Source organism: Rhinoraja longicauda, chromosome 22 (assembly GCF_053455715.1).
Source record: "Rhinoraja longicauda isolate Sanriku21f chromosome 22, sRhiLon1.1, whole genome shotgun sequence".
In the NCBI taxonomy this organism is placed as follows: Eukaryota; Metazoa; Chordata; class Chondrichthyes; order Rajiformes; family Arhynchobatidae; genus Rhinoraja; species Rhinoraja longicauda.
The window spans coordinates 26,441,374-26,585,552 of NC_135974.1; the positions used below are offsets into that span (position 1 = coordinate 26,441,374).

The window sequence follows — 144,179 nt, forward strand, 5'->3', positions numbered from 1 at the left end:
GAAGGCCCTGAAGGCGTGGCAGACGGTCGGACCCGCCCAGAGCTCGATCGGCTCCGTCGGAAGGCTCGGAACGGAGGAGGCTGCAACAGAACGGAGGCGACCAAACACACATAGGAGGCAAGGGCCCGCGTTGAACGGAGTCGGAGGTTGCGCCACCGGGAACAAAAGAGTACCCGTTGAGGGGGACCACCGTGGGGGGGGATAACAAAGGATCTGGAGCGAGGGGGAACTGGTGTTGGGGGGGGGGGGGAAGAACAAAGGAGGTTTTGACATGGGATACTTTGTAACTTTGTCACGGGATACTTTGTTACGCGGTGACTATTTGCATACATTGATTATGCAAGCAAAGAATTTCACTGTGACTTAAAGTACAGTGACAATAAAGTATTCAATTCAATCAATTCAATTCAATTCAATACACAAGCATGTACTGTCATGTTCTGCTTATCCAGTGTCACTTAATACGATCATTTAGTAATGTTTTGAAATGATGTATAGATATTTTTTATGTTTTATAACATAATATAATATTATTAATCACGTGGTTTTGAACATTACTTGAACAGCTATTTTTGCTTCCATTTTTCTAATATAATATCATTTTATCTTGTTAAGTGCTAAAAGTGCCATTTAGGAGCATCAGTACATTGTAACCTGCCTCTAATTCCATTAATGGCATGAATAATGAGATCAAGCGAGACCAAGCGTGACCAACCTCAGGATTGGCGATTGTTTCCCTGAATACCTCCGCTCAGTCCGCCTAAACCTACCTGATCTCCCGGTTGCTAAACACTTTAACTACCCCGCCCATTCCCACACTGACCTTTCTGTCCTGGGCCTTCTCCATTGTCAAAGTGAGGCCCAGTGCAAATTGGAGAAACAACACCTCATATTTCGCTTGGGCAGCTTAGTATTGACAACTCTAACTTCAAGTAACCTTTGCCTTCCCTCTCTCTCCATGCCACCCCACTCCCCCCAGTTCTCCGACCAGTCTGACTGTCCTCGTTTACATTTTATCTCTGTTTGCTTTGTTGTTACCTTCTCCGATCTAACAATTATCTATTCTACATTTTCCTTGATCTGCTTTGTCATGATTTCACTTCCTTATCTCTGTATCTCCCTCCACCCTGACTCAGTCTGAAGCAGGATCTCGACCCGAAACATCACCCATTCCTTTTATCCGGAGATGCTGCCTGTCCTGCTGAGTTACTCCCGCATTTTGTACCTATCTTCGTATGAATATTAGAGGAATGGAATGATGGAGCATTGATACTATATAATGATCTCATCACGACAAAACAGGCACAAGTGCCGAGACACGCAGGTTTTAACTTTATGGTTGATGTGAGAGAGTAAACTGACAGTGCATACTATTTTTCTCTGAATTTCCATTGATACAGAGGATTAATAGCTCATTTTAATTCCTTCTCTGTACTATTGTTACAGGCAATTCAATGAATGTGATTTTAATTGCTATATAGATGTTGTAACTTAATTTCTAAAACAGCTGAATATTTAGAAATTTGCTGTGGTATCTTCCAAAATTCAATCTGTTGAATTAAGCATGTCCACAGTGCAAGTGTGGAAAATACATTTTGAGTCAGTCTCTGTGCTTTTTTCATGCGGTATCTTCGTAAAAATATTCTGTTCTGTTGTTGGTTGATTCTCGGTGGGAAAAACCCAATGAATCACACTCCCTCACGAACATTAGTTCGTAAAATGTTACCTTCACTTACTTTAGTCACATATAGAGCAAGAAGAGATCGATCACTTTATAACATAATAATCACGAACGCTCAGTGCAGTTAGTTCCTCTTGTTGATTTTATAACGTTTTTTCCATGAAAGCTAATAGCCAAAACATACAGTGAAAAGAGGATTTCTGAGTTCAACTGTTTCCTGAACTGGGTTTAACTAAATTAACAAATGCACCCATTAACCTTCAGTAGCGTAAGATTGCATCTAGCATATTAGAGATATTTATCTCAAAGTAAATAGGATGACTTTGCAGTTATTTGCTTGCTGTTTGTGAACTCATCAGTTAAGTACCTTGGAAAACATCTAGTTAAAGTATTTCACCTCTTGAATTGGCTTGGAGTATTAGATGTGGTTGATTATTGTCCTGAATTATCAGTAGAAGAGAGCTCGGGGGCTATACATCTAACCAAATGTTTGGCTGAAGCAAGGTTAACTCGTTTACCTTCTGCGCTTGGCTGCTGTGTAAACTGTTATCTTGATGACATGGATGCACACAAACCCCTGAGGACGTGGGGCTGGGACAGGGTAGAATGGGACAAACAACAAACTGATTTATAAACAAGGACAGGGGAAACACAAAAAAGGGGTAATGTGGTAGGCAGAATGTGAGTGCAATGGCAGATCTGCATGCGAGAGGGTGGTTATGTTGGGGAGCAGTTTTGCAGTCATTGAAAAAAGAATGAAAGGCTTTCCCATGGACCTTGGTGGTAAATCACACCAAAGGGCAGCACGGTGGCGCAGCAGTGGAGTTGTTGCCTTAAAATGCTTACAGCGCCAGAGAACCTGGTTTGATTTACCACCTTTACCACCTCAGACAATTAAGGAAATTCAGAGTCTCTCTGAGGATCCTTCAGTGCTTCTACTCTGGGGCTGTAGAAAGCATCTTGTCCAGAAACATCACAATCTGGTTTGGGAACAGCTCTGCCCAGGACAGGAAAGCTCTGCGGAGAGTAGTGCTTTCGGCTGAAAGCACTATGGGAACTACACTCGCCCTCCTGCAGGACCTATACATCAGGAGGTGCAGATCCAGAGCCAGCAACATTATGGGGGACCCCTACCACCCCAGCAACGAGCTGCTATAGTCAGGCAAACGCCTCCGCTGTCACGCTGTGAAAACAGAGGGGATGAGACGGAGTTTCTTCCCACAGGCCATCAGGACTGTTAACTCTCATAACACCAGGGACTAATTTAATTTACTGTATAAATTTTTTTTTTGTGTTCAAAAAAAGTTCTATTCTGTTTTGTAGTTTTTGCACAATCCGCAGGCATTGCCACTTTCATTTCACTGCACATCTTGTATATGTATGTGACAAATAAAGTTGACGACTTGACTTGATCCCGACTACGGGTGCTATCTGTATGGAGTTTGTAAGTTCTCCCCGTGACCTACGCAGGTTTTCTTCGATATCTTCAATTTCCTCCCACAATCCAAAGACATACAGCTTTGCAGGTGGATTGGCTTGGTATAAATGCAACTTGTCCCAAGTGTGTTAGAATAGTGTTAATTTGCGAGGATCGCTGGTCGGCACGGACTTGGTGAGCTGAAGGGCCTGTATCTCAAAACTAGAACTAAAACGAAATGAAAAAAAATGTCCATCGGAGAATGCTGCCGTCTGGCCCGCTCCAGACTGCAGGGGTACTGGCTGAGGGATGCACCGAAGCTTGGTGCGACCAATGCCAAGGCTCTGTGGGGCGGGACCACAGTTTAGGATCCTTACGCTGCTGGACATTGGGGGGCAGGGGTGACGGAAAAGTCCCTCAAACGATGAAACGGATAACACCCCAGGGGGCTAGAGGAGTGACAAGGGTGCCGGGTATAATGATATTTCTGTGAATACTACCAAATACAATGCTAATTAATCTATGTACAGTCGATGAGAATGCTGGAAGAATTTTTGCACAGTTCTTGTTTTGTATATATTTTTTATTCTGAACAAAGTGTACTTTGATATTAAAAAAATTACACCATCAACTTAAAATGTGAGACTCATTGAACCACATCGGTTAGCACATTAGTAGCGAATTGCTTGCTAGCATACATCACATCACTTGAAACTCCTTCTCATCCAGACCGTACTTAAACTTTTCTTTGCCAGGATTTGTCCCACTCCTATCTCTTTTCCAGCTTTCTCCCCCTTACTCAACTCAGACTGAAGAAGGGTTCCACTCTAAACGTCACCTATCCATTCCCTCCACAGATGCTGCCTGACTGCTGAGTTCCTCCTGTACTTTTGCATTTTGCACAGGATTCCAGCATCTGCTGTTTCTTGTGTCTCCATTTCCCTTTCTCTTTATTCTGGCTTGCTTGACGATATTTGTGATTAAAGCTGATTAAAATCACCTTGCCATTGTCAAACTGTAAAGTGTCACCCTTCATTGTCAATAATAAGCGCAAGACACTTTCAACATAGCTAAATATCCTAAAGTGCTTCTTAGGAGTAATTGCCAGCCAACATTTGAGTTGCAAGGAGGCATTATTTCTGATAACTAAAATCTTGATTTAAGATACAAGTTTCAAGATACATTTTAAAGGGAGAATAAGAGGTAAAGGCGCAAATCGGGTCAGAGTATGGAGGCACTGTTTTGGACTGGCAACTGAAACATAGTCATCAATGGTGGAGCTGGAAAAGTAAGCATTGTCATCAATGGTGGAGCCAAATGACTACAATTGTAGGAATGCAGAGATAGCACAGGGCTGTGGGGCGAGAGGAGATTATTGAGATCGGTCGTGGTGAGGCTGTGTGTGATCTGAACACCATTTTGCCTTTACTCATGAATGTTAAACGGGTGCAAAGACATTGACTGTTATTTGTGCAGAAAGGAACTGCAGATGCTGGTTTATGCCAAAGATAGACACAAAGTGCTGGAGTAACTCAGTCAGTCAGGCAGCTTCTCTGGAGAAAAGGGATGGGTGATATTTCAGGCTGACACCCTTCTTCAGACTGTTATATGGGTTCTACACATAGACTTCAGTAGAACTGAATATTTGAGGTGAGTGTATGAAGCCCTCACCTGCATCTCATGCTCAACGCTAAAAAATGATTTCCTGCTCCCTCAGTTTTATAAGTTAGTCATCATTAGACTGGAACCCATTTTGAATGAGCAAGCACAGGGGTGAGACGTAAATGGGCTGGTGCAAATTATTATACAGGAAACAGAATGTTAAATGAGTTTGTGCTTATGAAGGGTGGTGAATCTGTGGGATTCATTACCACAGTTGGCTGTGGAGGCCAAGTCATTGGGTATTTTTAAAGCAGAAATTGATAGATTCTTGATTAGTGAGGATGTCAAAGGTTACAGGGACAAGTCAGGATAATGGGGTTGAGAGGGATTAAATAGATCAGGAATGATTATGGAGTAGACTCATGAACCGAATGCCCTAATTCCGCTCCTGTGCCTTTTGGTCTTATGATAGAAGATAGAAAACAGGTTTACAGACCTTTTAAGAAAACAAATCTATTGGGAAAAATAGAGGCAGAGAGGTATTTCAGCAACTGTTGATGTGAGCCATGAGCAGACATGGGCCACTACTTAACTGAAAATCTGGGAAGAAAATGCAATCTGAAAGATGGAAAAGGAACATTCCAAATACAATTCCTTTAACCAGTTATCTCATCACCACCCGCCATCAACCCTTTTCCTAACTGGTCCCTTGGATCATACAGTACCACAATGACCATCCCCCATCAGCCCCCATGGATTTGTTCCCAGTCGACACTGTTCTCTTGGAAGTAATGGAAGCTTGTGACACTGACTCTACAAGCAAAATAATCGCTGGCAAGCTGCCACTACAACTAGGTAGTCCAATCTTAGAAACATAGAAAATAGGTGCAGGAGTGGGCCATTCGGCCCTTCGAGCCAGCACCACCATTCAATATGATCATGGCTGATCATCCAGAATCAGTACCCTCTTCCTGCTTTCTCCCCATATCCCTTGATTCCATTAGCCCTAAGAGCTTAAACTAACTCTCTCTTGAATACATCCAGTGAATTGGCCTCCACTGCCTTCTGTGGCAGAGAATTCCACAGATTCACAACTCACTGGCTGAAAACATTTTTCCTCATCTCAGTCCTAAATGTTCTACCCCTTATTCTTAAACTGTGACCCCTGGTTCTGGACTCCCCCAACATCGGGAACATTTTTCCTGCATCTAGCCTGTCCATTCGCTTAAGAATTTTATATGTTTCGATAAGATCCCCTCACATCCCTCTAAATCCCAGTGAATACAAGCCCAGTCGTTCCAATCTTAACAGTGTACTTGAGTTTCCAGGCTTACAACTTTATATTGAAAGGACTTTACAGTCGGAAGTACCTTGCAAAACATACTCCTGTTCTGGTCTGAAGCCAAGCATTGAGAATTTCTGAATAGAAGAACCAATTTAACTGAGAGAAAAAAGAAATGACTCTTGCGTATAATTGACGTTGGTCCCATCTGAAATCTCCATAAACAGCTACCAGAGCAGAAAGTTAACAGACATTTGCATGAAGTGCAAATGCTGAAGTGTGAAAAGGGAATAAATGGGACTGAAGGAAAGAACGTTTGCTTGTCTCGCATGTCAACAAACTGCCTTGCCCAATCTTGTTAATGAACTCACTGACACAGTCAAGACTGAGAACTCATCAGCTCGGGAGCCTGAAGGTGAAAACATTAAAATTGGACATTTGAGTGAATTGTTGCCAAGTACAAAATGAGGAGATCTCTTACTGGGCTCAATGCCAACTCTTTAGCTAAAATTACGAGCAAGAATTCCAAACAGCGCTGGGCCTTCCAGTTTGTCTTGAGTTTGCTTTATTGTTTTCATTTTGAATCTTTGAAAAACGAGTGACCTTTAAACCACTAACTTTTGAAGTATGTGCCCATAGGCTCAACCTCTTCAGAGTTATTCGGAATCGAGGAAGAAATTCCTAGAATTTAACATGTATCATTGCCCTGACATTAAACAAACAAATGAATAGAATGGTGCAGATTAGATGGTTTACATAAGAAGGTCCTATTCAATAATTCAGTATTCTGTATGTAAAGACTTTTTGCACTAATTGGTTAGGTTTTTCCAGGAATATTGTAGCCCTTTTGTGGCTTGCCTTTACGATTTCCTAGTGCACACAAATGTTTGTTGCTTCTAAAAGCTGCATTTTATTTAAAGGTCAGACAATATTGTATTGAATCTAACAACACTCTAACAAGACTGAGATTTGTAATCCTGATATTATCCTTTGATGTGAGCTTAACATTTGTATTTTTTGGAAGTCTTGCCATTTATATTAAAGATAGACTGTTATATTGATTTTTGTAGATTCAGGCCATTTGGCCCAACTAGTCCATGCTTCACCGAGACTTCCTCTCTGTACTCTCAGCTCAATCAGTGTAAACTCTTTTCCGTTTTCCCCATTTGCTTGTCCAGCCTCCCTTTAAATGCATGCATAGTATACAGTATGTTTCAATCAAGACCCGTGGGAGGGAATTCCCCATGGTCACAACTCTTTGGTAAACAGGTTTCTTCAGAGATTTTCTGTTGGATTTCTTGGTAAGTTGTGAGCGAAATATGTATCATTGCTTCATAGCAAGTCAACATAGAAAGCAACAGTTCTGATCAGACTTTAGGGTCTACAAATTAATTGTACATGCTTATGGGTGGCACCCTGGCATAACGATGGAGCTACTGTCTTATGGCACCAGTTTCCATCCTGACTACGTGTGCTTGACTGTGCGGAGTTTGTATGTTCTCCCCGTGACCTGCGTGGATTTTCTCCGAGACCTTCGGTTTCCTCCCACACTCCAAAGACGTACAAGTTTGCAGGTTAATTGGCTTGACATAAATTTAAATTGTCCCTAGTGTGTGTGAGATCGTGCTGGTGTGCGGGGATTGCTGGTAGGTGCGGACTCAGTGGGCCGAAGAGCTTGTTTCCGCGCTCTATCTCTAAACTAAACAAAACTAAATTAAACTAAACTATATCAAACTAAACTAAACATGTCTGAAGAGGGAAGTTAAGGCAGCACAGCTAGGGATCCTTTGCTAGTTTTGTGCAAGGACCCAAGCAACGATATTCAAAAGTGCAGATATTGTGAACAACAGCAGAGGCTTCGCTGATCTTGTACACACTATCATCTTTTTCCTGCTCGGAAGAATGGAGGCAATAGATAGATGACTGAAGGAATTGAGACAAGATTTGTGGGGTGGATGGGGTCGTAGTGGTGTCAGAGGGGTATTAGTTGTATGTGGGGTTATTTAGATAGGGGATCAAACCAGGATTGGAGACACAAGTATCAGGGAATTGGAAATTAGGATCACATGTACAAAATACTCGGGACAGGGTCACGTGGACTTGGGAGTTGGGGATTTGGTGTCAGATTATGCTGGGGGCTCTGGGAATATTAATTTTTGATGGTTTCAAATTCAGAATAAAATCCTGAATGGACAGATGCCTTGGACTGCCTGGCAGCAGACCAGAATTTTGATGTGCAGTTGTGAGTCTATCGGGATTATGGTGAGGGGCTGAGAATGCAGCCACATGGGGCATCTTGGACAATGTGTTGCCGCCTGTGCTTACTGTTTGCATATCTCTGAAGATCTGCCCCAGACACAGCACATTGATGCAACCATACAGTAAGCCCATCAACACCTCTACTTCCTTACAAGATTGAGGAGATTCAGTATGCTGTCAAGCATTTTCTTGAATTCTACATGTGTGCAGTGGAGAGTATATCGACTGGTTGCAAAGCAGCCTGGTTCGGCAACTCAAAAAGTGGTGAACACAGCCCAGTCTATCATGGGTACTGACCACCCCACCATCAAAGGGACCTACCGGAGTCACTGCCTCAAAATAGCAGCCAACATCATCACGGACCCACACCACCCTGGCCACGCTCTCATTTCACTCCTGCCATCGGGAAGAAGGTATAGGAGCCTGAAAACTATAATGTCCAGGTTCAGGAGGAGTTTCTTCCCAACATCCATCAAGCTATTAAACACTACAAACTGCAAGCAACTAAACCCCAAAATGCATAGACTTGAGGGGGCCATTGTTTTTATTGTTTTAATCTATGGACTATTATTGATTGTTTTTTACATACTAAACTTTTTTTATTGTAAGAAAATAACTGCAGATGCTGGTACAAATCGAAGGTATTTATTCACAAAATGCTGGAGTAACTCAGCAGGTCAGGCAGCATCTCGGGTGAGAAGGAATGGGTGACGTTTCGCGTCAAGACCCTTCTTCAAACTTTTTTTATTGTTTATTGTGATGTTTACAGTTTACTATGTTTATCTGTTGTACTGCTGCAAGTAAGAATTTCATTGTTCCATTTTGGGTATGTGACAATAGAACACTATATACAACATACAATACAATACAATACAATACAATACAATACAATACAATACAATATATCTTTATTGTCATTGTACCCAGGGGTACAACGAGATTGGGAACGCGCCTCCCATACGATGCAATAATTTAAGTAATTTAGACAACAGCAACCCAACGAAACAATTGTAACAGTTTTAGACAGGGTAAAGTGCAAGTTGATCTATGCGTTGTGACCATCCGGCTCAGCAGGACCGGTTCATAGCAGCTATGACCCTGGGGATGAAGCTGTTCCTGAGTCTGGAGGTGCGGGCGTAGAAGGCCTTGTATCGTCTGCCCGATGGAAGGAGTTCGAACAGACTGTTGCAGGGGTGTGAAGAGTCTTTGTGGATGCTGGTGGCTTTTCTGAGGCATCGTGTGTTGTAGATGCCCTCCAAGTCTGGTAGCTGTGTTCCGATGGCCCTCTGAGCTCTATGGACTACCCGCTGTAGAGCTTTCCTTTCTGCCTCCGTGCAGCTGAGGTACCACACAGGGATGCCATGCGTTAGGATGCTCTCTATGGTGCAGCGGTAGAAGGTCGTCAGCAGCTGTTGGGGTAGACCAGACTTTTTCAGTGTTCTTAGGTAGAACAGTCTTTGTTGTGCCTTCTTGACCAGCGCAGCAGTGTTATTGGACCATGTTAGGTCCTCCGAAATGTGAGTGCCCAGAAACTTGAAGCTGGACACTCTCTCCACACTGTCCCCGTTGATAGAGATCGGGGCATATTCCCCGTTATGTGAACTACGGAAGTTGATGATCAGCTCCTTGGTTTTGGTGGTATTTAGGGACAGGTTGTTATCCGAGCACCAGTCCGCCAGGTTCTGCACCTCCGCTCTATAGTTTGTTTCATCCCCGTTGGTGATAAGCCCGATCACCGTTGTGTCGTCTGCAAACTTGACAATGGTGTTGGTGTCGAATGCAGGAACACAGTCGTGTGTGAACATATTCATGAGAAGCCTTATCCACATTTTGCATTTCCACACACACTTTAACATTTTTGTCTCTCTCTGACCCAATTCTTAATTATCCATTGTCGATGTTAAATACTTTAAAAAACCCGGATTTTCTTTAATATTACTTGCCAATATTTTTTGCCCTCTTTTTAAGTCCTTTTTAATTCCACCCTTACACATCCTGCGCTCTGCCCGGCTTTCTGCAGTGATACTCTCTTGGATTTACTTTAGTTTAGTTTAGAGAGACAGCGCGGAAACAGGCCCTTCGGCCCACCGAGTCCACGCCGACCAGTGATCCACGTATACTAGTTCTATCCTACACACTAGGGACAATTTACAATTCGTACTGAAGCCAATTAATCTACAAACCTGTTTATTCACAAAATGCTGGAGTAACTCAGCAGGTCAGGCAGCATCTCGGGAGAGAAGGAATGGGTGACGTTTCGGGTCGAGACCCTTCCTGAAGAAGGGTCTCGACCGAAACGTCACCCATTCTTTCTCTCCCGAGATGCTGCCTGACCTGCTGAGTTACTCCAGCATTTTGTGAATAAATCGATTTGTACCAGCATCTGCAGTTATTTTCTTAATCTACAACCCTGTACGTGTTTGGAATGTGGGAGGAAACCGGAGCTCCCGGAGAAAAACCACGTGGTCACAGGGAGAATGTACAAACTCTGTGCAGGCAGCACTCATAGTCAGGATTGAACCCGGGTCCCAGGTGCTGTAAGGCAGCAACTCTACCACTGCACCACTGCGCCACCCCAAATGCATAAACGTTCCTGTTTTGCCTTCTTCTATCCTCCATGTACCTTGTCATACAGAGGACAGCAGATTTTGCAATCACACTTTTTTTCTTCGTGGAAATATTTACCCTGAACCCTTTCAATCTCTTTCTAAAATGCTGCCTTCACTAAAACTGAAACGGATTGACTTAATAAACAGCTGTTTCTAGTCTATTTTTCACAGAATCATTTCTGAAAATAGTAAAAATGGCCTTGTGTCAATTGATGACAATAAAAATTTTTACTTCTATTTTATGTTTGTCCTCTTCATAACAATATTAAATCTAACTGAATTATGATCACCCTATCACAAAAAAAGGATGTTACTCCTTTCCAACTGCCCAGCGCTCATTTCATTCCTGGTATTATATCCTCAATCCCCTCACTTACACATGCAAACACAAATGTCCATTGTACTTTAAATTCTACCTGCATGATTTGTTTCATAGAAACATAGAAAATAGCTGCAGGAGGAGGCCATTTGGCCCTTCGAGCCAGCACCGCCATTCATTGTGATCATGGCTGATCGTCCACAATCAGTAACACGTACCTGCCTTCTCCCCGTATCCCTTGATTCCGCTAGCCCCTAGAGCTCTATTTAACTCTCTTTTAAATTCAACCGGTGATTTGGCCTCCACTGCCTTCTGTGGCAGAGAATTCCACAAATTCACACCTAATTCCACAAATTCACGACTTTCCTTTCCTGGTCGGTTGATGTTGAGTATGATTCATCATGTTCCACGTAGACAATTCCATTTTCCCAGGGTTCGCTCCTACACCCAATTAATGTCCCCCATCCACTCTTGCTACCAATACTGTTGGGGATCCTGCTCACTGCTCAGCCAATCCATCTTTATTCCAAATTGCTTACATGACTAAATCCCAGACCTCATCACAATTAGGACACAAGGTGCGAGAGTATCACAAAGGGTCCGGCTGCATCTCTGGAAAGCATGGAAATGTGACGTTTCAGGTGGGACCCTTCTTCAGACTGAGGCGAAGCTCCAGCTCTCGGATACCTCCTCATACCTACCCCTTGTCCATGACCCCCCAGATGAACACCAGGCCATCATTTCCCAGAATCTGCTGCCCCTCAGCACAATTAAATATCCAAACGCCTAGATCTTCTTCAATCGATTGTGCATTGTGCCTCCGGTCCCTCTGTTCCTACCAACCCCTGAACTTCCTATTCCTTGCTCTAGTTGGGCAATGAAAGACCAGGATTTATAGTGAGCCTCTTAGTGTGAGACCAGCTTTATCGCACACAACAATGGGCTAGGTTATGAGGGGATTTCATGGTCATAGGGCTTCACAACAAATTCAAAGGGGATCCCCACGTAGCAGTGCTTTAGATGCCTTCCCTGATCTATAGGAACTTCTAGCCCATTGCATCAATATAAAAGCAAGAGTGTGTGATTCATATTGTTAAGTATGAAATACTGGTAGAGGTATCCATTTTACGTGATGCTATCAGCAAAGTCATTAATTTCAGAACAGGGATTATTTTGCATCTCCGATATTCTAGATGGAATCAACAAGTGTTTTTTGAGCAATTTCAGAAGAGTCTCAGAGCATACATGGTAGATAACTCTACCAGATGATAACATTGACGTTTCCTGAACTTTGGGACCTCTGAGGTTGAAGCATGAGGAAACCTTGCATTGAGGCCTTTTTTGTTTGGATATGTATTAACAGCTTCATTAGCAGGAAGGTCACAAGGTGTATATCTCCAGCTTGGAACGGTTAGCTGGTGTTAGAACAGTTCATTTTGTAACAAGATAACCTTTTTGCACTCTCTGACATGTGGAGTGATTTAGTAAATGAAAATGTAAACATGAGTTTATTGCTGCAAGATGAAGGTGGACACTAACACTGACATTGGTCAACTGCTTATAAAGGAACCTACACCGGACCACGTGTCCTTTGAGCTGTTTTTCTGCAGCTCTGATACTGGATGCTGCTCCGAAATATTGCTGATTTATCATTGTTTGATGTCCGAAGTGCTTTAATAAGTCATATTCTGTTAGATTTGACGAGAATTTTTCTTATTTTCAAAGCTTCTTATCCCTTCTGGTTTCCAATTCCTGCTTATATAGAATGCAAGAATTCGAGCAGTCAGACCCATTTCTTTAGTCAGAGGGTGGTGAATCTGTGGATTCTTTACCACAGAAGGTTGTGGAGGCCAATTCAATGGATATTTTTAAGGCAGATATAGATAGATTGTTGATCAGTACAGGTGTCACGGGTTATGGGGACAAGGCAGGAGAATGGGGGTAGGAGGAAGAGATGGACCAACCATGATTGAATGGCGGAGAAGACTTGATGGGCCGAATGTGCTAATTCTGCCCCTATCACTTATGACCTTATTACCTTATGAGTATGTATGTACAATACTACTTATCATTTCAAATTCCTGCTTCTGCCTTGAAGCTCTCCGTGCTAAAGTCTCGGCACGGAACAACCTCCTGCACGGAACAACCTCAGCGCCGCTGAGTAGGCCGCCCCAGCATGGTGCCGCAGCGCTCATACTAGCAAACTAGACGCCACCCTCAACGACACCATGTGGATCCTCACCGGCTGCCTATGCCCTACTCTGACGGATCTCCTGCTGGTGCTCGCAGGTATCGCACCCGCCAAGCTTTGCAGAGAGTTCTTCACTCATAGGTTGGTGTGCAAGGCCCCATCGGACGCCAAACATCCTTTGCACCACCTTGCCCAGGATTCACAGCAACTGGGACCTCAACGCCTGTCATCTCGTCGCCCTTTCTCCCGTCATGCAGCAACCCTCTGTGGCTCCGGTTTCAACATACTAGGAGCATGGAGAACCAACTGGGAACAGACATCGCGACCTCCTCAATTCACTGTCGCACCGAACACCACAGCCCCACCCGGCTCGGACATGCCCCGCAAAGAGTGGGTCGCCCTGAACCAGCCGGTTGGCCGGTTCAACGCCAACATGCATCGTTGGGGGTTGCGTCCATCAGCAGCCTGCGTGTGTGGAGCAGACCAGCAAACAGTGCAGCACGGCATTTTCGACTGCACTGTCCTCCGTCCCCCTGGTGGAGGGGTAGACCTCACGGCCCTCGACAACAGCACATTGCACTGGCTACAGCACCTGGAGGGCGTTACATAATTTCTGCTACCTCAAATGCAAGAAGATTTCAAATTCCCTCCAAACTCTCTGGTCTTGGGTCTTTGTTTCTATTGCTAAGCAGAATAGTGCCAGTTTGACCATGTTTGATATGTTTTCATTTGGCAGTGAGGATTATTGTCAAACAATTAACAAACCAATGATGCTAAAACAAAGATTAAGACTTCAATTCAATTATTTCATGGACAATTACTAATACTGGTCTTTTTCTTCCCCGTTTTACACATTTTAAATTCATCATCTACTCTAATGAGTTTACCTTTATGTCTCTTGATCATTAATTCAAACATCTGGATATTGGTTTAGTCCTTTGACTTTACCTCTATGCTGTCATGGCCATTTTACTTTGTTGTGTAGAATGGATGAAACCCTGTGGCTTGCTGGCTGCAGCAATTAAGATTCAAACAAATTGGTTTGGGACTGGATAAAGATTCCTCTCTACAACCATTTCAATTTTAACCATAATTTGACATTTCCAGGATTATGTTTATAATAATAATATTTTTATCTCCATATATTTTTTCCACGAGTGGTAGTTCTACTCAATAACCAAAGTCTGTACTTTCTTTTTTGCTCTGGTTTATTTTCACCCACATGTTTAGACCGTAATGTTGTATCCTTATTGTTTTGATGTGTTTATGCTTTATTCTTAATTGTTAAGTGTATGTTTGTGTTGTCATTTGTGAGCGGAGCACCAAGGCACATTTCATGTATATGCACATACTTGGCCAATAAACTTATTCATACATTCATTCATTCATATAATTTGGAATTGAATTCATGTTCTCCAATTAGCATGGAATATTTCAATTCACAATCTCTGTATTATAAATCCAAATTATTGAACAACTTTATTTTAATCTTGCACGATGAAATTGATGAAATGATTTTTGTTTTGGTTTCAATGCCTTTCAGGAGTCTTTAATGTAGTGAAATCTTGGTCCTTTGATATTTCAAAATAATTCTAAAATACGTAGTGAGCTCACCTGTGAGTGGAAGCTCTCTGTACACGTGTCTTCTGCAAAAGCTCAACAATAGTTTTGGAGCCCATGTAGATTTTCAAACTATTTTTGTGAACAGTTTCACTTGCTGGAATATTTGGACTTTGGCCTTTGGATATAACTTTGATCTGAATTGTAATTTAAGTAAAATGCTTTTTGTTGAGTAACTAATAAACTTTTTATTTCGGATCTGATACTGCAGCTTGCATTGCTCATTAATGTCACCACTGATGGGAATACAAACTGTGCAACTCATGCATCTCCCACAACTTTCTGCTTTATTTAATCTTCAGCTTTTAAATTTTTATTTTCTTCAGCCTTGGAGCACGTTGTAGTGAGATCACTTTGATCTTTCACTTCGGTTCTTCAATAACAATGTTCCTGGCTCTTTCACATTAATCCAATGGTATTAAATAAATGTTGCAATTACAACAGTGAGAGATAATTAAAAGGAAATAAGAACGTTGATTTTAAAGTTAACGTTTATAAGCATTTTCCCTCATGGAAACACATTCTCTACATGGCGATACAGAGTATCCAGAAACATACTGTTTAGGTGAGACGAGGGCATTAGGTTCATTGAGTTCATCTTGACATTTGGAAATGCATTTTTGCATCACCCATCATCTCTTGTAGTTCACCCCTCCCCAGAATAAACCCAACAGCCTCTGTCTCTAACTTGAACTTTAATGCTCTGCCTTTCCAGTGCTATCGTTCTCAGAACTCAGTCCCCACATTTCATAAAAACCTACTCAACAATGCATTCTGTTCTGTTTATCCACATTCGAAACTACTTTGCGACTATGCTTGCCAGCTGGAATTAACAGCCTTGAATAGAATTTCTGACATTTAGCCATTGAAATTTCTTTAAGTTTCCCAATGCCAAATGTGGATGTCAGGGACTGAGTGACTGTCAGATGATGCTACATCTGCCTCTACATTCTGTAACGAGACTTAGCGCGGAAACCAGTGGTGGAGCCGACTCTTGCTGTGATATCCCAGCACTAAGATAGGAAATCGCCTGATCCTATTCCAAGTGCAGCATGGTGGTGCAGCGGTAGAGTTGTTACCTTGTAGCGTTAGAGACACGGGTTCAATCCTGGCTCCAGGTGCTGTCTGTACGGAGTTTGTACGTTCTGGGTTTTCTCCGGAAGCTCCAATTTTCTCCAAAGACATACATGTTTGTAGGTTAATTGGCTTTGGTAAAGATTGTAAGTTTTTTCCCTAGTGTGTAGGATAGTGCTAGTGTACGGGGATCGCTGGTCGGCGCGGACTCAGTGAGCCGAAGGGCCTGTTTCCACGATGTATCTATAAACTAAATTAAAACTAAACTAAACTGAAATCAGATGGAGGATCAGGGACGCCATTTGATTTCAATGAATAATCCAGTTCTGTGGATGAGGTGGCAAGAGGAAAAGTGTTTTTTTTTTTAAAGAAGTACTCACACTGCTTTTAATTATTACTAAAAATATTTATGAGTGGTCAATTAGCTTTTCCTTTCTGCAGAGATGCTGTTTGTCCCACTGAGTTACGCCAGCTTTTTGTGTCTATCTTCGGTTTAAGCCAGCATCTGCAGTTCCTTCCTTCCCAGCTTTTCTAATTATTTGTTTCATTTAAACATGTCACTTTTTTTTCACAATTTGGACAGAAAACAAAACTCTTTGCCGTCTAGTCAAATGTTGTCCAGAATCAGGGCTCATGTGCCAAGTAAGCCGAGAAGTTGATGCTGTGTAGACTTTGGTGCCTGACCTGCATGTGGAGGGAGGGTGAGGTTGGCCTTCTGTATTTGGATTACCTGCGTATGGTCGCCAGCATTTTGTGTCTATCTTCGGTAGCCCTGACTCTCAATCTGAAGAAAGGTCTCAACCTATTCCTTTTCCTCAGAGATGCTGCCTGACCCGCTGAGTTACCCTACATTTTGTGTCTATCTTCTGCACAAGACTACCTGGCTTATTGCAGCCAGTTCACATCAACTCCAAGCAATGGCCAAATCCTGCAAGATACGAGTCAATATATGCAGCTCTGCAGAACTTTGGCTGGGCCACATTTGGAGTGTAGTTCTCTTTGCCCCATTACAGGGAGGATTTGGAGGCTTTGGAGAGGGTACAGAGGAGGTTTACCAGAATGCTGCCTGGATTAGAAGGGTTCAGCTACAGGGATAGACTTGGATTGGTTTCTATGGAATGTTGGAAGTGGAAAGGAGGTCTGACAGCAGTATATATAGTCTCATTCATAGGGTAGACAGTCAGACCTTTTACCCCCAGGTTCGAAATGCAACCCCACCATTCCTACCTCTTTCTCTGCAACTTAATTTTATTCTATCTCCACCATTTCCCATTATGATTGATGGCCATCAAAGTAGAACAAGAATTCAGTTTCATTTTCTTGAGTGTTGGGGGTTACTATAAATAACTCTGGATACTACATATGGGATTTCTCTCTCCAGCATCTTTTTGTTTATGTTTTATATTTCCATCATTTGGAATAAGTTGCCTTTGTATCACGAGTAAACATCAGTTTGCTTTATTCTGCAAATGTTTCTGAATAGGATCAGTGAATTAAGTTAAACTTATCCTTTTGATGAGGTCTGTATGAATATTGAAATAATACTGAAATATTACCTGTCATGTTATTTACTAAAACTTAATTTGTTTGTGATTAAGTTTAGAAGGGCAAAATTTAAAGATTTTTTAAAATTTTATTTGTTTAAAAATTTTAATAAATTTTACTTTTTGGGGCAATTTTTAAAAACATAGAGAGTGTGGTGTCAGGTTTAGTTTAGTTTAGATTTAGTTTAGAGATACAGCGTGGAAACAGGTCCTTCGGCCCACCGGGTCCACACCGACCAGCGAACCCCACACATTAACACTATCGTATACCCACTAGGGACAATTTTTACATTCACCAAGCCAATTAGCCTACAAACCTGTATATCTTTGGAGTGTGGGAGGAAACCGAAGATCTCGGAGAAAACCCAGGCAGGTCATCGGGAGGACGTACAAACTCCGTACAGACAGCATCCGTAGTCGGGATCGAACCCGGGTTTCGGCGCTGCATTCGCTGTAAGGCAGCAACACTACCGCTGCGCCACCGTGACTGTGTGGTGGTGGAGGCAGATAAAATAGTGGCATTTAAGAAGCTTTTAGACAGGCACATGGATGTGAAGGAATTGAGGGACACGGATCACATGCATGCAGAGGAGATTAGTTTAACCTGTCACCTTGTTCGGCACAGACATTGTGGGCCGAAGGGCCTGTTCCTCTGCTGTACTATTTTAACTTGAGATATATCTGAAGTTCAGTTCTATGGCTGCTGAACCATCTTTCCCTCTTCTCAACCACTGAAGCAACCGGTTAAAAATCGTAGCGATTATTGTTGGCTTTTAGAACATCACATTCCTGTCTATCCCCATTCTCTGCAAGTAGCACATGTAACAAAAATAAATTCAAAGATGCAGAAAAGAGTCAGAAACTCTCCTAACGTACTCTGGGATGGCTCCCTTGACCAACTGATCAATAATCTAATTTAAGTCTGATAGATAAAGGGCAATGGTGCAAGATTAACATTATCATCTCAATTGTCAATCAGTTGCTATGTCAATCCTCCTCTTGGCCCTGCACAATGCTGCAGAACACACCCTCGCACATACGCACCACTCAGGGTATCTACACTAGGAACCCTGGTGGCGTCCACTTCTCCAGGGATGCTTACCTTAAGAACGTTTAGGAGTTTGCATTCTCTTGATTGCACATATCGGGCATTGAGCCTGACATTTGCTGAATTGTTTGTATGACTCACTTTCATAATGATTATTATGTTGATCTTTTTTGCACATTATATCTATAATCACCCAGGCAACTGGAATAATTGTTTCAAAGGTTACCCGCTGTTTAAAGTCGAAAAGGCCATCACTTTCCTTCTAATTCAAATGCCACCGTAATTAATTCCTGTTATCCATACACTGGAATTTAGAAGGATGAGAGGGAATCTTATCGAAACATATAAGATTATTAAGGGATTGGACACGTTAGAGGCAGGAAACATGATCCCAATGTTGGGGGAGTCCAGAACCAGGGGCCACAGTTTAAGAATAAGCGGTAGGCCATTTAGAACGGAGATGAGGAAAACCCTTTTCAGTCAGAGAGTTGTAAATCTGTGGAATTCTCTGCCTCAGAAGGCAGTGGAGACCAATTCTCTGAATGCATTCAAGAGAGAGCTAGATAGAGTTCTTAAGGATAGCAGAGTCAGGGGGTATGGGGAGAAGGCAGGAACGGGGTACTGATTGAGAATGATCAGCCATGATCACATTGAATGGTGGTGCTGGCTCGAAGGGCTGAATTGGCTCCTCCTGCACCTATTGTCTATTGTCTATCCTTGAGTTTGAATAATACACGTGCTGATAATCCAGCTCTCCATCATTAACTTTCTTCATATCAATTGCGCTTGGTGCATATAATCCAGAGTTCAATGGCTGAATCAACGTATCTTAATTTTCTGGAGAAAAGGAATAGGTGACGTTTCGAGTCGAGATCCTTCCTTTATCGGAGGAAGTGTCTTGACTCGAATCAATGCCTATTCCTGTTCTCCAGAGATGCTGCCTGACCCGCTGAGTTACTCCAGCATTTTGAGTCTATCTTCGGTGCAAACCATTATCTGCAGTTCCTTCCTACGTAATCTTAATATTCTGTTGTCTTTCAGTTCAACGATACAAATTTGGCTTATTTCAATTCTCCTAACACAATGGGGGACTTTTCTGACTATTTGAAATGGACTGGAATACTTGATACTGGGAAATAAATTATATCCGTGTTGTTTTGTCAATCCTCCTCTTGGCCCTGCACAATGCTGCAGAACACACCCTCGCCCACACCCAAGACTAAGTTTAAATTGCAAAGTGCAAAGATAAAAAACACATAGGACACCATTTAGCATTTGAGATCGTATTGGGAGAGTGTACAGTCTCACAGCATGCATTGGTATAACCTGGTAGTTCAGCTGAAGGTGAATGACGCAACGTTTGATGCTGGGAATATTCTTTCACAAAACCAGCCTTGCCGACTTCCAGGTATACCACACCCATCATTAGTCAGACCCCCCATCGACATACTCTCTGCATTCTAGGCCTTTTGTACCTCAGGGCCAACCAGTCCAAATTAGGTTACGTTTGGCTGTTGGCTTTCCATCCCTGCCCACCAGGCAAATATGACGATACCCAGTCCCTAAAATGAGCAGTACCTCCTTTGGCATTCCAATAGCTCTGCTGCAAATAACCACACCAGTGGACAATCTACTCCTATTTGTTTGTCTCCTAAATTGAAACCAAAAGACTTTAGACTTTCAGCACCTGTTAATCTTCTTGATAGCTCTATCCTTTTCTTTTGCACCAAGTTCACCCATTGTTCCCTATCTTCCTTGATCCTCAATGGAATGTAAATATCCGCAACCAGTAAATGTACCTTCAAAATACTTGATTCTCTCTCTTGTGTACTAACTGCCCAGCCTATTTAAGACTTGAATGCAAGGATAGAGTTTTAGAACTCTTCTGCACCTTGACTATCCCTGGAATATTCCCTCCATTAAAATCAGTATATAAATGCAAGTTGTTATCTGATAAACCCTTTATCTTCAGCTCCTCTTGCTTCATTTCAAATTGCTGTAGTAATTTCCTACTGTATTATCATTTAACTGGGCTTTGAATGTAGGAGGGAGATGCAAATGCTGGTTTACACTGAAGAAAGACACAAATTGCTGGAGTAACTCAGTGGGACAGGCAGCATCTCCGGAGAAAAGGAATAGGTGACATTTCGGGTTGAGACCCTTCTTCAGACTCTTGTGTGTCTGGGTTAAAACGTGGTCATAAAGTCAAGGAGCAGGAGGAATTAAAGAATGGGTGCAATCTGGTCTTTGAGCTTGGATTCATTCACAACTTCTTGGATCCAAGTGCACCATCCTGTATGCTCTTATTCATTCCCACAGTTGCACTATGTACACAATCTCAGTGTGTGGTAGCATAGAGTTTCAATTACTGTACAAGCAGCCAGTGTTCAGGGCTACTGAATTAAAGAAATATGTTCAAATCCCACCCTGGCAACCGGGGAACTTAAATCCATCTGATTGAATGAAACTTGGTATTTCAAAAGGGTTGGCCTTTGTAATGATGGATTTACCAAAGTGTTATAAAATCATATGTTGTTCACTGATGTCTTTTGCAGAATGAAATGTGTCACCTTTACCAGGTCTGGTCTGTACGTGCCTCCAGACCCACCCATGTGGGTCCTCAGTTCAGGAATAATTAGGGATAAATAATAAATGTTTCTTTCATTCATTTCTTTCATTTCATTCGTACTGTTTCAGTCATCAAAACTCAATCTTCATTGCTCCTGCTATCTTTCTTGTTGTCTGTTATCTTTGTGTTTAAAAAAAAGCCAAGGTTGGTAATGGCCAGATCCCTAATGTCTGATTTGTGTTGTCTCCTCTTTCACAGTCGGCAACTTTGCTGCCCCCATACACTCTGAGCCTTGGCCCTTCACCTGCGTTTCTCAACAAAATACCTCATGAGTTATTTCATGTTCACTTAATTGCACTGCGGAGAATTAACATTAACGACATCAAATAAAACAAAAAACAAAAAGTGCAATTCTATAATGGACATCTCTTTAGATGTTTTTCCTTGTTACATTTTGTTGCTGATCATTTAAAAAAAAAAATATATATATATATATATATATATGTGAAAAACGTGCTCTGAAAGGAAGCTGCCCAGGTCATTGAGTTCATTTTGTCTGTTTGGAAATGCATTTTTGCATCACCCAGCATCTCTTTTACTTTGCTCCTCCCTAGAATAAACCCAACAGCCTCTGTCTTTATCCTACACATCAATGTTCTATCTTTTTGCAACTTTCATTATCTAGAACTTTTTAAGTTCTCCTTTGAAGGTCAGCTTAGAGAAAGCATTAACCAAACTGGATAACATTCTGCTCCACATTTTTTTTTTTTACCTTGAGTTCTTCTTTCATTTCAGTTCAACTCAAGGGTTTAACCTTTGTAAAGTATTTTTCCTTGCTTTTAGAGGTTAATATAAAAAACATGTTGAACAAATTGTGAACAATCTAGCAAAATCATTTTAATGCAGTGGCCTAAAAGTGACTCACATATTCCTCTTTGTTGTCTGTCGAGAGCAAAGTAATTGTATTAATGTAAACACAATTTATCTTAATAGAGTCACAGAGACATGCAGCATTGGAACAGACCTTTCAGCCCAACTTGCTCATGGTCGACAAATATACCCCATCTATGCTAGTCCCACCTGGCCACGTTTGGTCCATATCCCATCTAATGTTGAATTTTAATTGCTGATAGATATAATTAACTTCCTAATAGTGCTTTAGATTTTTCTCAAGAGATGCTAGCAAGGGTGGAAGGAATTGTTGACAATACTCCCATCACTGTCAGGTGAGCCACACACACCCACACATAGACGTCTAGAACTTCCACACAGCTAATTAGTAGGATTTCCCCATCTATATCTTGTTGTTGGACTCTTCACAGAGAGAGCACAAACTTCCTGTAGTTCCCCAACACTTATGCATGAGAATATGTACATTGAATCTGTGCCAGATTAGATCTGCTGGTGGTGCTATTGTAAAGAGATGAACAGGTGTGAGAAATCAGAATAAATGTTGAGTAAAATTACCTTTTATGATTAATTGAGCTTCTTTAAAAGTTTAGTTAATTGAGTTTAGTTAAATGTTTTAATTGAAAACCTAGTAGAAATAAAGAACTGGAGATGCTGGTTAATATGCAAAATGACACAAAGTGCTGGAGCAACTCAGCAAGTCAGGCAGCATCTCTGGTGAACATGGATAGAGGACGTTTCGGGTCGAGACCCTCCTTCAGATGGGTTGTAGAGGGGGAGATGAAAGTTGGAAAAGGGGAGAAGTGGGACAAAGTGTTGCAGGTCATAGGTCGACATAGGTGGGGGGGGGGGATTGTAAGGCAGATGGTTGGAACAAAGGCCAGAGATAGGAAAGGAAGGAGTGATACAGGTTTGAAAAGGTGCAGATTGTGAAGCCACAAGGATGAAACTAGTGGAGGTGTGGAGTGGGGGGAGTGGGGGGGGGGGGAGTGGGGGGTTGGAGAGGAGAAATAGGTGGGAGACCAGAAAGGGGAAAGAAGAGGGAAGGGAGGGAAGGGATGTAGAGGGGTTAGTTACAGGTTACTTAAAATTGGAAAAGTCAACATTCATACCATTTGGGTTGCAAGCCACCCAAGCAGAATATGAGGTGCTGTTCCTCCAGTTTGCACGTGGACTCACTCTGGGAATAGATGCAGGAAAATTTTTCCCAATGTTGGGGAGTCCAGAACCAGGGGCCACAGTCTAAGAATAAAGGGGAGGCTATTTAAAACTGAGGTAAGGAAAAACTTTTTCACGCAGAGAGTTGTGAATTTGTGGAATTCTCTGCCACAGAAGGCAGTGGAGGCCAATACACTGGATGAGTTTAAAAGAGAGTTAGATAGAGCTCTATGGGCTAGTGGAATCAAGGGATATGGGGAGAAGGCAGGCCAGGCACAGGTTACTGATTGTGGATGATCAGCCATGATCACAATGAATGGCGGTGCTGGCTTGAAGGGCCAAATAGAAACATAGAAACATAGGGCGGCACGGTAGCGCAGCGGTAGAGTTGCTGCTTTACAGCGAATGCAGCGCCGGAGACTCAGGTTCGATCCTGACTACGGGTGCTGCACTGTAAGGAGTTTGTACGTTCTCCCCGTGACCTGCGTGGGTTTTCTCCGAGATCTTCGGTTTCCTCCCACACTCCAAAGACGTACAGGTATGTAGGTTAATTGGCTGGGTAAATGTAAAAATTGTCCCTAGTGGGTGTAGGATAGTGTTAATGTACGGGGATCGCTGGGCGGCACGGACTTGGAGGGCCGAAAAGGCCTGTTTCCGGCTGTATATATATGATATGATATGATATGATAGAAACATAGAAACATAGAAACAAATGGCCTCCTCCTGCACCTATTTTCTCTGTTTCTAATAGAAGAGGCCCAGGACAGAATGATCAGTATGGGAATGGAAAGGGGATTTAAAATGGTTAGCAACCTAGAGATCCAGCAGGCCTTGGCGGACCGAGCCCAAGTGTTCAGCGAAACGGTCACCAAGTCTATGTTTGGTCTTGCCAAGCGCAAATTAATTTGTTTAATTTCAACCCAGGTGGTTTTGGTCTGGATGGAGTAAGAACCTTTTGTGAGAGAGTGGAGAACATTTTTTTTGTTGTAAATAACGTGCTTTGTCAATGGTAGAAAGAGTTTTGGGATTCAGGTGGTACATCACTTCTCATAGAGTCATAGCACCATACAGCATAGAAATAGGTCCTTTGGCCCATGCCGACCAAGATACCCCATCTACTCTAGTCCCACCTGCCCGCATTTGTCCCACATCCCTCTAAATCTTTCCTATCCATGTACCTGTCCAAATGTCTTTAAAATGTTGTTATGGTACATGCCTCAGCTACCTCCTCTGGCAACTTATTCCATATACCCACTAACCTCTGTGTGAAGTAGTTGTTCATCAGGTTCATATTAAATCTTTCCCATCTCACCTTAAACCTATGTCCTCTGGTTCTTGATTCACCTACTCTGTGTATAAGACTCTGTGCATCTACCTTATTCATTCACCTCATGACCTTTTTAGGATTAGCCCTCATCCTCCTGCGCTCCAATAAATGCGTTCCTGGCCTACTTAGCCTCTTCCTATAGCTTAGGCCCTCAAGTCCTGGCAACATCCTCATAAATCCTCTTTGAACCCTTTCCAACTTAACAATCTTTGCTACAGCAGTATGACCAAAACGGAACACAATATTCCAAATGTGACCCCACCAACATGTCAGGATTATGGTGGAATACAATCCAGCTGCTGTTCATAGCCAACAGTGTCTAGAGCTTTTAAAATGTTGAACAGCTAAATCCATTTTAAATCTTGAACGTGACAATGTCCACTGGCACAATGTGGTATTCCTCTAACCAACATCAGTGTAGATGGATGAAACTGTAAGAGGTAGATTGGTGAGGATGTGACCAGATTGTTTTAATCTTATATTGCTTCTCTTAACAATTGCTGCAAGTACAATCTGGCATCTCCACCTTTCAAAATTTAACTCATATGGTCAGTAGTGGTACAACAAGCCACTCTTGGTATCAGGCTTTGTAGTGCTTGTCCGGTTTAAATTCTGCCCATTTTCTGCCTTCAATGTTCCTTTTGGTTTATGTGTTACCTGAAGGAGCAATATATTACATCAGGTGAGGGGGAACATTAGTTGGTAGACAGTAGGAGGTTTCCTTGTCCCTGTTTCATCTAATTTCATCATCTCTGGGTACATAGTCAATGTTTTAGTCTCCCAGAACTACTTCCTCCCAACTCTATTTCATCATGTGACCACTCTGACTGGTCTATCCAGCTAGTGAGACAGGATGATGATGAACCTGAACAATAGTTGATCAGTTTCATTGATAATGGCAATGCCAGACTATACATGACTAGTCCACGCATTGAACGCATTAAATGTTACAAATCAATCTCTAATACAGTGAAGTTAAAAGTATTAATGCCTGAATTTCCTGCTCTTCCATGGAGTTCTTCAAGACGAGAGGAGTGTAAATTCCCACCAACAACATTGACAGTCTAAGTTCATAAAAGGACAAAGAAAAAGCTGTAAATGCTGTAAAAAATTAAAAATCTAATATTGTCTGAAGTTGCAGACAAAGTCTTTATTTTTTAAGAGAAATAATTATTTCCAGTGTTTTAAAAAAATTATTTTTCACTTAAAAAATGACAACTAGAGTTGTGCATATCCTGACACGAATAGATTTGTGAAAGAAATAAAAAAGTTATGATTCCACTCAAAGACCGGATACTTTAACCCTTATTTTATAATATATTTCCTTTCAATTTGTAAAAAAAAAATGCTTATAACTATAATAATCATTCTTCAACAGGAGGGCATTTTAAATATTTTAAACGACATTTGGATAGGTCTATAAATAGGAAAGGTTTAGAGGGAAATGGGTCAAATGCAGGCAGGCGTGACTAATGTAGACGGGGCATCTTGGACGGCAGACAAGTAGGGCCGAAGGGCCTTTTGACTCTATGACTCGATAAATGGATATTGATTACATTAACAGTGATCCTTTAATTAAATATGTTTCACTGTTCCAAATGATGAAGTATTTTAACAATGCTCTGAAATGATAATAGTTCTATGAACTTTAATCATTTTCAATCTTCATTTAGTTGAATATCACAACAGCAACATGTTACCTGTGCTGACCACATTAGTTGCCTTGCTGCTGCTCATGGGACGTTATTGAGTAGAAAAAAATGCTTATGGGACGTTATTGAGTAGAAAAAATATGGCAAAAGCTCAAGTGAAGAGGAGGAGTGACTGCAAATAACCAATTACCAGCTCACCTCGGAAATATGATAACCCGGTTGTTGACCAGCTTGTTTGAGAACATCATGAGTCTTTTGGTAGAGCTGTTTCTGCCCTTGAAATCTGTAAGCATTTCACCCAGCTCTCATCTGCCTGAATTCCTTACTTTCAGGAGATCTGAGACCATTGATTGCTTAAATTAAAAGATTGGTGTGGGTAAAAACAGCCAGGCTAATAATCCAGGCGGATTCTAGGCTTAACTTCTATTATTTTGTCGATTCACCAATAGATTATGGAAGTATTAGCTTTACCCAAGATTAGCTGAGATAAGATTAGATAAAATTAGTCTGAAGAAGGATCTCGACCCGAAATGTCACCCATTCCTTCTCTGCAGAGATGCTGCCTGTCCCACTGAGTTACTCCAGCTTTTTTTTGTGTCTATCTTTAGCTTTAGATGTTTTGAAAAGATCATCCTGTGGTTTAACTTGATAATGTTAGTACATTAGATATAAGATAGAAACAGAAAATGCTGGAAATATTCAACATGTGAGAATGCATCTGTGGAGAGATAAAACAGAGTTAACATTTCAGGTTGATGATCTTTTATCAATAGACAATAGACAATAGACAATAGGTGCAGGAGGAGGCCATTCGGCCCTTCGAGCCAGCACCGCCATTCAATGTGATCATGGCTGATCATTCTCAATCAGTACCCCGTTCCTGCCTTCTCCCCATACCCCCTGACTCCCCATACCCCCTGCTATCCTTAAGAGCTCTATCTAGCTCTCTCTTGAATGCATTCAGAGAATTGGTCTCCACTGCCTTCTGAGGCAGAGAATTCCACAGATTTACAACTCTCTGACTGAAAAGGGTTTTCCTCATCTCCGTTCTAAATGGCCTACCGCTTATTCTTAAACTGTGGCCCTTGGTTCTGGACTCCCCCAACATTGGGATCATGTTTCCTGCCTCGAACGTGTCCAACCCCTTAATAATCTTATATGTTTTGATAAGATTCCCTCTCATCCTTCTAAATTCCAGTGTATGGATAACAGGAATTAATTACGGTGGCATTTGAATTAGAAGGAAAGTGATGGCCTTTTCGACTTTAAACAGCGGGTAACCTTTGAAACAATTATTCCAGTTGCCTGGGTGATTATAGATATAATGTGCAAAAAAGATCAACATAATAATCATTATGAAAGTGAGACATACAAACAATTCAGCAAATGTCAGGCTCAATGCCCGATATGTGCAATCAGGAGAATGCAACACCTAAACGTTCTTAAGGTAAGCATCCCTGGAGAAGTGGATGCCACCAGGGTTCCTAGTGTAGATACCCTGAGTGGTGCGTATGTGCGAGGGTGTGTTCTGCAGCATTGTGCAGGGCCAAGACGAGGATTGACATAGCAACTGATTGACAATTGAGATGATAATGTTAATCTTGCACCATTGCCCTTTATCTATCAGACTTAAATTAGATTATTGATCAGTTGGTCAAGGGAGCCATCCCAGAGTACGTTAGGAGATGCAAAAAAAATAATATTGCAAAAAAATTGCAAAAGATGGTCTTTTGGCAATATATGACAATAGACAATAGACAATAGACAATAAGTGCAGGAGTAGGCCATTCGGCCCTTCGAGCCAGCACCGCCATTCAATGTGATCATGGCTAATCATTCTCAATCAGTACCCCGTTCCTGCTTTCTCCCCATACCCCCTGACTCCGCTATCCTTAAGAGCTCTATCTAGCTCTCTCTTGAATGTATTCAGAGAATTGGCCTCCACTGCCCTCTGAGGCAGAGAATTCCACAGATTCACAACTCTCTGACTAAAAAAGTTTTTCCATATCTCTGTTCTAAATGGCCTACCCCTTATTCTTAAACTGTGGCCCCTGGTTCTGGACTCCCCCAACATTGGGAACATGTTTCCTGCCTCTAACATGTCCAACCCCTTAATAATCTTATACGTTTCGATAAGATCCCCTCTCATCCTTCTAAATTCCAGTGTATACAAACCTAGTCGCTCCAGTCTTTCAACATAGGACAGTCCCGCCATTCCGGGAATTAACCTAGTAAACCTATGCTGCACGCCCTCAATAGCAAGAATATCCTTCCTCAAATTTGGAGACCAAAACTGCACACAGTACTCCAGGTGCGGTCTCACTAGGGCCCTGTACAACTGCAGAAGGACCTCTTTGCTCCTGCATATGGGCAGTCTTGTTTCATTCTCACAAATCAGTCAGTGACATATACAAACCTAATTTATTCCCTTCTTCAATGACCAGTGGAAACTTTCGGTATTGTTTGGTTTAGTTTGGTTTAGAGAAACAGGCCCTGAGGCCCACCGAGTCAGCACCGATCCAGCGATCCCCGTACACTAGCACTATCCAGCAAACCAGGGACAATTTATAATTCTTACCAAAGACAATCAACCTACAAACTTTCACGTCTTTGGAGTGTGGGATGAAACCAGAGCACCCAGAGAAAACCCATGTGGTCACGGGGAGAATGTACAAACTCCATACGGATAGCACCTGTAATCAGGATCAAACCCGGGTCTCTGACGCTGTAAGACAGCAACTCTGCCACTGCGCCACCATGCCACCCTCAGCTTTCGGTGTGGTGATTCACCCCTGACTCTGGGAGGTGGAAGTTGTGTACATGAGGACGTTCAATAAGAAGAAAATGCTGAACCTAGATTAAATAATCCGTGATCAATCAAGTGCAAATTGTGCATTATTAAAAAGAATGAGGATATCTGATTTTTGATTGCCTGCAAAATTCAGAAAGATTATTTCAGTTGGCTGAATTTGAAATGAAAATAATGCTAAATTAGAAGGAAAGAAAAATGAACTATCTGAAATGAATTTATTCCATTGAGCAACATGCAAAATAGAACTTCTTGCCACACTATAATCAAACACAATACATGGTGAAAATACAGAGGTGACAAATAATCCACTTTTAATTACCAGACGGTTTGGCCCAAGGCACACCTTGCAAGAGTAGCTACCGCCACTAATACAGCTTAAGCAACCCAGATTCAATTCTGACTTCAGACTATGTGGAGTTTGCAAGTGCTCCCTGCGACCGCATTGATTTTCTATGGGTGCTCTAGTTTCTGACTCTTTTCTGAATCTTTGAATTTATTTTTGTTACATGTGCTACTTGCAGAGAATGGGGATAGACAGGAATGTGATGTTCTAAAAGCCAACAATAATCGCTACGATTTTTAACCGGTTGCTTCAGTGGTTGAGAAGAGGGAAAGATGGTTCAGCAGCCATAGAACTGAACTTCAGATATATCTCAAGTTAAAATAGTACAGCAGAGGAACAGGCCCTTCGGCCCACAATGTCTGTGCCGAACAAGGTGACAGGTTAAACTAATCTCCTCTGCATGCATGTGATCCGTGTCCCTCAATTCCTTCACATCCATGTGCCTGTCTAAAAGCTTCTTAAATGCCACTATTTTATCTGCCTCCACCACCACACAGTCACGGTGGCGCAGCGGTAGCGTTGCTGCCTTACAGCGAATGCAGCGCCGAAACCCGGGTTCGATCCCGACTACGGATGCTGTCTGTACGGAGTTTGTACGTCCTCCCGGTGACCTGCCTGGGTTTTCTCCGAGATCTTCGGTTTCCTCCCACACTCCAAAGATATACAGGTTTGTAGGCTAATTGGCTTGGTGAATGTAAAAATTGTCCCTAGTGGGTATACGATAGTGTTAATGTGTGGGGTTCGCTGGTCGGTGTGGACCCGGTGGGCCGAAGGACAGAGAATTGGCCTCCACTGCCTTCGGAGGCAGAGAAAAGTTTTGATGGCCTTAGGCAACTTTCAGCAATGAAAATGCTACTTATTTCTTTGTTATTGTTGTTCATGTCTCATATTTTTCTTAATCCTATGATTTACACCGTTTACTTTAGACTTTAGACTTTAGAGATACAGCGTGGAAACAGGCCCTTTGGCACACCAAGTCCGCACCGACCAACAATTACCGAAGCCAAATAACCTACAAATCTGTATGTCTTTGCAATGTGGGAGGAAACCGGAGCACCCACAGAAAACCCACGTGGTCACAGGGAGAACGTACAAACTCTATGCAGACAGTACCCATAGTCAGGATTGAACCCAAGTCTCTGGAGCTCTAAGGCAAGGCAGCAACTCTACCATTGCACCATTTTGCCGACCCTTATTGTTGGGCCACTGTGACTTGGAGCTGGAGTCACCACATGTTGCAGGCTTGGGTTACACGGACAAGCAAAGGAATGGGAATTGTTATAGGCCGTCTCCCGGGCGTTCTTAACCGGGGGATGGCCTATAACAATATATAGCAGTTAAATGATAAAAAATTGCGACCCCTCAGCCTGCAACACTTTCCAACAAATGTAAAAGTTTGAAAGGTGTATAATTTTCCCCTTTATATACATTATGTCACATTGCCATAAGTCATGACGATTGACATTTCATACATAATAAGTGTCAATTGAGTTTAACAAAGTCACGTTCTCTTTTATGAATTCATAGCTGCGGCTAATTCTTTACTCTGCAACTTAGGTTTAAGGCGTGTCTGTGAAAGAAATCACTGATAATTTGCAAAGATAATTAGATCAGTTTATTTGTTTATTTGCCTGATTTTTCTAATAGGAATGATGAGCATGTCATGGAGTTTGAGCTCCTAGATAACCTAAACCCAATTCAATTTATCCTGTTTATTCTGTTATTTTTATGGTTCAACAAGGACAAGGTCACTGGAGGAACTTAAATGCCCATTGCTGTCTTATGTTTTCACCAGGGGAACATTGAACTTTTATCATTGTTTGAACCCCATGACATTTATTCGGGTTTCCCAACAACATTTTTTTGCAAAGATTGATGTTCGACTGTAGTAACATATATATTTTCTAGGAAAATATGTAGTAGAAATCGAACAAACATTAATTTGTAACGAGTGCAGAAATTTTACTGTGATACGTGTTTAAAGTATAATATTTTCATTACTCCTGTGTTGGTCTTCTTTCGATATGCATAATTTCTAATGTAATAAGAAGATTTTTAGAAGATTTTTCTGTAGAAAATCACTTTAATGTGATCTCTAAGTGATATAAACAGCTGGTTCACAGGGAATTTTGACATTGTAAGGAGTTAACGATTTGAGTACAGAGACAAAACCTAGTCATGCCGCCCCCAATGCCTATCTAACCATCAGAGCCTTGTATCTTTTGACACCGTTACATATAATATAATATAATATAATATCATATCATATCATATCATATCATATCATATCATATCATATCATATCATATCATATCATATCATATCATATCATATCATATCATATCATATCATATAATAGACAAAATCATGTCAATAGTGAGCAAGCGAGAGAATTCGCCAGAGAGAATTGTCAACTAGTGATATTGGTGTTTTAATTAATTCAGATAAGTTAAATATGTTTTAATGTTTTCAATGTTTTATATACCTCGAGTGTCAAGAGTATTTAATTGTCAAAAGCACCAGGACAGCACAATGAAATTCTTGCCTTGGGCAGCTTTACAGGCACATTAGAACAACAGCATAATAAATAAATATTTAATAAACAATAATGCAATAAATTATCAGTTGCACTCAGTAACCAGACCATAATAGTGCAAGATGAAGTAGGTATTGCAACCAACGCAATATCCATAGTACATAGGGAGGAACTGCAGATGCTGGTTTTCACCAAAGATAGACACAAAATGTGCAGGACGGGCAGTATCTCTGGAGAGAAGGAATGGGTGATGTCTTTGGGTCGAGACCCTTCTGAATTACTCCAGCATTTTGTGTCTATCTTCAAAGTCCATAACAGTGCAGAGGTAAGGTTGTGATTCAGGGAGTGCAGTGTGGTTCAAGAGCCTGACAGTTGATGGGAAGAAGCTGTTTTTGAACTTGGAGGTCATAGTTCTCAGGCTCCTGTACCTTCATCTCCATGGCAGTACCTGATGATGCTGTTGTTCTAATGGTGTGAGACTTTGATGATATTAAGGTTATAAGGTCATAAGTGGTAGGAGTAGAATTAGACCATTCGACCCATCAATTCTACTCCACCGTTCAATCATGGCTGGTCCATCTCTCCCTCCAAACCCCATTCTCCTGGATTCTCCCCACAACCTCTGACACTTGTGCTAATCAAAAATCTATCTATCTCTGCCTTAAAAATATCCTCTGACTTGGCCTCCACAGTCTTCTGTGGCAAGGAATTCCACAGATTCACCACCCTCTGACTAAAGAAATCTCTCTTCATCTCCTTCCTAAAAGAACTTTAATTCTGAGGCTAGGACGTATAGTCCTAGACTCTCCCACTAGTGGAAAATCCTCTCCAGATCCACTCCTTTCCAAGCCTTTCACTAATCTGTATGTTTCAATGAGGGCTCCTCCTCTTTTTTCTAAACTCCAGCGAGTACAGACCCAGTGCTGACAAACGCTCATCATAGGCTATCCATAGTATAAGAAAATAACTGCAGATGCTGGTACAAATCGAAGGTATTTATTCACAAAATGCTGGGGTAACTCAGCAGGTCAGGCAGCATCACAGGAGAGAAGGAATGGGCGACGTTTCGGGTCGAGACCCTTCTTCCTGCTCATTCCTGGGATCATTCTTGTAAACCTCCTCTGGACCCTCTCCAGAGCCAACACATCCTTCCTCAGATATGATGCCCAAAATTGCTCACAATATTCCAAATGCGGCCTTATTGAAGCAGCACTTCCTGCAGATCTCTTCGATGGTGGGGAGCTCGATACCCGTGATGGACCAGAGAATGTCCACCATTTTCCGCAGGATCTTTTGTTCTTGGCCATTCCAGTTACCGAACTAGGTCTTGGTGCAAACAACCAGCATGCGCTCTCCTGTGCATCTGTAGAGATTTAACAGAGTATTCGGCGACATGGCAGATTTAGGCCATTCGGCCTATTGAGTTTACTCTGCCATTCAATCATGTAAAATTCTTACGGGATTGGGCAGGTTAGATGCCGTAAAAATGTTCCCGATGTTGGGCAAATCCAGAACCAGGGGTCACAGTTTAAGAATAAGGGTAGGCCATTTAGGACTGAGATGAGGAAAAACGTTTTCACCCAGAGTTCTGAATCTGTGGAATTCTCTGCCACAGAGGGCAGTGGAGGCCAATTCACTGGATGTTTTCAAAGGAGAGTTAGATTAGCTCTTAGGGCTAACGGAATCAAGGGATATGGGGAAAAAGCAGGAAAGAGGTACTGATTTTGGATGATCAGCCATGATCATATTGAATGGCGGTGCTGGCTCGAAGGGCCAAATGGCCTACTCCTGTGCCTATTTTCTATGCTTCTATGCCTGATCGATATTTCTCTCTTAACACCATTCTCCTTCCCTCTACTCGTAACCTTTGGCACCTTGCAGGTTTTTTTGCCATGTATCATCATTCACTTGCAGGGAAAATTCCAAATTACTTTTAGACTTTGCGTGGAAGAAGTTTTTCCTGACTTTCCTCGTAAGTGGTGTTTTCTTGATTTCTGGAATGGAAGGCATAGTGGTGCAGCAAGTAGTGTTGCTACATCAATGTACCAGCAAACTGAGTTCAACCATGGCTGTAACTGCTGACCGTATGAACTTTACTCAGTCTTTGTGTGACTCCATGGGTTTCACCCTGAATGCTTCAGTTTCTTCCCACATCTCAGCGACCATTGGTAGAGTAATTGGCTGCTGTAAATTGGCACTGGTGTAGCTGGGTGGCAGGAGGATCAGGAAAAATTGAGGGGTATGTGGGAAAATGGATTGTGGAGAGAATGTAGGAGAATTGGACTGATTGTTGTTCTCTGATATGGCCTGTCATTTTGTGAGAAAATAAAGGACACGTGGAAGAAAAAAGTTGAATCCTTTTGGCATCTTAAACTGGAGTCATAGAGTCAGACAGCAAGGAAACAGCCCCTCTATCCAATAAGATAAAAACACCTCTAAACCTAGTTATATTTAGTATAGATAGACACAAAATGCTGGAGTAACTCAGCGGGACAGGCAGCATCTCTGGATGTCACGGGAAAGGGAAACAAGAGATATAGACGATGATTTTTCCCGTGACTTTCAGTCTGAAGAAGGGTCTCAACCTGAAACGTCATCCATTCCTTTTCTCCAGAGATGCTGCGTGTCCCGGTGAGTTACTCCAGCATTTTGTGTCTATCTTCAGTTTAAACCACCATTTGCAGTTCCTTCCTACACGTTATATTTAGTATTATATTTATTTACACATGATTGAAAGGCAGAGCAAACTCGACTGGATGAATGGCCTAATTCTGCTGCTGTGTCTAATGAACTTAAAACTGTGATAAAAATGTGCCTAATTCAGCCAGCACCTTTGAACTCTTATATTCCTGCAGTTAGACTAATCTTTCACTATCAGAAATCTTTACATTTCTCTGAAATATCAGTCTGAAGAAGGGTCTCGACCCAAAACATCACCCATTTGTTTTATCCAGAGATCCTGCCTGTCCTGCTGAGTTACCCCGGCATTTTGTGCCTTATATTTAGCCTCTTCTCATCATTTACTCATCCAAGATCATGGGCCATGGTAAGTCATCCAAGTACAATTGTCTAAGCAAAAAACAAATTGTGCCAGTTTGTTCACCCAATACTCACCATTTAGTAACAGCCACACCTGCACCAGTGGGCAAACCTGCCATGTGACACACATCACTTGCATTGCCATGTGGGCAGTGCCATGTGACACACCATCTTGTGTACAGATCACGTCCGTTTTAGAGCCACACCTACCCCTACCCCTACCCCTCCCAAAAGCCTGTTTTCCAACTTTCAACAGGTTAGACAATTTACTTCTGCCTCATTTTATAACCAGAATAACATCATAATTTAAGCTGCAATATCTGACAATTAAACTCTCTTGACAATTGTGGGGCTTGTAAATGGCGCTTGAGGTTCAACGTGGACCAGGGACTTCTGCTGTGATGTACGGCCTAATAACTATGAGTAATACCATGAATGATTTGGTAAAGGGAATTGAATTAATTATTAATCACTTGTTAAATTGTTCGTATTACCTTTTATTAGTATGTTGAAAACCTTTTTACAAGTCAGGTAGTAAAATTTTCTTCAGCTGTGCAGATTGACTAATATATTACAAAGTGCCTTTAATTTTTTAATTGAATTTAAGTAAAATCCATTTAAATGACCGTGGAGCTTTACATTTGACACAAACAGGCTAATTTTTCCGCAAATGTCAATTTATCAATCGCTTTCAAGATGTAAACATTATTATATACCTTGATTTGATGAATGGATATACAGTTAACTTACTTTCAATTATTTACATAATTATATGCAACAAGGAAAACAGAGTCGGGATTCATTTTACACAGGAGAGAAGAACAGGAGATTGCACATTGTACACCACCATTGTTTATTTACACAATTGCATATTGGATAAAAGTAAAAAGAATAAGCAGTCAATGTGATGCATTCAGTTTTCCACTATCTTCCAAGATTAATTTCTACACTAATTATATTTTACTGTGCAATTGTCCAGCTAGTATTGAAAAAAACAATACACTTGGAATCTCTCCTTCACCTTTCAGGTATGTGGATGCTTTTAGTGGGCAGATTTTCTACCCGCAGCAGGTCACAGTAACAGCACAAAACAACCCAGTTTCTGTGGACGAGCAGCTACCTGTAAAAGCTCCAGTTACAGTGCATTGACATCGTCAGGTTTTCGTGGAGTCTGAGTTTTTTACGGTTATTTGAAAAACCCATGATAAATGATTTTACATATAATGCATTTCAACCTTACAATATATTAAGCATCACAGAGTGTTGTTTTACTATTTACTCGTAAGGCTATTGCTCAGTGAATGGTTCTGTCAAAATAAGGTTGCATGACTTAATTTCTTATCAGGCCAAACGTAGACTGTAATCCTCTGTGGGTCAGCAAATGTGTTGTAATCCTTCCATTCTCACAACATTCTTTTGGCCTCGTGGTACCTTTTTGACTGATTATAAAATGCTGAGGTTAACAAGAGTGTAGGTTGGGCTATGCTCTCGAAGAATCGCAGTGCTCCTGAAAAGGAAAAAGTCTATTAGCTGATGCAATCTGTACCAATAATAGAGAGAAAAATGCACATAATATTTCCAATTTACAAATTGCATTATTTAAAGCCTTCTAATTGTGCTCATTTATTATATGAGGTAATTACATAGAAATCCTTTTCTGATCAATAATACAAAAAACAATACTAAAGTTGCATTGACATGTTGCCACTCAAAACAATCAGAGTTTGATCACTGTGTCTACTCGATGATGTGTTTAATCTCATTCACCAGAGATGAATTTTTAGAGAAATATTTCTTTTGCAGTGAATTATTTTAATCAAAGTAAACTCTCTTGAGTGTTTTCTCTCATCTCTTGTCATGTCAGCTACATACCAATCATCTGTGAAAAATCTCCCCATCAGTGCATCTGTTTGCAAATCTGGATAATAAGCAATTTATATATTCTTTGGAATTTAGGGTCGCAACAATTGTTTTAAATGATATTTTGCAGCTTTAATTGACAAGTGTAGGAGAGATGTGGGAAAGCAGCATCTTAAGTTACTGGATCAGAACACTGAAATATGTTCACTGTATTGAATTGGGGATAGACATAAATGCTGGAGTTGCTCAGCGGATCAGGCAGCATCTCTGGAGAAAAGGAATATGTAATGTTTCTGGTCGAGACGCTTCTTCAGAATCGTCTGAAGAAGGGTCTCAATCTGAAACATCACCTATTTCTTTTCTCCAGAGATGCTGCCTGACCCACTGAGTTACTCCAGCATTTTGTGTCTATCTTTGGTGTATGCCAACACCTGCAGTTCCTTCCTACACTTTGAATTGCAGATGTTGCTTTTCATCTACATTCCTCACCCACTGATCCATTAGCAGATCACTTGTCCTTTGCAAGGACAGAAACATGCAAACGGTCTTTTAAGCCTGTTCAACCATTTACTGAGATCATGACTACTGAGTGAAGATCTGACTCATATAATAACAGCAATCATTTTCATTCATGTGGTGGCTTTAAACCTAGTGAGATAAACATCATAATTTTTCTGAAAAATGTTTTTACAGGCACTCCCCGAGTTAAGTAAGGGTTTCATTCCATGAATCCTTAAACCGGTCAGAATTTATGCAAATCAGAATTACTGACTCTCACTGTTGAGGCACTTTCTGCACTATGTGGCCTTCTGGGTAAGCACTGCTGCCATTGCTGGCTTTTAGTTTAGAGATCCAGCGCGGAAACAGGCCCTTTCGGCCCACTGGGCCCGCGACGACCAGCGATTCCCACACATTAACACTATCCTATACCCACTAAGGACAATTTTTACATTTACCAAGCCAATTTACCTACAAACCTGTACGTTTTTGGAGGAAACCGAAGATCTCGGATAAAACCCACGCAGGTCACGGGGAGAATGTACAAACTCCGTACAGACAGCACCCGTAGTCGGGATCGAACCCGGGTCTCCGGCGCTGCATTCGCTGTAAGGCAGCAACTCTACCGCTGCGCTACCGTGCCTGGTGAGTTCTGTCTCGCCATTGGGGCACTTTCTATGGCACCCGGACTTCTGGCTTGTTAGCGATGCAAACCTGAGTGATTGTATACTGTTATGGAAATGAAAAACCGCCTAGATTGACCAAGGAACCGAGTACAGAATTGTTTACATAAGCGAGAGTTTATGTAAGTCGCCTATTGCTAAAGTCGGGTAGTATATGAAGATAATATTTGATGATATATCCCAAGATGTAATAGGGGATGACCAAATACTCAGCTACATTGCTAGGTTTTAAGGCAAAATGTACAGAAAGCTTGAGGGTGATTTGTCCATCATATTCACTTCAATATTAACAAAGAGAAAATATATTTCTAGTGTTTTTTTGATCCCATTGGGCAGAGTGAGCTGAAAAGGGAAATAAAATGTATCAGTTTTATGCTTCCTGGAGCAAATTTAGAACAACATCATGCATTGTTGCCCAACAAACACAAAGGTGTCCCAGGGATTGGTTCCGAAAATTTCGGACAGTAAAGGATTGGTTGTCTGTATATTGTGATCTAAATTGTTATACTCTGTGCAACAAATCAATTCACGACACAACTCTCCATGTGTTTTAATTGAATCCTTTACATTGTTCTGTGTATTGTGAGCCAAGTTATTCTATTCATTTCTGTTGTGTTGTGAGTCAGTTGGTTGACAATATACAGAAGGGATGTCATGCATTGCCGTGCAATGCACAGAGATATCATGAATTGGTTCACACTACAGAGAGAGCTGTGAGGGATTCAGTCATAACCCCCTTAGAGAGGTGTGTCAGGAATTGATTTATTGCAGAGAGGGAAGTGCAATGGCAGTTCACAACACACAGGAAAGCGAGGAAGGGAGAGATGGGTTAGGAATCAATTCACTACACAGGGAGGAGTATAAGAGCTTGAGTCACTGTGTATATATTGGTCTGGAAAAAAGTGATTTGCGATGCAGACAAAAAGGAGGGAAGGAACATAAGAGACTGCAGATGCTGGAATCTTGATAAACACAAAGTACTGGAGGAACTCAGCTAGTCAGGCAGCATCTGTGGAGAGGATGGACAGACGATGTTTAGGGTTGGGACCCTTCTTCAGATGGGATTGGAATGCAATATATATATTTCTCGGCAAGGGATTGCTTCACGATGCACAAAGAGTGTCAGGGATTGCTTCCCACATAAAGAATTTCATTGTTCCGTTCCCAGGGCATAGGATAACTAAACACGCTTGACCCGTGACAATCTACATGGAGGAGTGCAAGGATTTAGTTCACAATATACAGAAATGAGTCAATGGGCTTGTTTCACAGTGCACAAACAAGAGTGGCTGCGATCGTTTAGATTTTCAGAAAAAGTTGTAAGAGAAGCTTTAAAATACACGCAGAGAGGACTGAAGGGGATTGGTTCACAAGCCACAAAGAGAAAAGAGGGGGAACAAAAGAGGAGGAAAAAAGTCATTTGAGAGAGAGTGATACCGTATGAAAATAGGCCCTCCGGCCCACCAAGTCCACTATCGACCACCCGTTCACACTAGTTCTACATTATCCCACTTTCTTATCTACCTCCTACACATTAGGAGCAGGTTTACAGAAGCCAGTTAAACTACAAACCCGCATGTCATTGAGATGTGGGCGGATACCAGAGGAAACCCGCACGGTCACAGGGAGAATGTGTAAATCAGAGAGGTCGGGATCGAACCCTGACGTTGTGAGGCAGCAGCTCTACCAGCTGCACCACTGTGCCACCCATGCCCATGCCCGTTAAATTGAATACAATTGTGAACGTACGGTTAACGGTTGTGGAAGGCCACGGGGATGTTGCGGTTTGGCACCATTATCCCAAAGTTCAGCGATTCCACAAGGTCTTCATCGGTCGCCACTATTTTGTACTTTCGTACCAGCTGCAGTGAAAAACATTACAAATTAGAAAAGTCCAGGGCCAAGGTGAATTGTTGCATTGAAACAAAGGTTTGGGAGGGTGTCGACGTTCAGCACACACAACGTACCCAGCAGATGGCCAGCTGCAGCTGTAACTCAGCCAGTCGCCGGCCAATACACATCCTTTTCCCAACACCAAACGGCATGTGAGCAAAGGGATTGATCTTATCCTTATCCTGCAGCCAGCGCTCCGGTTTAAACTGCATTCCGTCATCAAAATTCTCTTCATTCCACCCTAATGCGTGGTAGCTTATCGTTAAAGTAGTCTGTAAGAACAAGAATGGGCACTTTTCTCTTATACTTGACATAAAATTATTGCATGACATAAACAGAACTCTGCCTGGAAGCTCATCCATCGTCTGGACTACTGCAACAGCCTCCTCTATGGCGCACCCTCAAAAATCATCAGTAAACTTCAATACATTCAAAACTCCGCTGCCCGTCTACTCACCCACTCCCCGATCCGTGACCATATCACCCCCGTCCTTTACAAACTCCACTGGCTCCCCATCCCCCAGAGAATCCAGTACAAAATCCTCCTCATGACCTACAAAGCCCTCCATAACCTGGCCTCATCCTACCTGACCGACCTCCTCCACAGGCACACTCCCACCTGCACCCTCCGCTCTGCTGCTGCCAATCTCCTATCCCCCCACATCCGGACCAAACTCAGATCCTGGGGGGACAGGGCTTTCTCCATCGCTGCTCCCACCCTATGGAACTCACTACCCCAAACCGTCAGAGACTCCTCCACACTCACCACATTCAAAACATCACTGAAGTCTCACCTGTTCAGTACTGCCTTCAACCACTGAAGGTCACCTCACCTTCTGTCTCCGTTCTCTGTTCGTTTACTTATTTATCTATTTATTCACTTCCCTATGTTCTCTAAATCCCTGTAAAGCGTCTTTGAGTATATGAAAAGCGCTATATAAATGTAATGCATTATTATTATTATTATTATCCACCATTAGTCGTACTAAAACATTATTATAAGTGCAGTTATGCTTTCCCTCCTTCTGAAATGTGGTTATATTGATCCAGAAAGGCTGCACACGATGGAAAATGTGCTGTCCATATGTCTAACTGGGCGCCCACAGTGTTTCCTTACGGGGTGGGGGAGGTCAGGAACAGGTTGGGGAGTGTACGGTGGCACAGTGGCACGGCTGGTACAGCTGGCCAAAGACCTGGGTTCGATCCTGACCTTGCTTGCTGTCTGTGTGGAGTTTGCACGTTCTTCCTGTGACTGCGTAGGTTTCCTCCGGGTGCTTTGGTTTCCTCCCACTTTCCAAAGACATGAAGTTTGTAGGTTAATTGGCCTCAGTAAAGTTTCCCCTAATATGTCAGGCGTAGATAAGAAACTGACATAGAACTAAGTGAAGGGGGTGATCGATGGTGAGCCAAAGGGCCTGTTTCCATGCTGTATTTCTAGAACTAGAACTAAAACAGCGAAACAGAGAAAGCTGGAGCACAGGTAGGCTCTTTGGACGTTTTAGCCTATACCATTCAATACGATCATGAGTGGTCATCTGTCTCAATACCATACTCCTGCTCTCTCCACATACGTTTTGTGACTAAAGATTTAAATATCTCCTTCTTAAATCTATTTGGTCACTTGGCCTCCATAGCTCTCTCTGTGGTATCAAATTCCCCAGGCCCACCACATTCTGTTGAATAAATTTCTCTCCCATTTCTCTTGCCCTGCAATGTAAAGCTGCGACACAGAATGCTGGAGTCCTTGTAAAATGTGTAAGCCACCCTCTGTAGTTCCTTATAACATTTATAAATCAGCATCTGCTGTTCCTTGTATCCTCATGTAAGACTGTAACCCCCTGATTATGAATACCACAGCCAGAGGATATTTGCAGTCTCTCTAGTTTTGTCAGAATTTTGTCCGTTTCAATTAGATTCTCCACAACCACCTTATTTTTCTAAGGTCCAGTAAATACAAACCTAGTCACTTTACCTCTCCTCATATGGCAGACTTGTCAACCCAAGATTCAGAACGTTAGCTGCATTTCTTTGATGGTAAGTTTCGTTTTTGAAAAGGAGACCAAAACTGAACACAATACTCCAAGCATGGTTTCAACAAGACCCTGTATAACCATGGTAAGTCATCCCTACCCATCTGTCACCTGTGCTGAAAGGAACGTACAAGCCTACTTTGGTCCAATCTGCCATCTTCATATACACTGCAACATTATAAACTAGACGTCATGGTCTTACTTGAGAATGAGTGGCAAACGACAAGGCCAAATGAAGCTATAATACATCCTGGATGTATAACTACAATTTTGCTGAATACTTACTCCCTTAGGCAGTAGATAATCACCAAGGAGTGTTTCTTCATCCAAGGTCCGACTTGTAAAGGGAATCGAAGGAGTAATCCTAAACAGATATTTGCCGTGAGTAATTCTCTTATTAAGGTGCTTAGTTATATCAGTATATGTACCAAGTCTGTTAAATTTTCAAAACTTAAAAACTATTATTACATTTTAATCTAAGTGATAAAATAATAGACAATAGACAATAGACAATAGACAATAGACAATAGGTGCAGGAGTAGGCCATTCGGCCCTTCGGCCCTTCGAGCCAGCACCACCATTCAATGTGATCATGGCTGATCATTCTCAATCAGTACCCCGTTCCTGCCTTCTCCCCATACCCACTGACTCTGCTATCCTTAAGAGTTCTATCGAGTTCTCTCTTGAATGCATTCAGAGACTTGGCCTCCACTGCCTTCTGAGGAAGTGAAGTGCAGATGGAGTACAGATTAAGGTGTCATCTTCAAAAATGCCCTGTGTCATGGCTACCCATGATGAAAATATTTAATTTCTTTAGTAGTTCTATTAAAAATTGAATGCAAATAATTATACCTGTATACAATATACTCAAAATTATTTCCTTTTTCTACTTACCTAAAACTGATTTTCAATTCAAATATACTTCCAAAATGTTGCATATTTTAAAACCTGAGGGTTTGCCAATTCTGTTATTCAATGGTCTAATTTATTATGGAAGCTCTACACATAGTTTATTGTGTAAACTATGCTGCAAAATTACTTCCATTCATAATTCTGTAAAGTTCCCAGTCTTAAACTAGATTAATAAAGGGGCTTATCGACTGTGAACTTGATTTAGGAAAGAGGTGTAATTGTGCTTGCAGTGGTTAACAGTATTAAGGACATTCTTGACTGGGATTTAATACTGACAAACAAAAGTGATTTGACTTTGAAAATTTCAATGGAAAGCTCAAACTTATTAAGTCAAACTAACCTCATGGACTCCTTCAGACAAGCCTTTAGGTAGGGCATTTTCCTAATATCTTCTGCAGTTGGGGCCTGATCTTCAGGTAGCACACGCAGCAGTTCCTCATAGAGTTTTTCTTGTGCTTTCGTATTGCGAGAGAGATTGAAGATAGCCCAGAGCAAACTGTTGGCCGTCTGTTATAAAACAGAAACCAGAGAGTGTTAATTCTCTTTGGCAGACTTCTCATTCATTTAATTAATTGTTGCCATTTACAAATATTTTAAGGGGAGATCTTCTAGTTTAAATATGACCCATTTTATGTAGAGGCATTAAATGTGTGAAAGCCACCTTCTAACTTCCTCTTAAAGTGTAATAATGGTGAGATGGATTAATAGAATATCTTGGATATGCTACATAGTTTTGAAATCTATAAGAGCTGTCTTTCAAATTAAACATCCCAAAATCATTAATAATTTTATTGTGAGTATAATATCTGGAAACTCTTTTGTGTTGATGCTTGCATAACCAAATTGCAGAGGTAGTTATCCTTTATTGAAAGCAGTAACACTTGATTAACTCCAGTATCTAGTCCAACAATGTATCAAAAGTCACATCATATAATGCATTCTGTTCTCACATTTCCCACCTGTGGTATAGTCAGATCCTATTTAAATTCATTTGAAAAATTCACTTTCCCGATATTACTGCAGGATTTATTATATTGATCCTTTATGGGCCAACACTGTCTAGCTCAGATAGCTTCAGTTGGTTCACTTTCAATTCATACGTTGACCTTGTGGGAATAGAATGATCGCTGGAACTAAAGCAGGGTTGCTCTAAAAACTGAAGCAAATTGCAGTTGACCTCAATTTAATTTCAAGATACAAGATGATGGATGGTGAACACATTCAAAATCCTGTTTAATATTTCAGATGTAGCAAACAAATTACTGATGCAAGGGATTGATTTGTAACATAAACTCTCCGCATTGTTGTTCATGCTGCAACAAAAGGTACCAATGCCATTTTGAGTACCCACACAAAAATATATTTAACAACCAAATAAAGGTTTCATCTGTAAGAAATATAGCTTTCCTACAATACACATACGTTAACAAGAGATGTCAGGTGGAGGCATATGTTGAAAGTTCAATCAATTAAGTCATGGTACATCATGAAATGTCCTGATTAGGTGTCATTGGTTAGATATATTATACTAATTGAGGCAGTGCAGCGTAGGTTCACGAGATTGATCCCTGGGATGGCGGGACTGTCATATGAGGGAAAAATTGAAAAGACTAGGCTTGTATTCACTGGGGTTTAGAAGGATGAGAGGGGATCTTATAGAGACATATAAAATTATGAAAGGACTGGACAAGCTCGATGCAGGAAAAATGTTCCCAATGTTGGGCGAGTCCAGAACCAGGGGCCACAGTCTTAGAATAAAGGGAAGGCCATTTAAAACTGAGGTGAGAAGGAACTTTTTCACCCAGAGAGTTGTGAATTTGTGGAATTCTCTGCCATAGAGGGCAGGGGAGGCCAAATCACTGGATGAATTTAAGAGAGAGTTAGATAGAGCTCTAAGGGCTAGTGGAATCAAGGGATATGAGGAGAAGTTGGGCACAGGTTATTGATTGTGGATGATCAGCCATGATTACAATGAATGGCGGTGCTGGCTCGAAGGGCCGAATGGCCTTCACCTCCACCTATTTTCTATGTTTCTATGTTTCTATGGATCGAGATGATATTTAGCAACTGTAACTAAAAGCTTTCTCCCATTTTAGCTCTGGGCTGAATCTTTCAGAATCATTTTCAGAATCAGCTATGGATTTTGATCAGCATCTTACCGTCTCCACTCCTCCAATCTGGAGCTCAGTGATGGTTGCATACAGCTCTTTTCTCGATAGTTCACTGCCGTTATAGATATCTGAGAGAAAATCATTGGCAGGGCAAGACGAGTTTCTGTTCAGCCTTTCATCAATGTGGCATTTTGCTGCAAAGTTATACACAGAGAAAGCATAAATTCAATCAAGTGTAAATCACTTTTGCCATCACTTTTGAGCCAGATTGAGGTGATCATGAAATTCACCAGGACACTTCCTGTCATGAGTCAGCCTTGCAATCTAACATAATTTCCACATTAAGCTCACACATGATGACCTCATTCAACATTGCAGGAAAATTGCATATCTGTGTGGCATTCCTCGGACAAGGTTTGTGAGACCAGTGGTGAAGAGCCAATCTTCCCATCCCACAGTGAACCACTCCCAAACACCTTTAAACTCTTGGCCATCCCTGATCTACGATCCCTGTTTTCTTTACTGCTAAGCATCTCCACCCCAAACATCTTCATGCCGGCCTCCTTGAGCCTACCCCATCTCCATATCTTCATGTCTGCCTTTTTGACCTATCCCCCCATCTTCATCCCAGCCTCTGCCATCCCTCCATGCAAAGAGTGAACATTTTTAAAGCGCAGATTCTGAAAATCTGAAATAAAAACAGAAATTGCTGGAAACACTCAGCAGTCAAGCAGCATCTATGAGTTCACACTTCCTATGAGAGATCCATTCCCAGTTCTAGCAAACGGCCTTCAACCTGAAGAAATATTGATGAAGCTTTATTTTAAGACAAACCCCTTTAAAAATATATATCTCTGGGATCAGATCCCTGGATGTTCTCATCAGGAAATCCAAGGCCATCAAAATTTTATTTTCCCCATCGGGGTTTTATGCTTCCTTCCACCAACATAGTGAAGAAAGGCTGCATATTTAAAGTGCGAAGGGGAAAGTTTAATAGACAATAGGTACAGGAGGAGGCCATTCGGCCCTTTGAGCCAGCACCGCCATTCAATGTGATCATGGCTGATCATTCTCAATCAATACCCCGTTCCTGCCTTCTCCCCATACCCCCTGACTCAGCTATCCTTAAGAGCTCTATCTAGCTCTCTCTTGAATGCATTCAGAGAATTGGCCTCCACTGCCTTCTGAGGATGTGTAGGGCAAGTTTTTTTACACAGTGGTTAGTGAGTGCCTGGAACATGCTGCCGGGGTGGTGGTTTAGGCAGATGGGACAGTGGCATTTAAGAGACTTCTGGATAGACAAAAGCCATGGATATGCAGTGAATGGAGGGATATGGATGATGGGCAGCGATATTATGGGCTGAAGGGCCTGTTCTTATAGACAATAGACAATAGACAATAGGTGCAGGAGTAGGCCATTCAGCCCTTCAAGCCAGCACTGCCATTCAATGCGATCATGGCTGATCACTCTCAATCAGTACCCCGTTCCTGCCTTCTCCCCATACCCCCTCACTCCGCTATCCTTGAGCTCTATCCAGCTCTCTCTTGAAAGCATCCAACGAACTGGCCTCCACTGCCTTCTGAGGCAGAGAATTCCACACCTTCACCACTCTCTGACTGAAAAAGTTCTTCCTCATCTCCGTTCTAAATGGCCTACCCCTTATTCTTAAACTGTGGCCCCTTGTTCTGGACTCCCCCAACATTGGGAACATGTTGTCCTGTACTTTTCTATGATCTATATGAAACATGGCTGCTATTAATTTCTATTCCTACAAGTCATAGGCTAACAAACAGATAATTTTGAACAGGAAGCTTTTTTTTGATATTTTGTTCATTTTCTACAGTCAGGTAAGTTTTTAGGTGTCACTAGTCTTGTTATATCATTATTGCACGACATATAAGCAAACAAGGAGTGAGACAGCAATGTGTTGTTTACTTGGGAAGCAAAACATATGGACTTGAGGGTTAATATCTACATCTCGTCATGTTGAAAATGTTTTATCTTCACTAATCTGCTTCAGCTGTTTTCACTACTGAAACAGGAAAGTAGGTGCGTCAGTCAATAGTGCCTCGAATGAATAAGCTATGTGCGTAACAAGAGCTGCATATCCATGTCAGTTCAATGACCCCAGCCAATACCTCCTGTTAACCTCAGACGATTATAAACACTTGGCTCCAGTGCCCTGTTCCAGTTCATGCAGTTTATTAGTGCAAATCTGGGCTGACCCCATGTGTGCCATTCCAGTGAAGAGGCTCCACGTTCAGTGGTCAAACACATGACACAGGTGACTCTAAATTTCTCTTTTGGAACTGAATAAAATGCATGATATCCTAAAAAATACAGACCTTAAATTCAACACTAACTAACACCTTGATGCTTTGATAGTAGGTGATATTTCATAGAACATTGTAGAGCATTGGAACAGGCCCTTCGGCCCACAATATCAGTGCCAAACATGATGCTAAGACCTACTCTTACCTTCCTGCACATAATCCAGATTCCTCCATTCCCTGCATATCCTTGTGCCTATTCAAAGGCCTCTTAAATACCACTATCGTATCTGCCTCCACCACCATCCCCAGTAGTATGTTCCAGGCACTCTCCAACCTCTGTGTAAAAAAACCTGTCCCGCGCATCTCCTTTACATTTGTCGCCTTTCACGTTAAAGCTATGCCCTCTAGCATTTGAAAAAAAATTCATTCTGGGAAAAAGGTTCTGACTGTCTACCCTATCTAGGCCTCTCATTGGAGACCCTCGGAGAATCTTTAATCGGACTTTACTGGACTTTATCTTGCACTAAACATTATTCCCTTTACCCTGTATCTGTAAACTGTGGGCGGCTTGATTGTAATCATGTATAGTCTTTCTGCTGACTGGATAACACGCAACAAAAAGCTTTTCGCTGTACCTTGGTATACGTAACAATAAACTAAACCAACTAACTTACTGGAAGAAATATAGTTTTCCTACGTACTCACACATACTTATAATGATAGATGTCAGGTAGAGGCATATATTGATAGTTCAATCCATTACGTTATGGAACATCATGAAATATCTGGATCAAGTGCAAATGGTCAGATACATTACATCTGGATGCCTGACCGACTGAGTGCTTCCAACATTTTCTGCTTTTATTTCTTATTTCCGCTGACTGGAAAGCACACAACAAACAAGCTTTTCACCAAAGACACTGGAGGAACAAGACGGACCACTCAGTTGAAATCGCCTATGCTGAAGTGTAGTACGCAAAGGAGCGTAACGGCCGCCATTTTAGTAGGCAAAACCAGCCGTTCGTTATGCCCCTCGCAGTGTAATCAGTGTTTTGGGGGAACAGTATGTGTGATGATACCATTAAAATGCAGAATATATCTCACCTATCAATTCACAGATCTTTGTTATTTTTCTTTTAAAATGTTTCTGCAAGTTTCTGCCTACTAAAATGGCGCCATGACATACTACGGTTTTTAGGGTCGAGTGGTCTATCTTGCTCCTCTAGTATCGTTGCTTTTCACTGTATCTTGGTCCATGTGACATTAAACTAAATTAACTATTACATCCAGAGCAAGCAATGCTGCTTACTGCACACCAACTTGACCTTGATCATGGCATTCAGGCCAAACTGATTTGGTGCCTAATTAAGGTGGAATTTCAATGAGCTTCATGAAAATAACAGGGTATGTAATTCACATATCCCCTAAGGGGATACATTACATGTAATAAGAAAAACATTGCAATATGCAGCAATTGCTGTCGGGTACCAGTTTGAGAATTTTAGCTCTTCAACAAATATTAAACTACCACATCGTTACTGAAAAAAAATCATAAGTAACAGGTTTATTAAATGAGAAACAGTAAGGAACTCAAGTCACAATTGCTGTCGGAAATGATTCCTAACAGCATATGAAAATTGTACTCCCATCCTTGATCAAGTTGCCAACAAGACATTAAGTTGCCTCGAACTTTAGACAATAGACAATAGGTGCAGGAGTAGGCCATTCAGCCCTTCGAGCCAGCACCACCATTCAATGTGATCATGGCCGATCATTCTCAATTAGTACCCCGTTCCTGCCTTCTCCCCATACCCCCTGACTCCGCTATCCTTAAGAGCTCTATCTAGCTCTCTCTTGAACTTTCTAACTTTCTCCACAGGATAAACTTATGGGAGAGCAGAGAGAACAAGATTCACCCGATCTACAATAAGATTTGAACTAAAATTAAACGTACTGTAATTCCTTCTATTTCAAATATTTCAAATTCACTGACTGTTGAGAGACAAAACCCCCAGAACAATGCTTTGAAATTGTGCTTTCAGATATTTGTAGCTGCATAAACATTTTTTAATTGAGGAATGAAATATGTTCCAGGTTCTGGGCTTTAGAGCAAGGGGTCAACAACCTATGACTGCCTGTTTCTCTACGGCCCGTGAGTTTAATAATGATTTTTGCAGTTTTAAAAGGTTGAAAAAAATCAAATCAAGAATAATTTAGAGTCTAAACTTTAGACTCACACCAAACTTTTTGTATACAGAGAGATGTGGGTGCCTGAAACCCGCTGTCATGGGTCGTGGTGCGGGCAAACAGGACAGCGGCATTTAGGAGGCTTTGAAGGAGACGCATGGATATGCAGGGCAGGGGATGGATCATATGCAGGCAGTTTAACTTGGCATTGTGTTTGGCACAGACACTATTCTAGTTCTCGTGACCGTCCGCCGTTCCCCCCTCCACACACTGGTCAAGATGTCGGGCTCACTCGGCATCATTGTGAGCCCGACATCATTCTTTGAGGATGTAACTAGGAAAATTGACAGGGGAGAGCCGGTGGATGTGGTGTACCTTGACTTTCAGAAAGCCTTTGACAAGGTTCCACATAGGAGATTAGTGGGCAAAATTAGAGCACATGGTATTGGAGGTAGGGTACTGACATGGATAGAAAATTTATTGACAGACAGAAAGCAAAGAGTGGGGATAAATGGGTCCCTTTCAGAATGGCAGGCAGTGACTAGTGGGGTACCGCAAGGCTCGGTGCTGGGACCACAGCTATTTACAATATACATTAATGACTTGGATGAAGGGATTAAAAGTACCATTAGCAAATTTGCAGATGATACAAAGCTGGGTGGTAGTGTGAACTGTGAGGAAGGTGCTATGAGGTTGCAGGGTGACTTGGACAGGTTGTGTGAGTGGGCGGATGCATGGCAGATGCAGTTTAATGTGGATCAGTGTGAGGTTATCCACTTTGGTGGTAAGAATAGGAAGGCAGAGTATTATCTGAATGGTGTCAAGTTAGGAAAAGGGGACGTACAACGAGATCTGGGTGTCCTAGTGCATCAGTCACTGAAAGGAAGCATGCAGGTACAGCAGGCAGTGAAGAAAGCCAATGGAATGATGGCCTTCATAACAAGAGGAGTTGAGTATAGGAGCAAAGAGGTCCTTCTGCAGTTGAACAGGGCCCTAGTGAGACCGCACCTGGAGTACTGTGTGCAGTTTTGGTCTCCAAATTTGAGGAAGGATATTCTTGCTATTGAGGGCGTGCAGCGTAGGTTTACTAGGTTAATTCCCAGAATGGCGGGATTGTCATATGTTGAATGACTGGGGCGACTAGGCTTGTATACACTGGAATTTAGAAGGATGAAAAGAGATCTTATCGAAACGTATAAGATTATTAAGGGGTTGGACACGTTAGAGGCAGGAAACATGTTCCCAATGTTGGGGGAGTCCAGAACAAGGGGCCACAGTTTAAGAATAAGGGGTAGGCCATTTAGAACAGAGATAAGGAAAAACCTTTTCAGTCAGAGAGTTGTGAATCTGTGGAATTCTCTGCCTCAGAAGTCAGTGGAGGCCAATTCTCTGAATGCATTCAAGAGAGAGCTAGATAGAGCTCTTAAGGATAGCGGAGTCAGGGGGTATGGGGAGAAGGCAGGAATGGGGTACTGATTGAGAATGATCAGCAATGATCACATTGAATGGCGGTGCTGGCTCGAAGGGCCGAATGGCCACCTCCTGCACCTTTTGTCTATTGTCTATTGTGATGGCCGCTGCTTCAGCCCCGCTGCCCCCGGGAAGTCCCTCACATCCAGGCCGGGGCCTCCTGGCAGCAGGTTGTGCAGTGCGGACCCAGACCCAGACCCGTCCCCGTACCCCCGGGCAGGATGTGCAGCGCGGATCCATCCCCGCCGCCGCCGCCACCGTCCGTGGCAATGCCGGGGGAAGGGGATGTGTCAGGGGCACATGAACTGCCAAGTGAGGGCGAGGAGGAGGAGGAGGAGGGAGGGAAATTGTGGGAAGAGGAGAGGCTAAAAAATATTTTAAAATAAGTATATTTTTGCTTTTTTATGTCTCTAACCAGCCTGCTGCTTGTTCATTAATTCATGATCCGGCCCACAGTAACAAAAAGGTTGCCCACCCCTGCTTTAGAGCATTAATTTTTCAGAACATTTATGTTAGCATTTATGTACGGCCGGCATAGTGGCACAGCTGTCAGAGCTGCTACCATACAGTCCAGATGCCCGGGTTTAATCCTGACCTCAGCTGCCCTCTGTGTAGAGTTTGCATATTCTCCCGGTAACCACATGGGTTTCCTCTGGTTTCCTCCCACAATCCAAGGATATGCTAGTTTACAGGTTAATTGCCCTCTATAAATTAACTGTAGTGTACAGGAGTGAATGCAAAAGTGGGATGACACAGATAGTGTGAATGGGTGGGCAATGGTTGGTGTGGACTCAGTGGATTAAAGGACCTGTTTCCATGCTGTATCTTTCAATCAATCAGTCAACATTGCTTCCACAAAAAAACAACTTATCCATACATATTATTAATTCGGGGTATATACCTGATTTGAATATGGTATCCCAAGCTTCTGTATGGTCCTTCCAAATCTTCGTATTAAATCTTTTATGAATTTCTACTGGAGTCACCATCATTTTACCAAATGTATTCATCATCTAAAATATGTAGAAATGTAAAGAAAAGCCATATTACATACAATGATTAAATTGCCTACTTTTTATTGAGTGTTTCTTCTTTCCTCATCAGGATGTGAATGGCAATGGTAATGCTGGCATTTATTGTCCATCCCCTAATGCCCTTACGAAGTTAGTGGCGAGATACCAACTTGAATCCCTGCAGTTCTTTTGAGAATATAATATTGTGGAGTAAGAAGTTTCAGGATTTAGACTCAGCAATAATGAAAGGAAGGCAATATATTTTGAGGTCGGAATGGCCTGCAACTTGGAAGGAGTATGCAAGTAATGGTAGAGTCATGGAGTCATAGAGTGATACGGTGTGGAAACAGGCCCTTCGGCCTGACTTGCTCACACCGGCCAACATGTCCCAGCTACACTTTTCCCTTTCAGCTCGAACCTATGTCCTCTGGACCTCGATTCCCCTACTCTGGGCAAGAGATTCTGTGCATCGATCCGATCTATTCCTCTCATGATTTTAGTCACCTCTATATGTTATCATGTAGAGCACCAAGCAAGTAATGATATTGTTAGCTTCTAAAGCTTCTAAAGCACGAGAGCTCATGGGTTTGGTAGATGTTGTCAGAAAATAACTGTGGTGTATTTTGTGGATGATATACACAGCAGGTAAATGGTAGAAAGGAGTGAAACTTTAAGGTGATGATGGTCAAATAAGCCAAGCCAAATCATCTCGATTTACTAGATGATATTGTTCCTTAAATATTGGTAGAGCTTTATTTCAGATTTGGCCCAATGCTATAATGCAGTCTAGAGAGAGTCATCCTGGCAAAACCAAATTAAGCTTCAGTCACCAAGTTATCATTTTTTGATGATTGGTAATAGACTGGGCAGTATTCAACTAGATTGGATTTGTCCTGCATTTTGTGGACAAATTCAAGAACTTCCTACCCATCAGTATTGTGAGTGGTAGCTTTACCAGAAGTGCTGAAGTGGCAATTAGGAAAGTTGTGTTTTATTCTCTGCTTTCATTTGATTACTTGTACCTCTAAAATGCATTATTCGCCTTTAAATATGTGCATCTGATAACATATGTTCTTTTTGTGTCAATTTGTTCATGTCAACAAAGATTTGGCTGATCAATATACAATCATTTTAGAAACATAGAAAATAGGTGCAGGAGTAGGCCATTCGACCCTTTGAACCATTCAATATGTTCATGGCTGATCATCCAAAATCAGTACCCCATTCCTGCTTTCTCCCCATAATCCCTTGATTCTGTTAGCCTGAAGAGCTATATCTGACTCTTGAATATATCAGTCATACATCAGTCAATAGATTTAGAACAATTATGAATATCAAATGATTGTTATATTTAATGAATCTGATACTTCACTTGTGAAACTGATTGTTTTACAGAAATAGTATTTTTGTTGGGACAGGTTGTCAAGCTACCTTAAAATCATTTCCTGCAATGCACTTACAATTTTAATTGCCTGAATGAAGTTCAAAGATTCTTCACCCACGTTTTGTTCCAGAAGACCAAATCGTTTATCATACAACACCAAGCAAATAGCTATAATTAGAAAGTTGTTGATAAGTGCATAATGCAATTCTCAGATGCATCCTAAATACATAATCTATTATGTTGCACTTGCCCTTTACACCTTTTGTCTCTCAATGATTCAGCAAAGTCTAAAAATATTTACTTGCAAAGGATTATTAGTATCGCTATATATAGTTTCCAAGCAGTACAAAACAAAAATTGCCTGACAAGGTATGAAAAATATTTAATAGTACATAGTTACTTATTTGGAGCAATAAGCTCTTTGTTCAGATTCTGTGGGTGGAGTACTGAACTGAACTGCTTTCCCAGAACACTCGGGGGGGGGGGGGGAAGTTGGAAGGATAGTTAGAAATAATCACGCTCTTGCCTATCACACAATTTTCATTAGTTAATCACTGACTAATAAAAATAAGAGACCGTCATTTCCGGGGAATGGAGAATGTCTTGGGTAATCTTGAATTTGTATAGAGAGTCAATACCAAATAAAGGGACGATATTAATGCTAAAACACTTTTATGCCGTTTATGGCAGATTCAGTCAAAGCTTCATAATAAACAGATGTGTATTGTAACTTGATCTCGCAGCACAGGTACGATAGAAACCAGTAACCTCAGTGTAAATCACAAACTCTTCCCCGCAGCTGGGAATAAAGGCTTGGATTGAGCATTTACAACATAGTTTGTTGGACATACCCAGGCAGCATCTGTGGGGAGAGAAACAGAACTGACGTTTCAGGTTGTTTTGTTTTTTTTGCACAGAACATCTGCCTAATTTGCTGAATATTTCCAGCGGGTTTTTTTTCGTTTGAGATTTCCAGAAACGCAGTATTTTGCTCGTGACTTAAGCAAGCCTTTTCACATTCTGCCCCCTTAAAAAACCTTGTGTGTCAACCAGTGGACAGATCAATAGTAATGATTAAATTGCGTGACTGAGCTCTTCACTCGAATCATTAACTGTTTCACTTGCGAACGTTTTTCTCCAGAGATGCTGCCTGACCCGCTGAGTTACTCCAGCTTTTGTGTATAACTGTAGAATACTTCCCCGTAAAATAAACTACAAGTTGTTAAACAATCTTTACTACCATTGTTTACTCTAATTTTATCGAGATTATTTTCTAAATAACTTTATCTGAACAACTATGCGGTGAATACAACGAGTAATAACAATATTCATTTGTTGCCAAAAATCAAAGACAATTGCGATGTAGCACTTTCTAAAGCACTTACTTTCAAAGGACCATTTGTTCAGCTCCTGATATAAATCGTCAACTTTGCCTGTCTCGTCGCGAAGCGTCTCTAATCTTCGGATAAAATCTTTCAGAACCTGAGAATTGTGCAAAAAAAATTAACAGAACAAATTAAAGCACACATTCCAACTGGCAGTTCCGGGATTAGAGATGCCAGGGGGTTAGGATTCGAGTTACTCCAGCATTTCGTGCCTATGTTAGGATTCCTGGACCTTGTTGGGTCTCTCTGTCAGTCTGATATTTAAGTTGATTTGGAGCGCAAAGTGTGTTTCTCAGAGCACGAACGCAACTCCTCGTCACAGACAACTGGGGGTAGAGTTAGCAAATTGTTAAGCCTTCTCCACATCATTCTGTCCCGACCCATCTTTGATCCAGATTCGTTTCTATGCAGCCCTTTATCCTGATTTTGGGCAAGTTCATTTTAACTTGTTCTCTCTCGTTTCCCCTGACTCTCAGACCACGTTTTAACCCAGACTCACAAGACCCGAAACGTCACTTATTCCTTTTCTCCTGAGATGCTGCCTGTCCCACTGAGTTACTCCAACTTTTTGTGTCGATCTTCTCATTTAACCCTCCTTTTGATTTATTTCCGTGATCGCCGCTTTGGGAATGTTACCCTCCGATATCAACCCCTGCACACAGCTGGTCGAGTAACTGTTCTCGCTGTTCACATCACCGCTACTCATCGCCCCTCCCCAACATTGCCTCCGTGGATGAACATTGATCGGGTGCCGGGTTAAATATACTGAGGTACTTACTACCTGAATAAACACCGACATCAGAAATGTCACGCGAATCAGGAGAAATACACTGATTAAACAAATACATCTCTGTGTAGGCTGCAACGGTGTGGTTTGAACACAGTTCCACAGCTCTCCCGTTTAAATAATTTAACATTTACAAGGTAACAATAGAACATATTGTTATTGTTAGTATTTGGGTACTGCATTGTATTGCATCATGCCATCGTAGGACGGGGGAGGTCCTTCTTGTTTGATTCACATGAATTCACATCAAGAGTTGGAAATCGTGGGATAATTTGAGGGCAGTCAATAATTGTGAATAAATCGAGAGACCACGAGGAACTGCAGGTGCTGGAATCTGGGGCAAAGCACAGAGTGCAGGAGGAACTCAGCGGGTCTGGCAGCACCTGTGGAAGGGATGGACAGGTGACGTTTGGGTCGGAACCTGAAACGTCGCCTGTCCAGTCTGGAGAAGCGACTCGACCCGAAACGTCACCCATTCCTTCTACCAAGAGATGCTACTACCTGTCCCGCTGAGTTACTCCAGCATCTTGTGTCTATTCCCTCCACAGATGCCGCCTGAGCCGCTGAGTTCCCCCAGCACTTTGCGTTTAGCTTGTGAATGAACCCGCGGAAGTAGTGGTGTGTAACAGTGGTGTGTGTGTGTGTGTGTGTGTGCGAGAGTGCTCACAATAAAAGTGTGTTTACCCCATTGATTTTTCCGTCCAGTTTTACTATCTCTGTTGGCTTCATCAACTTTTTTTGAAATACGCTCCTTACTCGTTGCCACTCCTTTCCTTCCCTAAAGCCAAGATAACGAAATAAAACGGGGGGGATCTTTGAGTCACAGCCACTCGCGATTATTGAAGACGTCGCCCTGCCTGCCTGCCTGCCTTTGGAAATGTAGGATTCAGATATAACTGATTATTCGGGGCAGGTGTGTCTGATTTCCCCCCCCAACTTCTCCAATACGTACGCGGCATCACATATTGTATCTATTAGCAATAAACGAGGCTCGGTTGCGGTTCCATTTCGATATATGTGGATTAATAATTAAACGAATTCTACATGTCGATGATTATTACTACATCACATAGAAATACGTTTTACAAAATAAATAAAGTGTTTAGTTGTATCTGGAATTTTTTTTTGCGAGGAATAATTTAATAAAACATCGAACAGTACAGTGTGTAGGAAGCAACTACAGAAGCTTGTTTATACCGAAGGGTTTAGTCTGAAGAAGGGTCTCGACCCGAAACGTCACCCATTCCTTCTCTCCTGAGATGCTGCCTGACCTGCTGAGTTACTCCAGCATTTTGTGAATAAATACCTTCGATTTGTACCAGCATCTGCAGTTATTTTCTTATACTGAAGGTAGATACAAAATCAGCGAGTCGGGCAGCATCTCTGGAGAAAAGGAATGGTGACGTTTCGGTCCAAACCCTTCTTCAGACTATTGGGTCTGAAGAAGATGGGTTTCGACCCAAAACATCACCCATTACTTTTCGCCAGAGATGTTCCCTGACCCACTGAGTTACACCGGCATTTTTGTGTCTATCTTCGGTGTAGAACAGTGCAGCGCAGGAACAGGCCGTTCGGCCCACAATATCCGTGCCGAACATAGCGGCTGATTAAAATAATCTCATTTTGCCGGCAAATCATCCATATCCCTCCATTCCCAGCCCACCCATGTACCTTTCTACAAGCCTCTGAAATGCCACTATAGTGTGTGCCTCCGACAACACCATCTGGCAGCGACCCACCAACTTCCAGATACCCACCAACTTCTGTGTAAAAAACGTGGCCCGCACCTCTTTACATATTAACCCTCTCGCCCTAAATCTGCTCCCTCGAGCCTTTGACATTTCCCCTGAAGAAGGGTCTCGACCCGAAACATCACCCATTCCTTCTCTCCCGAGATGCTGCCTGACCTGCTGAGTTACTCCAGCATTTTGTGAATAAATCGATTTGTACCAGCATCTGCAGTTATTTTCTTATAATATTTGACATTTCCCCTCCGGGGAGGGGGAGGGGAGGGGAGGGGAGGGGGTTCTGACTATCCATCCTATTCTATGCCTCCCATAATTGTATCTACTTCTAACACGAGTGGTGATCGATCTTCAGTGACAGCGACGATGTCCTTGTACTCACAGTATGAGCAGCCCATACGCCTCATTCCTGTAGTCTCTGTAAGCTTTCCATGGTTTGATCTCCAGGCGCTGCGGGTAGTTGCTTTCTTTGCGGAAAATTGCTTCCAAGAGGCAGGGGGCCCCGACGTGCACGGATTCAAAGGGACCCAGTTTCATCTTAAAAATCTTCCCGAACTTCTTATGAAATTCCACCTGTAAAAGAAAACGGGCGCTGAGCGAACGCTTGGGAAACGCGCGGTGAAAATTGGGTGCTCCTCAACCTCCCATTCACAAATTGCGACTGTTCATTTAAATTTTAACAACACACACCATTTGGCGTTTTGACCCTGTGCAATTAGCCGCCGTATTTTCAGCAGATAATGGTTCATTCATACTCTACAACCCCGCAGATAACTCCCGTGCTAATCGTCTGCATCGCCACATTTACCAGCGTTGTGTGCTGTTTTTGGAGCCCTCCTCTCCTCATGATCTCCAGCAAACTTCCCACCACCGGCCACCTGATGGGACCCGGGATGGAGTTGTGCTCGCACGGTACCAGTGCTCCTTTAAAGTCACTACCGTGTGTGGAAATCGGAATGGTGTGCCTAAACTTGTCACCTTTCCTGAAAAGTCGCAGGAACACGTTTGCGTTTTTAACCTGAAATCGCATTTTTTTTTAAAACCCCCCACAAAAACAAAACGTCCGACTGTAAATCCCCGACAACAAATTAGCAGTCTCGACGGCTCTATTTTGCAATGGCATTTTCTCACCCAATATATAGATGCATTGGCTGGTACACCTCTCAACCTGTGTCCAATCAAAGGCGTCACTTGGTTGGTGTGGTTGACGAGCCTACCATTTATTGATGGGGTTTTTTTTTCCGCGAACACGTGCAGAGCCTGGCAGATTCTGGGAATGAACTCAAGCACACTCTGAGCCTCTCCAAGTTGGCCGTCTCACCTAACTCGGAGTGCTCCAGGCTGTGGCTTCAGTCAACATCGGGGCACTGCAGTTTGCAATTGTTTTGAGTAGAAAAGAGAATCGTGATGGAACCCTCAACTGGGATTAACACTTTTTTTAAATACTTGAAGTCCAGAACATGCAAACAGATGGCTATAATGTGTTTTTTTAAAAAATACCACTTCAGATAAATTGAATCCAATCTGAATATATTACCATTACAAATTCTGTTCTGTATCTTGGAAGTCCCCGAGAAAGGAAAGTCACCCCAAAAATCAAGCTCTGTGAATGCATATTTGACTTTGGGGGACAATTGTCATTATATCTTTTTGAAACCATGTCGATATTAAAATTGGTGATTATGTACTTTGGGGCTAGAATATATAGATTGCTGGTTGTGCAGTGTATTCAGCGTTAAATACCCTGTCATAGTTTCAATGCTATCTCTACCTTTCCTTGGTCATTGGTGCTGGCCCTGATTTGTTCTTTTCATACCTTTCATTCATTTGGGACAGTCTTCTGACTGAAGAAGGGTCTCGACCCAAAACATCACCCGTTCCTTCTCTCCAGAGATGCTGTCTGTCCCCCTGAGTTACTCCAGCAATTTGTGTCTATCTTTGGTTTAAACCAGCATCTGCAGTTCCTTCCTACATCTTTCATTCATTTGTTCTTTGTACGTTTTCATATCTCTAGTTTCCCTCTCCCCTGACTCTCAGTCTGAAGAAGGGTCTCGACCTGAAACATCATCTATTCTTTCTCTCCAGAGATGCTGCCTGTCCTGCGAGTTACTCCAGCATTTTGTGTCTACCTTCGATGCTGCCTGACTATCAGCAGTTCCTTCCTACACAATATCTGAGGCAATATTCTTTACCAATGTTAAGGAACCACCTTATTTATTCTAGTGACTCTTTGAAGTAGACAAAATTGGGTGCGGTGCTTGTCAACTTAATAGCAACTTGATTGCAATTGATTAATTGCAGAATTCTTTAGACTGGCCTAAGAATTGAATAGGTTTTGGCTGGAATATTCTTTTAGCTTAGAATGTTGACATGACATGGAATCTTTTCTACAAAGTTTATATCTTTGAAAAGTAATCCAAGTATCTACCTTCTAAGGGCCTTGTTGCAGATATGGTGTATGAGGAACTCTTTTGTATTGCCTATATTTGACATATCAAGCCTAACATAGCTAAAACGGGAGGAGGGTTGTCAGCAATTGGTATGGTTCATCATACTGTTGCATTCTGGAACAGCAGATCTCCAAATATTACAAGGAATAATTGTTTTTAAAACATGCCGTTGGAATGCTACAGTAACTTCATGATAACTCCATAGTAAGTTTGGGTCCAGATTGTTCTGGATGACTCCAACAAGGTTTAGCCAAGCAACTATTAAGATTAATTACAATGTAAGAACGTAGCATGAAGTTACTATTGAAGGACAACTACCGCTGCTACCATAAAATTGATTGAAAAAAAGTATCAGCAAAAGGAACAATGTGCAGTGGATTAAGGAACAAAAGCAAAATAGCGTTTTTGCCTAGATCTACAAGTAACATCATTAATGATGGGTCTCGACCCGAAACGCCACCCATTCCTTCTCTCCTGAGATGCTGCCTGTCCCGCTGAGTTACTCCAGCATTTTGTGTCTACCTTCATTAATCACAGCGCTCACTCCCAATCACCAACCATTCAAATTTCCTTTCTCTATCACTGTTTATTATATCAGTCTATCACTGTTTTCTTTCCAACAACTCAGAAATAAAACCAAAAGAAAATGCACATTGCTATCCACCTTTGTAAATTCATTCATTACATCAGCAATAAAAAGATCATCCTTGTGCATTCCTTCAGTGTCTGTCTTCTGTATGCTTTTGCCAATCTCTGTTGCCTCATGGCTGCAGCATGGGTGAAGAAGACTATCTTAGAATGTCAGAGTAAGGCCAAACACAAATTGGAGGAACAGCACCTCGTATTTCGCTTGGGTAGCTTACAACCCAGCGGTATGAATATTGATTTCTCTAATTTCAAGTAATCCTTGCATTCCCTCCCTCTCTGTCCGTCCCCCACCCTAGTTGTGCTACTAGTTTCACGTCTTGGTTAGTTTCACTGCTTATATCTACGCTTTATCATCTTTTCCACAGCCAATGGACCATTGCAGAGTGCACCTTTCCTTGATCAGGCGGAGGGACTGGTCTTGCAAATGAGCACACAGGAAGTACAACGCGCTCCGCAAAGGGTCAACCCGCACAAGGCTGCAGGCCCGGATGGAGTTCAAGGAAGGGTACTTAGGGACTGTGCTGAACAGTTGGCTGAGGTATTCACCAGGATCTTTAACCTGTCATTATCTCTGGCTATGGTCCCCAAGTGCCTGAAGTCGGCTACCATAGTGCCGGTGCCGAAAAAAGCAAAGATCACCAACCTGAACGACTACCGTCCGGTTGCCCTAACTCCGATAGTCATGAAGTGCTCTGAAATGCTGGTCCTCTCACACATCAAATCCAGCATCCCTGCCTCACTGGACTCGCATCAATTTGCATACAGGGCAAACAGATCCACAGAGGATGCCATCTCTCTGGCTCTTCACACTGTCCTGACTCACCTGGAGAGACAGGGCACATACGTGAGGATGCTATTCATTGACTATAGCTCTGCCTTCAACACGGTCATCCCCACCAAGCTCATCACCAAACTCCACCAGCTAGGACTCAGCTCGTCGTTATGTGACTGGATCCTGGACTTCCTGCTGGAGCGACCGCAGGCAGTGAGAATGGGCCCGCACCTGTCCTCCACTATCACCCTGAGTACCGGCACACCACAGGGCTGTGTTCTGAGCCCCATGCTCTACTCCCTATTCACACACGACTGTGTTCCTGCATTCGACACCAACACCATTGTCAAGTTTGCAGATGACACAACGGTGATCAGGCTCATCACCAACAGTGATGAAACAAAATACAGAGTGGAGGTGCAGAACCTGGCGGACTGGTGCTCTGATAACAACCTGTCCCTAAATACCACCAAGACCAAGGAGCTGATCATCAACTTCCGTAGGTCACACAACGGGGAATACGCCGCGATCTTTTTCAACGGGGACAGTGTGGAGAGAGTGTCCAGCTTCAGGTTTCTGGGCACTCACATTTCGGAGGACCTAACATGGTCCAATAACACTGCTGCACTGGTCAAGAAGGCACAGCAACGACTGTTCTACCTAAGAACACTGAAAAAGTCTGGTCTACCCCAACAGCTGCTGAAGACCTTCTACCGCTGCACCATAGAGAGCATCCTAACACATGGCATCCCTGTGTGATATCTCAGCTGCACGGAGGCAGAGAGGAAAGCTCTTCAGCGGGTAGTCCATAGAGCTCAGAGGACTATCGGAACACAGCTACCAGCCTTGGAGGGCATCTACAACACACGATGCCTCAGAAAAGCCACCAGCATCCACAAAGACTCTTCACACCCCTGCAACAGTCTGTTCGAACTTCTACCATCGGGCAGACGATACAAGGCCTTCTACGCCCGCACCTCCAGACTCAGGAACAGCTTCATCCCCAGGGCCATAGCTGCCATGAACCGGTTCTGCTGAGCCGGATGGTCACATCGCACAGTGAACCGGCACAGATCTACTTGCACTTTATTCTGTTTTAAAACTGTTCTAATTTGTTTCATTGGGTTATTTAAATTAATACTGACTAACTAATTAATTTATTGCATCGTATGGGAGGCGCATTCCCAATCTCGTTGTACCCCTGTACAATGACAATAAAGATATATTGTATTGTATTGTATTATATCATTGTTGGCTTTGATTTGTTCTTTTCGTACCTTTCATTCATTTGTCCTTTGTACCTTTTCATACCTCTAGTTTCCCTCTTCCCTAACTCTCAGTCTGAAGAAGGATCTCGACCTGAAACATCACCTATTCCTTTCTCCATAGATGCTGCCTGAACCACTGAATTACTCCAGCATTTTGTGTCCATCTTAGAGGACAACCATGAGTAGCTCTGGGCCCAGAAGAACTGAGATGAGCTTCAGAATGCATTATTATAGGTATCTCAGGAAGAATAATCAATTGTTGAAGTGATCAACAAAATGGAAGGATTGTTGTGATGTCCTGGAAGTCTCTTTGAACAGTGGTATCCAGGCCCATGACTAGAACAACTTAAGATTGTTCGATATGAGTCTAAACGCTACTGTAATGCTTAGACTTCGTAGAGAAGCTAAAAGAGTTTGTGACATTATTTACTTGTCACCATATCATGGTGATTTCTATAAGTTTGTTACTGGAGATGAACATTGTTTAGTTTAGCTTAGAAATACAGTGTGGAAACAGGCCCTTCGGCCCACCAAGTACATGCAAACCAGCAATCGTCCATACACCAGTTCTATCCTACACATGAGGGACAATTGACAGAAGCCATTTAACCTACGTCTTTGGAACGTGGAAGGAAACCGGAGCACCCAGAGAAAACCCACGGGGGGTCACAGGGTGAATGTACAAACTCTGAACAGACCACACCCGTAGTCAGGATCGAACTCGGGTCGCTGGCACTGTAAGGCAGCAACTCTACCCGCTGTGCCACTGTGTTGCCACTGGTTGCTTGCTGGGAAGAATTGCTTCTACACCTGCACAAAACTACATGCAAAATTACGTGCAGGAGTCTCCCATGTTCATTTATTTGCGTGTAGACATTTTGGCAGGCTTTCCAGTCCATCAAATATTTGATTATTCACAACAAACATTCTTCTGTGGTCTGCTCCAAAAAGCACAACCGACACAGCTGCAAAAAAAAGCACAATCTGCTGGGCTTGCCTGTATATTCTCAGATCCTTCCTCCATCTTAGCCCGTAAAATATGATATAAATTTCAATAATAAAACTGTTGGCTGTTATTAGTTTAGTTTAGAGATACAGCATGGAAACAGGTCCTTCGGCCAACCGAGTCCGCACCGACCAGCGATCCCCATACACTAGCACTATCCAACACACTAGGGCCAATTTACAATATTTACTGAAGCCAAATAAACCTACAAACCTGTACGTCTTTGGGGTGCGGGAGGAAACCAGAGCAACCAGAGAAAGCCCACATGGTCACGGTGGAGAATGTACAAACTTCGTACAGTCAGCACCCGTAGTCAGGATCGAACCTGGGTCTCTGACGCTGTAAAGCAGCAACTCTACTGCAGCGCCACCGTGCTGCCCTTGAGTACTCAAATAGTCTTGTTTTCATCATATTTCTTGCTCTTCACCTGCTGACGAGGAACGTTCTAGTCTTTGAGTACATTAAATGAAAAAGATTAAAAGGTTGGAATATCGTAAGGGAAGAGGAGATAGTAAGAATGAATCCACAATTTGTAGATTCTAAATTAGAGGATATTGTGGAATTAGGAATAAGTGTGAAAAGAAAGGAGGCTATATATAGTGTGAGGCCACTCTCACTGCCTTTGGTTTTAGATGAGAGGGGAATGTTTAAAGGTTATTTACAAAGGTAACATTTTTTTACACCAAAGGTTGTGTGTGCCAGAACATACTGCCTGGGGAAGTGGTAGAAGCAGATATGTTAGTAACACTAAAGAGGCATTTAGACAGACACATGAACATGCAGGGAATAGAAGGATACAGGCCATGTGCAGGCAATTTTGAATAATTAGATTGGCATCATTGTTGTGCAGACACGATGGGTCAAACAGACTGTTCCTGTAGTTTACTGTTTGATGTTCTTATATGTTCCAGATTGTTCAACCCTTCCTGCACTTGATCTAAGGTCTTGGAGCCATACTCCAGGCTTTAACCTCTTTCTTCTTTCTACTCTGTTACCAGCACATTTCTAGAGGCCTTCTACCACCCATACACCCTCCAAATCACCTTTGTTTTCATTATTTGCATCGCAGTGTGTAGGGCATTGTTCCTTGCTGCTCTTGCATGGTTAGCCATTCTTTGAACATTAACATTGAAAAAGTCCACCATATCCTGCTGCAATGTGGTGTAAGAAATGCTACAATATAAGAAATGCATACTTTCTCCAATAGTACCTCGTCTCTCACAATATTGGAAGTTTTGGCGATGCCTCTAGCCAAACAGAAGCATAGGAGCTCTGGTGATGTGAAGCAATCATTTAAAACAATGAATGGGCATTTTGCAATTCCTGATTCAAGTTAACTTCAAATGTATTTTATTTACATTTTCTGTAAGCAAACTTTGCATACTTTGATTCAGACATTCACTAATTCTGTGGTGTATGTTATTCCCTAAATTATATATTTAAACAATCTGGAAAGAATGAAGGGCTCTGTGCTTTCATTCTTTCCATCTGGCAAGACAAAGCAGATTAGCAGGTTTAGAATATATTCAGTATAAGAAAATAACTGCAGATGCTGGTACAAATCGATTTATTCACAAAATGCTGGAGTAACTCAGCAGGTCAGGCTTCACAAAATGCTGGAGTAACTCAGCAGGTCAGGCTTCACAAAATGCCTGACCTGCTGAGTTACTCCAGCATTTAGAATATATTCAATCAGGTCACTGGATTCTTTCCAGTAAGTTGCACTATCAGAAAGTGTTTGCTAAGAGGGGTTTGTGAAATTACTACCAGCGTCATTACTAAAAGCATGATGAGCCAAATTGCCCTCCATGACCTAGACATGTTTTATTTACTCACCAAATGCAATGGATAGCATCTAATCTCTTTATTTGATCTACTGCCAATGAGTTATAAATTCCTGACCGAGTGTATTCTAACACACATGTGTGTGCGCATGTAGACACACGCTATGCGTATGCACATACACGTTTGAATGTGCGCGCACACAAGCACAGATAATCAACCTACTGAGTACAATGCATATTAGATTGATGAATTGAACTGAACATAGGAAGGACATAAGAAAACAGGAGCAGGAGGAGGTAAATGGCCTCTCAAGCCATTTAATATGGCCTTACCTTCTTTTCTGTGCCAGTTCCCCAAGTCAAGTCAACTTTATTTTCATATGCACAAGTGCGGTGATGTACCAGTACAATGAAAGTCTAGCTTGAAGCAGCATCACTGGCACAAACTCCAACAACACACAAAAACATAAACGATACATAAATTCTACAAGACAGTGAATGGAAAGACTGTGCAAAAAAAACAAGACAGTAGTGCAAAACACAATTAGAAAATAAGTCTATCATAGTGCAAGAGGTGGTCGGTAGTGTTCCGTGGCTGAGGTAGGATTAGGGGAGTGCAGATCCATTCAAGAAGCTGATGGTTATAGGAAAGTAACTATTCCTGAACTTGGTGGTGTGGGACATCAAGCTTGTATACCTCCTGCCTTATGACAGCAATAAGAAGAGGGCATGCCCAGATGGTGGGGATCCTTGAAGAAAGATGCGCCTTCTTGAGGCATCTACAGAGGAGTTGTAAGAAAGTGGAGTGGTACAGAACAAATCACAGCCAGCACCGATGGCTCAAGTAAGGTGGAGCCCATAATGGTCCATTGGTGGCTGTGGAAGAGGTGATAATGAAGGGATACACACAGTGAAACTAGTATGATGACCAGGGTGGGGGAGGGGCCGAGAGAGAGGGACTGCAAGGGGCACCACAAAAGCAATTTTTCTCAAAAATACTTCACATTCAAATTGTTGACTCCAAGCGACAGGAGCTGCACTCTGTAGCTTAAAGGCTGCCCTGAAGTCTGCCAAACTTGGCACATGTGAAGAGACTCTAGCTTTTTCTATCAAGAGGAACCATGACTGGTTTAATAACAGGAGATCAGGTTGGTTCACGCAGGCTGAGCGAAGGTGTTACGCAAAACGATCGCCCAGTTTGCGTTTGGTCTCGCCAATGTACGAGTCCACATCTTCATAACACCTTCGCTCAGCCTGCGTGAACCAACCTGATCTCCTGTTTGCTGGACACTTTAATTCTCCTTCCCATTCCTACAGACCTTTCTGTCCTCAGTCTCCTTCATTATCAGAGTGAGGCTAAACACAAATTGGAGGAATAGCATCTCATATTTCTCTTGGGCAGCTTACAGCCCAGTGGTATGAATATTGATTTCTCTCACTTCAGGTAGCCCCGGCATTCCCTCTCTCTCTATCCCTCCCCCACCCAAGTCTCACTAGCTTCTCATTTTCACTCTATAAACAGCTACAAACATGGCCTGTTTCCTTTATCATTGTTATTTTTGTGCATATCTTTCATTCATTGTTCTTTATCTCTCCACATCACCGTCTATATCTCTCATTTCTCTTATCCCTAACCAGTCTGAAAGGTCTCGACCCGAAACGTCACCCATTCCTTCTCTCCAGAGAAGCTGCCTGTCCCGCTGAGTTACTCCAGCTTTTTGTGTCTATCTTCAGTTCTGCAGTTCCTTCTTGCACATTACATCTGCAGTTCCTTCCTTGACTTGTTATCCTTGACCTTTTCTAATTGGGTAAACATTTGAGAAATTCACAGTTGAGATGGCCAGGCATTTAAAAAAAGTATTTTCAGAGATCACTTTAACAAAGGAGCCTGTACTGCACCTTGTGCAGAAGAGTAGCCAGCGTGTAATTTGTTGAGGTTTGTGTAGACTTGAGGTTTGTGTCGGCTTGAGGTTTGTGTCGGCTTGAGGTTTGTGTCGGCTTGAGGTTTGTGTAGTAGGCTTGAGGTTTGTGTAGGCTTGAGGTTTGTGTAGGCTTGAGGTTTGTGTAGGCTTGGGGTCTGTGTAGTAGGCTTGAGGTTTGTGTAGGCTTGAGGTTTGTGTAGACTTGAGGATTGTGTAGTAGGCTTGATGTTTGTGTAGTAGGCTTGAGGTTTGTGTAGGCTTGAGGTTTGTGTAGTAGGCTTGAGGTTTGTGTAGGCTTGAGGTTTGTGTAGTAGGCTTGAGGTTTGTGTAGGCTTGAGGTTTGTGTAGTAGGCTTGAGGTTTGTGTAGGCTCAAGGTCTGTGTACGCTCGAGGTTTGTATAGGCTCGAAGTTTGTATAGGCTTGAGGTCTGTGTCGACTTGAGGTTTGTGTAGGATTGAGGTTTGTGTAGGCGTGAGGTTTGTGTAGTAGGCTTGAAGATTGTGTAGGCTTCAGGTTTGTGTAGTAGGCTTGAAGTTTGTGTAGTAGGCTTGAGGTTTGTGTAGTAGGCTTGAGGTTTGTGTAGGCTCAAGGTCTGTGTACGCTCAAGGTTTGTATAGGCTCGAAGTTTGTATAGGCTTGAGGTCTGTGTCGACTTGAGGTTTGTGTAGGATTGAGGTTTGTGTAGGCGTGAAGTTTGTGTAGTAGGCTTGAAGTTTGTGTAGGCTTCAGGTTTGTGTAGTAGGCTTGAAGTTTGTGTAGTAGGCTTGAGGTTTGTGTAGTAGGCTTGAGGTTTTTGTAGTAGGCTTGAGGTCTGTGTCGGCTTGAGGTTTGTGTAGGAGGCTTGAGGTTTATGTAGTAGGCTTGAGGTCTGTGTCGACTTGAGGTTTGTGTAGGATTGAGGTTTGTGTAGGCGTGAGGTTTGTGTAGTAGGCTTGAGGTCTGTGTAGTAGGCTAGAGGTTTGTGTAGTAGGCTTGAGGTTTGTGTAGTAGGCTTGAAGTTTGTGTAGGCTTGAGGTTTGTGTAGGCTTGAGGTTTGTGTAGGTTTGAGGTCTGTGTAGGCTTGAGGTTTGTGTAGTAGGCTTGAGGTTTGTGTAGGCTTGAAGTTTGTGTAGGCTTGAGGTTTGTGTAGGTTTGAGGTTTGTGTAGGCTTGAGGTTTGTGTAGGCTTGAGGTTTGTGTAGGCTTGAGGTTTGTGTAGGCTTGAGGTTTGTGTAGGTTTGAGGTTTGTGTAGGTGGTTTGAGGTTTATGTAGGCTTGAAGTTTGTGTAGGCTTGAGGTCTGTGTAGGCTTGAGGTCTGTGTAGACTTGAGGTCTGTGTAGGCTTGAGGTCTGTGTAGGTTTGAGGTCTGTGTAGGTTTGAGGTGTGTGTAGGCTTGAGGTGTGTGTAGGCTTGAGGTGTGTGTAGGTTTGAGGTTTGTGTAGGCTTGAGGTTTGTGTAGGCTTGAGGTTTGTGTAGGTTTGAGTAGGTTTGTGTAGGCTTGAGGTTTGTGTAGGTTTGAGTAGGTTTGTGTAGGTTTGAGGTTTGTGTAGGTTTGAGGTTTGTGTAGGTTTGAGGTCTGTGTAGGTTTGAGGTCTGTGTAGGTTTGAGGTCTGTGTAGGCTTGAGGTCTGTGTAGGCTTGAGGTCTGTGTAGGCTTGAGGTCTGTGTAGGTTTGAGGTCTGTGTAGGTTTGAGGTGTGTGTAGGCTTGAGGTGTGTGTAGGCTTGAGGTGTGTGTAGGTTTGAGGTTTGTGTAGGCTTGAGGTTTGTGTAGGCTTGAGGTTTGTGTAGGTTTGAGTAGGTTTGTGTAGGCTTGAGGTTTGTGTAGGTTTGAGTAGGTTTGTGTAGGTTTGAGGTTTGTGTAGGTTTGAGGTTTGTGTAGGTTTGAGGTCTGTGTAGGTTTGAGGTCTGTGTAGGTTTGAGGTCTGTGTAGGCTTGAGGTCTGTGTAGGCTTGAGGTCTGTGTAGGCTTGAGGTCTGTGTAGGTTTGAGGTCTGTGTAGGTTTGAGGTGTGTGTAGGCTTGAGGTGTGTGTAGGCTTGAGGTGTGTGTAGGCTTGAGGTGTGTGTAGGTTTGAGGTTTGTGTAGGCTTGAGGTTTGTGTAGGCTTGAGGTTTGTGTAGGTTTGAGGTTTGTGTATGTTTGAGGTTTGTGTAGGTTTGATGTCTGTGTAGGCTTGAGGTTTGTGTAGGTTTGAGTAGGTTTGTGTAGGTTTGAGGTTTGTGTAGGTTTGAGGTTTGTGTAGGTTTGAGGTTTGTGTAGGTTTGAGGTTTGTGTAGGTTTGAGTAGGTTTGAGTAGGTTTGTGTAGGTTTGAGGTCTGTGTAGGTTTGAGGTTTGTGTATGTTTGAGGTCTGTGTAGGCTTGATGTCTGTGTAGGTTTGAGGTTGACTGGTCTTCAGGTCTACACCGGACGGAAGTGCTGCGTGCCCGCTTCCGCCGCCCTCAGTCAAGGCCCGAGCTGCTCCTCGGCCTCCGACCCGTTTGTTTGTCAATAAAACACGGGGAGAGGAGGCGGGTCGCGGGTCTCCCGGTCCCGCTCGGCGCTCCCGGACGCCGCCGCTGCGCCATGAACGCGGGCGGGCAGAGCGACAACTTCGGCTCGGTGCCGTGTGAGTAGTCGGCCGTGTTCTCTATGCAGGGGTCGGGGCGGCGGCTGGTGGCCGGGGAAGGGCCTAGGCCGAGAGCGGCGCTGCTGCATGAGCCGCTGGGGCAGCCCCGGAACCTGAGTAGCGTCCCACCCGGGAACCTGGCTATCGGAAGGCGGGGAGGTGCCCTACTCAGGTTCCAGGGCTTTGCAAGGCAGTATATAATATACAAAGTTAGGGGTTCCCTCTAGTTAATACCACCCTTGGAAATTACAACTTTCTAAGCACACTGAAAACCATGTCCTTTTTTTAAAACTCGATAACAATTTGTATTAGAAGCTCCTGCAAATTAATGCATTAAAGGTTTCCAATTAAAGTTGGTGTTTCAATGGTGCAATTGTACCTGCTCTTCAAATTATATCTTATTGTTTCAGTGAAATCTAAACAGCTACGTTGAAAAACAACACACTGTCATTTTAGTTTGGCAGGTGAGTAGTCAACAAAGTACTCAGAGAGTTTCTTTTGTTACATGAACTGACAATGCACCCATTCAAAGAAACATTGCTGCCAATTGGGCTGGGCAGGGCAGTAATATAATAAGCGTGTAAATGAGCAAACCAAATTGTTAGTAGTTCTTGATAGAACAAAATGTACTATCGGGGGCCATTTTATCAATGGCCGTTGTTCAGGGTGCAATCTTTGTTGAGTTGATATATACTGTAGAGCAAAACACAAAGTGTGTTGGAAGGAACTGCAGATGCTGGTTTACACTGAAGACAAAATTCGGCAGTGCCTCGGCGGGTCAGACAGCATTTGCGGAGGAAATGGATAGGTGACATTTCACATTGTGATCTTTCTTCAGGCTGAAGAAGGCTCGCAACCAGAAATGCAGGGGTCCTTTTTGGATTGTGACCTCTCTTCAGACTGAAACCAGAAATGTTGCCTATCCATTCCCTCCACCGATGCTTCCTGACCAGCTGAGTTACTCCAGCACCTAATGTTTTGGTGCAGTTCCTGCAAGGAATCTGCGGTTCCTTGTGTCTCCATTGAGTTGATGTTTGGGTATATACATAGAAACATAGAAAACAGGTACAGGAGTAGGCCATTTGGCGCTTCGAGCCAGCACTTCCATTCAATATGATTATGGTTGATCATCCAAAATCGGTACCCTGTTCCTGCTATTTCCCCATATCCCTTGATTCCATTTGCCCACAGGGATATGCCCTCACTGTATTCAGACTTTGAATGAGGAACATTAGCTTGAATTCTACACCAACTGAAAACTGAGAGGAAACAAGAAGTGTGTTGTTATATAGCACCTTTCATGACCTGAAGATGTCTGAAGCACTTTATAAACTAATTAAAAGTTTGAGGATGTAGGTGGACACCACAGGAATAAAACCACTCCTTCAGAATAAATGGTATAATGGTACAAAAGTGCTTTGGTCTCAGGTGGACCAGGCAAATAAGCTAAGAGAATGTCAGTAAATGAACAACGGCAGATATTCAAACAACTGGCCTGTGACACTCAGCAGAAATTTATCCCTATTAGAAAGAGAGATTCCATATGAAAGAAGCACATTTTGTGGTTAACTAAAAAGTCAGAAATAATATTAAATTGAAAAGTAGGGCGACTAAGTGGCCAGGGTTGGTGATAGGGAAGAGGACTGGGAGGTTTTCTGGATCGAACAGTTAAATCTTAAAAGCTCATAAGAAGAGAGAAAATTAATTTTGAGACAACTTGCGTATAATCCCAAAACAAACAGTAAGGAAATCTTTGGATATATCAGTGATGGCTTGAAGGGCCGAATGGTCTAATCCTGCACCTATTTTCTATGTTTCTACGATCCGGGTTCAATCCTGACCTCAGGTGCTCTCTGTGTACAGTTGGCACGTTCTCCCTGTGACCGTGTCGTTTTTCTCCAGGTGTTTTGTTTTGTTTAGTCTAGTTTAGTTTCGATTTACAGCGCGGAAACAGGCCCTTCGGACCACCGAGTCCACGCTGACCAGCGATCCCAGCACATTAACACAATCTACACACACTCGGGACAATTTACACTTATATCAAGCCAATTAACCTACAAGCCAGTTTGTACACACAAATAAGTGATCAGATGAAGGGACATTGGCACCAGTTCCTTTTAATAAACGTGGTGGAACATTGTTTGTCTGCCAAGGAGGGCGTGTGGCATTCTGGTTTTCCAATCCATCATAAAGATCATCCAAAGAACGAACCATCTGAACTTCAGCCCTTGACCTTCTAACCCAAATGAAAGCAACAGTGTCAAAGTAAGAGACTCCCCTCCCTCCCCCCCACACACACCCTTCCCCCCCCCACACCCTTCCCCCCACCCCCCCCCAATCAGTCTGAAGAAGGGTCCTGACCTGAAACATCACCTATCCATGTTCTCCAGGGATGTTGCCTGACCTGCTAAGTTAAACCAGCACTTTTTGTCTTTCTTTGTAAACCAGCATCTGCGGCTCCTTGTTTCTACATTTCGATGGTGCCAAAGTAAGACTGATCATTATTCTATACCATGGAATGACAAAATGCCATGTCTCAAAAACAGATGCAGTATCACGTCCCAAATAATCACGGTTCAATTGGAATCGATTTTGATTTGCTTATTAAAACTAGATGAACCAGTTTGTGGAATACCTAGTATTGCCACACCCTTTAAACTGAGATCAAGAAGATGGCTAATTCATCCCAACCTTTTAGTATTAATCATAGCAAGGTATGTTATTTTTAACCAGGCATGATTAATAGGATCAGAAATTGTACCAAAAGTTCCAGTTCCAACACGACGATATTTACTGTCGCCTCTGAGACCTGGAGGATGTCCGGTCTCAGGGTGGTCGTGGCGATGTGCCGTGGGAACTTCAGCTGTTTCACTAGGTCCACAAAAGCTGCCAGTCCTGTGCAGTTGTCAGGATTCCTGACGGTTCTTGGCAGCTGCACCCCAGCCTTCACAAAGGTGATCATCTGGGTGGTGGGGCATGCTCGTCTGCAGCTGCTGATTCCCATGCTGATGGCTTCGGCAATGGGTTTCAGAGCCTGGTCGTGACGCCAGGTGTACCGGCCCTGCCCAAGAGCCTTTGGGCAGCAGCTCAGGATGTGTTCCAACGTCCCTTGCCTGAGCATTGCGGGCAATCCAGAGATTCCGGTTTGCCGCAGATGAAGAGGTCTGATGGGCAGAGCAGGACATCGTACACTGCCTGCTCCCACCTTGGCCAGGTCCACTGCTGCCCTCACTTCCTCCTGGACCAGTGTGCGCCTCTCTTCCTTGGCCTTGTCAAACTGGGGAGTTGGGAAGGTTCCCAGACTAGCTCTTCCCCAAGTCACTGCTCCCACCAGGACTCTGTGGCATATCCAAAACTCCGCTTGCAGCACAGCTTCGCCGGCTCTCCACTTCCTCCCAGTTTTCACCTCCACCCCTGCCTGAGCCACCTTGGGGTCGCTGGAGTCCCTGTACAGCATCACCCCTCTGGCCCGAGTCACCTTGCACTCCTCCTCCAGGGACTTCAGGGGCAGCTGGAGATCGGTGTTATTACCGTAAAGGGCGATGTTGCTAAGGCTCCTGGGAAGTCCCAGCCACCTCCTGATGAAGCTGCTGACTTTTCTCTCCATGCTCTCTACGATGGATAGATCGGGCTCTATGGGGTGCTTCCGGGCCTGGCTCCTCCTGCGTCTCACTAGGTAAGATACCTGTGCGTTGTGATGCTCCCTCTCCCTCCAAACACTTCATCTGGGTCTGGTGAATCTTTAGGCCTCGGCTGTTCTTGCAGACCTTTCCACATCTGCATTTCATAGTCGGTTATTCATTGCCATTAGTCGTTAGCCTTTGGTCTGTCAAATTGGGGTGCTCATCCCCCCCCCTCTCGGGCACCCCTGGGGGTATTTTTCCATGAGTTGATCTGTAGCTTGGTTGGGTCTCCTGCTCTCAGAGGATGCGGTTTGGACTGCCAACCTGACCTGCCCCGGTTGCCATCTTTCCGAGCTGTCCACTGTCTCTCCAGTCATCACCACCCTGTCCTTGTTTGTCAACCAGTCTATTCCTGGTCGCCACTGGTTTCGCCATCACAGTGATTGATAAAATACATCTCTTGATGCTCCTGAGCACATCATCAGTGTTTAATAGCATCAGAAATTGTACCTAAAGCCAGTTATGTTATACCCTAGATAGACTCAAAAAGCTGGAGTAATTCAGCGGGCAGGCAGCATCTCTGGAGAGAAGGAATGGGTGACGTTTTGGGTTGTGACCCTTCTTCAGACTGGTTAAGGATAAGGGAAACGAGAGATATAGATGGTAATGTGCAGAGATAAAGAACAATGAATAAAAGATATGTAAAAAAGTAACAATGATAAAGGAAACATGCCATTGTAAGCTGAAAATGAGAAGTTCGTGCGACTTGGGTGGGGGAGGGATAGAGAGAGAGGGAATGCCGGGCCTACCTGAAGTGAGAGGAATCAATTAATGCCACTGGGCTGAAAGCTGCCCAAGCGAAATATGAGATGTTGTTCCTCCAATTTGGTTTAGGCTCACTCTGACAATGGAGGAGATCGAGGACAGAAAGGTCTGTGTAGGAATGGAAGGAGAATTAAAGCTTAGCCTGGGAAATAGCAAACAGTGAGGTAGCACTGGCTGCATGCAACAATCATGCTATTGAACATACATGAGGACATTGGCTAGTTGGCACACACACACACACAGGCCAACTATGCATCATAATACCATGCAACTGCATTCGGGGAATTTATCATATTTACGCCCCAGGAATTTTGCAAGAAAGCACATGGATAAGCTTTCAGAAGCAAACAAAACTGAATGAATTTAAAATCTTAATCAAAGTTATTTGAAGGTTTTTGCACAAAAGTGTGATTTCAAGTCAAGAAGGTTAATCAGCACTTAAAAATGAAAAAGAAATATAAATATAAACTAAATGTCACACCTTCAGTTTGCGTATACTCTATTCATTTCTAAGTTCAACGCAGAAAGTGTAATTCTATAATTTCTAGTGATAAAAGTGATTACATATACTTGGAACTCAAGGAGATGATGGTTCTATACATTGCTGCATGAGACCTTTGTTATGTAAGATTTGCACCATTATCCTTTTGCAATACGATTTATCCACTTCTTGATTTCTTGGATTGGGATATATGACCTGTTGAGCATTTCCACTACTTTCTGTTTGTACTTCCAATTCTAGTCACAGTCATATTGTGTAACACATCATGGCAGTCAAGATGCCCCATCTGAAGTAGTCCCATTTGCCACGTTTGGCCCATATCTCTCTAAGCCTTTCCTATCCATGTACATGCCCATATGTACTTTAAACGTTATTGTATCTGCCTCAACTACTTGCATTGGAAGTTCCTTCCAATATACCCACCATCCTCTGTCTTAAAACGTTGCCCCTCAGGTTCCTATTAAATCTTTTACTCTAACTTTAATCCTATGTCTTCTAGTTCTTGATGTCATGACCAACAACTCACACTTATCTGAATTAAACTCCAAGATACATTCCCTGGCCAACTTGCTCAGCTGATTAAGACCCTGCTGTAATTCTTGATGAACATGTTGATTATCTATGATACCACCTATCTGCATCTGCAAACGTACTAATCATGCCTTGTACATTCGTAAACAAATGACAAGTAGATGACAAAACATCAATTGGCCTGGCACTGATCCCTGAGCCACACCTAGTCGCAGGCCTCCAGTCTGAAAAACAACCTACTGCCACCACCCTCTGCTTCCCACCATGAAGCCAATTCACTATCCAGTTAGCTAGCTCTCCATGGATCCCACTGAGATGTTCAATTGAAGTGAGTTACCCAGCATTTTGTTTCTATCTTTAGTAGAAACCAGCATTTGCAGTTCATTTTTATTACATGAAGTCTCGCATATTGTGATAGTATTTTAGGTGTAAGTAAAGGACGCTGTAATGCACTGTTCAACAGAGATAACGTTTCTGCCACTCTTAAAAGCTGCACTTAACCAATATCATAAAAAAGCATGTGTCCGAAAGAACTGCAGATGCTGATTTAAACTGAAGATAGACACAAATAACCGGAGTAACTCAGCGGAACAGGCAGTATCTCTGGAGAGAAGGAATGGGTGACGTTTTGGGTCGGGACCATTCTTCAGACTAGTCAGGGGAAAGGGAAACGAGAGATTAAAAAACATGTACTTGTTTCATGGTCGTATTAGTTCATACGACTGTATTTAAATGCAGTAATTTGAATGTGAAGAGCAATGCAATTTGATATGAAAGCTGCATTATAAATTCCCTTTGTATTTTTCTTACCCTATACACTTCATTAACTTTACAATTCAGACAAGGATGCCAACATGGATTCTTAAACATGCTTGTGTGTCCTAATACTGCTGAAAATGTCTGAGGAAGATGAAGAGCTCCCTCTGGTGTTGGACTAGATACCTTCTTAATTCTGTCGTGGTGAAAAGTCTGTACAATGGGAAGTTTAACTGCCCCTTTTAATGTAGAGTAAAGACAATTTCACAATTACTGTGATAGCAAATTAGTTGTTAATTTTATAATTTTATACCTTTTTTGTTCATTTCATATCTCTAAAGTTAAAAAGTGCTTACAATATATAAGGATGGTATAATTTTCAATAAATTGTTCTTCACTGATGAAGGAAGTTATAAGTGATAGGAGCAGAATTAGGCCATTCAGCCCATCAAGTCTACTCTACTATTCAATCAAGGCTGATCTATCACTCCCTCCTAACCCCATTCTCCTGCCTTCTCCCCATTACCTCTGACACTAATCAATAATCTATCTCTGCCTTAAAAAGATCCATTGACTTGGCCTCCATAGCCTTCTGTGTTTTTGTGTGAATAGCGCAGTGTTCGGGAGCACTAAGTGAATTAACCATCGTTATTCACAATGGATAACTATGTTTTTCAGAAATGGATAACTGTAATTCAGAAAAATTCTTATCTGTCTGAAAAAAACACTTTAAGACGTCTTGTGGTTTTGAATGGTTTTGAATGGTGCCAAAAAAGTAATTTCATAAATTTGATTCATGAATAGAAGTGAAGTTGATGAGTTTCTGTTTTAAGAAAGACAAAATACCCATTTGTGTTCTAATCACAAGGATTTGCTAGTTTATACTGAAGATACACACAAAAAGCTGGAGTAACTCAGCGGGGCAGGCGGCATCTCTGGAGAAAATGGATAACTGATGTTCCAGGTCAGGACCCTTCTACAGATGGGAGTGGGGAAAAAAACTGGGAACAAAGAGGGGGCTGAGCAAATCACGGCCGGCAACAGATGACCTCAGGCAAGGGGATTCCCTGATAGGCAGATTGCTGGATAGAGAAAGTTGTGAGTTCAAAAGAAATACATCGTTGCGAACTGTTAAAGCTAGTTGCAGGACTTTTGGTGGAAGTGGTGGGTTGGGGAAATAGTGTAAAAAGGTATTGAAGGACAGTAATATAACAATTGAACATGGTAGAGTTAAAGACCAAGAGTATGTGGCAGTACCTCTGGGAAGTAGATGTGAAAGAGGTGATTAGTTTAGGAATGGTGACTTGATGGCCTGAGGTGGTGTAAAGTGAAAAAAGAAAAGGTTAATATTCCTATCTGCACTCAAATGTCCAAAACGTACATTAAAAAAAATCGTAAATTGAATCCCAGTAAGATGTGGATTATGGGGGGTTATTGACCTTGACTGAAGGATCAAAAACTGGCTTAGTGATGCAAGTTGAATTATCTGACGCTGAAACACAAGCATTTCTGAATATTTGAAATATTGAAAAAATTATAATGAAGATTGGCTGAGTATTTCAGGACATTAGGATTTTGTTTTGATGACTGCGAAGTGGATTGCAGATTATTTCGATGCTGTGTTTTTCTTTGTTCTTCTGTATCTTGAGTTGTATACAAATTATGGGAGTCTGTGGGTTATTTTTTATGTTGTTATAAGTTTTCATGGTTTGTACATGTGCAATTCACAAGCAGAACACTTCTGGACACTAACAGACACAAAATGCTGTAGTAACTCAGCGGGTCAGGCAGCATCTCTAGAGAAAAGGAATAGGTGAGGTTTCGGGTTGAGACCCATCTTCAGACTTCAGAGTCTGAAGAACCCTTCTGAAGAGTTTGAAGAAGGGTCTCGACCCGAAATGTCACCTATTCCCTTTTCTCCAGAGATGCTTTCTGACCTGCTGAGTTACTCCAGCTTTTTGTGTCTGTCTTCAGTTTAACCAGCATCTGCAGTTCCCCCTTACACATTATGTTAGGACACTAGTATAAGAAAATAACTGCAGATGCTGGTACAAATTGATTTATTCACAAAATGCTGGAGTAACTCAGCGGGTCAGGCAGCATCTCGGGAGAGAAGGAATGGGTGACGTTTCGGGTCGAGACCCTTCTTCAGACTGATCAGTATAAAATGTTAGGACACTATTTTTTCAGGGTTCAGATGACGTGTTAAACTAGAAGAAAATAGGGTGCTGAAGCTGTTCACTGTCTTTTGGGTACACTGGACAGTTAAATCATATCATATCATATATATATACAGCCGGAAACAGGCCTTTTCGGCCAACCAAGTCCGTGCCGCCCAGCGATCCCCGTACATTAACACTATCCTACACCCACTAGGGACAATTTTTACATTTACCCAGCCAATTAACCTACATACCTGTACGTCTTTGGATTAACTTAAGATCAAGTGATGTTGAATACTCACAGGGAGGCTTTTATGTGCAATTTAAATCCTATGTGGAAGAATAAGTTTTGGACAACTTTCACGACATTGCTGATGCTAAGCTGAATGAGAAATCGCTAAAAGTTGTAATGTGAGCCACAATATTTCTATATGCTACACAATGGAATGTTAGGCAAAATTCAGTTCCACGAATGAGGTAGGATATTGTAAAGAGGAACTGCAGATGCTGGTTTACACCGAAGATAAACACAATGCTGGAGTAACAGCGGGACACACAGTATCTCTGGAGAGAAGGAACGGTTGACATTTTCGGTCGAGACCCTTCTTTCAGACTCATAGAGTGGCTTTCTATGTGGACAATGTCCTTGGACACAAAGGCCGCTAGGCACAGCAGTGATTCCACTCAGTGTATTCTGTGTAATTGATGTCACTGCTGTGAAATCCTGCCACACTGGTGCAATTTGCAAACAGTGGGTCTTGGAATGAAGCATACTTTTGTCACTGGCAGTTTACAACTTGCTCAGGCATCAATTACAGAGGCAACACACCTAGCCTGGGGTTCTTGAGTGGGCTGGAGCATTGATGCCTTCAATCAAGCTGGCTGGTGTTGAATGTGTCCATCTCAAGGTAAGTCCATCGATCTATTTAGCTGGGGGACTCTGACCTTCACAGTAACTGCTCTGGGGAACAGTGCCCTAGCAGCCATCTGAGTGTGGTGCTGGATCTCATCGATTTCTTGCCACTCGACGGTATATTTGTCCCACCATCAGTGCATATTTTATACTCAAGTTAGCCAGTGAAGGCTCAGAGCTCATTATTGTACCACATGTCATAAGTTGCAAATTGTCCATGGTGGCACAATAATTGACGACACACTGCTGTAAACATATTTTTGTTGCAAAATAACATTTTATTGTTATTGCGAATATAACTTAAAGTGCATGGAATATATTTTGTAACATTCATCCTTGTGCTTTTCATGTTGATCTTGCGAACGCATGTTTTATTTTTTTTAAAAGGTATTTTAAGAAAAGTTTGTTTGGAATACAAAGGAAGCATTGATGCCACTTATGATGGCACACCTTTTTACTTCCAAGGAGTCAATTTAATTTTCAGATTATTAATGTCTTCTCAGATTCAAGGTGAGAAATTGTGGATTGAAAGGTTGAAGTGAACAGTGGGGACAATTTTAGACTTAATAGATTGTTCACTAAATTTAAAAAGCTTAGTGTTGTTGTATTCCACGACATTGGATTGAGATGGTGACACGAGAAAGGTTCACAAGATCAATGTTAAAAATGGTAGGATGAACTTTACTCAAATTCTCCCATGCATTTTTCAAGTTAGTAATAGCAATAATGGTAAAATATTTCATGATATTCAATAGTGACTGCATATAGTAGATACTCCATTAGTTTGATTATGGGCACTGTTGTCATTATTATATGAAATGAAAGAGTTACAAGAAGTGTATTTATAGTGATAGTAAACGAGTGCATATATAATAAGCGACTTATCGCTTATTTGCGAACTCCATAAATTTTTTACTTATAGAGAAATCGACTTATGGATAGTTCCCAGGAATGGAACCCTTATGTGATCCAAGGACAGCCTGTAAATGGATGTTAAACTGAGCTCAGCTGTGTATTACTGATTGATGCTAAAGCTTACTCTGCAAACACATCCCAGCACATCTTATCACTGCAGGAGAAATCTGTTTTACCTTTCTTAGGTTCTAGATTTTTTTGAGTATCATGTACTGCACTAATTAAATTTTCTAACAAAATATTATATTCTTAAAGACAATGAATCTTTAAAAGATTGCTGTTTTCCATGTTGTCTTAGACAGTAAGAACAACTTTACAGAAGAGGGCAAATAAAGATCTTTGTCGTGCAATGTACCCTAATGTTTTCTTTTTACATAGTTTCTCCAGGGGCCACAGTGTTAGTGGAGGTGAGTGCTGATATCCACATCTGCGGCATCTGCAAGCAACAGTACAACACGTTGGATACCTTTGTGGCCCACAAACAAAATGGCTGCCACCTGGGTACAGCCGCAGGTCCGAGTTCGGTCCAGTTTGTGGCAGAGGCAGCACCACCAGCTACTCAGACTCCGACAGCTATAAGTACCATCACTGCACAGACACAGACCATCTCTGGTATGGATGACGCAAGCAGATTTCTACTTGAATATGAATTAGAATAATGATGGCATGGTATTCATTATTAGCAGTGCTTGTCTGAAGTATCATCTTGGTTGTAGCTGAACTGAAATTTGTGTCACCATATCAACAGAATAAAAGTCGTGGTTAACATGTCATCTTTCAGTGAAAATTAAATTAATATCAATACAGTTAATATAATATTATTGCAATATTATAAAATCCCTCTTATATATCATTACATTTCTGACTCTGATGAATCTATGCTCACCTTAAAAATGTTTTATGTGTTTACATATTTGTAGAGGATTTTACAATTCACTTTTATGTTTCTTTCATGTTTGCTCTCACACTCTTGTTCCTGTCTCAAACACTTTTGCTCATTTCTAAGTGCACTTAATTTTTTTTTGCTGAATTCTAAACTCCTCTTTAGATCTACTTCTGTCCTTTATTTCGTACTTTAGCCTTGGTTGAGTCACTTTACCTTTGATGTTTTTGCTCTAGGCAGGAAAGTATAACTGCTGTCGACTGGCATTCATTCCTTAAATGAATGACATTCCTTGTCTATCATATCTTTTAAAGAAGCTCCCCAATGGATCCAAATCACCTCTCATATCTTCATGGTTTCCTTTGCTTAGTTTAGTTTAGAAATACAGCGTGGAAACAGGCCCCCATGCCCACCAAGTCCACGCTGACCATTGATCACCTGCTCACACTAATTCTATGTTATTCCCACTGATGCATCCTACACGCTAGGGGCAATTTACAGAAGCCAAATAACCGACAAACCTGCACATCTTTGGAATGTGGGAGGAAACTGGAGCACCCAGAAGAAAACTCACATGGTCGCAGGGAGAACGAGCAAACACTGCACAAACGGCACCCACCATATGGATCAAACCTGGGTCTCTGGCACCGTGAGGCAGCAGCTCTACCGCTGTGCCACACTGCCACCCCTTTTTTTAATATTTTAGATCAAAATTTAGTATTAATTGGCACCACCTGCTGGAACTGGCCTTCCAAATGCAAAATAAATCGTTTCTGTATAAGTATAACCCTATCCATAATGTTAATCCAAGATTTACAAAGCCGGTTATGCTAATGGACTGCATCCACATTAATACGGTGAACATGGTGACATTCAACTTGTTCTCGTATTTTATTGCTTTCCCAGCACATTCTCAGAGTGCAGGGATGTCACTGCAACCAGAGGGTGGATCTTCTGTATTAGCAGCCTGCACACCTAGGAGAAGGTGCAGAAGAGGTCTACCAGAATGTTGTCTAGATTAGATAACATTAGCTACAATGAGAAAATGGGTGATCGTGGATTGTTTTCTCTGGAGAGTCGGAGGCTGAGGGGAGATCTGATAGAAGTGTATAAAATTATGAGAACACGGATAGGTCAACAATTAGAACCTTTTTCTCAAGGTGGAAATGTCAAGGAATTGAGGGCATGGCTTTAAGGTGAGAGGTGCAAAGTTTAAAGGAAATGTGCAGGGCATGTTTTTTGCACAGAGAGTGGTGGGTGCCTGGAACGTGCTGCCAGTGGTGGTGGTGGAGGCTGGCATGATAGTGGTGTTTAAGAAGTTTCTAAATAGGCACATGAATTTACCGGGAATGGATGGATCCATTCACAGTCGGGGACGAGCTGTCTGTCCGTGGGCGTGGGGGGAAGAGAGTGGAAGTTTTGTTGCCTCCATCACAGTGAGGGGGTGTTTGGAGTCACTGTGATGGACGTTTGTGTTGGGGTCATGTGTCTTGTGTTCTTTTTTGTGTGTGACTGCTATGTAGTTTCGTTCGGTACCTTGGTACCGAATGACAAATAAAGCTCTGTTGTTGATATGGTTCAGATGCAGGCACAGGAGATTACTTTGGCATCATGTATTGTGGGCCAAAGAGCCAGTTCCATGTTGTAACCTCTGCTTGGCTCTTGCAGAGTCATCAAACAAGAGCTTTCAACTGGGCTCAAGTTAAAACGTGGTTACTTAAGGAAATGGATGGCACTGGTGAAAATGAGTGACACCGGTGACAGCAACACCAGTGGGGAAGGGGAATGGGAGAGGGGGCAGAAAGGCAATGGAGGAGGGGGTGGAAGGGAGATGGAGGAGGGGGTGGAAGAATCCTGACCAGTGCACAATGTTAATTACCTACTGTAAATTGCCCCCCCCCCGCCCCCCCGTGTGTAAATGAGTGATAGAATGTGGAGTGAGTAGTTAGGAATGTGGGGAGAATAAAATGGATTAGCGTAGAGTCAATATAAAATGCTTGCTTAATGATTGGTATCACTCTCCCTTTCACGCACATCTGTTCTCAATGCAAATAAGATGTTGCTCATGGGCCAATATAATGTATGAGTAACGCTTTGCAATATGTTCCTTTAGGGGGCAGTATTGTACCAAATCTGCCGATAAAGCAACCTTCACAAAATCAGTCAATTTATTTTATAGAGAGAAACAGTGTGGAAACAGGCCCCTTGGCCCAACTTGCTCACACTAACCAGCATGTCCCATCTACACTAATCCCTCCTGCCTGCATTTGGCCCATATCCCTCCAAACCTGTCCTATCCATGTACCTGTCTAAATGTTTTGTAAACTTTGCGATAGTACATGCCTCAACTACCTCCTCCGGCAGCTCGTTTCATACACCCACCACCCTTTGTTTGAAGCAGTTACCCCCTCGGGTTCCTATTAAATCTTTTCTCCCTCACCCTAAAACCTTTTGATTGGAACTAATTCATTTATTTTTATAATTAATAGAATTTAATAGAATTGGCACTCGCAGATATCTTTAAAAAAGATTACAAGAGGACTTGAGTCATTGAATTAGCGTTGAGCCTAAATCGCAGTAACAGTAAGCTGCAAAATACTGTGCATTGTTGTGCTGGTGATTTGTATCCCTTCCCCTCTCCCTTGACAGATGGGGTAATGAGACTTCTGGAACTCCAGCCAAAATAAGAAAAATATCACTATATACCAATATAAATATACCAATATAAATATACCAAAACAAATATACCAATATACTTGCTTCAAGTGGCATTAATGGATCCTCATAAAACTGATCTTTGTGACTGTTTTGGTATAATGCCAATATCTATAGTGCAGTCAGGTTTATCAGATAATGAATAGGATACAATAGCTAAGAATGTAACTGGAAGGCATTTGAAGTATTGTGTAAAAATAATATTAAGTGTGTGGTGTGCGAAGGAACTGCAGATGCTGGTTTAAACCGAAGATAGACACAAAAGGCTGGATGGAGTAACTCAGCGGGGCAGGCAGCATCTTTTGAGTGAAGGAATGGGTGACGTTTCTGGGCAAGACCCTTCTTCAGACTGGTTAGGGATAAGGTAAACGAGAGATATAGACGATAATGTGGAGAGATGAAGAACAATGTATGAAAGATATGCAAAAAAGTAACGATGATAAAGGAAACGGGCCATTGTAAGCTGTTTGTTGGGTGAAAATTAGAAGCTAGTGTGACTTGGGTGGGGAGGGATAGAGAGAGAGGGAATCTGGGGCTACCTGAAATGAGAGAAAGTAATATGAACCTGGATCTGGATGAACCTAGTGGGTCAGTCGACAATAGTGGGAGGAAATGGACAACCTGTGTTTCACATCCAGACCCTTCATCAGGACTGAGAGAGTGTAGAAAGAAGATAGCCAGTGTAAAGATGGTGGGGGGAGGGGGGGAGGAGGATGGGGCAAAAGCTAGCAAGTGATAAGTAGATACAGTTAGGAGAGTCTGGTGGTGAAGAGAAGAATGGAGATATCATCATAGGCTGGAAGATGTTCTTTCTTTCCTGGTTCTATAGCTTGAAATATTAGCTCGTCCTTTCCCCACGATGCCGCCTGACCTTTTAAATGCCCCAGCATTTTCTGTTTTTTTTCTTTTATCAAGTTTAAAGTGTGATTGCTGTTTCCTCAGAGGCTTCTTGATATAGGGTTATTAATTAACTTTCACACTTCTCAAACCCTGATCTGGAATAGTTTATTCCCTGGTTGGTTTAGTGGTAACACTGACAGTTGCTGATATTTAAGAAATATCCAGATGTGCGCTTGAAGTCTCAGCATATAAAACTCTGGGCAGTTGCAGGAAGGCACAATCAATATGGATGGGTGTCCATTGGTCTGTGTGGACATGGTGGGCCAAATGTTTCCATACCGATTGACTCTTGGACTTTACGACCCTAATTCTTAGATTTATATTCTGAACTTCACTATGATTATCCAGTATTTGCATGACTAATTTATCCTGTCACCATAAAAATCCATGCCCATACCCAAGTCTATGGTGCTACCTTGCCAAAAGCATTACTTTACTTTGGATACCTTATTCTCTCTGGGTCCAGCCAGGTTGTCCATGGTTTGAACTCTCATTTGTTACCTAGTAAGCCCTGCTGGGTATTGTAGGTGTGTAGATATCCGATGAGAATTAGAACCAAATTGAGCCTAGATGTTCATGGACTGAAAGGGATAAGTAATCTACCAAGATGTACCAGCATCTGCAGTTATTTTCTTACACTACCAAGAGCTCTAGGTATTATTGGTTATCTGCAGCCTATTTCTATATTTGCAAGATTGTCATTTGTAGAACATATTTGCAGACCAATATCTTTGCAATGATTATTGTCTTTTGGAGAAAATAGAGGGGAAAACCTCCAATAGTTGTGGTAAAAATGGCTTTAACGTCGACACTGCCTAGCATTTGCACTGGGAATATTTGTAAAGTTATCTCTGCGTATTTAGTGAACAAGCAGGTAAATAAGCTGAGACCATCAGTTGGAAGAAGTAGAAAATGACATGGTTCACTGGAAGTGTCTCCAAAAGACTGGTCTTAAATAGGTCTTCGGAAACAGGGAATGAGGGTCATGCTGAAAATATCTCAGACTGAATTCTCAAGGGGAAAGACATTGTGCTGAAGATTGACTGCACTTAGTGAATCCAAGAAGCCAGTTTAAAAGCTGTGACTGGGCTCTGGCTCGTTCTTTTTTTTTGATGCAAGCTGAATTATTTATTTGTTGTAGTACATCGCTAATCTTGGTATTGATCTTTACTTTCATTGTTGGTGATCTATAGTATGACAGTTTTTTTTTCCTGCTGGCAAATTCCTGTTGGTTTCCTGAATTTAATGTTTATGAAAACAGTTCACATGAATCACAAGTTAGCATTATCTCTGAAATCCTCTTTTAGAAAATTGATTTTATTGTCAAGATGTTGTTTTCCATTAGGCTGACTGAATATATTCTTGAAACCTAGGATCTTTGGGCCTGATGTCATGCACACAAGAAAAACACAGTGGCCTAGGTTAATTAGTCTGAGAAGGTCTGAAACAGAGGTCTGAACATCCTCGAGTGTTTAGCTGCTAAAGATAGTAAGGAAACCATTCTTTAATTCTATGGCCTTAAATGCTGAATTTTGAGACTGCAGACAAGTTTCCATTAAACATAAATCAAGATGATTTGGTATTTTATACTTCTTTCGCAAGGATGCAACAAAATGGTGACTTGATATTTTTCCAGATGATCATTCTGGTTTCGAAGACTGCCTTCCTTCCGACATACAAATGACATTCAGCAGACACTAAGACAGCGATTTTACTTTATGAACAGTTTTGTCCTATATGAGTATGTTTGCCGTTCATGTAGAATAATTCTAACTTGAACTCCCTTCATTCATGTTTTGACAAAAACTTTTCATCCCAAAAAATTGGAAACCTATTTTGAAGCCTACTGTGGAGTCAAAAGCCAATAAATGTGATTGCATAATGTAGTCTTTTTCAGTGTTACATGATTGAAACTTGACCTTGCATGGAGTGCAACTCAATAATGCTTGTGTTGGGGTCGTTCCATGCTCTCGAGACATTCATCCTGGAAATTCCTAGAATTAACTTCCCTTGCATTCTTTACGGGATCAGTTGGGTGTGGAATAACGTAATTCCCCATTCCAGAGGAATGTAGACCAAAATGTCCCAGGAATGACAATTGTTCCTGTCAGAGAACAGAAACTTTTAGTAGTGCAAAAATACTCTAGTGCGAGGAATGAATATGCTTAAGTAAGATTCAATTTTAAAGATCAAAAAGAAATATGGGATTTTTATGATATGAACAGGCCATTGATTCCAATCTCACAATAGTCAAAACTGATCATTTACCAAATTTTTAGTAATCACAGAAGTACTTTCTGTCTGCAGCGTCATATTTTCTTCTGGATAGTGCTTAATATGTCTCTTTTAGACTCCATTGAAGGCATTATACAGCCAATATGATCCTTGGAGAGAGTACTCAGTGGAGCCCTTGGGATTCTATGATTGTGCACTGTAAAAACAAGGGGAAGTATCAGTCAAGCTTCTTTTCCCTCATACTGACTGTTGGATAATCTGTGCATTTCTCTGAGTGTGTGCAGCATTGACGACTGGTTAGTTTTGTGAATGGCCATGCATCAAAACTAAAGAGCTTGTTGATGATCGATATATATATATATCCTTGTCCATGAAAAGTGGCCATTGACTGAAGCTATCAAACAATACCTCAGTTCTTGAGAAGGGAGAGAAGGTTGGAAGAAAGGCAAATAGATGTGAAGGAGACCTTTCTTGCTAACAAAAAGACACAAAATGCTGGAGTAACTCAGCAGATTAGGTTGGATCTCTGGAGGACATGGATAGGCAACACTTTGTGTCTGGACTCTTCTTCAGTAACCTAGTGGGCCAGGCAGCATCTCTGTAGCTCATGAGTAGGCGATGTTTTGTGTCAAGACCCGTAGGTCCTAAGCCCACCCATGTCTTCCAGCGATGCTGCCTGACGTACTGAGTTATGACAGCACTTTGAATCTTTTTTTGCAAACCAGCACCTGCAGTTCTTTGTGCCTACACTTTCTTGGTGACACGTTGAAGTTGATAACAATACACATTTATTGTGATCAGCTCTGCAGGTCTGCTAGATTAGTAAGTAATTTGCAAGTGGCATTTTGTGACATTTCTCTGGTCATGAATGCCATGTTTCGAGAAAATGTAGAGACCAGAATGAGCCACCGTTTCTTCCTTTAATTGTAAAGACAATATGGTTGGCTTTTGTAGATTTGCTTTGGGATGGAAAGAGTAAACCAAATAAGCTGTTTATACTCTCCATCTGATAGCTTTGTAACTTTTATTGTACTGCTCTCATTATCAAGCCATTCAACAAAGTAGATCTGAGGTTTAGAGAGAGACATATTTTATAAAACATTATTCAGAGTTAAGTTTTATTCTGATAAGATTGCCTCTGTTTCTCAGAATGTATAGATGGTCTTTAGTTTAGTTTGTTGCCAGTGATCCCTGCACATTAACACTATTCTACACACATTAGGGACAAGCCAATTAACCGACAAACCTGTATGTCTTTGGAGTGTGGGAGGAAACTGGAGATCCCGGAGAAAACCCACGCAGGTCATGGGGAGAATGTACAAACTCTGTACAGGCAGCACCTGTAGTCAGGATCAATCCTGGGTCTCTGGCGCTGTAAGGCAGCAACTCTCGTGCTGTGCCACCGTGCTGCCCCAAGTGAAATGATTTTCAGCAGAGATATCAGTGAGCTTTGCCATTGCTTTTTAGCCTTGCTAATACTGATAGCAGCAAGGCAATGCCAAACTTTGGGTGTCAGCTGCTTCCTATATTTATATTGTGCTGATAACTTGATGTTAACATTTACTTGTACAGAGCAAAATATAAGTATTATTGTAAAATATAAGGTTTCTAAGAAATGGAGAACATTTAATTATAAATCATATTAATTTTGTCTACATAGTTTCCAACAGTATGACGGAGTTTGGCTTTGAACAAGGTTACCAGACTTATTTACCGAATACCAGCAGTACGGGCCAAATTGCCAATCTATCCCTTGGACTAACAAGACTAACTGCAAAAAGATCAAAATCAAATTCGACATCACAGAAGAAGTTAACATGCTGTTACCCAGGTATGTACAGGCCTTCTTAAAAGATTCATCATTTGGATTAGATATTGATTTTATAAAATCCCATTTCATTCTATACACATACACCGATCAGCCAATCGACCTGATAAGCCAAAACATTTTGACCACCTGCCCAATATGCTGTTGTTCCTCCATGTGCAGCCCCATATGCAGCAGGGTGCGATGCACTGTGTATTGTGACACATTCCTCCCGTGACCACCATTAACATTTTCTGTGACTTGTGCCACAGTAGACCTTCTGTCGGTTCGGACCAGACGGAATAGCCTTCGTTGCCCTTGCGCACAATGAGCCTTGGGCGCCCAACACCCTGTCGCCGGTTTGTGGTTTGTCCCTCCTCGGACCACTGTCGGTAGGAACTCACCACTATTGACCGGGAGCACCCACAAGCCTTGCCGTTTCAGAGATGCTCTGACCCAGTCGTCTGGCCATAACAATTTGGCGCATGTCAAAGTCGCTCAGGTCTTTACTCCTGCCCATTTCTCCTGCATCCAATGCATCAACTTCAAGAACGGACTGTTCACTTGCTGCCTAATATATCCCACCTCTTGACAGGTGCCATTGTAACAAGACAATCGCTGTTATTCACTTCGCCTGTCAGTGGTCATAATGTTTTGGCTGATCGGTGTATTTAAGTGAGTTAACTGAAAACTCAGCTTTCGCTAAAATCTTTCACTTCTACCAAATTGGAATAGTTTCCTCACAGTACAGTTCTTGCTTTCAGCTTGTCCAATACAGATGCTCAATATAACTGTAAGGAAATGGAAACTGGACAGTGGGTATGAGATTGTTCTCCCCAAATATATTTATTATGGCCACGCTTTCAAGATGAGTGAGTTGCAGAAGGAATGATGAAATTAAATTGAAAGATATAACAAGGAAACAGGCCCTTTGGCCCAATGAGTCCAAGATGACCATCAGTCATCAGTTTGTCCTGCTGAGTTTCACTGTTTGTGTTACTCGTTATCACCTTCCCCACAGCCAACAATGGACCATTGTGGGGGGTACATCTTTCCTTGATCATCATTGCTGGCTTTGATCTGACTTTTTGCATATCTTTCATTAATTTGCTCTGTGTACCTTTTCATATATCTCGGTTCCCTCTCTCCTGACTCTCAGTCTGAAGAAGGGTCTCAACCCGAAACATCACCTGTTCTTTTTCTCCAGAGATGCTGCCTGACCCGTTGAGTTAGTGTAGGCCAGCATCTGCAGCTCCTTCCAACACATCAGTTCACAGGAATTCTATGTTATCCCACTTTCGCAAGCACTCCCTACACACTCTGGGCAATTTTTACAGAGGCCAATTAACCTACAAACCTGCACATCTTCAGGATGTGGGATGGAAGTGGAGCATCTGGAGGAAACCCATGCAGTCACAGGGAGAATGTGCAAACTCCACACGTTAGGGTTTTCTGGCACTGTGACACAGCAGATCCACCAGCTGAGCCACTGTGTCGCTGAAATGTATATTTTAGGTAAGATTGTCATCCTGTTGATTTTCTTTGAATGAATGTTTTGTTTATTTTCTTCTCACCTAAAATTGGGGCATTTCAACAGGTATAAACATTGGCCAGTTCCCTCAGGTTAATGCGAACCTTCACGATGAATACCATCAGGCTATTTTATTGCATGTCCATCACAGCCAATTCTGATCTTGCTCACAAAATATACCAAGCAATGCTTTGTTACCGAGTCATTGGGAGAAGCAAAAAAGTTATTTCATGTAATTTATGAAAATTTTATTTCTTTTGCCTTTAGGTTGTGCTTTTAAAACATCCCATGGAAATAAAGATTTAGATCGTCATTTAAGAACTCACACAGGTAAGATCATATCCGTGTATTGTTTTGAAAAGCAAAAGATTTCAGATTCTAGAAATCTAATACAAAAGCAGGAAATGCTGAAAATAGGTCAGACATCATATCTGTGGATTTTGGAATGATGAACTTTCATCAGAACTGAACATCGATTTGGAATGTTGACATGAAATGTTAGCTCCGGTTTCTCTCTCTACAGATGCTGTCTCGCCACCTGAGCATTTGCATATTTTTTTTTAATTTATTGCAGCTTAATTTCTCAAATGGTCACAGATTGCATTAAATCTTATGACTTTACTTATGAGGGGTATCTAATCATTAAGTAATGCGGTAACAGTGGTGAAACTGTAAAGTTGCTGCCTTACAGCGCCAGAGACTCGGGTTCGATCCTGACTACGAGTGCAGTCTATACAGTGTTAGTATATTCTTCCTGTGACCGTGTGGGTTTTCTCCGGGTGCTCTGGTTTACTCCCACACTCCAAAGTTGTACAGGTTTGTAGGTTAAGTGGCTTCAGTAAATTGTCCCTGGTGTGCAGGATAATGCTGGTGTGAGAGGTGATCACCGGTTGGAGTGGGATGCTGCCTGACCTGCTGAGTTACTCCAGCATTTTGTGAATAAATACCTTCAATTTGTACCAGCATCTGCAGTTATTTTCTTACACTGGTTGGAGTGGACTAGGAGGGCCAAAGGGCCTGTTTCTGCGCTGTATCTCTAAAGTAAGTAAAACCCGCCACTTTATTTTGACCCTTCAACTTGAGCTAGTGATTTAGGAGGAATTGACACCTGCTTTAAAGTTCTCCAGAGGTTTTATTATTGCCTTCCTTATGTTCAGCTACAATACCTATTGTTTCAAAATTGGCTTAGCCATAGAATATGAAGGGTAGTGGTGGAGGAGGTGTAATACCGACTGGATGTCTGCGATCAGTTGTGTTCTGCAAGATCAGTGCTGGAACCTCTGTTCCTCTTTTGTTTATAACCGAAGGGCCTGTATCTATGCTGTGTGACTCTATGACTTACCTTTGTCGGTGATACGATAGGTTGTCTGTCTTTTTCTCAAGGTGGACAAGTCAAATACTGGAGCCCAAAGCCTGAAGATGGGAGGGGAACATTTTAAAGATTGTGAGACGTCTGTTTCACAGGGTGCCTGGGAAGCATATACATAAGACAGACAAAAAAATAAATAGGTGATGTTTTGTGTTGGAAACCTTCTTCAGACCCTACTTTAAGCATATACATAAGCTTTGTTCGTTATTTCGTATATGCTAAATCGTTGCATAATTCTTGCATACTTCCTGCATATTTTTTGCAGTCTACATTTAAAACATTTACTATGACTCTTGTAGGTTGGGAGTGATTTCTTACTTGGAAGCTGCACTCTTTCGGCCTGTCACCTCATTCTCTTATGTATTGGATCGAGCAGCATGCTGAGGCTGAATTGTTAATGATAACGGCTGTGCATTTCATCACTTCTAATTTCATTCTAAAAGTCAATAAAATGTGCTTTCCCTACCTCAAAAAAGCATCCAGCATGAAATAAGACATGCGCACTTTACCTGGATTGGCACGTTTTCTTTTCCAAACAAGCAATTTTAACCTTCTGTTTTTTCAGGTGAAAAACCATTCAAATGTGATATTTGCAGCAAGAGATTCAGTCGCCTGGATAAGCTGAAGATGCACAATCGTTCGCACACTGGAGAGAAGCCACACAAGTGCAAGCACTGCAACTATGCCGCCGCTGACAGCAGCAGCCTGAAAAAGCACCTCAGGATCCATTCTGATGAGCGTCCATTCAAATGCCAGATATGCCCATATGCCAGCCACAGTTCCAGCCAGCTCATTATACATCTTCGTTCTCACACTGGTAAGCCTGCATGAATCAGAAAGTCGAAGATGGACGCAAAATGCTGGAGTAACTCAGCGGGACAGGCAGCATCTGTGGATAGAAGGAATGGGAGACCTTTGGGTCCGGATAAGGGTGTCGACCCCAAACGTCACCCATTCTTTCTATCCAGAGATGCTGCCAGTCCCGCTGAGTTACCCCAGCATTTTGTGTCTTATCTTCGGTGTAAACCAGCATCTGCAGTTCCTTCCTATACTGTGAGTCAGCAAGTCTGTGTTTTGAAAAGGCATACATACAGAAGTTGGGCTGGATTGTGCACATGGCCAGCAAGTACTTCTTTCTGTATGTTCTGGATTTGCACGCTGTGCACGTCAGCTCATCTGACCTTCCGCTCCATTCCTGGTCTCAGCAGTGAGGTGTGGTCCCTGGTCTTACTAAGATAAGGGCCTTGGTGTACCTCCCACTTGACCCTTCAGCGTTAAGCCAACTGATGTGTCTACTCTGGTCCCATTCATTTGAATGGGATCACCAACCTTCATTGGCAAGGACAATTAAATGATTTGGGTTGCTATTTTTACTGAGTTAATAGTACTAATTCTGACAGGACAAATATGTACAAAATCCACACCTCTTGCTCTGGGTTACTGAAAATGCCTAATTCTTGGAAGTTAAATTCTCTTCAGCAAAATAAAGTCACTTCCCTCACAACAAAACAATCCTTCAATTCTTCCCACCCGGTCTCCTGCAAAAAGTCTATCCCCTACTCCCAATTCCTCCGTCTACTCCGAATCTGTGCCCGGGATGAGGTGTTTCACACTAGGGCATCAGAAATGTCCTTATTCTTCAGGAAACGGGGCTTCCCCTCTTCCATTATAGATGAGGCTCTCACTAGGGTCTCTTCTACATCCCGCTGCTCCGCTCTTGCTCCCCCTCCCCCCATTCGTAACAAGGACAGAATCCACCTCGTTCTCACCTTCCACCCCACCAGCCAGCGTATCCAACAAATCATCCGCCAACATTTCCGTCACCTACAACAGGACCCCACCATTGGCCACATCTTCTCATCCCCTCCCCTTTCTGCGTTCCGCAGAGACCGTTCCCTCCGTAACTCCCTGGTCCACTCGTCCCTTCCTACCCAAACCACCCCATCCCTGGGCACTTTCCCCTGCAACCGCAGGAGATGTAACACCTATCCCTTTACCTTTCCCCTCAACTCCATCCAAGGACCCAAACAGTCTTTCCAGGTGAGACAAAGGTTCACCTGCACCTCCTCCAACTTCATCTATTGCATCCGCTGCTCTAGATGTCAACTTCTTTACATCGGCGAAACCAAATGCAGGCTCGGCGATCGCTTCGCTCAACACCTTCGCTCAGTCCGCCTTAACCAACCTGATCTCCTGGTGGCTGAGCACTTCAACTCCCCCTCCCACTCCCAGTCTGACCTTTCTGTCATGGGCCTCCTCCAGTGCCATAGTGAGGCCCACCGGAAATTGGAGGAACAGCACTTCATATTTCGCCTGGGCAGCTTGCAGCCCAGCGGTATGAACATTGACTTCAACTTTAGATAGTTCCTCTGTCCCTCTCTTCCCCTCCCCCTTCCCAGATCTCCCACTGTCTTCCTGTCTCCACCTATATCCTTCCTTTGTCCCGCCTCCCTGACATCAGTCTGAAGGGTCTCGACCCGAAACGTCACCCATTCCTTTGCTCCTGAGATGCTGCCTGACCTGCTGAGTTACTCCAGCATTTTGTGAATAAATACCTTCGATTTGTACCAGCATCTGCAGTTATTTTCTTACACAATCCTTCAATCTAAGTAAGTGAATTTTTTTTAAAAAGCTAAAAACCAAAACAGAAAATGTAAGAAATACTCAGCAGATGCTCAGATACATTGGCAGCATCTATGGGAAAATAAAATGAGTCAATGATTCAGGTCTGAGGCATTTCATCAGAATTGAAAAGCTCATGAACCTGCAGGGAGGGATGGAAAGTGGGATATGTTAGATAGGGTTAAAAATGGGGTGATTACAGTGAGAAACTAAATAAGAACGGAGATGAGGAAGAACTTTTTCAGTCAGAGAGTGGTGAAGGTGTGGAATTCTCTGCCTCAGAAGGCAGTGGAGGCCAGTTCGTTGGATGCTTTCAAGAGAGAGCTGGATAGAGCTCTTAAGGATAGCGGAGTGAGGGGGTATGGGGAGAAGGCAGGAACGGGGTACTGATTGAGAGTGATCAGCCATGATCGCATTGAATGGCGGTGCTGGCTCGAAGGGCTGAATGGCCTACTCCTGCACCTATTGTCTATTGTCTATTGTCTATTAAGAATATCTGGTCAGTGAGTGAATGGGAGCAATTTAGTTTAGTTTGGAGATGCAGCGTGGCAACAGGCCTTTCGGCTCACCGAGTCCATGCCGACCAGTGATCTCCGCACACCAACTCTATCCTACACACACTAGGGACAGTTTACAATTATTCCAAGCCAATTAACCTACAAACCTGAACACCTTTGGAGCGTGGGAGGAAACCGGAGATCCCGGGGAAAACCCACGCAGATCACGGGGAGAACGTACAAACTCCGTACAGACAGTAACTGTGGTCAGGATTGAACCCGGGTCTCTGGCGCTGCAAGGCAGCAACACTACCGTTGCGCCACTGTGCCTCCCAGATTTCAATGGGCAACAAACATGTTCAATGGACAATTTCTATTGTCGTCACAGTCGTAGCTACTGTGTGCAAAGCCACAGCTGGAAGCTAGTAGCTGTGGGGAAATTTGAATGCTTCCACTCTGCCATGCTGAGGCTCAATGCTCCAAATCTCAAGTCCGTTAGCAAATTATATTGCAAATATCGTGTAACGAGGCAATTAGTTTAAGTGCACATTACAATCAGAATATTGCATTGAGTGCATAAAACATTCTCTCAGCATTAAAAGGAATGAATATCAAAAATGTATCTAAAGATAAATAATTTCTCTAATAGTAAAACATGAGGTAGCGTATAGTTAGAAAATTAGAATGATACAGAAGGCATATGCAAACTCCCTAAAATAGACGTCACTCCAGTTAACAATGATGTTTGTGCAAGTTCACACCTTTGAGAACAAAAATGTGAACATGCTTGATACCTGCTGCACAAGGCTATATGTTCTTAACTATAAAAGGTGGTGCAGAATATAGATTATGGTTGTTTAGCTGAGAATTTATTTTAAAGTGAATTTTAATTATTTTTATTTTATCTCTTAACTAAACTAAAAGCCAGAACACTGAGCTTTTAATGGCTTTCATTCTCTAAGATTGTTATCTGCTGATTCTGAAAGCATCACATCAATCCCCTGATATACTCACTTGCAGAAAGATTATGCCTTGAGCTAGCTTGTGTTAGTGCTACATGCTGCCTTACTTGACATCATTGATTGTTGTTTCTTGTGCTGCTTCCTTGTTCGTGTACTGCAAAGTCCCACCTCTGTACAAACCTAATGGAATCTTATTCCTTCCATTTCCATTTGTGATCTATCCAAATCGCATTTTCTTGTGTCGTGATTTATCTCTCGACATTCACTGACTCCTAGAGAGACAGTTGCAAATTTTCTGCTGACGGTATTTGAATTCTGCTTGCAGAGCGTGACGTTTGACGGTGTAAGAACATTTGAGAGAGAGAGAGAGAGAGAGACCAGAATGCTGAAGTAGAGGGGAAAAAGCACATTCTTTTATTTGGTACATTTTATTGGTCCAGGTCAATCTATTGCATTGAAGACAGACACAAAAAGCTGGAATAACTCAGTAGGGGTCAGGCAGCATCTCTGGAGAAAAGGAATAGGTGACATTTCGGGTCGAGACCCTTCTTCAAACTCAAATCTATTGCAGAGGTCACTTCCAATGCACTGTCATCATTAAAAATGTGATGTATCAAGAAACATAAATCTGTTTCTTATCAATGAGTTCCAAGCAGAAGCTAAAAATCAAATCATAGATTAACTACCATTAGCCCCAGATAATTAAATTATTAATTGTGAAATCTGACTTGAATTAATCTGCTGGTGACTTTCATATCGGTCATCTTGTACAGTTAACTTTATGTTATAGTGTGCCTTGCATAACACTGCATGCACATTTCTGTTTTGCCATCTAGGTGATGCTCCTTTCCAATGCCAGTTGTGTGATGCCAAGTTTAAAATCAACTCCGACCTAAAGAGACACATGCGCATCCATTCTGGTGAGAAGCCCTACCAGTGTCACTACTGTGACTACCGCTGTGCCATGAAAGGTAACCTCCGGTCTCATGTCCGTGTGAAGCACAGCATGGAGAACACTTTCAAGTGCCAGCAGTGTGACTTCCAATGTGGCAATAAATCCACACTGCGGCAGCACATAAGGTCTCACCAGCCGGATAAGCCGATAAAATGCTTGCATTGCAGCTACACCTGCTCTAGTAAAGGATCGCTGAAGGTACATGAGAGAATTCATTCCGAAGAGCGACCTTTCCGGTGCAAATTTTGCTGCTTTGATTCAAAGCAACGGAGTAACTTGCTCATGCACGTAAAGAAACATCATGTAGGCAAGGACAAGATGGGTTCAGGGAAGAAAGATATTGATGGGCAAAAGCTAAACACTTCAAGGTTGGTGGTCAAACTAGACGCTAAAAAGCCTTTCAGGTGTGACCTGTGTGAAGCAAGTTTTGTCCGAGAAGATTCGCTACGCAGCCATAAGAACCAACATCGTGATTTGTCCCACAGCACTGAAAGTGGTGAAATCGGAGTTCTACAACTGCAGGTGCATCACGAAAGCCAAAGCAATTCTTCAATGCCTAGCGACCTTCAATCAAGATCAGTCGCGTCCTTTAGCAAAGCAGAGGTGAATATTATAGTTAGCCACCAACTAAATCCAACCAACTCCATTGTTCAAACAGTGGTAAATGAACATCACACAGTAAGAGATTCCTTGGTGTCTGAACCAAACCAGGTCAGGGATGACGTAACCTCCAGCAACCAGCTGCAACTGTTACAACAGGTCAACTTGATTGCCCCAACCCAACAGGCAATATCCCAGAATGAAGTTGAAGCTAACTCGTCTTTAGAGCAGGAAGGCCCTTTGCTCAGCACCATAGACTCCAGTGCGACAGACACCCTCCACCAGGCTCTAATGCAGACCACCACAGTTGCTAGTCAGGGATCGTCAAACAGCCAGTCGTTTATCACTGGTTCTACCATCAACTGCTCAGATCTGGATGGCCTCAATGCCCTCATTCAAGAGGAAAGCAGAGAGGTCACTGTAGTTAGCGATTGTACCCAGACTGTTGCAACCGTCCCCTCATCCTCAACGTCACCCATCTTCTCTTCCTCGTCGCCTCAGATGCAAGGATCTAAGCAAACCTACTCTGTTGTTCCAGCAGTGGGTCCATCTAGTGTTACTTGCTCAGAGTTACAGATCCCATCTCACAACTCCTCAGCCACCGGATTTCCCTCCCAATCCGAGGAAACGAACAGTCTTTTGGTGTCCAGCATTGGCATCAGCACTTCGGGAGTGATTATACAGAGTCTGCCAATGGTTGTTTCCACGGCACAACAACAGCCATCTGACGATCAGCTCTCCCAAAGGGCTTTCTACTCTGAAACCAGAGCTCCCTCAGCCTTAGTCCTACAGGACACCCCACAGCTCTCTGATAGACAATCAATGCACCTCACCTCTGGATCAAATAGCACTCAACCTATCTGTTCTGTAACTGAAAGTAAAGGATGGACAATGTAGTAAAGGTGGACTGTGTTGGAACCCCAGTGTAAAAATTTGTTCTTTATCAATGAGTTCCGAGTGGAATCTAAAAATCAAAACATAGATCGACTATCATTGACTAAAATGCAGCAATGAAGTAGAATACCGTATATTTGCTGTATTCCATAGGCAACTAGTCTGGCAAGTCTCATTGTTTTGAGGCTTTAAGGTGGGACCATTGCTGGGATAAATTATTTCAGTTAATGTCATCTCAGATCTTGAACTTGCCTTGTTGCCTCTGCTCGACGTAGCAGAGATCAGAAACAAATCTTCTGCTTAATTGATATTTCAAAACATTGTCTACTTTGTTATCGGGAGAGTACTATACTTAGTATCTCATTGCAAGGGACACTGCAAACTTGGAGGAGGTGCAAAATCGACATTGAATCACATTATGTTCCTTTGATCAAAGAGTTTACTGTTAGACCAATATTGAATGAGAAAGGGAGGAGGCTAAGTGGGATTGGGGGGAAGCAGTATGGGTTTGGGAGCCTTTCCAGCTTTGATCCCTGTGGAGTTAGTTAATGTAAAACTAAATCAACATTAGAAGTGCTGCTACAATTGAGATTCAACAATTAAATCATTATCGTCTGTGGGTATGTGTTTGTCATGGGGGTATACCTTCATAATCTTTTGTTGTCTAGGCTCTTAGGGTAGGGTCCTTCATGAGCAAAAATGTTCCAGCAAAAACAGTGATTTTTCATTAGATCATAGTAACTGGCGTCAAATGATTGTACCAAAATAACCAATGTAAACTGCACCACCTGGAGGAAGATGAAGTTAAAGCAGAAGAGATAAAGAGTGCAGAAAATTAACAGTCTGCAGCAGGCAGGGTAAGATTCATGATTTTGCTTCTCTTAATTATTTTGTACAATCTTTAATTGAATCTAATAATTCAGTTGAACACAATCATTCTCTCATGGATTTAATTTAAATTTTAAATTAATTAACTGGTAAATTATAGCAACCAAGCATCTGGCTACTCTTGCGAGAGGATCAATTACTTAATGAATCGGTAGGCTGGAGTCAGACAAAGTGCAGGAACAATGTACAAATAATATTATACTTTAATTAAGATAGATCTGTTTTATTTTGAGCTTTGCTATTCTCTGAATGCAATCGCACAACACAAGCAGATAATAAAAGTTTCCCAGCACCATTCTGAAATTAGAGCTTTACTGTAACCATTGTAAAATGCATTATCAAAGACCAATTGCAAGAGAAAGGAAACTTGTGTCACTGACTAATTGGTATAGGTATATTCACTGGGAGTTACCTCAGCATCCTTATCTAAATCATTATTTAAGCTGGATATAAATCACTTAATTGTCTTCAAAGATTAGAAAAGTTGAGTGCATGTAAATTACCTGTAGAATTCCATACATTTCAATCTCTTCTGTCAAATGTGCCTACCCATCAAATCCCTTGTGCACGGCATCCCAGGCTTTTCTGCAGAAAACCTGGGGCAGGCAGTAAAATAGCGTGTCCCCTTGTTTGAATAGGGAATGATTGGTACCATCTTGGTAGATTTGCTGCCTCACAGCGCCAGAGACCTGTGTTCGATCCTGACGATCCTGGTGCTTGTCTGTTCGGAGTTTGTTCGTTCTCCCTGTGACCTGCGTGGTTTTCTCCAGGAAGCTCCGGTTTCCTCCCACACTCCAAAGACGTCCAGGTTAGTAGGCTAATTGGCTTGGTATGCATGTAAATTGACCCCAGTGTGTGTAGGATAGAGCTGGTGTACTGGGATAGCTGGTCGGTGCGGACCCGGTGGACCAAAGGGTTTGTTTCCACGCTATATCTCTAAACTAAGCTAAACTAAATCTTGTGGATTTCAGTCCTGATAGTTCAGTTTAGTTCAACAGTTCAACAGAGCTTTATTTGTCATTCGGTACCATGGTACCGAACGAAACTACATAGCAGTCACGCAAAAAAGAACACAAGACACATAACCCCAACACAAACGTCCATCACAGTGACTCCAAACACCCCCTCACTGTGATGGAGGCAACAAAACTTCCACTCTCTTCCCCACGCCCACGGACAGACAGCTCGTCCCCGACCGACCCGCACAGTCCCCGCAAGGGGGTGGAAGTCCCCGCGGCCGAGTCGCACCGGGCGCTGAAACGTCTCGCGGCCGAGCCGGGCGATGGAAGGCCCCGCGGCCGAGCCGGGCGATGGAAGGCCCCGCGACCGAGCCTTGCGCAGCTAAGTCCAGCGGCCGAGCTGCACCAGCGATGAAAAGTCCCGCGGTCGAGCCGCACCAGCGATGTAAAGCCCCGCGGCCGAGCCGCACCGGGCGATGTTAAGTCCCGCGGCCGTGCCGCACCAGCGATGAAAAGTCCCGCGGCTGAGCCGCACCGGGCGATGTTAAGCCCCGCGGCCGAGCCGCACCGAGCGATGTTAGGCCCCGCGGCTGAGCCGCACCAGGCACTGTTAAGTCCAGCGGCCGAGCCACACCAGCGATGTAAAGTCCCACGGCCGAGCCGCACCGGGCGATGAAAAGTCCCGCGGCCGAGCCGCGCCGGGCACTATTAAGTCCAGCGGCCCAGCCGCACCGGGCGATGTTAGGCCCCGCGGCTGAGCCGCACCCCGCGCCGTGAGGAAGAGACCTAAAAGAGAAAGGTTTCCCCCACCCCCCCGCCACCCCCCCACCCACACCACCCACACCACCACCCCCCACACATACACAACCAAAAAAAAACAAAAACCATCCCAACACCGACACACAAAAAAAAAAAGGAAAAAAGACGAACAGACTGCTAGCGAGCCGCAGCCGTTAGGCGCCGCCACTCCGTTAGGCACCGCCACGTTTATTGTCATGTATACCGAGGTACAGTGAAAAGTTTTGTTGCATGCTAACCAGTCAGCGGAAAGACAATACACAATTACAGTCAAGCCATTCACAATGTACAGATACACGGTAAGGGAATAACATTTAGTGCAAGATAAAGCCAGTAAAGTAGGATAGTGCTAGTGTATGGGGGACGCTGGTCGGCATGGACCCAGTGGGCCGAAGGGCATGTTTGCGCACCGTATCTCTAAGCTAAACTAAACTAAATATGATTTCCCACTTATCAACCCATGGCTTGAATGTTGCCTGGGTATCGTTACACGCCTGCATAGACTGGATTATTTACTGAAGGCCATGAATGGAGTTAAACATTGCGTAATCACCCTCAAGCATCCCCACTTCTGATCTCATCGTAGCAGAAGGATGATCAATGATAAGCAGCAGAGGTGGACTCTGCTCTGTGGAACTAATGCAGTGATGTGCTCAGGTTGGGATAACAACAGTAATAACAGTCCTCCCTTCTGTAAAGGTATGATTTTACAACATTGGAGCCTTTACTCCTGAATGCTCTTTATTTCAGTTTGACCTGTGTTGCTTATTCCACACTTGGTCAAGCTCACCAGCAAAACAGTTCCCTGTTGGTTGTAGCACTCCTCTCTGAGTGCAGACATTTCTGAAGCTGCCAAGTCAATGTATTTTTAAAAAGCCCAAAGTACTGGTGCTGATGCCGCATGCCTCTTTGAGGTACTCCAGCACTTTATGTCTTATTTTGTAAACCAGCATCTGCAGCTCCTTGTTTCTACAGTCAATTCTCTTGACATCAGCAGTGTCCACAGTGAGGAAAACAAGAGTTGAACACGATACACGTCGATTGGGGACAGAAGTGAGTTACAAATGATTCACTAATTAGGCCAGTCCTTGATTCCTGGAGAGGCATGGAATTGCCCATACGGTTTGCAAACTCAATTGTGTCAGCAGGAACTGCAGATGCTGGTTTATATCGAAGCGGGTCAGGCAGCATCTGTGGAGCAAGGAATAGGTGACATTTCGGGTTGAGATCCTTCTTCAGACTGAGAGTCAGGGCTGATGGGACCGATAGATTTGAAGAGGTACATGGAGCAAATTAATAAAAGATATGCAAACTCGAATGTCGGGTCTTTTTTTCATGATTGGTGGGACTTTACCAGGAAATGATCGGGCTTGCGGTTTGCTCAAGGTAAAATTGATTTTTAAGTGCATTCACCCTTAAGTAAACAGCAGTTTGCAATGCAATCTTTGGGCATTTTTAACCTGCTCAGTAGAAATAAGCCGAGCCACTATAAAATCACCTTATCATCATTCAGGATTTAGAAGGCTACTAATTTAACCTGATCATTTTGAAATACAAGCCATGACATTAAGTTGATGAGACATTGCTCCTTAAATTCTTTCCGGATTGTTTCCTGGAATAAAATCTCACTAGGGTGGGCTTGCTGCCATGTCCAGTTCCAGTTAGTCAACTTTATGGACCATTTAACTGACTCATACCTCTTGAGATTTATGTAAGTCTGGCTCACATGCATAACCATAAGTTAAAAGCTTTATAGTTGGGTCTGACTTGCATAATATTTACTATTTAAAGTTTATAGTAGCAATTTTCCATCACTATCAATAAACTTTGTTATTTTGGTGAATTAAAATGCTGACATTCCATTTAAAAAGTATTTACAAAGCCTTTTATAATAGAATGCTGCATTTCCCCCTGTGATAATGTTGAATCATAGTAAGTTACAGCACAGAAAAACATCATGTGGTCTGTAGTGTTTGTCCTGGCTCTTTGTTGGACCTATCCAAAATGAATTCCACTTTTATGTCCTTTTCACACAGCTTTCTTTCAAATGGGATAGATTCGTACCAACATGGATTACAAAAGGTCAATCAGCCAGAGGGGACATGTGGTGCTGGAGTAACTCAGCGGGTCAAGCAGCATCCCTGGAGAACATGGATAGGTGATGTTTCGGGCCGAGACCCTTTATCAGACTGATTGTGGGAGGGAGAAGAAAGCTGGAAAAGGGGAGAGACAGGACCAAGTGCAACAGGTAATAGGTCAACATAGGTGAGGGGTGGGGGTTTATAGGTCAACATAGGTGAGGGGTGGGGGTTTATAGGTCAACATAGGTGAGGGGTGGGGGTTTATAGGTCAACATAGGTGAGGGGTGGGGGTTTATAGGTCAACATAGGTGAGGGGTGGGGGTTTATAGGCAGATGGTTGAAACAAAGGCGAAAGATAAGTAAGAAAGGTGCGAGATAGGTTTGTAGAGTTGCAGTTTGTAGGGCCCCATGTAGGAAAGAGGGTCGATGTAAGTAGAGGGGAGAAATAGGACAGTCCAGGTGTGGCAATGGGGAAGGGAAAGGGGGGCGAGTTGTGGGGAGAAAAGTAGGGGGTTTAGGTGGGGGGGAGGGGGAGTTGGTGAGAGGTTACCTAAAATTGGAAAATTCAATGTTCATACCATTGAGGTGTAAACTACCCAAACAGAATAGGAGGCACTGTTCCTCCAGTTTGCATGTGGCCTTACACTGACCTCTCACTAAACCGCCCCCCCCCCCAACTGCCCCTCCCTTTCTCCCTCACACCCCCTCCCTCTTCCCTCCCCTGTGCCCCACCTATTTCTCCCCTCCACTCACTTTACCACGTACCCCCCTCTGCCACTTTACTCCCTCTGGCTTTACAATCCACAACTCTTTAAACCTGTCTCACACCTTCCTTTCTTATCTTTGGCCTTTGTTCCAATCATCTGCCTATCAAAACCATCCCGTTGCCTATGGTGACCTGTTACCTGCCACGCTATATCCTGCCTCTCCCCTTTTCCAACTTTCTTCTTGCCCCCCCTTCCTATTCCCTTTACAAACAGTCTGAAGAAGGGTCTCGACTTGAAACGTCACCTATCCATGTTCTCTGGGGATGCTGTCTGAACCGCTGAGTTACTCCAGCACTTTGTGCCCCTTTGTGTATTAACCGGCATCTGCAGTTCTTTGTTCCTCCAATCAACCATAGAAATATTTTACATTTTGTTAAGTGCAGTGGATTCTGAAAGAGCTGTCGACTTCTGGAACAATTGGCCCAGTGAGTGAGTGAACTTTTTTCTGGCTCCCCCAAAGTAAACCAAGTAAATGAAAAAATGGGGTGGTACGGTGGCACGGCGGTAATGTTGCCGTCTTACAGCGCCAGAGACCCGGGTTCGATACTGACTACGGGCGCTGTCTGTACGGAATTTGTAAGTTCCTCCTGTGACCGCGTGGGTTTTCTCCAGGTGCTCCGGTTTAACATAGAAACATAGAAAATAGGTGCAGGAGTAGGCCATTCAATATGATCATGGCTGATCATCCAACTCAGTATCCCGTACCTGCCTTCTCTCCATACCCCCTGATCCCTTTAGCCACAAGGGCCACATCTAACTCCCTCTTAAATATAGCCAATGAACTGGCCTCAACTACCTTCTGTGGCAGAGAATTCCACAGATTCACCACTCTCTGTGTGAAAAAAACGTTCTCATCTCGGTCCTAAAAGACTTCCCCCTTATCCTTAAACTGTGACCCCTTGTTCTGGACTTCCCCAACATCGGGAACAATCTTCCTGCATCTAGCCTGTCCAACCCCTTAAGAATTTTGTAAGTTTCTATAAGATCCCCCCTCAATCTTCTAAATTCCAGCATTTCCTCCCACACTCCAAAGACGTGCAGGATTGCAGGTTAATTGGCTTAATGTAAAGACTGCAAATTGTCCCTGGTGTGCGTAGGCTGGTGCTCGTGTACGGGGATCGCTGGTCGTCGCGTACTTGGTGAGCCGAAGGGCCAGTCTCCACGCTTTAAGTCGAAACTATCTCTAAACTAAACTAAACTGAACTAAAAACCCTGAATAGTAAAAAATGGTTTAACTGGGACTGGAGCAGCAGTAACCACAATTTCCTGAATTTTAAAAGATTGCCTTCAGGGAACCCAGATGTACTGTTTGTCTTAAAGATTTTCCTTTCCTAAATTAGCCGTTTGGTTAGAAACGCTTCCCTCCTCTTCCAGGAAAATGTGTACACTGTCTTGGAAAGGGAAGAGAGAGAGAGGTGGGAGCAGATGGAACTTGATGGTACAATGATTTTATTTTGCATGTTTGTGGTTTCAGCTAACTCCCCAGGCAACCTGTTCTCTGCTCTGACTTCTCTCTTTATGAAGCCATTTCTTTGTAGCCCAGATAGTGGGAAGGAACTGCAGATGCTGGTTTAAACCAAAAATAGACGTAAAACGCTGGAGAAACTCAGGGGGTCTGACAGCAACTCTGGAGAAAAGGGAATAGGTGACGTTTCGGGCCGAAATCCTTCTTCAGTCCGGAGAAGGTCTATCTTCGTTTTCTTCATCATTATCTTTCTTCATTATCTTCACTATCTTCATTTCTTTGTAGTTTCCATCTCATTCTTAGTCATAATTTTAATGGTGTAATGACCCCTATTCACTTACTCCCAGTGTAGCTAGGGAAATTGTACTCCTAAAAACTCTCTCGATGGCTTCAATCATTAAAAGTGCACATTGTATTCAAACCTTCATTGTATAATTTGATGAGAACTTTCTCTCGGTACTTTGGTACGTATCACAAAAAGCATTGTATTGCAAAGGTGCTGGTGGATGCTTTAAAATAATTGCACCACATTGTCACCTCGAGTGCACCTAGACTGCATGTTCAATGGTGCTTTATTGTCACATGTACCTTGGCACAGTGAAATTCCTTTTTAGCATACAGTTCAATAAAATCACACTATACTTAGGCATAATCATACTTAAGTACAAGAATTAAGAATCGCAGATTACTCTAGCAGTATACGAGTCGCCACGTTTCTGGTGCCATCTTGTATTACTCAAGTTTCAAACTTGTTAAAAATGTGGAGTCTTAACTTGGACATAAAGATTTGTTGCCCTGGCAGTGGCACTGGGCCGTAGTTGCAGGAGTTGGCCTGGCCAAGTGATGTTGATGTCTTCCGTGTCTGATCTGCACGTTCGGCCTCTAGGCATGGCGCCCAATCCAATTGAGCCCCAGGCTGCTGCAGGGCCTCCAACACATGTCGACCTTTGAACGCACTGTTCCTTGCCTCACACGTTCATTCTGTGCAGCATTAGTGATGATGATCCCAGTTGAACCAGTGATATAAGGATACAATTAGATTCAGGGTTCCTAAGTAGTGAACCGAAAACCGACCTGAACCTTCGACCCAAAATGTCACCTATTCCTTTCCGCCAGAGATGCTGCCTGAGTTACTTCAGCATTTTGTGTCCATCAACCTGAACCTTCTGCAGGAATTGGATGGGCGAATGACTCAATTAAATTTGGTTTAGATATTGGTTTATTATTTTCATGTTTCTAGAGATTCAATGAGAAACTCCGTTTGCCTGCTGTCCGCATGAGTATATTCATATCATACACGAACGAGTACAATAGGTAGAGCAAAATGAAAGGGCACAGAGTGAAGAATAGAGTGTTGCAGCTACAGAGAAAGTACAGATTTTTAAAAGTCCAAGGGTTGCAATGGGGTAACAGTGGGGAAGACGCTGTTCTGGATTCTGGTGGTGTGTGTCTTCAAACTTTTGTATCTTCTGCCTGACTGGAGATAGAAGAGAGAATGACTGGGGTGCACAGTAAGTGGTTCTTGTGAGCAGTTGCGATTCTCCCATCGTTGAAGAGTCTGCTGGCACACACTGAATACTTAATTTGAATACAGTAAACCTGTGCAATAACGGACCATGAGGGAACGAGGATGGTATCCATTGTTGCCGATTGTCCGTTATAACCGAGTGAGGGGGTTAAAGTTTAACCGAAGGCCGGGAGGGATAGGCAGGAGGGGGTTTGAACAATCAGGAGTTTACGTGCTGGGAGCCGCAGAGCCCCAAACAGTGCACCAGGGACAGGCCCGGTACTCACACCGCCTTCATGCCGCTCGCTCCTTCTGCTCCGCAAAACCGCAAGTGCGTGACATGGCGCCAGCTCGGTTTTTTTAACCAAAAATAATTTGTTCATTTATTTACAATAATATGTACAGTACGAAATAAATCAAAACAAAACCCACCACCATCATACAAGTCAAACAAATATTCTTCAATACCAAATATACTATAATACAACTATATCCCCATCCTTATTAAGGGTGCATTCCACCCCCCCGTGGTGCCCAGCAGTCCTGGAAATCCCCCCTGGGCGCCTGTGGACAGCGCACAGTCCCTCTCTAAAACCACCCAGGCACGGACGTAGCCCTGGAAAAGGGGCAGGCAGCCGGCTATGGGCAGAGCCCGCTTCCGCCTGGCGCCGTGACACGTGGATGGCCAGCTTGGCCAGGTCTAGGAGCAACACAACCAGGACATCTTCAGCCCTACCCTCCCCTACGCACAAGGTGTCCAAAGATGAGGAGTGGCACCAGCTCGTTGGGTAACTGGCGGGAGGGGAGGAGTGGAGGGCAGTACAATGGGAGCCTCCGTGCCGCCCGACGGAGGTTTATTCAACAGATATCTAATCCGGAGTTATCTACTTTGTGCATTGCCCATTGAACGATCAGTAGGTTTCAAAGTTATTTGAGGCAACAGATGTCAAATGAAGCTCTTAGAATTTATGAAACCTTGTTCCGAGACTGTAGATGTTGCTTGTTTTAATATATATAATTGCTGCTGGGGTTGCTGCCAATTTGCCTGTGCAACTTCTTTAATGGTAGTAAAGTTGCTAATTCTGCAAAATATTTTAATATGGGAGCAAAGAGTTATGGCTTTGCGATTCAAAATTTGGAATGCAAAGTAAATTTGCAGATATGAATATAGTTCAGCTCAGCAATCAGTTGCAGCCAATAAAAAGTACAGCAAATGCTCACTTAAATAATCACATCCAAATTTACTGCAAACTGATTTTGAGGCTTCTCTTACTGTAAATTATCCTATGATTTCAATTCCCCCTTCAGCATCATATAAATTAGAAATAAATATTCCTCCATTTGCATCTTCATTGTTTAGTTTAGATTTAGTTTGGAGACACCGAGTGAAAACAGGCCCTTCGTCCCACCGTCCACCCCCGCCAGTCATTACCTGTACACTGGTCTGAAGAAGGGTCTCGACCCGAAACGTCACCCATTCCTTCTCTCCCGAGATGCTGCCTGACCTGCTGAGTTACTCCAGCATTTTGTGAATAAATACCTTCGATTTGTACCAGTATCTGCAGTTATTTTCTTATATTACCTGTACACTAGTTCTGCACTACGCATTAGGGCCAATTTACAGAATCTAATTAACCTACGTCTTTGGAACGAGGGAGGAAATCGGAGCATTCAGGGTAAACCCATGCGGTCACGGGGAGAATGTACAAACTCCCTAGACACAGCAGCCGTAGTCAGGATCGAACCCAGGTCTCTGGTACTGCAAGGCAGCAATTCTACCGCTGCGCCACTGTGCCGCACATAATTGCTGTTACCTGTACTTGCTTTGGATATTCCACACTAGCCATTGCCCTGCCAGTTGCCTTTCTGACATTGTATAAATGCTGTAGGTGGAATCCTACTTGTTTTGTGCCTCTGAGCCGTAAGTACCAAGGAAGACAACTTCACTTGCATTTGAAATAATGGCAGCGTCTCTACATTTGGTGTGCCTGAGCAAAAAGGGAATATGCATGCTTAAGTAGTATAAGAAAATAACTGCAGATGCTGATGCAGATCCTTCCTTTGTCCCGCCCACCTGACATCAGTCTGAAGAAGGGTCTCGACCCGAAACGTCACCCATTCCTTCTCTCCTAAGATGCTGCCTGACCTGCTGAGTTACTCCAGCATTTTGTGAAGAAATGCATGCTTAAGTTGTTCCTACTCGTACAGTCCATCTCAATCGTGTTGGAAAACAAATGGGTGAATGTTGCATTGGGACAGGACTTATATTATTTGTGATTTTTCTCGCTGATCTACGAACAACATATCGATGCTCGCTATTCGGGCTCGCACATGAAGATTTGGTGTGGATGAAGCACAAGAGGATTATTGCTCAGATACTGGAGATCAGTCATGCATCATCTGGAACAGACACCAGGGGAGAAGAGGGAACATAAATGATTTATGCTGTACTTAAATAGTGATTGATTAATGTAGGTGTGTAGAGATTCTACAGTATCTGTTTCAGGCATAGAAAGGTTTTAATAATTTAAAAGAACCTGCCGCACAAAATGTTTCAAATTACCTTTCTGAAACCCCTTGAGTTAAAAATTAGGTTAACAATTGCCATTACTTTAGACTTTAAATGTAATTAGTCAGCATTACTAGTGTTTCCTTTTTATTCGTTTTTGGCCCACCCAGCATCTGTACTACCACTTTTACTTTAGACAGCCTCTTTATTGATGAAGTTAAGTTCAAAATATGTGTACTCATCCGCACCTTTTCCATCCATTCGTAGATGTCCCCTTTGGATCCAAAGAGTAAACAGCCCCTTGGCCTGCCAAATCCACACTGACCATCAAGCCATCATCTACACTAATCCCAAAGTTTGCTTTTGGCATATAGGTCCCAAAACAGTCCCTCTCTCTCTCTCTCTCACTCTGGCTATCCATTTACCATTACATGCCTGTCAAAAGATTTTGGACTCTTTTATGTTAGCTTCAAAGTTACTTTCACATTGCCTCTTCATATTTCTTTCTTACTTCAATAACATACACTATTTTTCTGCTTTGCTTCCTTCTCTATCTCTTTCTTTTCTTGGGAGCTCTGGCTTTAGTTGTACTTAAATTGTACTGATATTGTCTCCACTTTATTCTTCAAATACAGCTTGCATTCACATCTTTAATTCTTGTTGCACAAGCAAGATCAGTTCTCAACCCACCAATATTGGTCTTCTGCAATTCAGTATTCTTAACTTGGAAGTGCTTTAGTTTACTTTACTTTAGAGATAAAGTGTAGAAACAGGCCCACCATGTCCATGCCGCCCAGCTATCACCCTGTTGACCAGCACTATCCTACACACCAGGGACAGTTCACCATTTTACAGACGTCAATTAACCTACAAACCTCTACATCTTTGGAATGTGGGAAGGAAACTAGAGCACCTGGAGAAAACCCACACGGTCACAGGGAGAACGTACAAATCCCATACAGGCAGCACCCGTAGTCAGGATTGAACTCGGGTCTTACTGTGGTGTACCTCGACTTTCAGAAAGCCTTCGACAAGGTCCCACATAGGAGATTAGTGGGCAAAATTAGAGCACATGGTATTGGGGGTAGGGTACTGACATGGATAGAAAATTGGTTGACAGACAGAAAGCAAAGAGTGGGGATAAATGGGTCCCTTTCGGAATGGCAGGCAGTGACCAGTGGGGTACCGCAAGGTTCGGTGCTGGGACCCCAGCTATTTACGATATACATTAATGACTTAGATGAAGGGATTAAAAGTACCATTAGCAAATTTGCAGATGATACTAAGCTGGGGGGTAGTGTGAATTGTGTGGAAGATGCAATAAGGCTGCAGGGTGACTTGGACAGGTTGTGTGAGTGGGCGGATACATGGCAGATGCAGTTTAATGTAGATAAGTGTGAGGTTATTCACTTTGGAAGTAAGAATAGAAAGGCAGATTATTATCTGAATGGTGTCAAGTTAGGAAGAGGGGATGTTCAACGAGATCTGGGTGTCCTAGTGCATCAGTCACTGAAAGGAAGCATGCAGGTACAGCAGGCAGTGAAGAAAGCCAATGGAATGTTGGCCTTCATAACAAGAGGAGTTGAGTATAGGAGCAAAGAGGTCCTTCTACAGTTGTACCGGGTCCTGGTGAGACCGCACCTGGAGTACTGTGTGCAGTTTTGGTCTCCAAATTTGAGGAAGGATATTCTTGCTATTGAGGGCGTGCAGCGTAGGTTCACTAGGTTAATTCCCGGAATGGCGGGACTGTCGTATGTTGAAAGGCTGGAGCAATTAGGCTTGTATACACTGGAATTTAGAAGGATGAGGGGGGATCTTATTGAAACATATAAGATAATTAGGGGATTGGACATATTAGAGGCAGGAAACATGTTCCCAATGTTGGGGGAGTCCAGAACAAGGGGCCACAGTTTAAGAATAAGGGGTAGGCCATTTAGAACGGAGATGAGGAAGAACTTTTTCAGTCAGAGAGTGGTGAAGGTGTGGAATTCTCTGCCTCAGAAGGCAGTGGAGGCCAGTTCGTTGGATGCTTTCAAGAGAGAGCTGGATAGAGCTCTTAAGGATAGCGGAGTGAGGGGGTATGGGGAGAAGGCAGGAACGGGGTACTGATTGAGAGTGATCAGCCATGATCGCATTGAATGGCGGTGCTGGCTCGAAAGGCTGAATGGCCTACTCCTGCACCTATTGTCTATTGTCTTTGGCGCTGGAAGGCAGCAACTCTTTTCTGCCCTGTGTGTGTGAGATGCAGGCTAGAATTAAACAGCCCGAAACATTAAATAAAGCCAGCAACTCATGATACCTGCCCTCAGTTTAAAAAAACAATGTGGTTAGAACTGGTATGCCAGATAATTTAATAAAATGAACAGGCATCCTGACGTTGGTGGACTGCCTACAAATGTCAATAGACATACTGTAGGTTTATCACACAGCACAATGTCCATGTCCATGTTTTGGGCTTCCCCACATTACACCCATAGATTGAAATAGAGGCAGCCTCGATACATCAGAATGCCACCTAATATAACAATCAGTGGTCAGGAGGAGCAATGGAATACCGGGGCGGGGGTATTTTCACTACGATTGAGAAGTGAAGCTTTAGTAAATATTTTGTTTTAAATTGAGATTGGGTGGGATGACCTTAGAAACAATTCTTGTAAAGAGTAATCAACAAAACATAATTTGCACCCTTTTGCCTTCTCCACTTATCATCTCCAGCCATCGACACTACTTCCACCCTTCTCTCCCACACCAGACTCACCTCCCAATCACCTCTCCCTGAACTGGATCAACCGAGCTCCTGTCACAACCCTTCTCCTTGCCTCCCTCTGCCTGCTATCTCCACTCTATTTAATCAGTCAGAACTCCCCTCTCTCGAAACTCTCCCCTCTACTGAACCAACCTGAAGAAAAATGTGTCAGCCCATTTCCCTCCACAGGTGATGCCTGACAAATGAGTTCCTCCTGCAATTTCTTTATTGCTCAAGACTCCACCACTTGCAGTCTCTTGTGTTCTCATAATACACTGCCTCACACTAACGAATAAGCAAAAATAAAACTTGGTCATTACTATTAGTCACTGAAGAGCTTTTTAAATAATACATAGTTTTGCATGTGCACTATTCTGCATTATCCTGTTGCAAAATGCAAGCTTTCTTATGCATGATTATCACATTGCACATTGCATTAACTTTAACATAGAAACATAGAAACAGAAAATAGGTGCAGGAGGAGGCCATTTGGCCCTTCGAGCCAGCACTGCCATTCATTGTGATCATGGGTGATCATCCACAATCAGTAACCTGTGCCTGCCTTCTCCCCATATTCCCTGATTCCACTAGCCCCTTGGGCTCTATCAAACTCTCTTTTAAATTCATCCAGTGAATTGGCCTCAACTTTAATGGAGCTTAAGCCACAATCAGTGTTGCACAAGGACCACAAAGTGCTGGAGTAACTCAATGTGTCGGGCAGTTTCTCCAGAGAACATGGGTAGGTGACATTTGGATCGGGGCCCTTACTCAGATAGCTGTTTTCTCTGCAGATGGACTCAAAATGCTGGAGCACTCAGTGGCTCAGGCAGCATCCATGGAGAGAAGGAATGGGTGATGTTTTCTGTCATACCTGTTACATGGGCTGTTGTGTCATCTTATGGATTTGCACAAGTTTAATCAAATGTTGTGCAGTTGCAATATGAACAATAGGTTGAAAGTGAATCAGCAGCTATAGTGTTGAGAAAACAATGCTATGCATCCCATTTTGCAGAACATTTTCACAACACATTCGCACTGCCTTGTTGTCATTTACATAGTACAAAGTGAATGGTTCAAACACTGTTTTGTTTAGTTTTAGTTTAGAGATACGGTGAGGAAATAGGTCCTTCGACCCACCAAGTCTGTGCCGACCAGCGATCCTCATACATCAATACTATCCTACACACTAGGGACAATTTACTATTTACAGAAGCCAATTAACCCACACACCTGAACGTCTTTGGAGTGTGGGAGGAAACTGGAGCACATGGAGAAAACCCATGCGGTTACGGGGAGAACGTACAAACTCCGTACAGACAGCACCCGTAGTCAGGATCGAATCTGGGTCTCTGGCGCTGTAAGGCAGGAACTCTACCACTGCGCCACCGTGCCACCCCACTGTGGTCAATGGTGAGCAAACGGTGCTCAATATTTAATGTTTACTGTCACCCATAGACTCTTCTATATGTTTTGGCAGTCCTCAGAAGTTTGAAACAATGCAGCACTCATAACAGGATATCTGGCTCTTGTGTGATTAGGGCAAGAGACAATTTGAATCAAAAATCCCCAACACTAGGAAGTGTTATAAATATGGTCAATGTAAATGACATTATATGCTGAAAGTAAAATAAAGTGAGGAGAGAGAGAAGATGGAATTAAGGGAGGGAAGGGATAAATTATTAATGATTTACTTCTTAACAACTACCAGCACTAAGCCTCCCTGCTATTTCTACCACAAATTGGGACCGATGAATCATTATGAATTACATCAGATAAGCCCGTTAAACTTGTAGAAAACGACATATTCCAAGTTGTAGAATGTGATGCTATCTGATACCAAGATGATGCGCTTCCTCTAGATTTTTCTCCTTCCCTGGTGACGAAAACACCAACTAATTCCTCAGCTAATGACCAGCAATTACAGAGGTCAATGTTGAAGTGTTTGCTTCCTGCATTCCGGAGTAAAGTAATGAGAAGACAGGCCATGGATTTTTGTTACAATTAATGCAAGTACAGCTTGAACAATACGATTCAAAATATCAAGAATGCACCAGAGCCAATAAATGTACTAAATTTTGATAATTTAAAAAAAAATGTATCTGATTATCTCATTTTTAACATCCTGCTTTTTAAAATCTATGGATGTACATTTGTGTGCATCTATCTTTAACTTTCTGAGAAAGCATCACAAAATGAATGACATTCAATGGTGCAGCTTCTTGCGTACAGGAATGTGGACTAGCTCCAGCCTGTAATCTTATTGGAGTTAGATACTAACATTTGATAACAATGCACTAATATTGAAAGCATTCAGACACATTCCAGGCTAATCTGGAATGCTTTCTGAGCTATTTATTAAATTAAAAATAACCTAATTCTTAAAGCACAAAATTTTAATCTGAAGAGTTTCCATGTTAAAATCATGTTGAAATGCGGATTTAGATTTAGATTTAGATTCAGAGATACAGCGCAGAAACAGGCCCTTCGGCCCACTGGGTCCGCGCCGCCCAGCGATCCCCGCACACTAACACTATCCTACACCTACTAGGGACAATTTTTTTAACATTTGCCCAGCCAATTAACCTACATACCTGTACGTCTTTGGAGTGTGGGAGGAAACCGAAGATCTCGGAGAAAACCCACGCAGGTCACGGGGAGAACGTACAAACTCCGTACAGACGGCACTGTAGTCAGGATCGAACCTGAGTCTCCGGCGCTGCATTCGCTGTAAGGCAGCAACTATACCGCTGCACCACCGTGCTAATTTCTTTTGAAATTAGGTACCTTCCTATATTTGATGCCTTGCTGCAGTTATGATGATTCCCTTTAGATTTCTTTCCATTCTTCTTGCCTGAAGCTAAAGTTGGATTTATGGGTGCCAGCAGTCCTCCTGTACATTGTTTGAGGATTTATACATCCCATGTGGCCAGTGAATTCCAACCCTCAGCTGCTTCACCAGTGAATAGCCTCGGAGAACGAGGAGGATCTTGTGGTTGTGTGAGCAGTCATCACATGCCCAAGAAATGCAGTCACCTGTATGAAGGCAAAGGTATTCAGATCATGCATTGCAAGTTCCCACAAATGGCAGTAAAACGTGTGGACTTTTTGTTTTGTAGCTTTATTTAAGGGAGGAATGTTGTTTGACAATTGACTGTCCTCACCAGTGAAAAGTATCAGTGCATCTTTAACGTAAACCTAAAAGCTGTGGCCGACAATCTGATTCATGCCATCGGTGAAAAGATGACATCTTTAATTAATTTGTTATTGCATGCATTGGGCTATGTACTCAAATGGGAGTCAAACTGATAACTTTCTGACTTAGATGTACGAGAAATTGTTGCATTCTTTTACTTATGTATGATTTTACTAGATTGTATACAAAACAGAGCATTTCACTGCCTAGTCATAGAGTCATGCAGCACGAAAACAGACTCCTCCACTTAATACGTTCATAGTTACATTGATACATAGGTACATAGACAATATGTGCAGTAGGCCATTCGGCCCTTCGAACCAGCACCACCATTCAATGTGATCAGTACCCTGTTCCTGCCTTCTCCCCATACCCCTTGATTCGGCTAGCCCTAAGAGCTCTATCTAATTCTCTCTTGAAAGCGTCCAGTGAATCGGCCTCCACTGCCTTCTGAGGCAGAGGATTCCACAAATCCACAACTCTCTGTGTAAAATTTTTTTTCCTAACCTCAGTTCTAAATGGCCTATCCCTTATTCTTAAACTGTGGCCCCCGGTTCTGGACTCCCCCAACATCGGGAACATGTTTCCTGCATTTAGCGTGTCTAATCCCTTAATAATTTTATATGTTTCTATAGCAAGAATATCCTTCCTCAAATTAGGAGACCAAAACATCACACAATACTCTAGGTGTGGCCTCACCAGGGCCCTGTATATACCGACCAAAATGCCCCATCCTCCCAAGTCCCATATGCCACGTTTGGCCTATATTGCTCTCAGCCTTTCCTATCCATATACCTCTCCAAGAGTCTTTTAAACACTATTATTGTACCTGCTTCAACTATCTCCTCTGGTAAAGATAGACACAAAGTGCTGGAAAAACTCAGAGGATCAGGCACATCTCTGGACGGGTGATATTTCTGGTCGGAAGAAGGGTTCCAAACTGAAAGATCACCCATCCATTTTCTCAGGAGATGCTGCCTGACTGGCTGAGTTGCTCCACCACTTCGTGTCTATCTTCGGTATAAACCAGCAACTGCAGTTCCTTTCTACACATATCTCCTCTGGCTTGTTCCATATATCTACCACCCTTTGACTGAAGGTACTGTGACAGTAGGGTTGACAACTGTCCTGTATATTGGGCTAAATTGGTTTGTCCCGTATGGGACCGCGCTTGTCCCATATTAGGCCCAGGGGGCACTGTAGGTCCGGACACTGTAGGTCCGGTCAGTGTAGGTCCGGACAGTGTAGGTTCGGACGCCCGGGCGCCGCCTAATGGAGGTTGCAGAGTAACCTGCCTCCTGGCCCGGGTGGCCGCCATTGGTGGAGCGGGAGCACGTGGCCGCTGGCTGGGTGAGGTCACGTGGGGCGCGGGGCGGTGACGTCACCTTGTCCCTTATTTGGGACAGAGATAGTTGGCAACCCTATGTGACAGTAATGTGACAACTACTTCTGCTGCTCCTACTAATGCTGCTACTACTGTAGCATTATGAACTATAGCCCAAGCTAGTTGCTTTCAAAGTGTCTCTGCTTTCTTGTGTGAGACAATTGGTGAATGATCATGGCTGCAGATCCATGTCCTGCCACTGCCAGGCGCTGTCGTGTAAGACTTGTACATCGGGTTACTTCTCCGGAGTGGGAATTATCCTAGTAATGGCAGAAAGCTCACTGAAAGTTAAAAATTAACCTTTCATTTGATGAAGCTGGTGATTTATTAAATCTGTTCATTTTCGTGGAATTTAGGTACCGCCCCCACAGAATTATTTTCACAGATCCTGCACTGAAAGAACAGGGCAAAGGTGATTTAAGGACACAGGAAAATCAGGCACAATCTGCTACAGATAAGTTTAAAATGGAGAACCCAATATTGATTAATTACAACAACAAAAAAATTTCTACAGCAGTGAGACACACTTTTCAATTGTTTATTCAATGCTGCTTTTCCCAGTAGCAATAACTCCACCCGAGTTCTCCACAGTTAAAGTTTCACTGAAGAAGTTGATCACATCCAAGACTTCCAGAAGTGATCATTCTCTGTTCCTTCAAGAGAGTTACTGCATTTTTGAGAATTGTCAACTCTCAGATCAGTTGTTAAATTAACATCCTGGCAAGCGGATAGAGAAAATGTCCCTCGATATTATTTGGGGAAAAAAAGACTTTGCTTTGTACCATGACCATGACTCATGTGCATCTCAGCCAACATTAGGAAAACATTGATTTATTATTTATTTAATTGCTCAGAGCCTTGGACTCTTTTAGGGAGGAAAAGGATGGGTTAATGTTTCAGTTCGGGTCCCATCTTCAGACTTGAGGTTCTTGAATCTGAAGAAGGGTCCCGACTCGAAATGTCATATCCTTTTCATGCATGTTCATGAAAATATGCATATCCTTTTTCTCCCAATATGCTGCCTGACTCACTGAGTTACCCCAGCACTCAGTTCAGTTTCAGTTTAGTTTATTGTCATGTATACCCAGGTAGAGTGAAAAACTTTTTGTTGCCTGCTAACCAGTCAGACAGATAGATAATACGTGATTACATTTCATAAGGCACTTTGTGTCCAACTTTGGTATAGTTGACTTGACTTGTTGCCTCTAAAAAAATTAATAAAGGCCAATCAACAATCTAAAGTTGCCCCTGAAGTCCCCCTTAAATCTTTTCCCACTGAGCATTTGCATTATCCATGCCCCTCACGATCTTACACACCTCAATAAGGTCACCCCCTCAGCCTCCTATCTCTGAAGAAAAAAGTTCCAGCATATCCAACCTCTCCCTATTACTCAAGTCCAAGCAACAAACTGTACAACTCCTACCCGTTCTGTGTTGTGACACCCCTCCAACTGTTACTGACACCCCTCCGCCCCCCCCCCCCCCCCCCAATCTTTGCACATCCCCAATCTTGGACTTTTCCAGACCAATTTCCCTCCTGGGATAAATAAAGTTCTATTGTATCATATAGATACATATAGATATCATATAGATAGGGCGGCACGGTAGCGCAGCGGTAGAGTTGCTGCTTTACAGCGAATGCAGCGCCGGAGACTCAGGTTCGATCCTGACTACGGGTGCTGCACTGTAAGGAGTTTGTACGTTCTCCCCGTGACCTGCGTGGGTTTTCTCCGAGACCTTCGGTTTCCTCCCACACTCCAAAGACGTACAGGTATGTAGGTTAATTGGCTGGGTAAATGTAAAAATTGTCCCTAGTGGGTGTAGGATAGTGTTAATGTACGGGGATCGCTGGGCGGCACGGACTTGGAGGGCCGAAAAGGCCTGTTTCCGGCTGTATATATATGATGATATGATATGATCATATCGTATCAGATCGTAACAACATGGTGAATCTCCACTCTGTCCTTACCATCTTAATATCATAGTTCCTCTTGCTGGGTGACCAGAACTGCACAGAGTACTCAAGTGTGGTCTCACCAACGACTGGTGCTATCATCTACTAACTACCTTGTAGAGAGTATCACTACTGTTGGGGACCGACCGACAGGAAACCAGCTTCCAAAGCTATGTTAAAGCACAATAAAGCCATGTGTGAGAATTACTTCCTAAAATGTTGAGAATGTTTAAAATTGTACACATTGGAAGTAAAAAAAAATATGCACAAATTTAGAGATACATCGATAAAGCAAACAATCTTTGGTCAACTCGAGAAACTTTTTGAAGAGTTAATTAATGGAAGACAGTGCACGATTTTTCATAGATTAACATCCATGCTAATCCTTAATTCTTTCAGAACTAATTAGAAGTGTTTCTTTGTTAGTCTAGGCCCCTGCATTGATGTGAACTGCAACTCATCAGCATAAGAATAGGAAGCAGTTCAGTTTTGCAGACATCAGTAAAACCAAAATCTCACTGACATTCTGTGAGATCTGTCCGCCTATTGTTTGTGACTCCAGAATTATTCTGGCATGAGTAATCTTTGCCTATCACTTATACAGATGATCCGCCAGATAATAACCAGGGTTGCTTTGGAGCCTTTAAGGGTTTAAGCTTAAAGTGATTGTTCTCCAGATTTCATTGTATATTTTGAAGGACATTGAAAATTCTGACACAAATGTGACAGATTAGCTAAACTATTTTTTTTAAAAGGACACAACATTTACACTCTGGCCCCACATTGTGCCTCTGGCAAGCTGCCATTGCAGGCTGTGTGACGTTTTGGCTGAGTGCCAGAGTGATAAAACTATATCATAGTTTTAACAGAAGTGTTTTATCTTAAATACAGTGTCATAAACACAATAAAACAATTAGCTTGTGCCACTGAGGCTGCCTGACAGTGAAAACGTGCAGCTTTGCCCCTGTATCATTAACTCATTCAACCACCTGCTGTGTCCACTGAGGGTCTTGTGTTTCTTACAGCTTCACTAGAACCGGCAGCTGTAAGCGTGCATTTCAAGTTCACTTTTGTTTTGAATTAGCTGATGTGAAAAATAAATTGGTAAAAGTCTTTATTGAATTACATTGGGTCTGAGAGTGTACACTCTCCACAAGAACGTGACATTGATAAACATAACAATTTTACCATGCAGTCACTCCATTCATTCGCACTGATCCCAAAAAAGTCGACGATGGACATTATATTTTTTAAATCACGAGAAATTATACGTTATTTTATTCCAGGATATAATGCTTACTTAAAACTCGCTCTCAGATCAGTCATTTATCACCAAGTGCCAAGAGGCTGGATACAATGTTGTATTGTCTGAGTGGATAATCCTTGAGAGTAAATGTAATGTTTAGTTTAATGTAACTCAATTATAATGTGTTTCAAATAATAATTAGGGAGGGAATTCATTCTGAGATGATCTTTTAATCCTTTCCTCAGAAGATAAAATAAAGGAATGATGCACATACTCAACATTGCAAATTTTAGTTTAATTTAGTTTAGAGATACAACGTGGAAACAGGCTCCTTGGCCTACCAAGTCCGCACCAACCAGCAGTCCCCGCACATTAACACTATCCTACACACTATCTTCAGGACACTTTACATTTATACCAAGCCAATTAACCTACTTTAATTGTAAGCAGACCTTTCACCGTCCGGCGCGGCCTGGAACGTGGCAACTACAACAGCCTGACCACGGGAGAAGACGGCAGGGGAAGAGAAAAGACATTCTGGCCTTCCATCACAGTGAGGGGGGGACTGGAGGAGACTCACTGTGATGGATGTTTCTTTTTTTGTTTCGTGTTGGTTTGTGGCTGTGTGTGTAATTGCTTATTTTATTGCTCTTATTGTTGGACTGTGGGTGACGAAATCTCGTCCAAAAGGCTTGTTTTTTTTTGGATGACAATAAAGGTAATTCTGATTCTGATTCTTTAGTAGGTTAAACAATCTTTAGAGTGTGGGAGGAAACTGGAGAGCTCAGAGAAAAACCACCCGGTCAGGGGGAGAATGTACAAACTTCGTACAGACAAACACCCACAGTCAGGATCAAACCCGGGTCTCTGGCAATGTAAGGGTTCCGACCCGAAACGTCACCTATTCTTATTCTCCAGAGATGTTGCCTGACCCTCTGAGTTACTCCAGCATGTTATATCTATTTTCAGTATAAGGCAACATCTGCAGTTCCTTTCTAAACATAACTTTCAATTCTATTCTTCTTGCCAATAATCTGCCTTCAGTCACAAAGATACATTCAGCAACAACCTGATTTTGTTGAAATGTTTGTTTAAGGATAGTAAGTTTGACTTGGTTTGACTAGACGTGATTTTTATTTACTTGCCTTACAAAATAGTGACTGTCCATTGTTCTAGACATTGAGCCTACTTGAGTCAAGTAGATAACAAAAGTCGAGATACCAACATTGCTTATTGAAGGCAGTAAACCGCCAATTAACAGCAGTGGCTGGTGCAACAATGTAACACAATCATACCTCGATATACTTGGTTCATAAAGGTACCTTACCCAAACACGCACTGCACAATTCCCCCGTTTATAAAAAGTAAACAAATAAAAGCACACATGAATACAAATATAAATGTATCTAATATTTATGTGTGTATACAGTCACCAACTCAACTTATCCTAAATTCAATCAACCCATTGATCTATTTTTAACCTCTAACTTTCTCCGCTGCAAAGATGCTTTGGTCGTGCTTGAAATCTCCTCCATTCTGGTTGGTCATCTCTGAGGTTGGCATAGCCTTGGTGGGCCGAAGGGCTTGTTTCCATGCTGTATCTCCAAACTAAACAAAATCTCCTGTGGGCTACCATACATTCAGTTTCCTGTGTTTCGTACCCATGTCCTTTTCAGTAATGGTGAGGAGCTATGTCCTGTAACTGAAAACCAAGTAAATTCAGCATGTTTTTCTCAATTGCCATCACTTGAGTGAGAGATATAAAACATAGAACAATATAGCCCAGTTCATCAATTGCAAATCATGCACGGAAAATCAAATTAAAGGAAGGAAAGAAAATAAGTGATTAAATGAGATTTATTAAAGATCTTTTGAAAGTAAAATCTTTTTAATTTTCTACAGTAATTAAAATCTGAAAGAATTAAACTTCATATTTGAAATTGTGGATTAAAAAAAACCCTGCAGATGCTGATTTACAAGAAAATACTCAAGTTGCTGGAGCAACTAATATCGGAAAATGTACTTTTTAGTCACAGAGAGGGTGTTTGTTTAAGACTTACCACATATAATTTATTTTACCTAAAATGGACAAAATTTTCTGAAGAGCTTCCTGGGCAACAACTTCACACACCGCTATGTCTTTCAAAATGAATAATGAGGTCAGTATTGTGCAGAGAAATGCCGGCACTTTTGGTAACATTTTGACTTACTGTTCCAACAGTGATTTGGTCTCATTATGATGTTAATGTAATTGTTGCTTAGAAGCATTGTTAGGAACTATTGTTTGAGCTCTTAAGTTATAAACATCTTGTTAAAGGCCCCAGTGGCAAATGTGCTACACTCAATCAATTAATGAAAGCCTATTGTATTTCAGACCCAATCAATGGCGTAGGTCAGATGAGACATATTGAGATCAATCTGTAAACTGCTCAAACCCCATAAGTCGCAACATAAGAAATTACGTTTCAATAATAATCAACCTTTCTTTGTAGTTTGCGGGGCACTGGTTGCACCACCCGAGAACATCTTTATCTAAGTCTAGTTTAGTTTAGATACAGCGTGGAAACAGGCCCTTCGCCTCACCAAGTCAGTACCGATCAGCGGTCGGGGGACAATTTACAATGTTACTGAAGCCAATTAGCCTACAGACTTGTACGTCTTTGGAACATGGGAAGAAACCTGAGCACCCAGAGAAAACACACATGTAGGTCATGGGGATAATGTAAAAAAATTCCATACAGACAGCACCCGTAGTCAGGATCGAACCCAGCTCTCTTTCGCTGTAAGGCAGCAACTCCACCACTGTGCCACCGTGCAGCCCACAAGTCCTGCACTCTTTTGGCAGCAAGCCTGTGACTATACTCATAAGGGCGGCACATTTTCACACCTTGCCCTTCCATACCTCCAGTTTCCCTCTCCCCTAACTCTCAGTCTGAAGAAGGGTCTCGACCCGAAACGTTACCCATTCCTTCACTCCAGAGATGATGCCTGTCCCACAGTGTTATTCTAGCATTTTGTTTCTATCTCTTGGATTAATTATACATGGGTTAGTCGCACATCAATTTCCATTGGTATTCAAATTCTTCACATAAGGTACTTAAATGAACAAGGGAATAGAGAGATCCCTCTGGAAAAAAATGGAAGTACCTATGGAAAGATCTTGCCCAGCACAACTCCTTTCAGAATGGAAAGTTTAAAGCAGATGTGCGGGGAACACAGGAAGTTTTTAAACACAGAGAGTGGTGGGTGCCTCCATGTCAGGGGTCATGAAGGAAACAGCTATGATAGTGGTGTTCAAGAGGCTTTTAGATTAGAATTAAGATTTAGAAATATATCGAATAGTCAAAGGCTTGGACAGAGTGGATGTGGAGAAAATGCTTCCACTAGTGGGAGAGTCTAGGACTAGAGGTCATAGCCTCAGAATTAAAGGATGTTTCTTTCGGAAGGAGATGAGGAGGAATCTCTTTAGGCAGAGGGTGGTGAATCTGTGGAATTCTTTGCCAACGAAGGCTTTGGAGGGCAAGTCAATGGATATTTTTTAAGGCAGAGGTAGATAAATTCTTGATTAGTACAGGTATCAGGGGTGATGGAGAGAAGGCAGGAGAATGGGGTTAGGAGGGAGAGATAGATCAGTCATGATTGAATGGCGGAGTAGACTTGGTGGGCCGAATGGCCTAGTTCTGCTCCTCTCACTTATGACTTTATGACCATGCGAATATACAGGGAATGGAGGGACAGGCATCGTGTGTAGGCAGAAGGGACAAGTTGAAAGGCCTATTCCCATGATGGATTGTTCTACGTTCTATGTTACAGGATAAATGAACGCAAGGTTATAGGCGGTTAAAAACAAAGGCAAGGGGTAACCTCTCGTTACCTCATGAGAAGAAGTCATGGATAGAGTAGAGAAAGTGAGCTCAGCGATTTTCCAGAGTTATCCCAAGAAGAGCAGCCTATTGTAATGAGAAAAGCTTAAAAATTCAAGCTATTTTACTAGCTAAGAGAAAGTGTTTCATGTTTAGATGAAAGATTTTGAAGAAGTGAATAGTAAACGTAAATCAAAAGACAGCAGGCGCCGGAAATCCGAAATCGAAACGGAAAAGTCTGAGAACACTCAGCGGGTCAGGCAGCATCTGTGGAAAGTGCAACAAAATGCTTCCAGTCCCCTCGCCTGTGTTCACCTCTCTGCCTGCCATGCTTTGTCCTGTTCCTCCACTCTTCTAACTTTCTTTCTTCCCACCCTTGCAATTAGTCTGAAGGTGCGTCCCGACTCGAAACTTCACCTGGTCAATGTTTTCCAGGGATGACCCACTGACTGACCCGTTGGGTTTCTCCGGCATTTTGTGTCTTTCCTTGGTAAACCAGCACCTGCAGTTCCGTGTTTCTACTTCCAGTACATACTGTTTTTATTTCAATGAACGGTGAAAATCACTTCTATTGATTAGTGAATCAGTCACCAGTGGCAACTTCTTTCAAAGCTTCAGAGCATAGTTTTCAATTAAAATAGTAAATAGAAAAAGTAGATATTTAAAGTCCCTGACTGGACTACAGATGAGTACGTGCGATATTAATAATTTATTTGTTCTGCTTGAAAGAATTGAACTCATGATTCACATTCTTCGTCAATGGGGGAAGGTGTGACCAAAGACAGGAGAAACCACTCTGTGTGGAACCCACCCATACCATAACAATAAAAAATAGAGATTGTCCATGACAATTAGTTTTTCTAAATGTTCAGCTATAATGGACATGCTTTCTCAAAGTGTCTTTGATACAAGGCATATTTGGCATCATGTTCAACATTTCAGCAAAGTATCAAACTGTGAAAAGCTAAAAGTCTGCAAGTAGATCTGCTCCATCAATGATAGTCATGAACTTAATGCCAACGGCTGAACAGGAATTCCTTCGCTAAATCAACCTTTCCCTCTTATATTTGTCCAGGCATTGGGAAGAATTCAAAGATTCTCCTTGATAACTCGTGCTGCCTCAGCAAGGCCAGCAGCATAATCAAGGATGTGTCGCACCCGGCCACTCCCTCTTCTCCCCTCTTCCATCTGATCTGAAGTGTGAAAACCCACACCTCCAGATTCAGGGACAGTTTCTTCCCAGCTTTTTTCAGGCAGCGGAACCATCCTACCTGCGCTACTATCTACCTCATTGGAAGCCCTCAGACTCTCTTTGATCGGACTTTACTGGACTTTATCATGCACTAAACGTTATTCATTTCATTTCCTTGTACTCCATGGACAGCTCAATTGTAATCATGGATTGTCTTTCCGCTGACTGGTTAGCACGCAGCAAAAGCATTTGTTTAAACGAAACTCAAAAGAGCACCACCAAATCTCTTTACACCTACCCGAGAGAGCTGTCAGTGCTCTGATTTAATGAAAGACAACCTCTGCAACACTTCCTCAGGACTGACCTCCAGTGCGAGGCCAGGTTGTATGCTCACGTCTCTGAATACAGATGCGACTGCAGATGGTTTAAGGGCTTCTTCTGGAACTCTGCCCTGGGAATTCTACCTAACAAAATGCACATAATAGTCGACATGTTGACAGCTTGTCATCGGCGTATTTTGAGTGGTACTTACGGATTGACAACTTTAAAGAGTGTCTCTTATCTGAACCGTGTTACATGTTTAGCTGGCTGGATGCCAGATAACTTGGAGAATCAGTGAGACACTACAGCCAGTGTGTTGAACTTAAGCTGTCCTTTCATTCACTCATGGTGCATGTGCAGCCCTTGTTTAAATTGGTGAGAACAATCAAAACAGGCCAAGATCCAGTAAAATTCAGCAAGGTTACAATTTCCAGGTTAAGTTTAGGCTTTACCATTAAAAATTTCCAAATCCAAAGTGAGACATAAACTTATTTTTAAAACCAGAGCAAATTATTGTTTAGCTTTTCATAACAAATATTGTCTTTTAAACAATCAGAATAATTCAGCTACCGGTGTGCACTCCTATATATCACCGAGACCAAGCGTAGACTTGGCGATCGTTTTGCAGAACACTTAGGCTCAGTCCGCCTTGGCCTACACGATCTCCCAGTTGCCGAACATTTTATCCCCCCTCCCATTCCCATATTGACCTTCCTGTCCTGGGCCTCCTCCATTGTCAAAGTGAGGCCACACGCAAATTGGAAGAACAGCATCTCATATTTCGCTATTCATACCCAGCGGTATGAATATTGTTTTCTCTACTTTCAAGTCACACCTTCATTACTTCCCCCCCCCCCCCCCCACAGGGGTCATCCTACTAGTTCCAATGTTTGCATCCTTGTATCCCTGTCGTTAGCAACTCTTCCCCAACCATAAATGGACCATTGTGGACACCACCCTTCCTGAGGTCACCTATTCTTTCTTTCTCCTTCCAACCTCCATTGCCTATTACTCTGTGAAGTACTCTGGGCTAAACAAGTAAACCAATCCTTCGTACCATAGTAATGCAATACACATCTCCCTTAAGCTTTTACACAACTGACATTTAGAGATGTTATTTCAATAACCATTTAGGACCATTATCATTAACAACATAACATTTATTTCTATTTGTGTTTGTTTTCTTGATAATCCAATTATCATAAGAGATAAAAAAAGCCACGTGATTTAAATTATTCTTTTAGTAAGGTTTCAAACAATATTAATGTCTTGGAAAGTAGATTATATATTAGACTGTTCGTCATTTACTGTGTGCACATTATCTTGATGTTTTGATTATTTGCTACTTCAGATAATTAGCACTTGATCAGTTACACATCGGTGACACAAGGCAAAGAGATGGGGGGTGGAGGGGGATAGTGGGAGAAATGGCTTTACACCAGGACAGAGTGTTCACGAAAGAGAGAAGGGAATGGGGTGCAGTTACTTACAATAGGAAAGGATGCAGTTTTCCCACCTGAAGGACATTAATGGATTTTTTTTTTTACAACAATCTGATAGTCATTGATTTATCCAGCAGAGAAACAGGCCCATCGGCCCAACTTGCCCACACCGACCAACATGTCCCATCAACACTAGTCCCACCTGCCTGCCTTTGGCCCATATCCCTCTAAACCTTAGATTTCATTTTCACTATTACCAAGATTAGATGTTCCTTCATTTGGAATGCTGATCAACAACCCCAGTCCCATACATGCTGCACCCTACTGCCTGACGCATGTGACATAGTCTCGACAACACCCCACCCCTCCCCCATAACTCTCTGAGGTAATTTCAAGAGAATCTTCATGCTCATAAGTTCAAAAGTGATAGGAGCAGAATTAGGCCATTCAGCCCATCAAGTCTACTCTGCCATTCAATAATGGCTGATCTATCTCTTCCTCCCAACCCCATTCTCCTGCCTTCTCCCATAACCCCTGACATCCTTACTAATCAAGAATCTATTTATCGCTGCATTAAAAATATCCATCGACTTGGCCTCCACAGCCTTCTGTGGCAATGAATTCCACAGATTCACCACCCTCTGACTAAAGAGGGTGCCAAATGTCAGTTGATCTCAGTCTCCGAATGTACGTTGGGTGCATTGGTGAGTCTCAGCTTGAAATTTCCCACCAGTTGGAGATGATTTCTTGGTCTCTCTTGCTATTGAACAAGTCCTTTCAGCGTCCACCCTCTGTGGTGGCTGGTGTTCAGTGGGAACATCAAGGTCAAGGAACTTACACACAGAGCTGGAGTGGAATCGAGAAATCCTTGATTCCAACAGCCTGCCGAAGAAACGAGGACCAGTAACTAGAGAAAAAAATCTATGAATTGTGCATTGCCACAGGAGGAATGAAAAGGGAAGAAAATGTTCTGTTTCACGTCAGGAGTTATTGGTCCATTTCTGATCTCAAGGGACTTGAGAGGCAGAAACAATAAAACTGCACAAACTTTCAACTAATATGCCTCCCTGACCACATTTCCTTTCACGCCCACCTTGCATAAAAGAGAAATCAGTATTCCGCTCTATGAAAAGTGCTGTATTAATGCATATTGTTGTTGGCCAACACTGTGAAGAAAACAAATGCAGGAAACAAAGAAGTAATTGAAAAAGAATATAAAAGAATGTAATGAGGGATGAGGGAATAGGATTACAGCAGACTGCTTCAGTTGAAGAGGGTTCAGTAAACGGGATAGCTACCTCCTGAGCAGTAACTTTACTATTGCAATTTTACCAAACTGCAAAATAGTGGGGGGGGGTTTACGTGTGGTCAGTGACTGATTAGAGATCAAACATGTCTGGCTTAGTTTGTGTGACTTCCTCTGTAATTCTGCTAAACCATTGAAGGTCTCTAATATGACTTGAATTTTAATATGGTCTCTAATATGACTATGAATGTTATATAAAATGTTACTATCACGTTAAGAAACACGCTAGAGTGTTTCTTAATGTGATAGTAACATTTTATCTACAATATTTTAATAATAAACCGAAAGACTGAGGAAAGAAAACTATTTATATTAAAAATTCTTGTTTAAATTTGTTCAAGCTTTTATTTTATTAATTTGCCCGTGCTAAACAAATTGGAATAGCCTTTAAAAAAAAAAAAAAATGGGGATTACAATCACTTAACCAGAGCCATTGATTGCAGGTAAACTTCCCAGTTGTGTTCTCCATGCTAGCAATAATGATTGCAATGTCCCGCCAGTCTCAGCAGTGTTCTGAAGATAGACACAAAAAGCTGGAGTTACTCAGCAGGACAGGCAACATCTCTGGAGAGAAGGAATGGGTGACGTTTTGGGTCGAGACAGGTTGGACTCATCACTAAGCTTTCCAATATTGCAACGTACCCGTTCCTGTTAAAGCTAGCCTGCTGTTTAACGGGGAGACGGCCAAAGCTTTAACTATTGCTCTGTCATCCGTTGTGCATGTGTTAATGGCTCCACCAATTTGGCATCTGACCCAATTTGTACCATAACTATGTGCATATGTATCCGATGATATTTGTTTTCATAGAAGTTTTGCTGCAGCATCGAAGCAACAAGCACTATCGACTTCTACTTTATACCCATCATCTCATCATTGACACGATTTAGATGTGAAAGTTATCACTGTGCATTCGTGGAGTCTTAGAATCAAGCAGCGTGGAAATAGGCCCAACTTGCCCACACCGACTAGCATGCCCCATCTACACTGCCTGCTTGTAAATTGGCCCATATTCCTCCAAACCTGTTCTATCCATGTACCTGTCCAATTGTTTCTTAAATGATCCAATAGTCCCTACTTGAACTACCTTCTCTGGCAGCTCGTTCCATACACCCCAAAACCCCATTCGATAATGGAATCTCCACATATTACGATAGATGGTGATATGTAGTCAATGCTGGATTAAAAGCAAACTAAACTATTTTTATGAAAAAAAAGTTTAGTGAATTCACTATAGTGAATTTGCACGATAAAATTTGCATCATTACGAAACTATTCTGATTTTTCACAGCACCAACTATTTTTCTATGAGACAGATGTTGAAACTGAAGCCAATTTTGAGGTAAAGTAAAATTATCTGCTCAGTAGAAATTATTTTTGTTTCACTTCAGGATGGAATCAGAGGTCCCAGATTCAAACTGTGGTATGTATCTGTGTCCGGGCGAAGGCCGCGGATGCCAACAGAATCAACAAGCTCATCAGGAAGGCTGGCTCGGCCTGGGAGTGGAGTTGGATTCATGGGAGGTGGTCTTGGAGGGAAGGACTGTGGAGATAAAAATTTTTTTTTTTTTTGGTTTAGAGATACAGCGCAGAAACAGGCCCTTCGACCCACCGGGTCCGTGCCGCCCAGCGGTCCCCGCACATTAACACTATCCTACACCCACTAGGGACAATTTTCACATTTGCCCAGCCAATTAACCTACATACCTGTACGTCTTTGGAGTGTTGCAGGAAACCGAAGATCTCGGAGAAAACCCACGCAGGTCACAGGGAGAACGTACAAACTCCATACAGACGGCGCCCGTCGTCAGGATCGAACCTGAGTCTCCGGCGCTGCATTCGCTGTAAGGCAGCAACTCTACCGCTGCGCCACCGTGCCGCCCTTGGTGCACCTTGGACCATACAGCTCGCCCCCTCCATGACACACTGGTCAACCTGAGGAGCACCTTGAGCAACAGACTGGTTCCACCAAGATGCAGCACAGAACGCCACAGGAGATCCTTCTTCCCTGTGGCTATCAAACTGTACAACACCTCCCCCTTCTGTCGTGGGGTAGACTGACTCTCCTTCCCCTCCCCCCCACCCTTCCCAACATCACCAATCCTGGACTTTCCACCCATCACTTCAATTTCATGTTTCATGGAAATTGTTGTGTTTTATGACTGTTGGCAGAACAATTTCCTTCCTTGGATAAACAAAGTTCTATCGTATCATATCATATGTATATTAATGCCATGATTGTGATTTAAATGTACCCCAGGAAGAAATGTTCTGGTCAGATCCAAATTTATACTCTGGACAATCCCTTAAGTTTGAAAGATGGGTGTAATATGTTAGTTCAGTTTAATTCAGTTTAGTTTAGTTTAGTTTAGTTTAGTTTAGTTTAGTTTAGTTTAGTTTAGTTACATTTCGTTTCGTTTCATTTCATGATACAAACAAGCCCTTCAGCCCACTGATCAACGGCCATCTGATGCCATTTCTGTGTTGTCCCAGTTTCACATCCTACACATGAGGAGCAATTTACAGAAGCCAATTGACCTACAAACCTGCACGTCTTTGGAATGTGGGAGGAAATTGGAGCACCCAGAGAAAGCCCACACGGTCACAGGGAGAATGTACAAAGTTCGTCACAGTCCGCACAGCCAGCATCTGTAATCGGGATTAAACCTGGGTCTCTGGCGCTGTAAAGCAACAGCTCACCGCTGCACCACTGTGCTGCCCTTCTGTGCACACACCACTGTGCACACACTTCTCTGAATGTCAAGTATCTCACTAGCACATTAGATGAATAGGAAGAAGAACCATAAAACATATTAAGGCAATGGAAAATATGGACTCTTTTGGTGCTTACATCCAGAACATCAATTGCAATCATGCTCTGATTATTATGCTCCAGGTTCTTCATGGAAACATATTTCCTTCATCAGCAAAGGAGAGCTTTTCCAACGTTGTGGCCTGTTATTGCTGCTCGCCAAATGCTGGTAATTGCTGTAAGGTGATGACTCTGCTCCAGAAATGCTCTCTGAGGAAGCATTTACCATTGATTTTTCTTTCATTGCTAATAGCAATAAAGCCTCCACCACAGAGAGTCGGCTTTTACTTATTTTAAATCATTGCCCGTAAATCTAAAGAAGTGACAGTTTGATGGAGGAGCTCAGCAGAAAATTAAATGGTGATCTTGCTGGATTCACATACTGTGCCGGCTTATACTTGACTCGGACAGATCAAGTGGGCCTTTAGTTCTTCGCAGTGAACCAGGAACAAATGGAAAAGTGGAAAGACTCTGAGTAAATTACTATGCAGTAATTGCTCTATTGTGGGTAGAACATGTATTGTCAGCACTCACTTGACAATACAAATTGAAAAGGTTGTCTTTATATTTTATTTTATGCATGGGATTATTGATTTTGAATTAATGTTCAGTTTTCTTTCCTTTATATAATGTGCCCACGTACAGAATCTTTGGTGAAACATAAGTCTTCATGTAATATTTGCACAAAAGCAACCCTTTAACTCAAAAATTGCTACTTCTTTGCAGCCTAATTGGGTTCAGGTTCGTCGATGCTGTAAAAAGAATCATGGAGATGATGTCCTAATTCATGCAGATGAGCAATCCTGGCCCCTGGTCGGTTTATTCATGAAATAGACACAATGAGCTGGAGTAACTCGGCGGGTCAGGTAGATTCGCTGGTGAAAAGAAATGACCCGAAACGTCACCTATTCTCTTTTCTCCAGAGATGCTGCCTGACCCGCTGAGTTGCTCCAGCACTTTGTGTCTACCTTCGGTATAAACCAGCATCTGGAGTTCCTTCCGACTACAAGTTTATACACAAAATGCTGGAGTAACTCAGCAGGTCAGGCAGCCTCTCAGGAGTGAAGGAATGGGCGACGTTTCGGGTCGAGACTCTTCTACAGACTGATGTCAGGGGGGCGGGACAAAGGAGGGATATAGGTGGAGACAGGAAGACAGTGGGAGATCTGGGAAGGGGGGGTGGGGGGGAGAGAGGGACAGAGGATCTATCTAAAATTGGAGAGGTTAATGTTCATACCACTGGGCTGCAAGCTGCCCAGGTGAAATATGAGGTGCTGTTCCTCCAATTTCCGGTGGGACTCACTATGGCACTGGAGGAGGCCCATGACAGAAAGGTCAGACTGGGAATGGGAGGGGGAGTTGAAGTGCTCGGCCACCGGGACATTCTCAATCCAGTGGAACTGCATAAGAAAAAAAAGATAGTGGAAGGAACATACAGTGGAAGGACCTGAATTTCTGCAAAGTAAAGTCAAGCTGAGGTCTTTGCAACTTTGCACATTGTTTTTTTCTGTCAGTAGAGGGCTAATGAACTATCTCACATAACCATCTGAGTTTTAATTAAAGCCATGCTTGAAGAAATACCCTTCTAACTCCACATAATCATCTCCCGGATAGCCACAGTGGCTCCTGCCATTTGCATGCGGTCTTGCTGAGGTTATCAGCCTTGGCCATTTTCTGGGTAGAGATAAAGCATGTTACTGAAATCGCACTCATAAAGTCATAGAGTCATGTAACATGGAAACAGGCCCATCGCCCAACACGCCCACAGCAACCAACATGTCCCATCTACACTAGTCCCACCTGCCTGTGTTTGGCCATTATCCTCTAAACCTGTTCTATCCATGTATAGAGCCATACAACCAGACCCATCTGTAACATATAAGACCCTCAGAGAGAGACATTAGTGCTAGAGGAACTCAATGGGTCAGGCAGCATCTGGGATGGGAATGAACAGGTGACATTTCGGTAAAGATCCTCAGATATTTCTGCTCCAATAGGTGCGATATGAATGGACGACTTCTCCTCAACAAATTTTCAAAACGTTTTATTTCTTCCAGACTCCATTTAATAAGATCAACTTTGATCTTTTATTTTAAGAAAACGTTGTTTATTGATTCACGGAGCAAATTCCCAGGTAAGAGGTTGCTTCAATCAGAATCAGCCTGTTGAACTGTCATGGGTGGTTTTAACTGGATGGCCCTGCAGTAGGTAGTCTAGAGTGCATTGGTATGCAGTGATTTCTAGTATTTTCCCCAGCAATGGTCATTCAGTGCATTTTTTTGTAGTACAACAATGCAAATGAGTCTGAAGAAGGGTCTCGACCCGAAATGTCACCCATTCCTTCTCTCCAGAGATGCTGCCTGTCCCGTTGAGTTACTCCAGCTTTTTGTGTCTACCTTCAATGCAAATTAATAGATGTGAGGGGAATAGTAGAATACAGAAAACCCAGATATGCCAGGCAAACGAACAGCCTGACAATTTTAATGGGTGAGTGTATGACTCTATACATGGATAGGAAAGGTTTAGAGAGATAATGGCCAAACACAGGCAGGTGGGACTAGTGTCGAAGGGACATGTTGGTCGCTGTGGGCAAGTTGGGCGATCGGCTTGTTTCCATGCTATATGACTCTATGACTTTATGAGTGCAATTTCAGTAACGTGCTTTACCTCCACCCTGAAAATGGCCAAGGCTGGGGGGGGGGAGGACAGGGACAGGGATATTCATTATTTTAATTATTCCATCCAAGCCAGTTTTCATCAAAAGATGGAAGTTAAAGTCAAGATCCATGAATTTAAACACATTGTCAGATTGACATTCTCATTTCATCTCTGTAAATGTTTAGTTTATTTTTAGTTTAATTTTAAAGCACAATTTTCTGGTATCTCTGTCCTTAAGCAAATCTCTTTTGTGCTGAAAGCTCAAAATTAAAGCCTCTAGCCAAATTTTGATATGAATGGTTATGAAATGATCATGTTTGATCGTGACACGTTTTCCATTTAATCTGCTTATTTATTTGCAGATGCTTATTATAGATTCCAAGCACTGGAAAATGCACTGAATAAAATACCAATAGAAACAGAAATCTTATGACTTCATCCCGGGAATTGCTCTTCCGTTTGTAGATCTTTCTAAAAGCCTCATCTACTTTAAATCATTGGAGCTCTATTTTATTATCTGGGAACACTTCAAATAACGGAACCTTTCCATGGCTGCTCCACTTTGCATCGTGTGAAGCACAGACTTCATGGTGTTGCAAGGTAGCAACTCTACCAGTGACCCACTGAGCCACTCACACTTCTTGCAAGTTCTAATGCCATATAAAATTTTTAAAAACATTGATTATTTCATCACACTATGAATAAATGAATGCATCAAGATTATGGTCTGACAAAATAATGAATACAAATACAGAGAGATTATTACGATGATTGCTGATATTGGATGATAACTCGTGTAGGAAGGAACTGCCGATGATGGTTTGCACCGAAGATAGACACAAAATGCTGGGTTAACTCAGCGGGACAGGCAGCATCTCTGGATAGAAGGAATGGGTGATTGTTTCAGGTCGAGACCCTTCTTCAGACTGACGTTTCGGGTTGAAACCCTTCTTTAGGGTCTTGACCCGAAACGTCATCCATTCCTTCCATCCAAAGATGCTGCCTGTCCCGCTGAGTTGACTCCAGCATTTTGTGTCTATCTTGAATGCCAAATTGAAGATTTAAGGAACATTATTCCAAATGAAGTACCAGATGATGTACCAAAATCATAAATATAATATAATATTTGACAAGAAAAAGAATGTTTCATGTTTCAATAGCTCAGAATTATATTCCCAAACATCAAGAATTTAATAGATATTTAACTCATCCAACTCTACTAGTAATTTGCAATAAAACATGACAAAAATGTTTGCATTTAAAGTAATGTGGAAGTGCTGACATTTAAAAGAGGATTGTTCAATTGAATCTTTGTCTTTGAACATACAAAAAGTTGCTGGAATTGAATTAATCTGAGATACCATTAATTATGTTTGGGTTATCAATCAATGGATTGTTGGTGATTATGACTGTTTCTTAGACCCTTCTGTGTGTAAGATGGTGGCTGGGTTCTTGACTTTACCACTGTAACTACATTCAAAAGTAGTTTATTAACTGCAAATTGCTTTAGTATAACATAAGTTTGCAAAAAAATAATGTAGATGCAACCTTCTTTACTTTCCATTAAAAATATTAAGTTCAATCTTAGAAAACATTGAAAGTTATGAGTTAGTGTATGGCATCTAGTCAGTATTATAAAGGAATGTGAAATGACAAAATTGCATTTTCAGCAATGGCACCTCATGTTAATTGGGGAATATTTGAAAAATAGCATCAATAGTAAGATGCTGCAGAGGGCAAAACAGAAATACTACAAAAACACACTGGAAATAATTACAAGACAATACAAAACAAAACGGCACGGTGGCGCAGCAGTAGAGTTGCTGCCTTACAGCGCCACAGACCCGTTTTCGATCCTGACCACGATGCTTGACTGTACGGTGTTTGTATATTCTCCCCGTGACCTGGGTGGGTTTTCTCAGGGTGCTCCGGTTTCCTCCCACACTCCAAAGACGTACAGGTTTGTAGGCTAATTGGCTTGGTAAAATTGTAAATTGTCCCTAGTGTGTGTAGGATAGTGTTAATGGGCGTGGATCGCTGGTCGGCACGGACTCGCTGGGTCGGCGGGCCTGTTTCCGCGCTGTATGTCTAAACTAAACTAAACTAAACTGTGCAGAAGGAAACTATTCACCTGCTGTGTCCACTCAAGAGGCAGCAAATGATTAACTTGGCTGTAGTTTGGAGGTTATGACTCATCAAGCAGTAACTTACAGCTACTATTTTTTAATGTGTTTGACAATTGCTTCTAACAGGCAGTTCCAGACCCACACCAGTCTGGGTGAAAACATTTCTTCCTGTGTAGGTCAGGCACCATCCATGCAGTGAGAAACAGAAGGAACTTTTCAAGTCAATAGCCTCTCATCAGAACTGGCAAATGTCAGGTGTAACAGGCTTTAAACAAGTGGAGAGGGAGAGGAAAGAGTCAGAGGTGGAATAATATTTCAAGTCTTGTTTCCACTTTGAGTGTAAGAAGGATTGAATTGCAAGTGTGTACATTTTTGGAGGATGGAATTAATGAATGAGGGAGGATGGGGGGAGGGGAGAGGAGGGGGGAAACAGAAACCTTCCAGCTGGCCACAAGGTTAATAAAACTCTGAAGTGGAAATATGTGAAAAGCAATTGTAATGTCCTTTGCTGCACTCCCAAAAGAACATGTAAAATAGCAAAGCCATGGCCAGAATAGGTAGCTGCTGTTGTGTGGCCCCTCATTAGCATTTAAATAGCTGCACAACAGAAATGTTAAGTCTGAAGTATTATTTCTCTACGGTAATGAAAGCTGGTGTCAAATGCAACACTTTTAATTAAATGCAGCTCTCGGATTGTGATGAATGGTGTTTGACATGTTCATTTTAAACCTTTATTATGAGCCATAAACTGTTTATTTCATCTAGTCCAATCCACACACAAAAAAAAAATCGTGCAGTCATTGCCTGTTTTGGACTAGACCTTTTGCAGTAAAAGCTAAAGAGAGAGAGTGACATCAATTATATGACAGGAGTGGATTGCAATGCTCAGACAGTGAGTCAAGCTACATGACTAAAACCAAGCCACCATTTCCTATAGTTTTATATCACTGCCAGAATAAACTAACAATTACCATTGTGTAAAAAATGCACCGCTCAGCCAAAGAGGGAATCAATTGAGAGAAAGCCAGACAGGGCTCAGAGACAGAGTAATGCTACAGCAATGCAGTTGTGCTGAGATTACTGATCCGTGACTGGAGGCCTCTTAATAATAATACAAGAAACAAAAGAAGCCAATTTTAAAATCGCCAGCTAACCAGTTGTGGATGAAACGACAATGCGTAAATTATATTCAGGAGAAAATACATTAAGCGTGAATGACTCTCTCAAGTTATGGACAATAATATTGAGGGAACAGGGGGAGGAAACCTCGTCCTGGAACCACCAAAGCCATTGGGTTCGCATAAAGGATAATGATCAGCAGGAGCTCATCAATTATATGTAAGAGAAGTACAATGTGGTTTTTCAGTTCTGTGGGATGCGCTATTCAGAAGAAAATGAAAGGAATTATGCAGGCTTAACCCAAATTCCTCAAAGAGGCAGTTAACAATGAACATGTTTTTTCCTTCAGGTTAATTAAAAAATTTTTGTCAAAAGAAATGGAAGACAGGCTTGCTTTTATATTGAGGGTTTGAGATTATTTTTTAAAAGTCATGTTGGTGAAAAGCATTACAGAATTGTGAAAATATTTCCTTTATAGATGAGTAAAACCAATGAAAGTGTTAGATTTCCCTCACCGTCCACTTTCTTTGAAGGTATACATTTGTTTACTGGTGCAGAACTCTGCTGGAACCATCAGAAGAGTTATAGAAGCACAGAAATCAATGGCACAGGCAAAGGATACTAAGGATACTAATAAAGGCAAAGGTCTGAAGAAGGGTCTCGACCTGAAACGTCACCCATTCCTTCTATCCAGAGATGCTGCCTGTCCCACTGAATTACTCCAGCATTTTGTGTCTATCTAAAGGATACAAGGACCATTGTATTCTTCCTACGCAATATAAATATTCTTTCCAATAAGGAACATCAGAGTAGAGCTCAGTCCTGCTCTTGTCCAGCATTGAAGTCTGCACATCGAGGATATTGAACAATGATTAGAAATTGGTATCATGGCTTCCTCTTCATCCAAATTCCTACAGTTCTCCACGTGTAGGAAGGCAGAAAAAACACGTTTTCAATGCTCCTACCCATCTTCATCATGCAACATTTTGGCTTGACTAACTGAAATATACCATACTTTATGACCTTCTCTTGTGAAATGTTAGACCCTTTAGTTTAGAAATGCAACATGGAAACAGGCCTTTCGGCCCACCAAATCCTTGAAGACCAATGATGACCCTGTTCGCACTAGTTCTATGCTATTCCACTTTCTGGTCCACTCCCAACTCCTCTAGGGGCAATTTACAGAGGCAAATTAACCTACTAATTCGCACGTCTTTGGGATGTGGGAGGAGACTGGAGCACTTGGAGGAATCCTACATGGTCACAGGGGAACATGCAACCTACACTCAGGCAGTACCTGAGGTCAGGATCGAACCCGGGACTCCGGTGTTGTGAGGCCGCAGCTCGATCAGTTGCATCATGGTGCCGCTGTGCGGCATTAATGGCAGATCCTTAAACAGAAGTGTGACAATATATTGACTTACTTTAACCGCATCAGAAATGAGCACCAATGAACTTATTTTTTTGCCTTTTTGTTTTTGAACTCAGATATGCGTTTGTGTGCGCGGGTGTATGTTTGCGTGTGTGCGCGCACTTGTTTGTGTGTGTGTGGGTGTGTGTGCTTGTGTGTGCATATGTATGATTGTGTGTGTGTGTGTGTGTATTCTTGTGCCCATCTGTCTTGGTATCACATGTGAGTTCTGTTCTTCAATTAATGCAGAAATTGAATAGCAATATTACTTTAAATCTGAAGTCATCACCATCACCTTTATATGATGCTGTGCAGTCAATGAGATGAAATATTGATCAATCTAAAATAGCGCATTTGTCCACGATTGCTCACCATGGCACTAAATTAGTTGAGATGCTTAAGTGCTATTAGCTCACAGGTCATTGACTATCCTACGCTTTTGGTTTTCACTGAGCTAGGAGATCAATTAAGGCACTTGACTCCAAGGGTTCGTAACTGGACCTTCCAATTACCACCTGTGGGGCTGGTCAATGGAAGAAGCAGTTTGCCATAGGGTACTCGACCAATAATCGGATTAAGTGTATGACGATCAGTTAGTATGTGTTCAGCCTGATACTTTAGGAAGCCACATTTGGGAGTAAGGAAGTTGGCAACCCTACACCAATACGGGACAAGGGCGGTCCCCGTACGGGACAAACTAATTTAGTCCAAAATACGGGATGTCCTGGCTAATACGGGATTGTTGGCAACCCTATCCACAATGCACAGATAAAGGGTGCAACATTTAGTGCAGGATATAACATTGAAGTCCTATCAAAGTTCAATTTACACTGGAATTTAGACGGATGAGAGGGGATCTTAGTGAAACATATAAGATTATTAAGGGGTTGGACACGTTAGAGGCAGGAAACATGTTCCCAATGTTGGGGGAGTCCAGAACCAGGGGCCACAGTTTAAGAATAAGGGGTAGGCCATTTAGAACGGAGATGAGGAAAAACGTTTTCAGTCAGAGAGTTGTAAATCTGTGGAATTCTCTGCCTCAAAGGGCAGTGGAGGCCAATTCTCTGAATGCATTCAAGAGAGAGCTAGATAGAGCTCTTAAGGATAGTGGTGTCAGGGGGTATGGGGAGAAGACAGGAACGGGGTACTGATTGAGAATGATCAGCCATGATCACATTGAATGGTGGTGCTGGCTCGAAGGGCCGAATGGCATACTCCTGCACCTATTGTCTATTATCTATTGTCTATTGTCACATAGTGGTGTCAGATCAAAACAAAGACAGTTAAGCAATCAGTCAATCTGGTTTCAGTTTGTGCGTACAACAGATCTGAATGGGAAATCTGGCAGTGTCTCTCTTGTGAAGGTAAACCCAATGTCCAGTTGAAGATGTTATTTTCAGAAATATGTGGTGGAATGATTATATGGCTGAATACGAACAAATGATATGATGGATATAAGTGGCGTTTAAAAGCTGTTATCTACTGCATGAAAATGGTAGTATTTGAATGAAGGTTACGAGGATGTTGCCAGGACTAGAGGGTGTGAGCAAGAAGGAGAGGTTGCTAGAGAGAGAGGTGTGAGCTATAGGGAGAGGGTGAGTAGGCTGGGACTCTATTCCTTGGAGCACAGGAGGATGAGGGGCGATCTTATAGAGGTGCACAAAATCATGAGAGGAATAGATCGGGTAGATGCACAGAGTCTCTTGCCCGGAGTAGGGGAATCGAGGACCAGAGGACATAGGTTCAAGGTGATGGGGAAAAGATTTAATAGGCATCCGAGGGGTAACTTTTTCACTGAAAGGGTGGTGGGTGTATGGAACAAGCTGCCAGAGGAGGTAGTTGAGGCTGGGACTATCCCATCATTTGAGAAACAGTTAGACAGGTACATGGCTAGGACAGGTTTGGAGGGATATGGACCAAGCACAGGCAAGTGGGACTAGTGTAGCTGGGACATTGTCGGCAGTGTGGGCGAGTTGGGCCGAAGGGCCTGTTGTCACACTGTGTCTCTCTATGACTCTAAACACAATCTGATTTTTGCTCAGTAATCTATGCACAATTTCCAGGTCCCATTTTCCTTTAAATAGGAATTTATTAAAAAATGTTTGTCCATATATAATATATTTCATGTGATCCCAAAGCACTTTGCACCAGATAAGTAATACTAACATAAAATTCCATATAATTGTGAAGCATTTACCTTTCACAGCTCTTTGACAAATCCAAACACCTTGCAGCAAAGTGAATACTTTGATGTTTCGGCACAAAGGTCACTTTCTGACTATGTTAAGACCGAATTTGACTGTGTCAGCCAAGGTGTTGCCTTTGGCTTTGGATCAGGGCTTCATCATATCATATCATATATATACAGCCGGAAACAGACCTTTTCGGCCCTCCAAGTCCGTGCCGCCCAGTGATCCCCGTACATTAACACTATCCTACACCCACTAGGGACAATTTTAACATTTACCCAGCCAATTAACCTACATACCTGTACGTCTTTGGAGTGCGGGAGGAAACCGAAGATCTCGGAGAAAACCCACACAGGTCACGGGGAGAACGTACAAACTCCTTACAGTGCAGCACCCGTAGTCAGGATCGAACCTGAGTCTCCGGCGCTGCATTCGCTGTAAAGCAGCAACTCTACCGCTGCGCTACCGTGCCGCCCGGCTTGAAACCAAAACTGAGTAAGATCCAAGTATGGTTGCATTAAGCCAAAACCAACGAAAGCAAGCTATGTGTTTCTCTTGTATTGATCACTGGCACCCAGGAGAGCAATCCCATCAGTTTTATTTTCCCTCTACTCCGATAACGTATTATACCTTGCATGCCCACCAATTCCCTTTGCTGTGTTTTGCCATTAATCTACATTAAGGGGTATGTTAAGGGTCTCGATCTGAAACGTCATCCATTCCTTCTCTCCAGAGATGCTGCCTGTCCCGCTGAGCTACTCCAGCGTTTTGTGTCCAACCTGTCTATGTATATTACAGTGACCACTTAACCTACTCGAAGGTATTTATTCACAAAATGCTGGAGTAACTCAGCGGGTCAGGCAGCATCTCAAGAGCGAAGGAATGTGTGACGTTTCGGATCTCGACCCGAAACGTCACAAATTCCTTCTCTCCTGAGATTCTGCCTGACTTGGTGAGTTACTCCAGCATTTTGTGAAGAAATACCTTCGATTTGTACCAGCATCTGCAGTTATTTTCTTACTTAACCTACTCGCATGTCTTTGGAAGGAAACTGAGGGAAAACCAAACAGTCAAAAAGAGATGGTGTAAACTCCGCACAAACAGCACGCAAGGTTTTTTGTTTTTTTTTAGATATACAGCGCGGAAACAGGCCCTTCGGCCCACCGGGTCCGCGCCGCCCAGCGATCCCCGCACATTAACACTATCCTACACACACTAGGGACAATTTTATATATTTTTTTACATTTGCCCAGCCAATTAACCTACATACCTGTACGTCTTTGGAGTGTGGGAGGAAACCGAAGATCTCGGAGAAAACCCACGCAGGTCACGGGGAGAACGTACAAACTCCGTACAGACGTTGTGATCGAACCTAAGTCAGCTGAACTTTGTGCCATCAATCTGCACGTATAAAACTGGTGTTTTCAATACTAAAGATCAAGCAACCTTCTATTCATTTTAAACAAATAATTAAGTGGATGAAAATAGACTTCTCAGATTATATACTAAAGCTGTTATTCAAGGATCTAAGAAAAATAAGTCATAATAAAAGCTTTGTTTAAACTCTGCTCACTGCTTATATTAAAATAATCCCAAACACATGGTCATAATTACCTGGAACATCTATGCAGTAATTAAAACTGACATGGAAAAACAGTTTTGGCATTCAAAACAGATAACATGACCATCGCAGGCAAGTGCTAAAACCAAATCAAACAAGATCTAATTAAAATGGACTCAGAAGATGGACATTGTTTTGTGAAGTGTTGCCAGCTGTATTTGAACCATTAACTCCAACCTGCATAATTATATTTCACAAATGTTAAAATTGAGCCCAAGGATAATGGAAGAAAATATTCCCCCACGGATTTTTCAACGATTGAGAGGATTTATCAGGGTGTTTGAAATGACACGATTTGGGCATTGTAACAAACTTCTTGTTATCTGTAACCTTCGGGGCAACATTTTAACAGTTAGCCTGAAGATTGAGAATATATTTGTTTTATTGTACCCTTGGAGCACATTAACTGACTAGCGTTTTACTGGAGGGGTTAAAGGATAAAGGTCACCCATTGTGGCATCACTCTGAGGCCACCAGCTTTCCATTAAAGCTGCCGGTCTGGATCTGTTCTCTTAAGTTGATGTTATATCAAATTCGTCGTAAAATAAAAACAATTAATTTCTGCAGCCAAATCAAAATTGTATTATTCTAACTGGAAATCATTATTTTTCCAAAGTAAAAAAAAAGGTCCCTTTATTTTGATGATCAATTTCTGTCTGAAATAGTTTTGCAGAACCAAATGAGGCTATTGAACTGATCGCATCCACGCTGGCCAAAACAGGAGACTATTTTGTTGACTCCGTGTTCCAGCCTTCAGTTGGCCATTAATCTACATTAAGGGGTATGTTAAGGGTCTCGATCTGAAACGTCACCCATTCCTTCTCTCCTGAGATGCTGCCTGTCCCGCTGAGCTACTCCAGCGAGATGATTAAAAATGATGTCAGGAGGTCTCAGACTCCACAGATCCTTCAGACTGATCCTTTCCCCCTCCGCCCTCTCCCCACCACTATTTTGGATGAAAATTTGTCTTTCAGCTCCCATCCAATTTTTCTCTGTGACGCTGCACTGCACTGCCGATGGAAATAGATCCTTTCACTTCACCTTATCTTGGCCTCTCAGTGTTACACAATCTCAATCCCTTTTGCTCAAAGAAGAACTACCTCAGCCTGCTCAATATATTTTCATGGCCATAATTCTCCAGCCCTTTTAACATGTGGTGGAGTTGCTGCCTTACAGTGCCAGAGGTACCGGTTTGATCCTGACTACGGGCGCTGTCTGTACGGAGTTTGTACGTTTTCCCCGTGACCTGCGTGGGTTTTCTCCAGATGCTCAGGTTTCCTCCCACATTCCAAAGACGAATACATTTGTAGGTTAATTGGCTTCTCTAAACTAAGCTCAGCTAAAATTCTTATAAATCCCCTCTGCACCTTCTCTATGGCTGCCTCGTCCTTCCTGTCATGTGGTGACTGAAAATGCACACTGTACTCTAGCTGGTTAACTATTCAAGTCATCCCATTTGCCCTCTTGCCTTCCTACCTCCCTACCCTGTTGCTCTTTGGGATTATTAAGCATGCAATCCAAGATATTTTGAAGAATTATAAAGGAAAACGGCCACGTAGGGAATGTTGTTTTTTTTTTGTTGTATTATTCATCTGCAATATATGGGCATCGGGCAGTGATGGTATGCTGCCTTCATGAGGTGACTTGGTCTACTGTTGAAGGGACTCCTACAGTTTTGTTGGTAAGGGTTCAGAACCAGCAATAATGAAGGAATGATAAATTTCCAAGTCAAGCTGTGGTGTCATCTGTAGAGTTGGTGCTCCAATGTATTGCTGCCTTAATCCTCTGGTCATAGAGGTAGAAACAAGGAACTGTGGATGCTGGTTAATACACAAAATGGCACAAAGTGCTGGAGTATCTCAGCAGGTCAGGCAGCATCTCTGGAGGACATGGATGGGTGACGTTTTGGGTCCTGATGCTGCCTGACCTACTGAGATACTCCAGCACTTGGTGTCCTTTTGGTTGTAGAGGTCATGGGTTTGGTGAGTAGCGGCAGTCACAGTGTCGGTCATACATGCTCCACAGTGCTGGAGATGGTAGGTGTGAAGGTCAAGTTGCTCATTCCTGAATGATGCTGGACTTTTTGAGTGTCAACGGAACTGTATTCATTTCAGGTAAGTGGAGAAAATGTCATTATGTTCCTGGATTGTGCCTTGTAAATGGTTGAAAAGTTTTTGGGAATTAGGAAGTGAGTCACCTGCCTCATGCCCAGCTGTTGGCATGATCCTGAAGCTGTAATAATTGTTTCTGGTCACAAGTCTTAGAATAATACAGTTGAATATCAAAGATAGATTGCATAAGATTGTTGGAGATAATCATTGCTTAGTGTTCTGAGGTATATGTTACCTCCCAATTATTAGTCCATTCCCGAATGTTATTTGGGTTTGGTTTCATTTTCTGAGGATTTGCAAATGATGTTGGCTGCTCTGCTGCCTCTGTGACGTTGCCACTTCTATCCAATGATGGACACAGCTATTAACGTAGCAGCGAAAGATTAACATGGTTCTGATGAGCTGTGCTGTGATGTTCTTGGGTTGGGATTGTTCCTCTGGATCCACATCCACCTTCCTTTGAGCAAAGCGTGACTCTCTCTAACGGAGAGATTTTTTTCCCCTCCTTTCCTGACGGGTGTCAGGGGTTATGGGGAGAAGGCAGGAGAATGGGGTTGAGAGGGAAAGATAGATCAGCCATGATTGAATAGCAGTGTAGACTTGATTCGCTGAATGGCCTAATTCTGCTCCTTTTATGACCTTATGACCTTAGGCGGCAT

The 144,179-nt window shown here is 42.5% G+C and overlaps 2 protein-coding genes across 2 annotated transcripts; one reads left to right on the forward strand and one right to left on the reverse strand.

Moving 5' to 3' along the window:
• Positions 1-35,540: 35,540 nt before the first annotated feature.
• cyp24a1 (cytochrome P450, family 24, subfamily A, polypeptide 1) lies at positions 35,541-58,253 on the reverse strand. Its single transcript, XM_078419334.1, has 12 exons — positions 58,032-58,253; positions 57,606-57,796; positions 56,163-56,256; positions 54,692-54,788; positions 53,383-53,474; positions 51,811-51,922; positions 45,027-45,172; positions 43,208-43,374; positions 42,241-42,319; positions 40,000-40,197; positions 39,782-39,894; positions 35,541-36,498 (listed from the first exon to the last, which is right to left on the reverse strand). The coding sequence occupies exons 1-11, from the start codon at positions 58,251-58,253 to the stop codon at positions 39,784-39,786; spliced, it is 1,509 nt and encodes a 502-aa protein (XP_078275460.1). The 3' UTR covers positions 35,541-36,498; positions 39,782-39,783.
• Positions 58,254-69,554: 11,301 nt separating this feature from the next.
• Positions 69,555-98,298, forward strand: zfp64 (zinc finger protein 64 homolog (mouse)). The gene is made up of 6 exons (XM_078419335.1): positions 69,555-69,657; positions 80,263-80,496; positions 88,278-88,448; positions 90,223-90,285; positions 91,890-92,141; positions 96,242-98,298. Exons 1-6 carry the CDS (start codon positions 69,615-69,617, stop codon positions 97,855-97,857), a joined length of 2,379 nt encoding a protein of 792 aa, XP_078275461.1. The 5' UTR covers positions 69,555-69,614; the 3' UTR covers positions 97,858-98,298.
• Positions 98,299-144,179: the final 45,881 nt, after the last annotated feature.

Bases quoted from the DNA above. Each gene is read 5' to 3' on its own strand.
- cyp24a1 (XM_078419334.1), bottom strand. From the start codon at position 58,253: ATGCGATTTCAGGTTAAAAACGCAAACGTGTTCCTGCGACTTTTCAGG. The intron at 54,789-56,162 runs GTAAACACACTT...CACAATTCTCAG, and splicing joins TGGACGGAAAAATCAATGGG to GTTCTGAAAGATTTTATCCG. The intron at 53,475-54,691 runs GTAAGTGCTTTA...TTCTAATTATAG, and splicing joins GAACAAATGGTCCTTTGAAA to CTATTTGCTTGGTGTTGTAT.
- zfp64 (XM_078419335.1), top strand. From the start codon at position 69,615: ATGAACGCGGGCGGGCAGAGCGACAACTTCGGCTCGGTGCCGT. The intron at 90,286-91,889 runs GTAAGATCATAT...CTGTTTTTTCAG, and splicing joins TCATTTAAGAACTCACACAG to GTGAAAAACCATTCAAATGT. The intron at 92,142-96,241 runs GTAAGCCTGCAT...TTTGCCATCTAG, and splicing joins ACATCTTCGTTCTCACACTG to GTGATGCTCCTTTCCAATGC.